We start from the raw sequence: 140,827 nt of genomic DNA on the forward strand, positions 1-140,827 counted from the left end.
TGTGACCCCGGGGCTTAGGGATTTTTTCAAAAAAATATTTTCTGCCGGTTAAGTTTTTGAGGGATGATATCTTGTCCTGTGATAAAAAGCCTTCTGTTTCCATCGCCAAAGGTTTCAGGGGAGCATTTGCAACCGGTTGGCACCATTTTTGAGTGAACTGCCAAAAGTCAGATTTTTGTTGAAATTGTGACCCCGGGGCTTAGGTATTTTTTCAAAAAAATATTTTCTGCCAGTTATGTTTTTGAGGGCTGATTTCTTGTCCTGTGATAAAAAGCCTTCTGTTTCCATCACCAAACCTTTCAGGGGAGCATTTGCAACCGTTTGGCACCATTTTTGAGTGAACTGCCAAAAGTCAGATTTTTGCTGAAATTGTGACCCCGGGGCTTAGTGATTTTTTCAAAAAAATATTTTCTTCCAGTTAAGTTTTTGAGGGCTGATTTCTTGTCCTGTGATAAAAAGCCTTCTGTTTCCATCGCCACAGGTTTCAGGGGAGCATTTGCAACCGGTTGGCACCATTTTTGAGTGAACTGCCAAAAGTCAGATTTTTGCTGAAATTGTGACCCCGGGGCTTAGGGATTTTTTCAAAAAAATATTTTCTACCGGTTAAGTTTTTGAGGGATGATTTCTTGTCCTGTGATAAAAAGCCTTCTGTTTCCATCGCCACAGGTTTCAGGGGAGCCTTTGCAACCGGTTGGCACCATTTTTGAGTGAACTGCCAAAATTTTTGTTGAAATTGTGACCCTGGGGCTTAGGTATTTTTTCAAAAAAATATTTTCTGCCAGTTATGTTTTTGAGGGCTGATTTCTTGTCCTGTGATAAAAAGCCTTCTGTTTCCATCACCAAACCTTTCAGGGGAGCATTTTCAAGCTTTTGGCACCATTTTTGAGTGAACTGCCAAAAGTCAGATTTTTGCTGAAATTGTGACCCCGGGGCTTAGGGATTTTTTGAAAAAAATATTTTCTCCCGGATAGGTTTTTGAGGGCTGATTTCTTGTCCTGTGATAAAAATCCTTCTGTTTTGAGTGCCAAACCTTTGAGGGGAGCCTTTGCAACCGGTTGGCACCATTTTTGAGTGAACTGCCAAAAGTCAGATTTTTGCTGAAATTGTGACCCCGGGGCTTAGGGATTTTTTCAAAAAAATATTTTCTGCCGGTTAAGTTTTTGAGGGATGATTTCTTGTCCTGTGATAAAAAGCCTTCTGTTTCCATCACCAAAGCTTTCAGGGGAGCATTTGCTACCGGTTGGCACCATTTTTGAGTGAACTGCCAAAAGTCAGATTTTTGCTGAAATTGTGACCCCCTGGGGCTTAGGGATTTTTTCAAAAAAAATATTTTCTTCTGGTTAAGTTTTTGAGGGCTGATTTCTTGTCCTGTGATAAAAAGCCTTCTGTTTCCATCGCCACAGCTTTCAGGGGAGCATTTGCAACCGGTTGGCACTATTTTTGAGTGAACTGCCAAAAGTCAGATTTTTGCTGAAATTGTGACCCCGGGGCTTAGGGATTTTTTGAAAAAAATATTTTCTGCCCGTTAAGTTTTTGAGGAATGATTTCTTGTCCTGTGATAAAAATCCTTCTGTGTTGTGTGCCAAACCTTTCAGGGGAGCCTTTGCAACCGGTTGGCACCATTTTTGAGTGAACTGCCAAAAGTCAGATTTTTGCTGAAATTGTGACCCCGGGGCTTAGGGATTTTTTTCAAAAAATTATTTTCTGCCGGTTAAGTTTTTGAGGGCTGATTTCTTGTCCTGTGATAAAAAGCCTTCTGTTTCCATCGCCAAACTTTCAGCGGAGCATTTTCAAGCTTTTGGCACCATTTTTGAGTGAACTGCCAAAAGTCAGATTTTTGCTGAAATTGTGACCCCGGGGCTTAGGGATTTTTTCAAAAAAATATTTTCTGCTGGTTAAGTTTTTGAGGGCTGATTTCTTGTCCTGTGATAAAAAGCCTTCTGTTTCCATCGCCACAGCTTTCAGGGGAGCATTTGCAACCGGTTGGCACCATTTTTGAGTGAACTGCCAAAAGTCAGATTTTTGCTGAAATTGTGACCCCGGGGCTTAGGGATTTTTTCAAAAAAATATTTTCTGCCGGTTAAGTTTTTGAGGGCTGATTTCTAGTCCTGTGATAAAAAGCCTTCTGTTTTGAGTGCCAAACCTTTCAGGGGAGCATTTTCAAGCTTTTTGCAGCATTTTTGAGTGAATTGCCAAAAGTCAGATTTTTGCTGAAATTGTGACCCCGGGGCTTAGGGATTTTTTCAAAAAAATATTTTCTTCCAGTTAAGTTTTTGAGGGATGATTTCTTGTCCATTGATAAAAAGCCTTCTGTTTCCATCGTCACAGGTTTCAGCGGAGCATTTGCAACCGGTTGGCACCATTTTTGAGTGAACTGCCAAAAGTCAGATTTTTGCTGAAATTGTGACCCCGGGGCTTAGGGATTTTTTCAAAAAAATATTTTCTGCCGGTTATGTTTTTGAGGGCTGATATCTTGTCCTGTGATAAAAAGCCTTCTGTTTCCATCACCAAACCTTTCAGGGGAGCATTTTCAAGCTTTTGGCACCATTTTTGAGTGAACTGCCAAAAGTCAGATTTTTGTTGAAATTGTGACCCCGGGGCTTAGGGGTTTTTTCAAAAAAATATTTTCTGCCGGTTAAGTTTTTGAGGGCTGATTTCTTGTCCTGTGATAAAAAGCCTTCTGGTTCCATCGCCAAAGCTTTCAGGGGAGCATTTTCAAGCTTTTGGCACCATTTTTGAGTGAACTGCCAAAAGTCAGATTTTTGCTGAAATTGTGACCCCGGGGCTTAGGGATTTTTTCAAAAAAATATTTTCTTCCAGTTAAGTTTTTGAGGGCTGATTTCTTGTCCTGTGATAAAAAGCCTTCTGTTTCCATCGCCACAGGTTTCAGCGGAGCATTTGCAACCGGTTGGCACCATTTTTGAGTGAACTGCCAAAAGTCAGATTTTTGCTGAAATTGTGACCCCTGGGCTTAGGGATTTTTTCAAAAAAATATTTTCTGCCGGTTAAGTTTTTGAGGGCTGATTTCTTGTCCTGTGATAAAAATCCTTCTGTTTCGAGTGCCAAACCTTTCAGGGGAGCCTTTGCAACCGGTTGGCACCATTATTGAGTGAATTGCCAAAAGTCATATTTTTGCTGAAATTGTGACCCCGGGGCTTAGGGATTTTTTCAAAAAAATATTTTCTGCCGGTTAAGTTTTTGAGGGATGATTTCTTGTCCTGTGATAAAAAGCCTTCTGTTTCCATCACCAAACCTTTCAGGGGAGCATTTTCAAGCTTTTGGCACCATTTTTGAGTGAACTGCCAAAAGTCAGATTTTTGCTGAAATTGTGACCCCGGGGCTTAGGGATTTTTTCAAAAAAATATTTTCTTCCAGTTAAGTTTTTGAGGGATGATTTCTTGTCCATTGATAAAAAGCCTTCTGTTTCCATCGTCACAGGTTTCAGCGGAGCATTTGCAACCGGTTGGCACCATTTTTGAGTGAACTGCCAAAAGTCAGATTTTTGCTGAAATTGTGACCCCGGGGCTTAGGGATTTTTTCAAAAAAATATTTTCTGCCGGTTATGTTTTTGAGGGCTGATATCTTGTCCTGTGATAAAAAGCCTTCTGTTTCCATCACCAAACCTTTCAGGGGAGCATTTTCAAGCTTTTGGCACCATTTTTGAGTGAACTGCCAAAAGTCTGATTTTTGCTGAAATTGTGACCCCGGGGCTTAGGGATTTTTTCAAAAAAATATTTTCTGCCGGTTATGTTTTTGAGGGCTGATTTCTTGTCCTGTGATAAAAAGCCTTCTGTTTCCATCGCCACATCTTTCAGGGGAGCATTTGCAACCGGTTGTCACCATTTTTGAGTGAACCGGCAAAAGTCAGATTTTTGCTGAAATTGTGACCCCGGGGCTTAGGGATTTTTTCAAAAAAATATTTTCTTCCGGTTAAGTTTTTGAGGGCTGATTTCTTGTCCATTGATAAAAATCCTTCTGTGTTGTGTGCCAAACCTTTCAGGGGAGCCTTTGCAACCGGTTGGCACCATTTTTGAGTGAACTGCCAAAAGTCAGATTTTTGCTGAAATTGTGACCCCGGGGCTTAGGGATTTTTTGAAAAAAATATTTTCTGCCCGTTAAGTTTTTGAGGAATGATTTCTTGTCCTGTGATAAAAAGCCTTCTGTTTCCATCGCCACAGCTTTCAGGGGAGCATTTGCAACCAGTTGGCACCATTTTTGAGTGAACTGCCAAAAGTCAGATTTTTGCTGAAATTGTGACCCCCCGGGGCTTAGGGATTTTTTGAAAAAAATATTTTCTGCCGGTTAAGTTTTTGAGGGCTGATTTCTTGTCCTGTGATAAAAAGCCTTCTGTTTCCATCGCCAAACCTTTCAGGGGAGCATTTTCAAGCTTTTGGCACCATTTTTGAGTGAACTGCCAAAAGTCAGATTTTTGCTGAAATTGTGACCCCGGGGCTTAGGGATTTTTTCAAAAAAATATTTTCTGCCGGTTAAGTTTTTGAGGGCTGATTTCTTGTCCTGTGATAAAAATCCTTCTGTTTCGAGTGCCAAAGCTTTCAGGGGAGCCTTTGCAACCGGTTGGCACCATTATTGAGTGAATTGCCAAAAGTCATATTTTTGCTGAAATTGTGACCCCGGGGCTTAGGGATTTTTTCAAAAAAATATTTTCTGCCGGTTAAGTTTTTGAGGGATGATTTCTTGTCCTGTGATAAAAAGCCTTCTGGTTCCATCGCCAAAGCTTTCAGCGGAGCATTTTCAAGCTTTTGGCACCATTTTTGAGTGAACTGCCAAAAGTCAGATTTTTGCTGAAATTGTGACCCCGGGGCTTAGGGATTTTTTCAAAAAAATATTTTCTGCCGGTTAAGTTTTTGAGGGCTGATTTCTTGTCCTGTGATAAAAAGCCTTCTGTTTCCATCGCCACAGCTTTCAGGGGAGCATTTGCAACCGGTTGGCACCATTTTTGAGTGAACTGCCAAAAGTCAGATTTTTGCTGAAATTGTGACCCCGGGGCTTAGGGATTTTTTCAAAAAAATATTTTCTTCCGGTTAAGTTTTTGAGGGCTGATTTCTTGTCCTGTGATAAAAACCCTTCTGTTTCCATCACCAAAGCTTTCAGGGGAGCATTTGCAACCGGTTGGCACCATTTTTGAGTGAACTGCCAAAAGTCAGATTTTTGCTGAAATTGTGACCCCCCGGGGCTTAGGGATTTTTTCAAAAAAATATTTTCTGCCGGTTAAGTTTTTGAGGGCTGATTTCTTGTCCTGTGATAAAAAGCCTTCTGTTTCCATCGCCACAGCTTTCAGGGGAGCATTTGCAACCGGTTGTCACCATTTTTTGAGTGAACCGGCAAAAGTCAGATTTTTGCTGAAATTGTGACCCCGGGGCTTAGGGATTTTTTCAAAAAAATATTTTCTTCCGGTTAAGTTTTTGAGGGCTGATTTCTTGTCCATTGATAAAAATCCTTCTGTGTTGTGTGCCAAACCTTTCAGGGGAGCCTTTGCAACCGGTTGGCACCATTTTTGAGTGAACTGCCAAAAGTCAGATTTTTGCTGAAATTGTGACCCCGGGGCTTAGGGATTTTTTCAAAAAAATATTTTCTGCCCGTTAAGTTTTTGAGGAATGATTTCTTGTCCTGTGATAAAAATCCTTCTGTGTTGTGTGCCAAACCTTTCAGGGGAGCCTTTGCAACCGGTTGGCACCATTTTTGAGTGAACTGCCAAAAGTCAGATTTTTGCTGAAATTGTGACCCCGGGGCTTAGGGATTTTTTCAAAAAAATATTTTCTGCCGGTTAAGTTTTTGAGGGATGATTTCTTGTCCTGTGATAAAAAGCCTTCTGTTTCCATCACCAAAGCTTTCAGGGGAGCATTTGCTACCGGTTGGCACCATTTTTGAGTGAACTGCCAAAAGTCAGATTTTTGCTGAAATTGTGACCCCCTGGGGCTTAGGGATTTTTTCAAAAAAAATATTTTCTTCTGGTTAAGTTTTTGAGGGCTGATTTCTTGTCCTGTGATAAAAAGCCTTCTGTTTCCATCGCCACAGGTTTCAGCGGAGCATTTGCAACCGGTTGGCACCATTTTTGAGTGAACTGCCAAAAGTCAGATTTTTGCTGAAATTGTGACCCCGGGGCTTAGGGATTTTTTGAAAAAAATATTTTCTGCCGGTTAAGTTTTTGAGGGATGATATCTTGTCCTGTGATAAAAAGCCTTCTGTTTCCATCGCCAAAGGTTTCAGGGGAGCATTTGCAACCGGTTGGCACCATTTTTGAGTGAACTGCCAAAAGTCAGATTTTTGTTGAAATTGTGACCCCGGGGCTTAGGTATTTTTTCAAAAAAATATTTTCTGCCGGTTATGTTTTTGAGGGCTGATTTCTTGTCCTGTGATAAAAAGCCTTCTGTTTCCATCACCAAACGTTTCAGGGGAGCATTTTCAAGCTTTTGGCACCATTTTTGAGTGAACTGCCAAAAGTCAGATTTTTGCTGAAATTGTGACCCCGGGGCTTAGGGATTTTTTGAAAAAAATATTTTCTGCTGGTTAAGTTTTTGAGGGCTGATTTCTTGTCCTGTGATAAAAAGCCTTCTGTTTCCATCGCCACAGGTTTCAGGGGAGCATTTTCAAGCTTTTGGCACCATTTTTGAGTGAACTGCCAAAAGTCAGATTTTTGCTGAAATTGTGACCCCGGGGCTTAGTGATTTTTTCAAAAAAATGTTTTCTTCCAGTTAAGTTTTTGAGGGATGATTTCTTGTCCATTGATAAAAAGCCTTCTGTTTCCATCGTCACAGGTTTCAGCGGAGCATTTGCAACCGGTTGGCACCATTTTTGAGTGAACTGCCAAAAGTCAGATTTTTGCTGAAATTGTGACCCCGGGGCTTAGGGATTTTTTCAAAAAAATATTTTCTGCCGGTTATGTTTTTGAGGGCTGATATCTTGTCCTGTGATAAAAAGCCTTCTGTTTCCATCACCAAACCTTTCAGGGGAGCATTTTCAAGCTTTTGGCACCATTTTTGAGTGAACTGCCAAAAGTCAGATTTTTGTTGAAATTGTGACCCCGGGGCTTAGGGGTTTTTTCAAAAAAATATTTTCTTCCGGTTAAGTTTTTGAGGGCTGATTTCTTGTCCATTGATAAAAAGCCTTCTGTTTCCATCGCCAAAGCTTTCAGGGGAGCATTTTCAAGCTTTTGGCACCATTTTTGAGTGAACTGCCAAAAGTCAGATTTTTGCTGAAATTGTGACCCCGGGGCTTAGGGATTTTTTCAAAAAAATATTTTCTGCCGGTTAAGTTTTTGAGGGATGATATCTTGTCCTGTGATAAAAAGCCTTCTGTTTCCATCGCCAAAGGTTTCAGGGGAGCATTTGCAACCGGTTGGCACCATTTTTGAGTGAACTGCCAAAAGTAAGATTTTTGTTGAAATTGTGACCCCGGGGCTTAGGTATTTTTTCAAAAAAATATTTTCTGCCGGTTATGTTTTTGAGGGCTGATTTCTTGTCCTGTGATAAAAAGCCTTCTGTTTCCATCACCAAACCTTTCAGGGGAGCATTTTCAAGCTTTTGGCACCATTTTTGAGTGAACTGCCAAAAGTCAGATTTTTGCTGAAATTGTGACCCCGGGGCTTAGGGATTTTTTCAAAAAAATATTTTCTCCCGGATAGGTTTTTGAGGGCTGATTTCTTGTCCTGTGATAAAAATCCTTCTGTTTTGAGTGCCAAACCTTTGAGGGGAGCCTTTGCAACCGGTTGGCACCATTTTTGAGTGAACTGCCAAAAGTCAGATTTTTGCTGAAATTGTGACCCCGGGGCTTAGGGATTTTTTCAAAAAAATATTTTCTGCCGGTTAAGTTTTTGAGGGATGATTTCTTGTCCTGTGATAAAAAGCCTTCTGTTTCCATCACCAAAGCTTTCAGGGGAGCATTTGCTACCGGTTGGCACCATTTTTGAGTGAACTGCCAAAAGTCAGATTTTTGCTGAAATTGTGACCCCCTGGGGCTTAGGGATTTTTTCAAAAAAATATTTTCTTCTGGTTAAGTTTTTGAGGGCTGATTTCTTGTCCTGTGATAAAAAGCCTTCTGTTTCCATCGCCACAGGTTTCAGCGGAGCATTTGCAACCGGTTGGCACCATTTTTGAGTGAACTGCCAAAAGTCAGATTTTTGCTGAAATTGTGACCCCGGGGCTTAGGGATTTTTTGAAAAAAATATTTTCTGCCGGTTAAGTTTTTGAGGGATGATATCTTGTCCTGTGATAAAAAGCCTTCTGTTTCCATCGCCAAAGGTTTCAGGGGAGCATTTGCAACCGGTTGGCACCATTTTTGAGTGAACTGCCAAAAGTCAGATTTTTGTTGAAATTGTGACCCCGGGGCTTAGGTATTTTTTCAAAAAAATATTTTCTGCCGGTTATGTTTTTGAGGGCTGATTTCTTGTCCTGTGATAAAAAGCCTTCTGTTTCCATCACCAAACGTTTCAGGGGAGCATTTTCAAGCTTTTGGCACCATTTTTGAGTGAACTGCCAAAAGTCAGATTTTTGCTGAAATTGTGACCCCGGGGCTTAGGGATTTTTTGAAAAAAATATTTTCTGCTGGTTAAGTTTTTGAGGGCTGATTTCTTGTCCTGTGATAAAAAGCCTTCTGTTTCCATCGCCACAGGTTTCAGGGGAGCATTTTCAAGCTTTTGGCACCATTTTTGAGTGAACTGCCAAAAGTCAGATTTTTGCTGAAATTGTGACCCCGGGGCTTAGTGATTTTTTCAAAAAAATGTTTTCTTCCAGTTAAGTTTTTGAGGGATGATTTCTTGTCCATTGATAAAAAGCCTTCTGTTTCCATCGTCACAGGTTTCAGCGGAGCATTTGCAACCGGTTGGCACCATTTTTGAGTGAACTGCCAAAAGTCAGATTTTTGCTGAAATTGTGACCCCGGGGCTTAGGGATTTTTACAAAAAAATATTTTCTGCCGGTTATGTTTTTGAGGGCTGATATCTTGTCCTGTGATAAAAAGCCTTCCGTTTCCATCACCAAAGCTTTCAGGGGAGCATTTGCAACCGGTTGGCACCATTTTTGAGTGAACTGCCAAAAGTCAGATTTTTGCTGAAATTGTGAACCCCGGGGCTTAGGGATTTTTTTAAAAAAATATTTTCTCCCGGATAGGTTTTTGAGGGCTGATTTCTTGTCCTGTGATAAAAATCCTTCTGTTTTGAGTGCCAAACCTTTCAGGGGAGCCTTTGCAACCGGTTGGCACCATTTTTGAGTAAACTGCCAAAAGTCAGTTTTTTGCTGAAATTGTGACCCCGGGGCTTAGGGATTTTTTCAAAAAAATATTTTCTGCCGGTTAAGTTTTTGAGGGCTGATTTCTTGTCCTGTGATAAAAAGCCTTCTGTTTCCATCGCCAAAGCTTTCAGCGGTGAATTTTCAAGCTTTTGGCAAGATTTTAGAGTGAGTTGCCAAAAGTCAGATTTTTGCTGAAATTGTGACCCCGGGGCTTAGGGATTTTTTCAAAAAAATATTTTCTGCCGGTTAAGTTTTTGAGGGCTGATTTCTTGTCGTGTGATAAAAAGCCTTCTGTTTCCATCGCCAAAGCTTTCAGCGGAGCATTTTCAAGCTTTTCGCACCATTTTTGAGTGAACTGCCAAAAGTCAGATTTTTGCTGAAATTGTGATCCTGGGGCTTAGGGATTTTTTTAAAAAAAAATATTTTCTGCCGGTTAAGTTTTTGAGGGCTGATTTCTTGTCGTGTGATAAAAAGCCTTCTGTTTCCATCGCTAAAGCTTTCAACGGAGCATTTTCAAGCTTTTGGCACCTTTTTTGAGTGAATTGCCAAAAGTCAGATTTTTGCTGAAATTGTGACCCCAGGGCTTAGGGATTTTTTCAAAAAAATATTTTCTGCCGGTTATGTTTTTGAGGGCTGATTTCTTGTCCTGTGATAAAAAGCCTTCTGTTTCCATCGCCAAAGCTTTCAGCGGAGCATTTTCAAGCTTTTGGCACCATTTTTGAGTGAACTGCCAAAAGTCAGATTTTTGCTGAAATTGTGACCCCGGGGCTTAGGGATTTTTTGAAAAAAATATTTTCTGCCGGTTAAGTTTTTGAGGGCTGATTTCTTGTCCATTGATAAAAAGCCTTCTGTTTCCATCGCCACAGGTTTCAGCGGAGCATTTGCAACCGGTTGGCACCATTTTTGAGTGAACTGCCAAAAGTCAGATTTTTGCTGAAATTGTGACCCCGGGGCTTAGGGATTTTTTCAAAAAAATATTTTCTGCCGGTTATGTTTTTGAGGGCTGATATCTTGTCCTGTGATAAAAAGCCTTCTGTTTCCATCACCAAACCTTTCAGGGGAGCATTTTCAAGCTTTTGGCACCATTTTTGAGTGAACTGCCAAAAGTCAGATTTTTGTTGAAATTGTGACCCCGGGGCTTAGGGGTTTTTTCAAAAAAATATTTTCTTCCGGTTAAGTTTTTGAGGGCTGATTTCTTGTCCATTGATAAAAAGCCTTCTGTTTCCATCGCCAAAGCTTTCAGGGGAGCATTTTCAAGCTTTTGGCACCATTTTTGAGTGAACTGCCAAAAGTCAGATTTTTGCTGAAATTGTGACCCCGGGGCTTAGGGATTTTTTCAAAAAAATATTTTCTGCCGGTTAAGTTTTTGAGGGATGATATCTTGTCCTGTGATAAAAAGCCTTCTGTTTCCATCGCCAAAGGTTTCAGGGGAGCATTTGCAACCGGTTGGCACCATTTTTGAGTGAACTGCCAAAAGTCAGATTTTTGTTGAAATTGTGACCCCGGGGCTTAGGTATTTTTTCAAAAAAATATTTTCTGCCAGTTATGTTTTTGAGGGCTGATTTCTTGTCCTGTGATAAAAAGCCTTCTGTTTCCATCACCAAACCTTTCAGGGGAGCATTTGCAACCGTTTGGCACCATTTTTGAGTGAACTGCCAAAAGTCAGATTTTTGCTGAAATTGTGACCCCGGGGCTTAGTGATTTTTTCAAAAAAATATTTTCTTCCAGTTAAGTTTTTGAGGGCTGATTTCTTGTCCTGTGATAAAAAGCCTTCTGTTTCCATCGCCACAGGTTTCAGCGGAGCATTTGCAACCGGTTGGCACCATTTTTGAGTGATCTGCCAAAAGTCAGATTTTTGCTGAAATTGTGACCCCGGGGCTTAGGGATTTTTTCAAAAAAATATTTTCTACCGGTTAAGTTTTTGAGGGATGATTTCTTGTCCTGTGATAAAAAGCCTTCTGTTTCCATCGCCACAGGTTTCAGGGGAGCCTTTGCAACCGGTTGGCACCATTTTTGAGTGAACTGCCAAAATTTTTGTTGAAATTGTGACCCCGGGGCTTAGGTATTTTTTCAAAAAAATATTTTCTGCCAGTTATGTTTTTGAGGGCTGATTTCTTGTCCTGTGATAAAAAGCCTTCTGTTTCCATCACCAAACCTTTCAGGGGAGCATTTTCAAGCTTTTGGCACCATTTTTGAGTGAACTGCCAAAAGTCAGATTTTTGCTGAAATTGTGACCCCGGGGCTTAGGGATTTTTTGAAAAAAATATTTTCTCCCGGATAGGTTTTTGAGGGCTGATTTCTTGTCCTGTGATAAAAATCCTTCTGTTTTGAGTGCCAAACCTTTGAGGGGAGCCTTTGCAACCGGTTGGCACCATTTTTGAGTGAACTGCCAAAAGTCAGATTTTTGCTGAAATTGTGACCCCGGGGCTTAGGGATTTTTTCAAAAAAATATTTTCTGCCGGTTAAGTTTTTGAGGGATGATTTCTTGTCCTGTGATAAAAAGCCTTCTGTTTCCATCACCAAAGCTTTCAGGGGAGCATTTGCTACCGGTTGGCACCATTTTTGAGTGAACTGCCAAAAGTCAGATTTTTGCTGAAATTGTGACCCCCTGGGGCTTAGGGATTTTTTCAAAAAAAATATTTTCTTCTGGTTAAGTTTTTGAGGGCTGATTTCTTGTCCTGTGAAAAAAAGCCTTCTGTTTCCATCGCCACAGCTTTCAGGGGAGCATTTGCAACCGGTTGGCACTATTTTTGAGTGAACTGCCAAAAGTCAGATTTTTGCTGAAATTGTGACCCCGGGGCTTAGGGATTTTTTGAAAAAAATATTTTCTGCCCGTTAAGTTTTTGAGGAATGATTTCTTGTCCTGTGATAAAAATCCTTCTGTGTTGTGTGCCAAACCTTTCAGGGGAGCCTTTGCAACCGGTTGGCACCATTTTTGAGTGAACTGCCAAAAGTCAGATTTTTGCTGAAATTGTGACCCCGGGGCTTAGGGATTTTTTCAAAAAAATATTTTCTGCCGGTTAAGTTTTTGAGGGATGATTTCTTGTCCTGTGATAAAAAGCCTTCTGTTTCCATCACCAAAGCTTTCAGGGGAGCATTTGCAACCGGTTGGCACCATTTTTGAGTGAACTGCCAAAAGTCAGATTTTTGCTGAAATTGTGACCCCGGGGCTTAGGGATTTTTTGAAAAAAATTATTTTCTGCCGGTTAAGTTTTTGAGGGCTGATTTCTTGTCCTGTGATAAAAAGCCTTCTGTTTCCATCGCCAAACTTTCAGCGGAGCATTTTCAAGCTTTTGGCACCATTTTTGAGTGAACTGCCAAAAGTCAGATTTTTGCTGAAATTGTGACCCCGGGGCTTAGGGATTTTTTCAAAAAAATATTTTCTGCTGGTTAAGTTTTTGAGGGCTGATTTCTTGTCCTGTGATAAAAAGCCTTCTGTTTCCATCGCCACAGCTTTCAGGGGAGCATTTGCAACCGGTTGGCACCATTTTTGAGTGAACTGCCAAAAGTCAGATTTTTGTTGAAATTGTGACCCCGGGGCTTAGGTATTTTTTCAAAAAAATATTTTCTGCCGGTTATGTTTTTGAGGGCTGATTTCTTGTCCTGTGATAAAAAGCCTTCTGTTTCCATCGCCAAAGCTTTCAGCGGAGCATTTTCAAGCTTTTGGCACCATTTTTGAGTGAACTGCCAAAAGTCAGATTTTTGCTGAAATTGTGATCCTGGGGCTTAGGGATTTTTTTAAAAAAAAATATTTTCTGCCGGTTAAGTTTTTGAGGGCTGATTTCTTGTCGTGTGATAAAAAGCCTTCTGTTTCCATCGCTAAAGCTTTCAACGGAGCATTTTCAAGCTTTTGGCACCTTTTTTGAGTGAATTGCCAAAAGTCAGATTTTTGCTGAAATTGTGACCCCAGGGCTTAGGGATTTTTTCAAAAAAATATTTTCTGCCGGTTATGTTTTTGAGGGCTGATTTCTTGTCCTGTGATAAAAAGCCTTCTGTTTCCATCGCCAAAGCTTTCAGCGGAGCATTTTCAAGCTTTTGGCACCATTTTTGAGTGAACTGCCAAAAGTCAGATTTTTGCTGAAATTGTGACCCCGGGGCTTAGGGATTTTTTGAAAAAAATATTTTCTGCCGGTTAAGTTTTTGAGGGCTGATTTCTTGTCCATTGATAAAAAGCCTTCTGTTTCCATCGCCACAGGTTTCAGCGGAGCATTTGCAACCGGTTGGCACCATTTTTGAGTGAACTGCCAAAAGTCAGATTTTTGCTGAAATTGTGACCCCGGGGCTTAGGGATTTTTTCAAAAAAATATTTTCTGCCGGTTATGTTTTTGAGGGCTGATATCTTGTCCTGTGATAAAAAGCCTTCTGTTTCCATCACCAAACCTTTCAGGGGAGCATTTTCAAGCTTTTGGCACCATTTTTGAGTGAACTGCCAAAAGTCAGATTTTTGTTGAAATTGTGACCCCGGGGCTTAGGGGTTTTTTCAAAAAAATATTTTCTTCCGGTTAAGTTTTTGAGGGCTGATTTCTTGTCCATTGATAAAAAGCCTTCTGTTTCCATCGCCAAAGCTTTCAGGGGAGCATTTTCAAGCTTTTGGCACCATTTTTGAGTGAACTGCCAAAAGTCAGATTTTTGCTGAAATTGTGACCCCGGGGCTTAGGGATTTTTTCAAAAAAATATTTTCTGCCGGTTAAGTTTTTGAGGGATGATATCTTGTCCTGTGATAAAAAGCCTTCTGTTTCCATCGCCAAAGGTTTCAGGGGAGCATTTGCAACCGGTTGGCACCATTTTTGAGTGAACTGCCAAAAGTCAGATTTTTGTTGAAATTGTGACCCCGGGGCTTAGGTATTTTTTCAAAAAAATATTTTCTGCCAGTTATGTTTTTGAGGGCTGATTTCTTGTCCTGTGATAAAAAGCCTTCTGTTTCCATCACCAAACCTTTCAGGGGAGCATTTGCAACCGTTTGGCACCATTTTTGAGTGAACTGCCAAAAGTCAGATTTTTGCTGAAATTGTGACCCCGGGGCTTAGTGATTTTTTCAAAAAAATATTTTCTTCCAGTTAAGTTTTTGAGGGCTGATTTCTTGTCCTGTGATAAAAAGCCTTCTGTTTCCATCGCCACAGGTTTCAGCGGAGCATTTGCAACCGGTTGGCACCATTTTTGAGTGATCTGCCAAAAGTCAGATTTTTGCTGAAATTGTGACCCCGGGGCTTAGGGATTTTTTCAAAAAAATATTTTCTACCGGTTAAGTTTTTGAGGGATGATTTCTTGTCCTGTGATAAAAAGCCTTCTGTTTCCATCGCCACAGGTTTCAGGGGAGCCTTTGCAACCGGTTGGCACCATTTTTGAGTGAACTGCCAAAATTTTTGTTGAAATTGTGACCCCGGGGCTTAGGTATTTTTTCAAAAAAATATTTTCTGCCAGTTATGTTTTTGAGGGCTGATTTCTTGTCCTGTGATAAAAAGCCTTCTGTTTCCATCACCAAACCTTTCAGGGGAGCATTTTCAAGCTTTTGGCACCATTTTTGAGTGAACTGCCAAAAGTCAGATTTTTGCTGAAATTGTGACCCCGGGGCTTAGGGATTTTTTGAAAAAAATATTTTCTCCCGGATAGGTTTTTGAGGGCTGATTTCTTGTCCTGTGATAAAAATCCTTCTGTTTTGAGTGCCAAACCTTTGAGGGGAGCCTTTGCAACCGGTTGGCACCATTTTTGAGTGAACTGCCAAAAGTCAGATTTTTGCTGAAATTGTGACCCCGGGGCTTAGGGATTTTTTCAAAAAAATATTTTCTGCCGGTTAAGTTTTTGAGGGATGATTTCTTGTCCTGTGATAAAAAGCCTTCTGTTTCCATCACCAAAGCTTTCAGGGGAGCATTTGCTACCGGTTGGCACCATTTTTGAGTGAACTGCCAAAAGTCAGATTTTTGCTGAAATTGTGACCCCCTGGGGCTTAGGGATTTTTTCAAAAAAAATATTTTCTTCTGGTTAAGTTTTTGAGGGATGATTTCTTGTCCTGTGATAAAAAGCCTTCTGTTTCCATCGCCACAGGTTTCAGGGGAGCCTTTGCAACCGGTTGGCACCATTTTTGAGTGAACTGCCAAAATTTTTGTTGAAATTGTGACCCCGGGGCTTAGGTATTTTTTCAAAAAAATATTTTCTGCCAGTTATGTTTTTGAGGGCTGATTTCTTGTCCTGTGATAAAAAGCCTTCTGTTTCCATCACCAAACCTTTCAGGGGAGCATTTTCAAGCTTTTGGCACCATTTTTGAGTGAACTGCCAAAAGTCAGATTTTTGCTGAAATTGTGACCCCGGGGCTTAGGGATTTTTTGAAAAAAATATTTTCTCCCGGATAGGTTTTTGAGGGCTGATTTCTTGTCCTGTGATAAAAATCCTTCTGTTTTGAGTGCCAAACCTTTGAGGGGAGCCTTTGCAACCGGTTGGCACCATTTTTGAGTGAACTGCCAAAAGTCAGATTTTTGCTGAAATTGTGACCCCGGGGCTTAGGGATTTTTTCAAAAAAATATTTTCTGCCGGTTAAGTTTTTGAGGGATGATTTCTTGTCCTGTGATAAAAAGCCTTCTGTTTCCATCACCAAAGCTTTCAGGGGAGCATTTGCTACCGGTTGGCACCATTTTTGAGTGAACTGCCAAAAGTCAGATTTTTGCTGAAATTGTGACCCCCTGGGGCTTAGGGATTTTTTCAAAAAAAATATTTTCTTCTGGTTAAGTTTTTGAGGGCTGATTTCTTGTCCTGTGATAAAAAGCCTTCTGTTTCCATCGCCACAGCTTTCAGGGGAGCATTTGCAACCGGTTGGCACTATTTTTGAGTGAACTGCCAAAAGTCAGATTTTTGCTGAAATTGTGACCCCGGGGCTTAGGGATTTTTTGAAAAAAATATTTTCTGCCCGTTAAGTTTTTGAGGAATGATTTCTTGTCCTGTGATAAAAATCCTTCTGTGTTGTGTGCCAAACCTTTCAGGGGAGCCTTTGCAACCGGTTGGCACCATTTTTGAGTGAACTGCCAAAAGTCAGATTTTTGCTGAAATTGTGACCCCGGGGCTTAGGGATTTTTTCAAAAAAATATTTTCTGCCGGTTAAGTTTTTGAGGGATGATTTCTTGTCCTGTGATAAAAAGCCTTCTGTTTCCATCACCAAAGCTTTCAGGGGAGCATTTGCAACCGGTTGGCACCATTTTTGAGTGAACTGCCAAAAGTCAGATTTTTGCTGAAATTGTGACCCCGGGGCTTAGGGATTTTTTGAAAAAAATTATTTTCTGCCGGTTAAGTTTTTGAGGGCTGATTTCTTGTCCTGTGATAAAAAGCCTTCTGTTTCCATCGCCAAACTTTCAGCGGAGCATTTTCAAGCTTTTGGCACCATTTTTGAGTGAACTGCCAAAAGTCAGATTTTTGCTGAAATTGTGACCCCGGGGCTTAGGGATTTTTTCAAAAAAATATTTTCTGCTGGTTAAGTTTTTGAGGGCTGATTTCTTGTCCTGTGATAAAAAGCCTTCTGTTTCCATCGCCACAGCTTTCAGGGGAGCATTTGCAACCGGTTGGCACCATTTTTGAGTGAACTGCCAAAAGTCAGATTTTTGTTGAAATTGTGACCCCGGGGCTTAGGTATTTTTTCAAAAAAATATTTTCTGCCGGTTATGTTTTTGAGGGCTGATTTCTTGTCCTGTGATAAAAAGCCTTCTGTTTCCATCGCCAAAGCTTTCAGCGGAGCATTTTCAAGCTTTTGGCACCATTTTTGAGTGAACTGCCAAAAGTCAGATTTTTGCTGAAATTGTGACCCCGGGGCTTAGGGATTTTTTGAAAAAAATATTTTCTGCCGGTTAAGTTTTTGAGGGCTGATTTCTTGTCCATTGATAAAAAGCCTTCTGTTTCCATCGCCACAGGTTTCAGCGGAGCATTTGCAACCGGTTGGCACCATTTTTGAGTGAACTGCCAAAAGTCAGATTTTTGCTGAAATTGTGACCCCGGGGCTTAGGGATTTTTTCAAAAAAATATTTTCTGCCGGTTATGTTTTTGAGGGCTGATATCTTGTCCTGTGATAAAAAGCCTTCTGTTTCCATCACCAAACCTTTCAGGGGAGCATTTTCAAGCTTTTGGCACCATTTTTGAGTGAACTGCCAAAAGTCAGATTTTTGTTGAAATTGTGACCCCGGGGCTTAGGGGTTTTTTCAAAAAAATATTTTCTTCCGGTTAAGTTTTTGAGGGCTGATTTCTTGTCCATTGATAAAAAGCCTTCTGTTTCCATCGCCAAAGCTTTCAGGGGAGCATTTTCAAGCTTTTGGCACCATTTTTGAGTGAACTGCCAAAAGTCAGATTTTTGCTGAAATTGTGACCCCGGGGCTTAGGGATTTTTTCAAAAAAATATTTTCTGCCGGTTAAGTTTTTGAGGGATGATATCTTGTCCTGTGATAAAAAGCCTTCTGTTTCCATCGCCAAAGGTTTCAGGGGAGCATTTGCAACCGGTTGGCACCATTTTTGAGTGAACTGCCAAAAGTCAGATTTTTGTTGAAATTGTGACCCCGGGGCTTAGGTATTTTTTCAAAAAAATATTTTCTGCCAGTTATGTTTTTGAGGGCTGATTTCTTGTCCTGTGATAAAAAGCCTTCTGTTTCCATCGCCAAACCTTTCAGGGGAGCATTTGCAACCGTTTGGCACCATTTTTGAGTGAACTGCCAAAAGTCAGATTTTTGCTGAAATTGTGACCCCGGGGCTTAGTGATTTTTTCAAAAAAATATTTTCTTCCAGTTAAGTTTTTGAGGGCTGATTTCTTGTCCTGTGATAAAAAGCCTTCTGTTTCCATCGCCACAGGTTTCAGCGGAGCATTTGCAACCGGTTGGCACCATTTTTGAGTGAACTGCCAAAAGTCAGATTTTTGCTGAAATTGTGACCCCGGGGCTTAGGGATTTTTTCAAAAAAATATTTTCTACCGGTTAAGTTTTTGAGGGATGATTTCTTGTCCTGTGATAAAAAGCCTTCTGTTTCCATCGCCACAGGTTTCAGGGGAGCCTTTGCAACCGGTTGGCACCATTTTTGAGTGAACTGCCAAAATTTTTGTTGAAATTGTGACCCCGGGGCTTAGGTATTTTTTCAAAAAAATATTTTCTGCCAGTTATGTTTTTGAGGGCTGATTTCTTGTCCTGTGATAAAAAGCCTTCTGTTTCCATCACCAAACCTTTCAGGGGAGCATTTTCAAGCTTTTGGCACCATTTTTGAGTGAACTGCCAAAAGTCAGATTTTTGCTGAAATTGTGACCCCGGGGCTTAGGGATTTTTTTAAAAAAAAATATTTTCTCCCGGATAGGTTTTTGAGGGCTGATTTCTTGTCCTGTGATAAAAATCCTTCTGTTTTGAGTGCCAAACCTTTGAGGGGAGCCTTTGCAACCGGTTGGCACCATTTTTGAGTGAACTGCCAAAAGTCAGATTTTTGCTGAAATTGTGACCCCGGGGCTTAGGGATTTTTTCAAAAAAATATTTTCTGCCGGTTAAGTTTTTGAGGGATGATTTCTTGTCCTGTGATAAAAAGCCTTCTGTTTCCATCACCAAAGCTTTCAGGGGAGCATTTGCTACCGGTTGGCACCATTTTTGAGTGAACTGCCAAAAGTCAGATTTTTACTGAAATTGTGACCCCCTGGGGCTTAGGGATTTTTTCAAAAAAAATATTTTCTTCTGGTTAAGTTTTTGAGGGATGATATCTTGTCCTGTGATAAAAAGCCTTCTGTTTCCATCGCCACAGCTTTCAGGGGAGCATTTGCAACCGGTTGGCACTATTTTTGAGTGAACTGCCAAAAGTCAGATTTTTGCTGAAATTGTGACCCCGGGGCTTAGGGATTTTTTGAAAAAAATATTTTCTGCCGGTTAAGTTTTTGAGGGCTGATTTCTTGTCCTGTGATAAAAAGCCTTCTGTTTCCATCGCCACAGGTTTCAGGGCAGCATTTTCAAGCTTTTGGCACCATTTTTGAGTGAACTGCCAAAAGTCAGATTTTTGCTGAAATTGTGACCCCGGGGCTTAGGGATTTTTTCAAAAAAATATTTTCTGCCGGTTAAGTTTTTGAGGGCTGATTTCTTGTCCTGTGATAAAAAGCCTTCTGTTTCCATCGCCACAGCTTTCAGGGGAGCATTTGCAACCGGTTGGCACCATTTTTGAGTGAACTGCCAAAAGTCAGATTTTTGCTGAAATTGTGACCCCGGGGCTTAGGGATTTTTTCAAAAAAATATTTTCTGACGGTTATGTTTTTGAGGGCTGATTTCTTGTCCTGTGATAAAAAGCCTTCTGTTTCCATCACCAAACCTTTCAGGGGAGCATTTTCAAGCTTTTGGCACCATTTTTGATCTGCCAAAAGTCAGATTTTTGCTGAAATTGTGACCCCGGGGCTTAGGGATTTTTTGAAAAAAATATTTTCTCCCGGATAGGTTTTTGAGGGCTGATTTCTTGTCCTGTGATAAAAATCCTTCTGTTTTGAGTGCCAAACCTTTGAGGGGAGCCTTTGCAACCAGTTGGCACCATTTTTGAGTGAACTGCCAAAAGTCAGATTTTTGCTGAAATTGTGACCCCGGGGCTTAGGGATTTTTTCAAAAAAATATTTTCTGCCGGTTAAGTTTTTGAGGGATGATTTCTTGTCCTGTGATAAAAAGCCTTCTGTTTCCATCACCAAAGCTTTCAGGGGAGCATTTGCTACCGGTTGGCACCATTTTTGAGTGAACTGCCAAAAGTCAGATTTTTGCTGAAATTGTGACCCCCTGGGGCTTAGGGATTTTTTCAAAAAAAATATTTTCTTCTGGTTAAGTTTTTGAGGGCTGATTTCTTGTCCTGTGATAAAAAGCCTTCTGTTTCCATCGCCACAGCTTTCAGGGGAGCATTTGCAACCGGTTGGCACTATTTTTGAGTGAACTGCCAAAAGTCAGATTTTTGCTGAAATTGTGACCCCGGGGCTTAGGGATTTTTTGAAAAAAATATTTTCTGCCGGTTAAGTTTTTGAGGGCTGATTTCTTGTCCTGTGATAAAAAGCCTTCTGTTTCCATCGCCACAGGTTTCAGGGGAGCATTTTCAAGCTTTTGGCACCATTTTTGAGTGAACTGCCAAAAGTCAGATTTTTGCTGAAATTGTGACCCCGGGGCTTAGGGATTTTTTCAAAAAAATATTTTCTGACGGTTATGTTTTTGAGGGCTGATTTCTTGTCCTGTGATAAAAAGCCTTCTGTTTCCATCACCAAACCTTTCAGGGGAGCATTTTCAAGCTTTTGGCACCATTTTTGATCTGCCAAAAGTCAGATTTATGCTGAAATTGTCACCCCGGGGCTTAGGGATTTTTTCAAAAAAATATTTTCTCGCGGATAGGTTTTTGAGGGCTGATTTCTTGTCCTGTGATAAAAATCCTTCTGTTTTGAGTGCCAAACCTTTCAGGGGAGCCTTTGCAACCGGTTGGCACCATTTTTGAGTGAACTGCCAAAAGTCAGATTTTTGCTGAAATTGTGACCCCGGGGCTTAGGGATTTTTTCAAAAAAAATATTTTCTGCCGGTTAAGTTTTTGAGGGCTGATTTCTTGTCCTGTGATAAAAAGCCTTCTGTTTCCATCGCCACAGCTTTCAGGGGAGCATTTGCAACCGTTTGGCACCATTTTTGAGTGAACTGCCAAAAGTCAGATTTTTGCTGAAATTGTGAACCCCGGGGCTTAGGGATTTTTTCAAAAAAATATTTTCTCCCGGATAGGTTTTTGAGGGCTGATTTCTTGTCCTGTGATAAAAATCCTTCTGTTTTGAGTGCCAAACCTTTCAGGGGAGCCTTTGCAACCGGTTGGCACCATTTTTGAGTGAACTGCCAAAAGTCAGATTTTTGCTGAAATTGTGACCCCGGGGCTTAGGGATTTTTTCAAAAAAATATTTTCTGCCGGTTAAGTTTTTAAGGGATGATTTCTTGTCCTGTGATAAAAAGCCTTCTGTTTCCATCACCAAACCTTTCAGCGGAGCATTTGCAACCGGTTGGCACCATTTTTGAGTGAACTGCCAAAAGTCAGATTTTTGCTGAAATTGTGGCCCCGGGGCTTAGGGATTTTTTCAAAAAAATATTTTCTGCCGGTTAAGTTTTTGAGGAATGATTTCTTGTCCTGTGATAAAAATCCTTCTGTTTTGAGTGCCAAAGCTTTCAGGGGAGCATTTGCAACCGGTTGGCACCATTTTTGAGTGAACTGCCAAAAGTCAGATTTTTGCTGAAATTGTGACCCCAGGGCTTAGGGATTTTTTCAAAAAAATATTTTCTGCCGGTTAAGTTTTTGAGGGATGATATCTTGTCCTGTGATAAAAAGCCTTCTGTTTCCATCGCCAAAGGTTTCAGGGGAGCATTTGCAACCGGTTGGCACCATTTTTGAGTGAACTGCCAAAAGTCAGATTTTTGTTGAAATTGTGACCCCGGGGCTTAGGGATTTTTCAAAAAAATATTTTCTGCCGGTTATGTTTTTGAGGGCTGATTTCTTGTCCTGTGATAAAAAGCCTTCTGTTTCCATCGCCACAGGTTTCAGGGGAGCCTTTGCAACCGGTTGGCACCATTTTTGAGTGAACTGCCAAAAGTCAGATTTTTGCTGAAATTGTGAACCCCGGGGCTTAGGGATTTTTTCAAAAAAATATTTTCTCCCGGATAGGTTTTTGAGGGCTGATTTCTTGTCCTGTGATAAAAATCCTTCTGTTTTGAGTGCCAAACCTTTCAGGGGAGCCTTTGCAACCGGTTGGCACCATTTTTGAGTGAACTGCCAAAAGTCAGATTTTTGCTGAAATTGTGACCCCGGGGCTTAGGGATTTTTTCAAAAAAATATTTTCTGCCGGTTAAGTTTTTAAGGGATGATTTCTTGTCCTGTGATAAAAAGCCTTCTGTTTCCATCACCAAACCTTTCAGCGGAGCATTTGCAACCGGTTGGCACCATTTTTGAGTGAACTGCCAAAAGTCAGATTTTTGCTGAAATTGTGGCCCCGGGGCTTAGGGATTTTTTCAAAAAAATATTTTCTGCCGGTTAAGTTTTTGAGGAATGATTTCTTGTCCTGTGATAAAAATCCTTCTGTTTTGAGTGCCAAAGCTTTCAGGGGAGCATTTGCAACCGGTTGGCACCATTTTTGAGTGAACTGCCAAAAGTCAGATTTTTGCTGAAATTGTGACCCCGGGGCTTAGGGATTTTTCAAAAAAATATTTTCTGCCGGTTATGTTTTTGAGGGCTGATTTCTTGTCCTGTGATAAAAAGCCTTCTGTTTCCATCACCAAACCTTTCAGGGGAGCATTTTCAAGCTTTTGGCACCATTTTTGAGTGAACTGCCAAAAGTCAGATTTTTGCTGAAATTGTGACCCCGGGGCTTAGGGATTTTTTCAAAAAAATATTTTCTCCCGGATAGGTTTTTGAGGGCTGATTTCTTGTCCTGTGATAAAAATCCTTCTGTTTTGAGTGCCAAACCTTTGAGGGGAGCCTTTGCAACCGGTTGGCACCATTTTTGAGTGAACTGCCAAAAGTCAGATTTTTGCTGAAATTGTGACCCCGGGGCTTAGGGATTTTTTGGAAAAAATATTTTCTGCCGGTTAAGTTTTTGAGGGATGATTTCTTGTCCTGTGATAAAAAGCCTTCTGTTTCCATCACCAAAGCTTTCAGGGGAGCATTTGCAACCGGTTGGCACCATTTTTGAGTGAACTGCCAAAAGTCAGATTTTTGCTGAAATTGTGACCCCGGGGCTTAGGGATTTTTTCAAAAAAATATTTTCTGCCGGTTAAGTTTTTGAGGAATGATTTCTTGTCCTGTGATAAAAATCCTTCTGTTTTGAGTGCCAAAGCTTTCAGGGGAGCATTTGCAACCGGTTGGCACCATTTTTGAGTGAACTGCCAAAAGTCAGATTTTTGCTGAAATTGTGACCCCAGGGCTTAGGGATTTTTTCAAAAAAATATTTTCTGCCGGTTAAGTTTTTGAGGGATGATATCTTGTCCTGTGATAAAAAGCCTTCTGTTTCCATCGCCAAAGGTTTCAGGGGAGCATTTGCAACCGGTTGGCACCATTTTTGAGTGAACTGCCAAAAGTCAGATTTTTGTTGAAATTGTGACCCCGGGGCTTAGGGATTTTTCAAAAAAATATTTTCTGCCGGTTATGTTTTTGAGGGCTGATTTCTTGTCCTGTGATAAAAAGCCTTCTGTTTCCATCGCCACAGGTTTCAGGGGAGCCTTTGCAACCGGTTGGCACCATTTTTGAGTGAACTGCCAAAAGTCAGATTTTTGCTGAAATTGTGAACCCCGGGGCTTAGGGATTTTTTCAAAAAAATATTTTCTCCCGGATAGGTTTTTGAGGGCTGATTTCTTGTCCTGTGATAAAAATCCTTCTGTTTTGAGTGCCAAACCTTTCAGGGGAGCCTTTGCAACCGGTTGGCACCATTTTTGAGTGAACTGCCAAAAGTCAGATTTTTGCTGAAATTGTGACCCCGGGGCTTAGGGATTTTTTCAAAAAAATATTTTCTGCCGGTTAAGTTTTTAAGGGATGATTTCTTGTCCTGTGATAAAAAGCCTTCTGTTTCCATCACCAAACCTTTCAGCGGAGCATTTGCAACCGGTTGGCACCATTTTTGAGTGAACTGCCAAAAGTCAGATTTTTGCTGAAATTGTGGCCCCGGGGCTTAGGGATTTTTTCAAAAAAATATTTTCTGCCGGTTAAGTTTTTGAGGAATGATTTCTTGTCCTGTGATAAAAATCCTTCTGTTTTGAGTGCCAAAGCTTTCAGGGGAGCATTTGCAACCGGTTGGCACCATTTTTGAGTGAACTGCCAAAAGTCAGATTTTTGCTGAAATTGTGACCCCGGGGCTTAGGGATTTTTCAAAAAAATATTTTCTGCCGGTTATGTTTTTGAGGGCTGATTTCTTGTCCTGTGATAAAAAGCCTTCTGTTTCCATCACCAAACCTTTCAGGGGAGCATTTTCAAGCTTTTGGCACCATTTTTGAGTGAACTGCCAAAAGTCAGATTTTTGCTGAAATTGTGACCCCGGGGCTTAGGGATTTTTTCAAAAAAATATTTTCTCCCGGATAGGTTTTTGAGGGCTGATTTCTTGTCCTGTGATAAAAATCCTTCTGTTTTGAGTGCCAAACCTTTGAGGGGAGCCTTTGCAACCGGTTGGCACCATTTTTGAGTGAACTGCCAAAAGTCAGATTTTTGCTGAAATTGTGACCCCGGGGCTTAGGGATTTTTTGGAAAAAATATTTTCTGCCGGTTAAGTTTTTGAGGGATGATTTCTTGTCCTGTGATAAAAAGCCTTCTGTTTCCATCACCAAAGCTTTCAGGGGAGCATTTGCAACCGGTTGGCACCATTTTTGAGTGAACTGCCAAAAGTCAGATTTTTGCTGAAATTGTGACCCCGGGGCTTAGGGATTTTTTCAAAAAAAATATTTTCTGCCCGTTAAGTTTTTGAGGAATGATTTCTTGTCCTGTGATAAAAATCCTTCTGTGTTGTGTGCCAAACCTTTCAGGGGAGCCTTTGCAACCGGTTGGCACCATTTTTGAGTGAACTGCCAAAAGTCAGATTTTTGCTGAAATTGTGACCCCGGGGCTTAGGGATTTTTTCAAAAAAATATTTTCTGCCGGTTAAGTTTTTGAGGGATGATTTCTTGTCCTGTGATAAAAAGCCTTCTGTTTCCATCGCCACAGCTTTCAGGAGAGCATATGCAACCGGTTGGCACTATTTTTGAGTGAACTGCCAAAAGTCAGATTTTTGCTGAAATTGTGACCCCGGGGCTTAGGGATTTTTTGAAAAAAATATTTTCTGCCGGTTAAGTTTTTGAGGGCTGATTTCTTGTCCTGTGATAAAAAGCCTTCTGTTTCCATCACCAAACCTTTCAGGGGAGCATTTTCAAGCTTTTGGCACCATTTTTGAGTGAACTGCCAAAAGTCAGATTTTTGCTGAAATTGTGACCCCGGGGCTTAGGGATTTTTTCAAAAAAATATTTTCTCCCGGATAGGTTTTTGAGGGCTGATTTCTTGTCCTGTGATAAAAATCCTTCTGTTTTGAGTGCCAAACCTTTGAGGGGAGCCTTTGCAACCGGTTGGCACCATTTTTGAGTGAACTGCCAAAAGTCAGATTTTTGCTGAAATTGTGACCCCGGGGCTTAGGGATTTTTTGGAAAAAATATTTTCTGCCGGTTAAGTTTTTGAGGGATGATTTCTTGTCCTGTGATAAAAAGCCTTCTGTTTCCATCACCAAAGCTTTCAGGGGAGCATTTGCAACCGGTTGGCACCATTTTTGAGTGAACTGCCAAAAGTCAGATTTTTGCTGAAATTGTGACCCCGGGGCTTAGGGATTTTTTCAAAAAAATATTTTCTGCCGGTTAAGTTTTTGAGGGATGATTTCTTGTCCTGTGATAAAAAGCCTTCTGTTTCCATCGCCACAGGTTTCAGGGGAGCATTTGCAACCGGTTGGCACCATTTTTGAGTGAACTGCCAAAAGTCAGATTTTTGCTGAAATTGTGACCCCGGGGCTTAGGGATTTTTTGAAAAAAATATTTTCTGCCGGTTAAGTTTTTGAGGGCTGATTTCTTGTCCTGTGATAAAAAGCCTTCTGTTTCCATCGCCACAGGTTTCAGGGGAGCATTTTCAAGCTTTTGGCACCATTTTTGAGTAAACTGCCAAAAGTCAGATTTTTGCTGAAATTGTGACCCCGGGGCTTAGGGATTTTTTCAAAAAAATATTTTCTGCCGGTTAAGTTTTTGAGGGCTGATTTCTTGTCCTGTGATAAAAAGCCTTCTGTTTCCATCGCCACAGCTTTCAGGGGAGCATTTGCAACCGGTTGTCACCATTTTTGAGTGAACCGCCAAAAGTCAGATTTTTGCTGAAATTGTGACCCCGGGGCTTAGGGATTTTTTCAAAAAAATATTTTCTGCCGGTTAAGTTTTTGAGGGCTGATTTCTTGTCCTGTGATAAAAAGCCTTCTGTTTCCATCGCCACAGGTTTCAGGGGAGCATTTGCAACCGGTTGGCACCATTTTTGAGTGAACTGCCAAAAGTCAGATTTTTGCTGAAATTGTGACCCCGGGGCTTAGGGATTTTTTCAAAAAAATATTTTCTGCCGGTTAAGTTTTTGAGGGATGATATCTTGTCCTGTGATAAAAAGCCTTCTGTTTCCATCGCCAAAGGTTTCAGGGGAGCATTTGCAACCGGTTGGCACCATATTTGAGTGAACTGCCAAAAGTCAGATTTTTGCTGAAATTGTGACCCCGGGGCTTAGGGATTTTTTCAAAAAAATATTTTCTCCCGGATAGGTTTTTGAGGGCTGATTTCTTGTCCTGTGATAAAAATCCTTCTGTTTTGAGTGCCAAACCTTTGAGGGGAGCCTTTGCAACCGGTTGGCACCATTTTTGAGTGAACTGCCAAAAGTCAGATTTTTGCTGAAATTGTGACCCCGGGGCTTAGGGATTTTTTGGAAAAAATATTTTCTGCCGGTTAAGTTTTTGAGGGATGATTTCTTGTCCTGTGATAAAAAGCCTTCTGTTTCCATCACCAAAGCTTTCAGGGGAGCATTTGCAACCGGTTGGCACCATTTTTGAGTGAACTGCCAAAAGTCAGATTTTTGCTGAAATTGTGACCCCGGGGCTTAGGGATTTTTTCAAAAAAAATATTTTCTGCCCGTTAAGTTTTTGAGGAATGATTTCTTGTCCTGTGATAAAAATCCTTCTGTGTTGTGTGCCAAACCTTTCAGGGGAGCCTTTGCAACCGGTTGGCACCATTTTTGAGTGAACTGCCAAAAGTCAGATTTTTGCTGAAATTGTGACCCTGGGGCTTAGGGATTTTTTCAAAAAAATATTTTCTGCCGGTTAAGTTTTTGAGGGATGATTTCTTGTCCTGTGATAAAAAGCCTTCTGTTTCCATCGCCACAGCTTTCAGGAGAGCATTTGCAACCGGTTGGCACTATTTTTGAGTGAACTGCCAAAAGTCAGATTTTTGCTGAAATTGTGACCCCGGGGCTTAGGGATTTTTTGAAAAAAATATTTTCTGCCGGTTAAGTTTTTGAGGGCTGATTTCTTGTCCTGTGATAAAAAGCCTTCTGTTTCCATCGCCACAGGTTTCAGGGGAGCATTTTCAAGCTTTTGGCACCATTTTTGAGTGAACTGCCAAAAGTCAGATTTTTGCTGAAATTGTGACCCCGGGGCTTAGGGATTTTTTCAAAAAAATATTTTCTGCCGGTTAAGTTTTTGAGGGCTGATTTCTTGTCCTGTGATAAAAAGCCTTCTGTTTCCATCGCCACAGCTTTCAGGGGAGCATTTGCAACCGGTTGTCACCATTTTTGAGTGAACCGCCAAAAGTCAGATTTTTGCTGAAATTGTGACCCCGGGGCTTAGGGATTTTTTCAAAAAAATATTTTCTGCCGGTTAAGTTTTTGAGGGCTGATTTCTTGTCCTGTGATAAAAAGCCTTCTGTTTCCATCGCCACAGGTTTCAGGGGAGCATTTGCAACCGGTTGGCACCATTTTTGAGTGAACTGCCAAAAGTCAGATTTTTGCTGAAATTGTGACCCCCCGGGGCATAGGGATTTTTTCAAAAAAATATTTTCTCCCGGATAGGTTTTTGAGGGCTGATTTCTTGTCCTGTGATAAAAAGCCTTCTGTTTCCATCGCCACAGGTTTCAGGGGAGCATTTTCAAGCTTTTGGCACCATTTTTGAGTGAACTGCCAAAAGTCAGATTTTTGTTGAAATTGTGACCCCGGGGCTTAGGGATTTTTCAAAAAAATATTTTCTGCCGGTTATGTTTTTGAGGGCTGATTTCTTGTCCTGTGATAAAAAGCCTTCTGTTTCCATCACCAAACCTTTCAGGGGAGCATTTGCAACCGGTTGTCACCATTTTTGAGTGAACTGCCAAAAGTCAGATTTTTGCTGAAATTGTGACCCCGGGGCTTAGGGATTTTTTCAAAAAAATATTTTCTCCCGGATAGGTTTTTGAGGGCTGATTTCTTGTCCTGTGATAAAAATCCTTCTGTTTTGAGTGCCAAACCTTTGAGGGGAGCCTTTGCAACCGGTTGGCACCATTTTTGAGTGAACTGCCAAAAGTCAGATTTTTGCTGAAATTGTGACCCCGGGGCTTAGGGATTTTTTGGAAAAAATATTTTCTGCCGGTTAAGTTTTTGAGGGATGATTTCTTGTCCTGTGATAAAAAGCCTTCTGTTTCCATCACCAAAGCTTTCAGGGGAGCATTTGCAACCGGTTGGCACCATTTTTGAGTGAACTGCCAAAAGTCAGATTTTTGCTGAAATTGTGACCCCGGGGCTTAGGGATTTTTTCAAAAAAAATATTTTCTGCCCGTTAAGTTTTTGAGGAATGATTTCTTGTCCTGTGATAAAAATCCTTCTGTGTTGTGTGCCAAACCTTTCAGGGGAGCCTTTGCAACCGGTTGGCACCATTTTTGAGTGAACTGCCAAAAGTCAGATTTTTGCTGAAATTGTGACCCTGGGGCTTAGGGATTTTTTCAAAAAAATATTTTCTGCCGGTTAAGTTTTTGAGGGATGATTTCTTGTCCTGTGATAAAAAGCCTTCTGTTTCCATCGCCACAGCTTTCAGGAGAGCATTTGCAACCGGTTGGCACTATTTTTGAGTGAACTGCCAAAAGTCAGATTTTTGCTGAAATTGTGACCCCGGGGCTTAGGGATTTTTTGAAAAAAATATTTTCTGCCGGTTAAGTTTTTGAGGGCTGATTTCTTGTCCTGTGATAAAAAGCCTTCTGTTTCCATCGCCACAGGTTTCAGGGGAGCATTTTCAAGCTTTTGGCACCATTTTTGAGTGAACTGCCAAAAGTCAGATTTTTGCTGAAATTGTGACCCCGGGGCTTAGGGATTTTTTCAAAAAAATATTTTCTGCCGGTTAAGTTTTTGAGGGCTGATTTCTTGTCCTGTGATAAAAAGCCTTCTGTTTCCATCGCCACAGCTTTCAGGGGAGCATTTGCAACCGGTTGTCACCATTTTTGAGTGAACCGCCAAAAGTCAGATTTTTGCTGAAATTGTGACCCCGGGGCTTAGGGATTTTTTCAAAAAAATATTTTCTGCCGGTTAAGTTTTTGAGGGCTGATTTCTTGTCCTGTGATAAAAAGCCTTCTGTTTCCATCGCCACAGGTTTCAGGGGAGCATTTGCAACCGGTTGGCACCATTTTTGAGTGAACTGCCAAAAGTCAGATTTTTGCTGAAATTGTGACCCCGGGGCTTAGGGATTTTTTCAAAAAAATATTTTCTGCCGGTTATGTTTTTGAGGGCTGATTTCTTGTCCTGTGATAAAAAGCCTTCCGTTTCCATCACCAAAGCTTTCAGGGGAGCATTTGCAACCGGTTGGCACCATTTTTGAGTGAACTGCCAAAAGTCAGATTTTTGCTGAAATTGTGACCCCCCGGGGCATAGGGATTTTTTCAAAAAAATATTTTCTCCCGGATAGGTTTTTGAGGGCTGATTTCTTGTCCTGTGATAAAAATCCTTCTGTTTTGAGTGCCAAACCTTTCAGGGGAGCCTTTGCAACCGATTGGCACCATTTTTGAGTGAACTGCCAAAAGTCAGATTTTTGCTGAAATTGTGACCCCGGGGCTTAGGGATTTTTTCAAAAAAAATATTTTCTGCCGGTTAAGTTTTTGAGGGCTGATTTCTTATCCTGTGATAAAAAGCCTTCTGTTTCCATCGCCACAGCTTTCAGGGGAGCATTTGCAACCGTTTGGCACCATTTTTGAGTGAACTGCCAAAAGTCAGATTTTTGCTGAAATTGTGACCCCGGGGCTTAGTGATTTTTTCAAAAAAATATTTTCTTCCAGTTAAGTTTTTGAGGGCTGATTTCTTGTCCATTGATAAAAAGCCTTCTGTTTCCATCGCCACAGGTTTCAGCGGAGCATTTGCAACCGGTTGGCACCATTTTTGAGTGAACTGCCAAAAGTCAGATTTTTGCTGAAATTGTGACCCCGGGGCTTAGGGATTTTTTCAAAAAAATATTTTCTGCCGGTTAAGTTTTTGAGGGCTGATTTCTTGTCCTGTGATAAAAAGCCTTCTGTTTCCATCGCCACAGCTTTCAGGGGAACATTTGCAACCGGTTGTCACCATTTTTGAGTGAACCGGCAAAAGTCAGATTTTTGCTGAAATTGTGACCCCGGGGCTTAGGGATTTTTTCAAAAAAACATTTTCTTCCGGTTAAGTTTTTGAGGGCTGATTTCTTGTCCATTGATAAAAATCCTTCTGTGTTGTGTGCCAAACCTTTCAGGGGAGCCTTTGCAACCGGTTGGCACCATTTTTGAGTGAACTGCCAAAAGTCAGATTTTTGCTGAAATTGTGACCCCGGGGCTTAGGGATTTTTTCAAAAAAATATTTTCTGCCCGTTAAGTTTTTGAGGAATGATTTCTTGTCCTGTGATAAAAATCCTTCTGTGTTGTGTGCCAAACCTTTCAGGGGAGCCTTTGCAACCGGTTGGCACCATTTTTGAGTGAACTGCCAAAAGTCAGATTTTTGCTGAAATTGTGACCCCGGGGCTTAGGGATTTTTTCAAAAAAATATTTTCTGCCGGTTAAGTTTTTGAGGGATGATTTCTTGTCCTGTGATTAAAAGCCTTCTGTTTCCATCACCAAAGCTTTCAGGGGAGCATTTGCAACCGGTTGGCACCATTTTTGAGTGAACTGCCAAAAGTCAGATTTTTGCTGAAATTGTGGCTTAGGGATTTTTTCAAAAAAATATTTTCTGCCGGTTAAGTTTTTGAGGGATGATATCTTGTCCTGTGATAAAAAGCCTTCTGTTTCCATCGCCAAAGGTTTCAGGGGAGCATTTGCAACCGGTTGGCACCATTTTTGAGTGAACTGCCAAAAGTCAGATTTTTGTTGAAATTGTGACCCCGGGGCTTAGGTATTTTTTCAAAAAAATATTTTCTGCCGGTTATGTTTTTGAGGGCTGATTTCTTGTCCTGTGATAAAAAGCCTTCTGTTTCCATCACCAAACCTTTCAGGGGAGCATTTTCAAGCTTTTGGCACCATTTTTGAGTGAACTGCCAAAAGTCAGATTTTTGCTGAAATTGTGACCCCGGGGCTTAGGGATTTTTTCAAAAAAATATTTTCTGCCGGTTAAGTTTTTGAGGGATGATTTCTTGTCCTGTGATAAAAAGCCTTCTGTTTCCATCGCCACAGCTTTCAGGGGAGCATTTGCAACCGGTTGGCACCATTTTTGAGTGAACTGCCAAAAGTCAGATTTTTGCTGAAATTGTGACCCCGGGGCTTAGGGATTTTTTCAAAAAAATATTTTCTGCCGGTTAAGTTTTTGAGGGATGATATCTTGTCCTGTGATAAAAAGCCTTCTGTTTCCATCGCCAAAGGTTTCAGGGGAGCATTTGCAACCGGTTGGCACCATTTTTGAGTGAACTGCCAAAAGTCAGATTTTTGCTGAAATTGTGACCCCGGGGCTTAGGGATTTTTTCAAAAAAATATTTTCTCCCGGATAGGTTTTTGAGGGCTGATTTCTTGTCCTGTGATAAAAATCCTTCTGTTTTGAGTGCCAAACCTTTGAGGGGAGCCTTTGCAACCGGTTGGCACCATTTTTGAGTGAACTGCCAAAAGTCAGATTTTTGCTGAAATTGTGACCCCGGGGCTTAGGGATTTTTTGGAAAAAATATTTTCTGCCGGTTAAGTTTTTGAGGGATGATTTCTTGTCCTGTGATAAAAAGCCTTCTGTTTCCATCACCAAAGCTTTCAGGGGAGCATTTGCAACCGGTTGGCACCATTTTTGAGTGAACTGCCAAAAGTCAGATTTTTGCTGAAATTGTGACCCCGGGGCTTAGGGATTTTTTCAAAAAAAATATTTTCTGCCCGTTAAGTTTTTGAGGAATGATTTCTTGTCCTGTGATAAAAATCCTTCTGTGTTGTGTGCCAAACCTTTCAGGGGAGCCTTTGCAACCGGTTGGCACCATTTTTGAGTGAACTGCAAAAAGTCAGATTTTTGCTGAAATTGTGACCCCGGGGCTTAGGGATTTTTTCAAAAAAATATTTTCTGCCGGTTAAGTTTTTGAGGGATGATTTCTTGTCCTGTGATAAAAAGCCTTCTGTTTCCATCGCCACAGCTTTCAGGAGAGCATTTGCAACCGGTTGGCACTATTTTTGAGTGAACTGCCAAAAGTCAGATTTTTGCTGAAATTGTGACCCCGGGGCTTAGGGATTTTTTGAAAAAAATATTTTCTGCCGGTTAGGTTTTTGAGGGCTGATTTCTTGTCCTGTGATAAAAAGCCTTCTGTTTCCATCGCCACAGGTTTCAGGGGAGCATTTTCAAGCTTTTGGCACCATTTTTGAGTGAACTGCCAAAAGTCAGATTTTTGCTGAAATTGTGACCCCGGGGCTTAGGGATTTTTTCAAAAAAATATTTTCTGCCGGTTAAGTTTTTGAGGGCTGATTTCTTGTCCTGTGATAAAAAGCCTTCTGTTTCCATCGCCACAGCTTTCAGGGGAGCATTTGCAACCGGTTGTCACCATTTTTGAGTGAACCGCCAAAAGTCAGATTTTTGCTGAAATTGTGACCCCGGGGCTTAGGGATTTTTTCAAAAAAATATTTTCTGCCGGTTAAGTTTTTGAGGGCTGATTTCTTGTCCTGTGATAAAAAGCCTTCTGTTTCCATCGCCACAGGTTTCAGGGGAGCATTTGCAACCGGTTGGCACCATTTTTGAGTGAACTGCCAAAAGTCAGATTTTTGCTGAAATTGTGACCCCGGGGCTTAGGGATTTTTTCAAAAAAATATTTTCTGCCGGTTATGTTTTTGAGGGCTGATTTCTTGTCCTGTGATAAAAAGCCTTCCGTTTCCATCACCAAAGCTTTCAGGGGAGCATTTGCAACCGGTTGGCACCATTTTTGAGTGAACTGCCAAAAGTCAGATTTTTGCTGAAATTGTGACCCCGGGGCTTAGGGATTTTTTCAAAAAAATATTTTCTGCCGGTTAAGTTTTTGAGGGATGATTTCTTGTCCTGTGATAAAAAGCCTTCTGTTTCCATCACCAAAGCTTTCAGGGGAGCATTTGCAACCGGTTGGCACCATTTTTGAGTGAACTGCCAAAAGTCAGATTTTTGCTGAAATTGTGACCCCGGGGCTTAGGGATTTTTTCAAAAAAAATATTTTCTGCCGGTTAAGTTTTTGAGGGCTGATTTCTTATCCTGTGATAAAAAGCCTTCTGTTTTTGAGGGCTGATTTCATGTCCTGTGATAAAAAGCCTTCTTGGCAGACTTTTGGCAGTTCACTCAAAAATGGTCCCAACCGGTTTCAAAGGCTCCCCTGAAAGGTTTGGCACACAACACAGAAGGATTTTTATCACAGGACAAGAAATCATTCCTCAAAAACTTAACGGGCAGAAAATATTTTTTTGAAAAAATCCCTAAGCCCCGGGGTCACAATTTCAGCAAAAATCTGACTTTTGGCAGTTCACTCAAAAATGGTGCCAACCGGTTGCAAAGGCTCCCCTGAAAGGTTTGGCACACAACACAGAAGGATTTTTATCAATGGACAAGAAATCAGCCGGTTAAGTTTTTGAGGGCTGATTTCTTGTCCTGTGATAAAAAGCCTTCTGTTTCCATCGCCACAGGTTTCAGGGGAGCATTTTCAAGCTTTTGGCACCATTTTTGAGTGAACTGCCAAAAGTCAGATTTTTGCTGAAATTGTGACCCCGGGGCTTAGGGATTTTTTGAAAAAAATATTTTCTGCCGGTTAAGTTTTTGAGGGCTGATTTCTTGTCCTGTGATAAAAAGCCTTCTGTTTCCATCGCCACAGCTTTCAGGGGAGCATTTGCAACCCTTTGGCACCATTTTTGAGTGAACTGCCAAAAGTCAGATTTTTGCTGAAATTGTGACCCCGGGGCTTAGTGATTTTTTCAAAAAAATATTTTCTTCCAGTTAAGTTTTTGAGGGCTGATTTCTTGTCCATTGATAAAAAGCCTTCTGTTTCCATCGCCACAGGTTTCAGCGGAGCATTTGCAACCGGTTGGCCCCATTTTTGAGTGAACTGCCAAAAGTCAGATTTTTGCTGAAATTGTGACCCCGGGGCTTAGGGATTTTTTCAAAAAAATATTTTCTGCCGGTTATGTTTTTGAGGGCTGATTTCTTGTCCTGTGATAAAAAGCCTTCTGTTTCCATCACCAAACCTTTCAGGGGAGCATTTTCAAGCTTTTGGCACCATTTTTGAGTGAACTGCCAAAAGTCAGATTTTTGCTGAAATTGTGAACCCGGGGGCTTAGGGATTTTTTCAAAAAAATATTTTCTCCCGGATAGGTTTTTTGTGGGCTGATTTCTTGTCCTGTGATAAAAATCCTTCTGTTTTCAGTGGCAAACCTTTCAGGGGAGCCTTTGCAACCGGTTGGCACCATTTTTGAGTGAACTGCCAAAAGTCAGATTTTTGCTGAAATTGTGACCCCGGGGCTTAGGGATTTTTTCAAAAAAATATTTTCTGCCGGTTAAGTTTTTGAGGGATGATTTCTTGTCCTGTGATAAAAAGCCTTCTGTTTCCATCACCAAACCTTTCAGGGGAGCATTTTCAAGCTTTTGGCACCATTTTTGAGTGAACTGCCAAAAGTCAGATTTTTGCTGAAATTGTGGCCCCGGGGCTTAGGGATTTTTTCAAAAAAAATATTTTCTGCCGGTTAAGTTTTTGAGGGATGATTTCTTGTCCTGTGATAAAAAGGCTTCTGTTTCCATCACCAAACCTTTCAGGGGAGCATTTGCAACCGGTTGGCACCATTTTTGAGTGAACTGCCAAAAGTCAGATTTTTGCTGAAATTGTGACCCCGGGGCTTAGGGATTTTTTGAAAAAAATATTTTCTGCCGGTTAAGTTTCTGAGGGCTGATTTCTTGTCCTGTGATAAAAAGCCTTCTGTTTCCATCGCCACAGGTTTCAGGGGAGCATTTTCAAGCTTTTGGCACCATTTTTGAGTGAACTGCCAAAAGTCAGATTTTTGCTGAAATTGTGACCCCGGGGCTTAGGGATTTTTTCAAAAAAATATTTTCTCCCGGATAGGTTTTTGGGGGCTGATTTCTTGTCCTGTGATAAAAATCCTTCTGTTTTGAGTGCCAAACCTTTCAGGGGAGCCTTTGCAACCGGTTGGCACCATTTTTGAGTGAACTGCCAAAAGTCAGATTTTTGCTGAAATTGTGACCCCGGGGCTTAGGGATTTTTTGAAAAAAATATTTTCTGCCGGTTAAGTTTTTGAGGGCTGATTTCTTGTCCTGTGATAAAAAGCCTTCTGTTTCCATCGCCACAGGTTTCAGGGGAGCATTTTCAAGCTTTTGGCACCATTTTTGAGTGAACTGCCAAAAGTCAGATTTTTGCTGAAATTGTGACCCCGGGGCTTAGGGATTTTTTGAAAAAAATATTTTCTGCCGGGTAAGTTTTTGAGGGTTGATTTCTTGTCCTGTGATAAAAAGCCTTCTGTTTCCATCGCCACAGGTTTCAGGGGAGCATTTGCAACCGGTTGGCACCATTTTTGAGTGAACTGCCAAAAGTCAGATTTTTGCTGAAATTGTGACCCCGGGGCTTAGGGATTTTTTCAAAAAAATATTTTCTGCCGGTTATGTTTTTGAGGGCTGATTTCTTGTCCTGTGATAAAAAGCCTTCTGTTTCCATCACCAAACCTTTCAGGGGAGCATTTTCAAGCTTTTGGCACCATTTTTGATCTGCCAAAAGTCAGATTTTTGCTGAAATTGTGACCCCGGGGCTTAGGGATTTTTTCAAAAAAATATTTTCTCCCGGATAGGTTTTTGAGGGCTGATTTCTTGTCCTGTGATAAAAATCCTTCTGTTTTGAGTGCCAAACCTTTCAGGGGAGCCTTTGCAACCGGTTGGCACCATTTTTGAGTGAACTGCCAAAAGTCAGATTTTTGCTGAAATTGTGACCCCGGGGCTTAGGGATTTTTTCAAAAAAAATATTTTCTGCCGGTTAAGTTTTTGAGGGCTGATTTCTTGTCCTGTGATAAAAAGCCTTCTGTTTCCATCGCCACAGCTTTCAGGGGAGCATTTGCAACCGTTAGGCACCATTTTTGAGTGAACTGCCAAAAGTCAGATTTTTGCTGAAATTGTGACCCCGGGGCTTAGTGATTTTTTCAAAAATATATTTTCTTCCAGTTAAGTTTTTGAGGGCTGATTTCTTGTCCATTGATAAAAAGCCTTCTGTTTCCATCGCCACAGCTTTCAGGGGAGCATTTGCAACCGGTTGGCACCATTTTTGAGTGAACTGCCAAAAGTCAGATTTTTGCTGAAATTGTGACCCCGGGGCTTAGGGATTTTTTCAAAAAAATATTTTCTGCCGGTTAAGTTTTTGAGGGATGATTTCTTGTCCTGTGATAAAAAGCCTTCTGCTTCCATCACCAAACCTTTCAGGGGAGCATTTGCAACCGGTTGGCACCATTTTTGAGTGAACTGCCAAAAGTCAGATTTTTGCTGAAATTGTGACCCCCCGGGGCTTAGGGATTTTTTCAAAAAAATATTTTCTTCTGGTTAAGTTTTTGAGGGCTGATTTCTTGTCCTGTGATAAAAAGCCTTCTGTTTCCATCGCCACAGGTTTCAGGGGAGCATTTGCAACCGGTTGGCACCATTTTTGAGTGAACTGCCAAAAGTCAGATTTTTGCTGAAATTGTGACCCCGGGGCTTAGGGATTTTTTCAAAAAAAATATTTTCTGCCGGTTAAGTTTTTGAGGGCTGATTTCTTGTCCTGTGATAAAAAGCCTTCTGTTTCCATCGCCACAGCTTTCAGGGGAGCATTTGCATCCGGTTGGCACCATTTTTGAGTGAACTGCCAAAAGTCAGATTTTTGCTGAAATTGTGACCCCGGGGCTTAGTGATTTTTTCAAAAAAATATTTTCTTCCAGTTAAGTTTTTGAGGGCTGATTTCTTGTCCATTGATAAAAAGCCTTCTGTTTCCATCGCCACAGCTTTCAGGGGAGCATTTGCAACCGGTTGGCACCATTTTTGAGTGAACTGCCAAAAGTCAGATTTTTGCTGAAATTGTGAACCCCGGGGCTTAGGGATTTTTTTAAAAAAATATTTTCTCCCGGATAGGTTTTTGAGGGCTGATTTCTTGTCCTGTGATAAAAATCCTTCTGTTTTGAGTGCCAAACCTTTCAGGGGAGCCTTTGCAACCGGTTGGCACCATTTTTGAGTAAACTGCCAAAAGTCAGATTTTTGCTGAAATTGTGACCCCGGGGCTTAGGGATTTTTTCAAAAAAATATTTTCTGCCGGTTAAGTTTTTGAGGGATGATTTCTTCTCCTGTGATAAAAAGCCTTCTGCTTCCATCACCAAACCTTTCAGGGGAGCATTTGCAACCGGTTGGCACCATTTTTGAGTGAACTGCCAAAAGTCAGATTTTTGCTGAAATTGTGACCCCCCCGGGGCTTAGGGATTTTTTCAAAAAAATATTTTCTTCTGGTTAAGTTTTTGAGGGCTGATTTCTTGTCCTGTGATAAAAAGCCTTCTGTTTCCATCGCCACAGGTTTCAGGGGAGCATTTGCAACCGGTTGGCACCATTTTTGAGTGAACTGCCAAAAGTCAGATTTTTGCTGAAATTGTGACCCCGGGGCTTAGGGATTTTTTGAAAAAAATATTTTCTGCCGGTTAAGTTTTTGAGGGCTGATTTCTTGTCCTGTGATAAAAAGCCTTCTGTTTCCATCGCCACAGGTTTCAGGGGAGCATTTTCAAGCTTTTGGCACCATTTTTGAGTGAACTGCCAAAAGTCAGATTTTTGCTGAAATTGTGACCCCGGGGCTTAGGGATTTTTTGAAAAAAATATTTTCTGCCGGTTAAGTTTTTGAGGGCTGATTTCTTGTCCTGTGATAAAAAGCCTTCTATTTCCATCGCCACAGGTTTCAGGGGAGCATTTGCATCCGGTTGGCACCATTTTTGAGTGAACTGCCAAAAGTCAGATTTTTGCTGAAATTGTGACCCCGGGGCTTAGGGATTTTTTCAAAAAAATATTTTCTGCCGGTTAAGTTTTTGAGGGCTGATTTCTTGTCCTGTGATAAAAAGCCTTCTATTTCGATCACCACAGGTTTCAGGGGAGCATTTGCAACCGGTTGGCACCATTTTTGAGTGAACTGCCAAAAGTCAGATTTTTGCTGAAATTGTGACCCCGGGGCTTAGGGATTTTTTCAAAAAAATATTTTCTGCCGGTTATGTTTTTGAGGGCTGATTTCTTGTCCATTGATAAAAAGCCTTCTGTTTCCATCACCAAACCTTTCAGGGGAGCATTTTCAAGCTTTTGGCACCATTTTTGATCTGCCAAAAGTCAGATTTTTGCTGAAATTGTGACCCCGGGGCTTAGGGATTTTTTCAAAAAAATATTTTCTCCCGGATAGGTTTTTGAGGGCTGATTTCTTGTCCTGTGATAAAAATCCTTCTGTTTTGAGTGCCAAACCTTTCAGGGGAGCCTTTGCAACCGGTTGGCACCATTTTTGAGTGAACTGCCAAAAGTCAGATTTTTGCTGAAATTGTGACCCCGGGGCTTAGGGATTTTTTCAAAAAAAATATTTTCTGCCGGTTAAGTTTTTGAGGGCTGATTTCTTGTCCTGTGATAAAAAGCCTTCTGTTTCCATCGCCACAGCCTTCAGGGGAGCATTTGCAACCGTTTGGCACCATTTTTGAGTGAACTGCCAAAAGTCAGATTTTTGCTGAAATTGTGACCCCGGGGCTTAGTGATTTTTTCAAAAAAATATTTTCTTCCAGTTAAGTTTTTGAGGGCTGATTTCTTGTCCATTGATAAAAAGCCTTCTGTTTCCATCGCCACAGCTTTCAGGGGAGCATTTGCAACCGGTTGGCACCATTTTTGAGTGAACTGCCAAAAGTCAGATTTTTGCTGAAATTGTGACCCCGGGGCTTAGGGATTTTTTTAAAAAAATATTTTCTCCCGGATAGGTTTTTGAGGGCTGATTTCTTGTCCTGTGATAAAAATCCTTCTGTTTTGAGTGCCAAACCTTTCAGGGGAGCCTTTGCAACCGGTTGGCACCATTTTTGAGTAAACTGCCAAAAGTCAGATTTTTGCTGAAATTGTGACCCCGGGGCTTAGGGATTTTTTCAAAAAAATATTTTCTGCCGGTTAAGTTTTTGAGGGATGATTTCTTGTCCTGTGATAAAAAGCCTTCTGCTTCCATCACCAAACCTTTCAGGGGAGCATTTGCAACCGGTTGGCACCATTTTTGAGTGAACTGCCAAAAGTCAGATTTTTGCTGAAATTGTGACCCCCCGGGGCTTAGGGTTTTTTTCAAAAAAATATTTTCTTCTGGTTAAGTTTTTGAGGGCTGATTTCTTGTCCTGTGATAAAAAGCCTTCTGTTTCCATCGCCACAGGTTTCAGGGGAGCATTTGCAACCGGTTGGCACCATTTTTGAGTGAACTGCCAAAAGTCAGATTTTTGCTGAAATTGTTACCCCGGGGCTTAGGGATTTTTTGAAAAAAATATTTTCTGCCGGTTAAGTTTTTGAGGGCTGATTTCTTGTCCTGTGATAAAAAGCCTTCTGTTTCCATCGCCACAGGTTTCAGGGGAGCATTTGCATCCGGTTGGCACCATTTTTGAGTGAACTGCCAAAAGTCAGATTTTTGCTGAAATTGTGACCCCGGGGCTTAGGGATTTTTTCAAAAAAATATTTTCTGCCGGTTAAGTTTTTGAGGGCTGATTTCTTGTCCTGTGATAAAAAGCCTTCTATTTCGATCGCCACAGGTTTCAGGGGAGCATTTGCAACCGGTTGGCACCATTTTTGAGTGAACTGCCAAAAGTCAGATTTTTGCTGAAATTGTGACCCCGGGGCTTAGGGATTTTTTCAAAAAAATATTTTCTGCCGGTTATGTTTTTGAGGGCTGATTTCTTATCCATTGATAAAAAGCCTTCTGTTTCCATCACCAAACCTTTCAGGGGAGCATTTTCAAGCTTTTGGCACCATTTTTGATCTGCCAAAAGTCAGATTTTTGCTGAAATTGTGACCCCGGGGCTTAGGGATTTTTTCAAAAAAATATTTTCTGCCGGTTAAGTTTTTGAGGGCTGATTTCTTGTCCTGTGATAAAAATCCTTCTGTTTTGAGTGCCAAACCTTTCAGGGGAGCCTTTGCAACCGGTTGGCACCATTTTTGAGTGAACTGCCAAAAGTCAGATTTTTGCTGAAATTGTGACCCCGGGGCTTAGTGATTTTTTCAAAAAAATATTTTTTTCCAGTTAAGTTTTTGGGGGCTGATTTCTTGTCCATTGATAAAAAGCCTTCTGTTTCCATCGCCACAGGTTTCAGCAGAGCATTTGCAACCGGTTGGCACCATTTTTGAGTGAACTGCCAAAAGTCAGATTTTTGCTGAAATTGTGACCCCGGGGCTTAGGGATTTTTTCAAAAAAATATTTTCTGCCGGTTAAGTTTTTGAGGGCTGATTTCTTGTCCTGTGATAAAAAGCCTTCTGTTTCCATCGCAACAGCTTTCAGGGGAGCATTTTCAAGCTTTTGGCACCATTTTTGAGTTAACCGCCAAAAGTCAGATTTTTGCTGAAATTGTGACCCCGGGGCTTAGGGATTTTTTCAAAAAAATATTTTCTGCCGGTTAAGTTTTTGAGGGCTGATTTCTTGCCCTGTGATAAAAAGCCTTCTGTTTCCATCGGCACAGGTTTCAGGGGAGCATTTGCAACCGGTTGGCACCATTTTTGAGTGAACTGCCAAAAGTCAGATTTTTGCTGAAATTGTGACCCCGGGGCTTAGGGATTTTTTCAAAAAAATATTTTCTGCCGGTTATGTTTTTGAGGGCTGATTTCTTGTCCTGTGATAAAAAGCCTTCTGTTTCCATCACCAAACCTTTCAGGGGAGCATTTTCAAGCTTTTGGCACCATTTTTGATCTGCCAAAAGTCAGATTTTTGCTGAAATTGTGACCCCGGGGCTTAGGGATTTTTTCAAAAAAATATTTTCTCCCTGATAGGTTTTTGAGGGCTGATTTCTTGTCCTGTGATAAAAATCCTTCTGTTTTGAGTGCCAAACCTTTCAGGGGAGCCTTTGCAACCGGTTGGCACCATTTTTGAGTGAACTGCCAAAAGTCAGATTTTTGCTGAAATTGTGACCCAGGGGCTTAGGGATTTTTTCAAAAAAAATATTTTCTGCCGGTTAAGTTTTTGAGGGCTGATTTCTTGTCCTGTGATAAAAAGCCTTCTGTTTCTATCGCCACAGCTTTCAGGGGAGCATTTGCAACCGTTTGGCACCATTTTTGAGTGAACTGCCAAAAGTCAGATTTTTGCTGAAATTGTGACCCCGGGGCTTAGGGATTTTTTCAAAAAAATATTTTCTTCCAGTTAAGTTTTTGAGGGCTGATTTCTTGTCCTGTGCTAAAAAGCCTTCTGTTTTGAGTGCCAAACCTTTCAGGGGAGCCTTTGCAACCGGTTGGCACCATTTTTGAGTGAACTGGCAAAAGTCAGATTTTTGCTGAAATTGTGACCCCGGGGCTTAGGGATTTTTTGAAAAAAAAATTTTCTGCCGGTTAAGTTTTTGAGGGCTGATTTCTTGTCCTGTGATAAAAAGCCTTCTGTTTCCATCGCCACAGGTTTCAGGGGAGCATTTTCAAGCTTTTGGCACCATTTTTGAGTGAACTGCCAAAAGTCAGATTTTTGCTGAAATTGTGACCCCGGGGCTTAGGGATTTTTTGAAAAAAATATTTTCTGCCGGTTAAGTTTTTGAGGGTTGATTTCTTGTCCTGTGATAAAAAGCCTTCTGTTTCCATCGCCACAGGTTTCAGGGGAGCATTTTCAAGCTTTTGGCACCATTTTTGAGTGAACTGCCAAAAGTCAGATTTTTGCTGAAATTGTGACCCCGGGGCTTAGGGATTTTTTCAAAAAAATATTTTCTCCCGGATAGGTTTTTGAGGGCTGATTTCTTGTCCTGTGATAAAAATCCTTCTGTTTTGAGTGCCAAACCTTTCAGGGGAGCCTTTGCAACCGGTTGGCACCATTTTTGAGTGAACTGCCAAAAGTCAGATTTTTGCTGAAATTGTGACCCCGGGGCTTAGTGATTTTTTCAAAAAAATATTTTCTTCCAGTTAAGTTTTTGAGGGCTGATTTCTTGTCCATTGATAAAAAGCCTTCTGTTTCCATCGCCACAGCTTTCAGGGGAGCATTTGCAACCGGTTGGCACCATTTTTGAGTGAACTGCCAAAAGTCAGATTTTTGCTGAAATTGTGAACCCCGGGGCTTAGGGATTTTTAAAAAAAATATTTTCTCCCGGATAGGTTTTTGAGGGCTGATTTCTTGTCCTGTGATAAAAATCCTTCTGTTTTGAGTGCCAAACCTTTCAGGGGAGCTTTTGCAACCGGTTGGCACCATTTTTGAGTGAACTGCCAAAAGTCAGATTTTTGCTGAAATTGTGACCCCGGGGCTTAGTGATTTTTTCAAAAAAATATTTTTTTCCGGTTAAGTTTTTGGGGGCTGATTTCTTGTCCATTGATAAAAAGCCTTCTGTTTCCATCGCCACAGGTTTCAGCGGAGCATTTGCAACCGGTTGGCACCATTTTTGAGTGAACTGCCAAAAGTCAGATTTTTGCTGAAATTGTGACCCCGGGGCTTAGGGATTTTTTCAAAAAAATATTTTCTGCCGGTTAAGTTTTTGAGGGCTGATTTCTTGTCCTGTGATAAAAAGCCTTCTGTTTCGAGTGCCAAACCTTTCAGGGGAGCATTTTCAAGCTTTTGGCACCATTTTTGAGTGAATTGCCAAAAGTCAGATTTTTGCTGAAATTGTGACCCCGGGGCTTAGGGATTTTGTCAAAAAAATATTTTCTCCCGGATAGGTTTTTGAGGGCTGATTTCTTGTCCTGTGATAAAAATCCTTCTGTTTTGAGTGCCAAACCTTTCAGGGGAGCCTTTGCAACCGGTTGGCACCATTTTTGAGTGAACTGCCAAAAGTCAGATTTTTGCTGAAATTGTGACCCCGGGGCTTAGGGATTTTTTGAAAAAAATATTTTCTGCCGGTTAAGTTTTTGAGGGCTGATTTCTTTTCCTGTGATAAAAAGCCTTCTGTTTCCATCGCCACAGGTTTCAGGGGAGCATTTTCAAGCTTTTGGCACCATTTTTGAGTGAACTGCCAAAAGTCAGATTTTGGCTGAAATTGTGACCCCGGGGCTTAGGGATTTTTTCAAAAAAATATTTTCTGCCGGTTAAGTTTTTGAGGGCTGATTTCTTTTCCTGTGATAAAAAGCCTTCTGTTTCCATCGCCACAGGTTTCAGGGGAGCATTTTCAAGCTTTTGGCACCATTTTTGAGTGAACTGCCAAAAGTCAGATTTTGGCTGAAATTGTGACCCCGGGGCTTAGGGATTTTTTCAAAAAAATATTTTCTGCCGGTTAAGTTTTTGAGGGCTGATTTCTTGTCCTGTGATAAAAAGCCTTCTGTTTCCATCGCCACAGGTTTCAGCGGAGCATTTGCAACCGGTTGGCACCATTTTTGAGTGAACTGCCAAAAGTCAGATTTTTGCTGAAATTGTGACCCCGGGGCTTAGGGATTTTTTCAAAAAAATATTTTCTGCCGGTTAAGTTTTTGAGGGCTGATTTCTTGTCCTGTGATAAAAAGCCTTCTGTTTCGAGTGCCAAACCTTTCAGGGGAGCATTTTCAAGCTTTTGGCACCATTTTTGAGTGAATTGCCAAAAGTCAGATTTTTGCTGAAATTGTGACCCCGGGGCTTAGGGATTTTGTCAAAAAAATATTTTCTCCCGGATAGGTTTTTGAGGGCTGATTTCTTGTCCTGTGATAAAAATCCTTCTGTTTTGAGTGCCAAACCTTTCAGGGGAGCCTTTGCAACCGGTTGGCACCATTTTTGAGTGAACTGCCAAAAGTCAGATTTTTGCTGAAATTGTGACCCCGGGGCTTAGGGATTTTTTGAAAAAAATATTTTCTGCCGGTTAAGTTTTTGAGGGCTGATTTCTTTTCCTGTGATAAAAAGCCTTCTGTTTCCATCGCCACAGGTTTCAGGGGAGCATTTTCAAGCTTTTGGCACCATTTTTGAGTGAACTGCCAAAAGTCAGATTTTGGCTGAAATTGTGACCCCGGGGCTTAGGGATTTTTTCAAAAAAATATTTTCTGCCGGTTAAGTTTTTGAGGGCTGATTTCTTTTCCTGTGATAAAAAGCCTTCTGTTTCCATCGCCACAGGTTTCAGGGGAGCATTTTCAAGCTTTTGGCACCATTTTTGAGTGAACTGCCAAAAGTCAGATTTTGGCTGAAATTGTGACCCCGGGGCTTAGGGATTTTTTCAAAAAAATATTTTCTGCCGGTTAAGTTTTTGAGGGCTGATTTCTTGTCCTGTGATAAAAAGCCTTCTGTTTCCATCGCCACAGGTTTCAGCGGAGCATTTGCAACCGGTTGGCACCATTTTTGAGTGAACTGCCAAAAGTCAGATTTTTCCTGAAATTGTGACCCCGGGGCTTAGGGATTTTTTCAAAAAAATATTTTCTGCCGGTTAAGTTTTTGAGGGCTGATTTCTTGTCCTGTGATAAAAAGCCTTCTGTTTCGAGTGCCAAACCTTTCAGGGGAACATTTTCAAGCTTTTGGCACCATTTTTGAGTGAATTGCCAAAAGTCAGATTTTTGCTGAAATTGTGACCCCGGGGCTTAGGGATTTTGTCAAAAAAATATTTTCTCCCGGATAGGTTTTTGAGGGCTGATTTCTTGTCCTGTGATAAAAATCCTTCTGTTTTGAGTGCCAAACCTTTCAGGGGAGCCTTTGCAACCGGTTGGCACCATTTTTGAGTGAACTGCCAAAAGTCAGATTTTTGCTGAAATTGTGACCCCGGGGCTTAGGGATTTTTTGAAAAAAATATTTTCTGCCGGTTAAGTTTTTGAGGGCTGATTTCTTTTCCTGTGATAAAAAGCCTTCTGTTTCCATCGCCACAGGTTTCAGGGGAGCATTTTCAAGCTTTTGGCACCATTTTTGAGTGAACTGCCAAAAGTCAGATTTTGGCTGAAATTGTGACCCCGGGGCTTAGGGATTTTTTCAAAAAAATATTTTCTGCCGGTTAAGTTTTTGAGGGCTGATTTCTTGTCCTGTGATAAAAAGCCTTCTGTTTCCATCGCAACAGCTTTCAGGGGAGCATTTGCAACCGGTTGTCACCATTTTTGAGTTAACCGCCAAAAGTCAGATTTTTCCTGAAATTGTGACCCCGGGGCTTAGGGATTTTTTCAAAAAAATATTTTCTGCCGGTTAAGTTTTTGAGGGCTGATTTCTTGTCCTGTGATAAAAAGCCTTCTGTTTCGAGTGCCAAACCTTTCAGGGGAGCATTTTCAAGCTTTTGGCACCATTTTTGAGTGAATTGCCAAAAGTCAGATTTTTGCTGAAATTGTGACCCCGGGGCTTAGGGATTTTTTCAAAAAAATATTTTCTCCCGGATAGGTTTTTGAGGGCTGATTTCTTGTCCTGTGATAAAAATCCTTCTGTTTTGAGTGCCAAACCTTTCAGGGGAGCCTTTGCAACCGGTTGGCACCATTTTTGAGTGAACTGCCAAAAGTCAGATTTTTGCTGAAATTGTGACCCCGGGGCTTAGGGATTTTTTCAAAAAAAATATTTTCTGCCGGTTAAGTTTTTGAGGGCTGATTTCTTGTCCTGTGATAAAAAGCCTTCTGTTTCTATCGCCACAGCTTTCAGGGGAGCATTTGCAACCGTTTGGCACCATTTTTGAGTGAACTGCCAAAAGTCAGATTTTTGCTGAAATTGTGACCCCGGGGCTTAGTGATTTTTTCAAAAAAATATTTTCTTCCAGTTAAGTTTTTGAGGGCTGATTTCTTGTCCTGTGCTAAAAAGCCTTCTGTTTCCATCACCAAATCTTTCAGGGGAGCCTTTGCAACCGGTTGGCACCATTTTTGAGTGAACTGCCAAAAGTCAGATTTTTGCTGAAATTGTGACCCCGGGGCTTAGGGATTTTTTCAAAAAAATATTTTCTGCCGGTTAAGTTTTTGAGGGATGATTTCTTGTCCTGTGATAAAAAGCATTCTGTTTCCATCACAAAAGCTTTCAGGGGAGCCTTTGCAACCGGTTGGCACCATTTTTGAGTGAACTGCCAAAAGTCAGATTTTTGCTGAAATTGTGACCCCGGGGCTTAGGGATTTTTTCAAAAAAATATTTTCTGCCGGTTAAGTTTTTGAGGGATGATTTCTTGTCCTGTGATAAAAAGCCTTCTGTTTCCATCACCAAAGCTTTCAGGGGAGCATTTGCAACCGGTTGGCACCATTTTTGAGTGAACTGCCAAAAGTCAGATTTTTGCTGAAATTGTGACCCCGGGGCTTAGGGATTTTTTCAAAAAAAATATTTTCTTCCGCTTAAGTTTTTGAGGGCTGATTTCTTGTCCATTGAGAAAAAGCCTTCTGTTTCCATCGCCACAGGTTTCAGGGGAGCATTTGCAACCGGTTGGCACCATTTTTGAGTGAACTGCCAAAAGTCAGATTTTTGCTGAAATTGTGACCCCGGGGCTTAGGGATTTTTTCAAAAATATATTTTCTGCCGGTTAAGTTTTTGAGGGATGATTTCTTGTACTGTGATAAAAAGCCTTCTGTTTCCATCGCCACAGGTTTCAGCGGAGCCAATCATTTCAGGGGAGCCTTTGAAACCGGTTGGCACCATTTTTGAGTGAACTGCCAAAAGTCAGATTTTTGCTGAAATTGTGACCCCGGGGCTTAGGGATTTTTTCAAAAAAATATTTTCTGCCGGTTAAGTTTTTGAGGGCTGATTTCTTGTCCTGTGATAAAAAGCCTTCTGTTTCCATCACCACAGCTTTCAGGGTGGCATTTGCAACCGGTTGGCACCATTTTTGAGTGAACTGCCAAAAGTCAGATTTTTGCTGAAATTGTAACCCCGGGGCTTAGGGATTTTTTCAAAAAAATATTTTCTGCCGGTTAAGTTTTTGAGGGCTGATTTCTTGTCCTGTGATAAAAAGCCTTCTGTTTCGAGTGCCAAACCTTTCAGGGGAGCATTTTCAAGCTTTTGGCACCATTTTTGAGTGAATTGCCAAAAGTCAGATTTTTGCTGAAATTGTGACCCCGGGGCTTAGGGATTTTTTCAAAAAAATATTTTCTCCCGGATAGGTTTTTGAGGGCTGATTTCTTGTCCTGTGATAAAAATCCTTCTGTTTCCATCACCACAGGTTTCAGGGGAGCATTTGCAACCAGTTGGCACCATTTTTGAGTGAACTGCCAAAAGTCAGATTTTTGCTGAAATTGTGACCCCGGGGCTTAGGGATTTTTTGAAAAAAATATTTTCTGCCGGTTAAGTTTTTGAGGGCTGATTTCTTTTCCTGTGATAAAAAGCCTTCTGTTTCCATCGCCACAGGTTTCAGGGGAGCATTTTGAAGCTTTTGGCACCATTTTTGAGTGAACTGCCAAAAGTCAGATTTTGGCTGAAATTGTGACCGGGGCTTAGGGATTTTTTCAAAAAAATATTTTCTGCCGGTTAAGTTTTTGAGGGCTGATTTCTTGTCCTGTGATAAAAAGCCTTCTGTTTCCATCGCAACAGCTTTCAGGGGAGCATTTGCAACCGGTTGTCACCATTTTTGAGTTAACCGCCAAAAGTCAGATTTTTGCTGAAATTGTGACCCCGGGGCTTAGGGATTTTTTCAAAAAAATATTTTCTGCCGGTTAAGTTTTTGAGGGCTGATTTCTTGCCCTGTGATAAAAAGCCTTCTTTTTCCATCGGCACAGGTTTCAGGGGAGCATTTGCAACCGGTTGGCACCATTTTTGAGTGAACTGCCAAAAGTCAGATTTTTGCTGAAATTGTGACCCCGGGGCTTAGGGATTTTTTCAAAAAAATATTTTCTGCCGGTTATGTTTTTGAGGGCTGATTTCTTGTCCTGTGATAAAAAGCCTTCTGTTTCCATCACCAAACCTTTCAGGGGAGCATTTTCAAGCTTTTGGCACCATTTTTGATCTGCCAAAAGTCAGATTTTTGCTGAAATTGTGACCCCGGGGCTTAGGGATTTTTTCAAAAAAATATTTTCTCCCGGATAGGTTTTTGAGGGCTGATTTCTTGTCCTGTGATAAAAATCCTTCTGTTTTGAGTGCCAAACCTTTCAGGGGAGCCTTTGCAACCGGTTGGCACCATTTTTGAGTGAACTGCCAAAAGTCAGATTTTTGCTGAAATTGTGACCCCGGGGCTTAGGGATTTTTTCAAAAAAAATATTTTCTGCCGGTTAAGTTTTTGAGGGCTGATTTCTTGTCCTGTGATAAAAAGCCTTCTGTTTCTATCGCCACAGCTTTCAGGGGAGCATTTGCAACCGTTTGGCACCATTTTTGAGTGAACTGCCAAAAGTCAGATTTTTGCTGAAATTGTGACCCCGGGGCTTAGTGATTTTTTCAAAAAAATATTTTTTTCCGGTTAAGTTTTTGGGGGCTGATTTCTTGTCCATTGATAAAAAGCCTTCTGTTTCCATCGCCACAGGTTTCAGCGGAGCATTTGCAACCGGTTGGCACCATTTTTGAGTGAACTGCCAAAAGTCAGATTTTTGCTGAAATTGTGACCCCGGGGCTTAGGGATTTTTTCAAAAAAATATTTTCTGCCGGTTAAGTTTTTGAGGGCTGATTTCTTGTCCTGTGATAAAAAGCCTTCTGTTTCGAGTGCCAAACCTTTCAGGGGAGCATTTTCAAGCTTTTGGCACCATTTTTGAGTGAACTGCCAAAAGTCAGATTTTTGCTGAAATTGTGACCCCGGGGCTTAGGGATTTTTTGAAAAAAATATTTTCTGCCGGTTAAGTTTTTGAGGGTTGATTTCTTGTCCTGTGATAAAAAGCCTTCTGTTTCCATCGCCACAGGTTTCAGGGGAGCATTTTCAAGCTTTTGGCACCATTTTTGAGTGAACTGCCAAAAGTCAGATTTTTGCTGAAATTGTGACCCCGGGGCTTAGGGATTTTTTCAAAAAAATATTTTCTCCCGGATAGGTTTTTGAGGGCTGATTTCTTGTCCTGTGATAAAAATCCTTCTGTTTTGAGTGCCAAACCTTTCAGGGGAGCCTTTGCAACCGGTTGGCACCATTTTTGAGTGAACTGCCAAAAGTCAGATTTTTGCTGAAATTGTGACCCCGGGGCTTAGTGATTTTTTCAAAAAAATATTTTCTTCCAGTTAAGTTTTTGAGGGCTGATTTCTTGTCCATTGATAAAAAGCCTTCTGTTTCCATCGCCACAGCTTTCAGGGGAGCATTTGCAACCGGTTGGCACCATTTTTGAGTGAACTGCCAAAAGTCAGATTTTTGCTGAAATTGTGAACCCCGGGGCTTAGGGATTTTTAAAAAAAATATTTTCTCCCGGATAGGTTTTTGAGGGCTGATTTCTTGTCCTGTGATAAAAATCCTTCTGTTTTGAGTGCCAAACCTTTCAGGGGAGCTTTTGCAACCGGTTGGCACCATTTTTGAGTGAACTGCCAAAAGTCAGATTTTTGCTGAAATTGTGACCCCGGGGCTTAGTGATTTTTTCAAAAAAATATTTTTTTCCGGTTAAGTTTTTGGGGGCTGATTTCTTGTCCATTGATAAAAAGCCTTCTGTTTCCATCGCCACAGGTTTCAGCGGAGCATTTGCAACCGGTTGGCACCATTTTTGAGTGAACTGCCAAAAGTCAGATTTTTGCTGAAATTGTGACCCCGGGGCTTAGGGATTTTTTCAAAAAAATATTTTCTGCCGGTTAAGTTTTTGAGGGCTGATTTCTTGTCCTGTGATAAAAAGCCTTCTGTTTCGAGTGCCAAACCTTTCAGGGGAGCATTTTCAAGCTTTTGGCACCATTTTTGAGTGAATTGCCAAAAGTCAGATTTTTGCTGAAATTGTGACCCCGGGGCTTAGGGATTTTGTCAAAAAAATATTTTCTCCCGGATAGGTTTTTGAGGGCTGATTTCTTGTCCTGTGATAAAAATCCTTCTGTTTTGAGTGCCAAACCTTTCAGGGGAGCCTTTGCAACCGGTTGGCACCATTTTTGAGTGAACTGCCAAAAGTCAGATTTTTGCTGAAATTGTGACCCCGGGGCTTAGGGATTTTTTGAAAAAAATATTTTCTGCCGGTTAAGTTTTTGAGGGCTGATTTCTTTTCCTGTGATAAAAAGCCTTCTGTTTCCATCGCCACAGGTTTCAGGGGAGCATTTTCAAGCTTTTGGCACCATTTTTGAGTGAACTGCCAAAAGTCAGATTTTGGCTGAAATTGTGACCCCGGGGCTTAGGGATTTTTTCAAAAAAATATTTTCTGCCGGTTAGGTTTTTGAGGGCTGATTTCTTGTCCTGTGATAAAAAGCCTTCTGTTTCCATCGCCACAGGTTTCAGCGGAGCATTTGCAACCGGTTGGCACCATTTTTGAGTGAACTGCCAAAAGTCAGATTTTTGCTGAAATTGTGACCCCGGGGCTTAGGGATTTTTTCAAAAAAATATTTTCTGCCGGTTAAGTTTTTGAGGGCTGATTTCTTGTCCTGTGATAAAAAGCCTTCTGTTTCGAGTGCCAAACCTTTCAGGGGAGCATTTTCAAGCTTTTGGCACCATTTTTGAGTGAATTGCCAAAAGTCAGATTTTTGCTGAAATTGTGACCCCGGGGCTTAGGGATTTTGTCAAAAAAATATTTTCTCCCGGATAGGTTTTTGAGGGCTGATTTCTTGTCCTGTGATAAAAATCCTTCTGTTTTGAGTGCCAAACCTTTCAGGGGAGCCTTTGCAACCGGTTGGCACCATTTTTGAGTGAACTGCCAAAAGTCAGATTTTTGCTGAAATTGTGACCCCGGGGCTTAGGGATTTTTTGAAAAAAATATTTTCTGCCGGTTAAGTTTTTGAGGGCTGATTTCTTTTCCTGTGATAAAAAGCCTTCTGTTTCCATCGCCACAGGTTTCAGGGGAGCATTTTCAAGCTTTTGGCACCATTTTTGAGTGAACTGCCAAAAGTCAGATTTTGGCTGAAATTGTGACCCCGGGGCTTAGGGATTTTTTCAAAAAAATATTTTCTGCCGGTTAAGTTTTTGAGGGCTGATTTCTTGTCCTGTGATAAAAAGCCTTCTGTTTCCATCGCCACAGGTTTCAGCGGAGCATTTGCAACCGGTTGGCACCATTTTTGAGTGAACTGCCAAAAGTCAGATTTTTCCTGAAATTGTGACCCCGGGGCTTAGGGATTTTTTCAAAAAAATATTTTCTGCCGGTTAAGTTTTTGAGGGCTGATTTCTTGTCCTGTGATAAAAAGCCTTCTGTTTCGAGTGCCAAACCTTTCAGGGGAACATTTTCAAGCTTTTGGCACCATTTTTGAGTGAATTGCCAAAAGTCAGATTTTTGCTGAAATTGTGACCCCGGGGCTTAGGGATTTTGTCAAAAAAATATTTTCTCCCGGATAGGTTTTTGAGGGCTGATTTCTTGTCCTGTGATAAAAATCCTTCTGTTTTGAGTGCCAAACCTTTCAGGGGAGCCTTTGCAACCGGTTGGCACCATTTTTGAGTGAACTGCCAAAAGTCAGATTTTTGCTGAAATTGTGACCCCGGGGCTTAGGGATTTTTTGAAAAAAATATTTTCTGCCGGTTAAGTTTTTGAGGGCTGATTTCTTTTCCTGTGATAAAAAGCCTTCTGTTTCCATCGCCACAGGTTTCAGGGGAGCATTTTCAAGCTTTTGGCACCATTTTTGAGTGAACTGCCAAAAGTCAGATTTTGGCTGAAATTGTGACCCCGGGGCTTAGTGATTTTTTCAAAAAAATATTTTCTTCCAGTTAAGTTTTTGAGGGCTGATTTCTTGTCCTGTGCTAAAAAGCCTTCTGTTTCCATCACCAAATCTTTCAGGGGAGCCTTTGCAACCGGTTGGCACCATTTTTGAGTGAACTGCCAAAAGTCAGATTTTTGCTGAAATTGTGACCCCGGGGCTTAGGGATTTTTTCAAAAAAAATATTTTCTGCCGGTTAAGTTTTTGAGGGCTGATTTCTTGTCCTGTGATAAAAAGCCTTCTGTTTCTATCGCCACAGCTTTCAGGGGAGCATTTGCAACCGTTTGGCACCATTTTTGAGTGAACTGCCAAAAGTCAGATTTTTGCTGAAATTGTGACCCCGGGGCTTAGTGATTTTTTCAAAAAAATATTTTCTTCCAGTTAAGTTTTTGAGGGCTGATTTCTTGTCCTGTGCTAAAAAGCCTTCTGTTTCCATCACCAAATCTTTCAGGGGAGCCTTTGCAACCGGTTGGCACCATTTTTGAGTGAACTGCCAAAAGTCAGATTTTTGCTGAAATTGTGACCCCGGGGCTTAGGGATTTTTTCAAAAAAATATTTTCTGCCGGTTAAGTTTTTGAGGGATGATTTCTTGTCCTGTGATAAAAAGCATTCTGTTTCCATCACAAAAGCTTTCAGGGGAGCATTTGCAACCGGTTGGCACCATTTTTGAGTGAACTGCCAAAAGTCAGATTTTTGCTGAAATTGTGACCCCGGGGCTTAGGGATTTTTTCAAAAAAATATTTTCTGCCGGTTAAGTTTTTGAGGGATGATTTCTTGTCCTGTGATAAAAAGCCTTCTGTTTCCATCACCAAAGCTTTCAGGGGAGCATTTGCAACCGGTTGGCACCATTTTTGAGTGAACTGCCAAAAGTCAGATTTTTGCTGAAATTGTGACCCCGGGGCTTAGGGATTTTTTCAAAAAAAATATTTTCTTCCGCTTAAGTTTTTGAGGGCTGATTTCTTGTCCATTGAGAAAAAGCCTTCTGTTTCCATCGCCACAGGTTTCAGGGGAGCATTTGCAACCGGTTGGCACCATTTTTGAGTGAACTGCCAAAAGTCAGATTTTTGCTGAAATTGTGACCCCGGGGCTTAGGGATTTTTTCAAAAAAATATTTTCTGCCGGTTAAGTTTTTGAGGGATGATTTCTTGTCCTGTGATAAAAAGCCTTCTGTTTCCATCACCAAAGCTTTCAGGGGAGCTTTCAGTTCATTAAAAAATGGTGCCAACCGGTTGCAAATGCTCCCCTGAAAGCTTTGGTGATGGAAGCAGAAGGCTTTTTGCGTGCTGAAGTCCCACAAAGCCCCTTCCCCAATAACTCAGACATCACACATAATTTTTGTTTGGTTTTTGGCATAATTTTGGCCACAACTTTATTTTATATACAGATTGAGAGTGGTTGCTTAGGCATTGGTTATGACTACGTCCCCCCCCGCCTTGGGGGACAGCACTGACTCCTTAGCCAGTCCCGGAGGAAACATGGTCAGAGTCAGATGGAGCTGCGTCACAGACTCTCACTGCTCCGCGCATGTTCCTTGAAGCTTACACGGCCCGCACCCTGCCGTCAGGGTTTGGACGAGGGGGATGGTAAGCTTCAGAATTCCTTTAACGGAATACCCGTCTCAGCAGCATTGGAGGGGCAGGCACAGCCAATCCATACCCCTCCACCAACCAATTTTAACCAATGCCTAACCGCCAACCTTACAAGTTGTGACGATTTGCTAAGCAGTAGGCAAAACCCAAAAGGCACGCACTAATCAGCCAATTGGACAAATTCCTACTGGGCCCCCGCACCAAGGCGAACGACCCCATGACAGGCAAAGCAAGGTCAAAGCGCAAGCCCAAACAAGGGAGGGCGGGCGGGAGATCCGATGTCCACAGCAAAAGAGAAAGAGAAAGCTGTGGACCCTGCTTATATAAGGGGACTAAACCCACCCCTAAATTGGCAACATCAATTTTGCCCCAGTAACAGCTTTAACCAATCTGCTCCATCCCATTGCCCTCAATGGGCTGGTCACTAACTGGGGGCTTTGTTTGGCCCCATCCGCAACACGTGCTCTCTCTTCTATGAGAACACGCTTTGCGTGCTGAAGTCCCACAAAGCCCCTTCCCCAATAACTCAGACATCACACATAATTTTTGTTTGGTTTTTGGCATAATTTTGGCCACAACTTTATTTTATATACAGATTGAGAGTGGTTGCTTAGGCATTGGTTATGACTACGTCCCCCCCCGCCTTGGGGGACAGCACTGACTCCTTAGCCAGTCCCGGAGGAAACATGGTCAGAGTCAGATGGAGCTGCGTCACAGACTCTCACTGCTCCGCGCATGTTCCTTGAAGCTTACACGGCCCGCACCCTGCCGTCAGGGTTTGGACGAGGGGGATGGTAAGCTTCAGAATTCCTTTAACGGAATACCCGTCTCAGCAGCATTGGAGGGGCAGGCACAGCCAATCCATACCCCTCCACCAACCAATTTTAACCAATGCCTAACCGCCATTCGAGCCCTTACGCTCGCCGCCAACCACTCACAAATTAAACCACACCCTCAGCCTGGACACTAGATCATCCAGCCACACATCATTCCCCAATGGCGAGAGATGAACCCCATCATCCCTGTAAAACTCAGTCGCCTTGAATGAAATCAGAGGGTGAGGAATTACAGCCCCACCCAGATTCACCACCAGCCTGCTTGCTGCGGAATTAATCCGCTTCCTTACACGTTCCGTGGCGACTGGGCAAGGACTACCCCGCCAGATGCGGCGTTGCAACAGCTGTGACCAAATTAGCTTAGTTGACGGCACCCGTGCCGCCAATTCCCCAAGGTCCTGTAATATGGTAGCACGCAGCTCGTAGCAGGAAGAGGAAACCATATCGTTCTCCCCGAGCTGCACCACGATCGCTGAAGGAGGGCCACATTGGAAGACACGCCTTCGCATGAGAGGTAACAATTCCCTCCACAGCATCCCCCTTCTGGAAATCCAGGACACCTGAACGCGGCGCGGGAATCCCAGGCCGTCACCCAGTCCGGACTGGCGAGCTCTGTCTGCAGCCCAGTGCACAATACTGTGCCCTACTATCCAAATACTGATAGCAGCCCGACCTAGGGTAAAACACACATATGTAAGTACAACAACACATTATTTCCTCACGTAGGTTCTGAATGCATCCGAACGCCACCGACCCAGGTCCTTTATCCTCTTAACTGACAAACCCCAGTGAGCGGCAGTTGTAGCCGCCCCAATCCTAAACGAGTGAGGGGCAAACTCAGAAGCCGGGAGGCCGCAAGCCTCCACAGCTTTTCGCAACACTCCCGCAAACTGGTGTCTCACCAGCGGGCGGCCATTTTCGTGTATGAACAGGGGCCCTTCGCCACCAGGGCGCAGGGCTAAATACTTCTTAAGGTCCTTCACCGGGCAAGGGCCACCTTCGCCCGTCGCAGGAAGTGTAATGACAGCGCCCCTACCTAGTTGATCCGTCTTTGAATTCCTGACGTGAACCTGCAGGTCCCTTGAAGACACACTCACATCCTGCATCAACAAACCCCTGGAACCTCCGTCCTGCTTGGGCTCGAGGACCACTTCGCCAACCCTCAGGGCCCCAAAGAAAGTTAACGAAAAGGCTGCTGAAAATAGCCGAACCTCAAATTTCGACCAACAGATGCTCCGCAGCTTAGACCGCATCTGCGCCAGCAATTCAAATGTAATGGGTCGCCTGGAGACGGGCCTGGAAGGAGTGAGTCGCCCCCATCCCTCCAGGGCCCTACGCACTACAAACTTCTTACACGGATCTTTATTAAAATATGCTTTACTAAAAAAGGAAATTGCTGCAGAATGCAGGCGTAGGGTCCTAGCTGCACGACGCATCTGGAATAGATGTGCCAGATACCGGAGCACCTGAGAGGTGGAGTGGGGGGTGGTAACCTCCCCAGCAGGCTGCCCACTAAATAACAAAAAGTCCGCCCAGGCCTTTTTATAGGACCTCAAGGTAGAAGGTGCCACAGATGCAGCTACTCCCTGTAAGACTAAGTTCTGCCAAGGTTCCAGAGATGATCCGGGAAAATTTCCGGACGGTCTCGAGCCACTGGCACCAGGGACCTGAAACGCTCCATCTGAAAACGGGACAGAGCATCAGCAATTTCGTTAGAAATTCCTGGGACAAAACGGGCAGAAAAAAAATGTTAAAACGCAAGCAATGCAAGACGAAGGCCCGAAGAAGGGCAGATACCCGAGGGGATCGTGAAGACTGCTTGGCCAGTACATTCACCACCGCCTGGTTATCAGTCCAGAAACAAACACGGTGATCCCTAAATTGTTCGACCCACAAGTGCACTGCCACTACAATGGGGAAAAACTCAAGAAAGGTTAAGTCCCTGGTTATAGCCTGCCCCCTCCATGCAGGAGGCCAGCGCTCAGCGCACCACCTGCCATCCCAGTACAAGCCAAACCCTAAGGACCCCGCAGCATCCGAATGCACTTGGAAGTCGTTGTGGAGGTTCAAAGTGTCCTGCCACAAGGACACCCCGTTGAATTCCTCCAAGAATTCCAACCAAATAGCAAGGTCAGCCCGTACCTGAGCAGGAAGGCGGACCCTGTGATGCGGGGCCTGCAGGCCCGAGGTGAGTCTGGCCAAGCGTGAACAGAAAGGTCGCCCGGGAGCGACCACCCTGCAAGCAAAGTTCAGGTGGCCCAGCAAAGACTGAAGTTGCCGCAGGGAGACCTTCTTTAAAGGAATCATCTCTTCGATGACCATTCTTAAATTGGTTATTTTTTCAGGAGGCAGGCTAGATGTTTGAGCCACGGTATCTAACAAGATACCCAGGTAAGTCAGCTTGGTAGAAGGACCCTCGGTCTTCTCAGCCGCTAACGGGACGCCCAGCTCTTTCGTTAAGGAAGCGAAGGCTTGCAATAAGACCACACAATCCCCCGTATTGCCTGCAGAGGCGACCAAAAAATCATCAAGATAATGCGTGACACCGCTTAAACCGGTTTTTTCACGTAAAGCCCATTCCAAAAACGAACTAAAACTCTCAAAGGCCGCACAGGCAACTGAGCAGCCCATGGGCATAGCCTTATCGAAGTAAAAACTCCCTTCGAACTGAAATCCCAGCAACCAAAAATCATCGGGATGAATAGGAAGCAGCCGAAATGCTGATTCAATGTCGCATTTTGCCAGTAAGGCGCCTGGCCCAAATTTTCGGATCATCTTGATTGCGTGATCCAAAGAAGCATACCTCACTGAACAAAGCTCCGGGGGAATCACATCATTTACTGATGTGCCTCTGGGATGTGAAAGATTATGTATTAGGCGAAATTCCCCCGGGGCTTTTTTGGGAACTATGCCCAAAGGTGAAATATGCAAATTGGGAAATGGAGGGACCGCAAATGGACCGGCCATGCGACGTAAAGCTAGTTCCTTGCCAATTTTTCTTCGTGCCACCTCTGGCATATCCCTAATCGATTTCTGGTTGGCTGGGTTTCTGGCAACCGGGGTAGAGACCACCGGGATTCTAAAACCTAAAGAAAAACCTTCGCGCAAATAAGACGCCGCCTTGGCATCGGGGTACAACTCCAACAAAGAAAGCAGCGGCTGTAGCCTTACCGGGGTGTAAGCTAAAGAGGAAATCAAGCTACTTCCCTGCTCCCCCGGCAGGGGCTTGGGCTGCGGTTTTTGGGGGCTGTTGAGAGCCCCCCCCTTTTCGAAAGGGGCGGCGGCCAGTCTGGCACGCGGACCCGGAATGGTTCCCTGAACACTTATCACACGCATGTGCGTATTTACAAGACTGCCGTGTGCAAGCACCCTTATTGAAATCCCAGCAAAAAAACTTTTTTCCCAACCTGGTAGGGGCAGCCTTAAACTTCTGGGAGTCAGGGGCCTTCTTCTCTATTCGGGGGGCCACATAAGTGGTCCAGACATCCAAGTCCTTCCGATCCCAGCGGGCCGTAGGGATCTTAGCCGCCCTACGTCTAAAATTCTGGTCGTAAGCTAGCGCAGCAGTTTCTCCAGCCATTGTGAAGGCGGAACGGACAATGGACAGATACACCCAAAGATGCAATGATCTCCTGGGGTAGGCTGCGGCCACAACTCCAGCAAAAACCTGAAAACTATCTAGCCAACGCTCGAAGGTCCTGTCGGCCTTAGCTATGATTGACCGCTTCTTTGGAGCAGGCAGGCCCTTATCCAGAGGCTCCTGACCTTCCAACGGGGGAGCTAAGCTAAAGATATCAACGTAGCGGCCGTCCAAGATCCTTGAGCGTAATTTGGCGGACAGGTGAGCCCCCGGAATAATGTCCCTGGCCGAGTTGGTAGAGACTTTTACATCCGGCACCAGGACCCCTTCAAGGCAGTCTAACACTGCCCCATATCTGGCCCTATGGGAGTTCGCCCTCCGCTCCCAAACCCATTTTGGAAGCCCCGAGGCTTCCCCAAAACCCCAGTATAACTTAAGGTGCGCTTCCTCATCGCTACTCGAACTCTGGGATGACTCACCTGATGAAGAGGACGAGGTGTCCCTACGCCTCTTCTTGGCACGCCTCCTTGAACTTCTCTTATGGCGGCGATGACCACCTGAGGACGTCTTCGGAGGGAGAGGGAGGCTATCCTCGACCGACGATTCTGATGCGTCACCCTGCTGCGAAGTGGCTGGAAGTGACTGAAAAGACACAACCTGTGAATGACCAGGAATCGCTCTGCCTGCAACTGCGGGCTGCGCAGGCCAACCCCGCACAACAAGGCCCCGTGCAGGTGCCCTTCTCCTAGCCCCCGCCCGGGCAGAGACCCGACCCCGTGGCACGGCCACCTGCGACACAGGCGGCACCGAGGACTGAGCCTGTGGCACGTCAGGCAAGTAGCCACTGGCTGGCACTGGCTCTTCCTCTTCTTCACTGGATGAAGACGGTGGAAGCGGAGCATCCACAGGGGGAGCCAGCATAGCAGAAGAAGTTGACGGGGTCGAGTGGCGATGCATCAGGCCATCCAGCTCCGCCTCCATCCTTGCCAGAGACACCGGGTCACCAGCCAAACTAGAGACCCTGGATTGGACTCGTTGTAAAGACTGGCCAGGTTGAGGAGAACGCAGAGCCTGAGATGGGCCTTTTATGGGCCGCTTAGCAGAGAGGGGAGGGGCCGACTTCCTTGTCGCCTTTTTTGGAGCCATGCCTGCTACTGGCTTTGGACAGAAAATCAAATAAGAGGAAATAAAACAAATGAAATTAAGTCAAAATTAAATAGAATTAAATAATAATACAATAAAATAATACAATACAAATTAACGAATTTTAATAAAAGAATAAACAACCAGCAGGCAGGAGAATAACCCCAACGCCCCAAGCGTATTCGGAGGCTTAGTCAGTGGTATAAGCAACAGGGATTAACAGGCAAACCTGAACAGGTAAAATTCAACAACCCCTGCAATACCAGATTGGCCACTAGAGGCCACTGCGGTGCGCAGCTAACACGAGCAGGCCCTGCAGTTACCAGATCCGGCCAGCAGGGGCCTCTATTAGTGAAACGGGGCAAGATGGCGCTCCCGCCAAAATTGCCCCCCGCAAATGGGGGATCACAAGTGAGGCTGGGCCAGGAACCAGGGATCGATTCAGCAGGAGCCCCCCAAGCGCCGATGAGGAGGCCCAGCGGCGCAGGTAAGGGCTCCGCAGCTCTCACGGCCCCCCGCCGGCACCCCTAGAGGGCCCGCAGGGACGGGAGGGGCGAGAGAGGAGGGGGAAAGGTGGAAAAACTGCTCCCCCGTTCGGGAGCCGAGAGGCCTCCACGGGCCTCAAAACGAGAAAGGCGGCCCGGGCCGCCCAAGCCTCGGCCGCAGCAGACCCCCGCGCCACCGGAGGCGGCCCGCGGCGCGGCAGGCCTGGCCGGATGGGCAAAAAAATATTTTCTTCCGGTTAAGTTTTTGAGGGCTGATTTCTTGTCCATTGATGAAAAGCCTTCTGTTTCCATCGCCACAGGTTTCAGGGGAGCGTTTGCAACCGGTTGGCACCATTTTTGAGTGAATTGCCAAAAGTCAGATTTTTGCTGAAATTGTGACCCCGGGGCTTAGGGATTTTTTGAAAAAAATATTTTCTGCCGGTTAAGTTTTTGAGGGCTGATTTCTTGTCCTGTGATAAAAAGCCTTCTGTTTCCATCGCCACAGCTTTCAGGGGAGCATTTGCAACCGGTTGGCACCATTTTTGAGTGAACTGCCAAAAGTCAGATTTTTGCTGAAATTGTGACCCCGGGGCTTAGTGATTTTTTCAAAAAAATATTTTCTTCCAGTTAAGTTTTTGAGGGCTGATTTCTTGTCCTGTGCTAAAAAGCCTTCTGTTTCCATCACCAAATCTTTCAGGGGAGCCTTTGCAACCGGTTGGCACCATTTTTGAGTGAACTGCCAAAAGTCAGATTTTTGCTGAAATTGTGACCCCGGGGTTGGCACCATTTTTTCAAAAAAATATTTTCTGCCGGTTAAGTTTTTGAGGGATGATTTCTTGTACTGTGATAAAAAGCCTTCTGTTTCCATCGCCACAGGTTTCAGCGGAGCCAATCATTTCAGGGGAGCCTTTGCAACCGGTTGGCACCATTTTTGAGTGAACTGCCAAAAGTCAGATTTTTGCTGAAATTGTGACCCCGGGGCTTAGGGGTTTTTTCAAAAAAAAATTTCTGCCGGTTAAGTTTTTGAGGGATGATTTCTTATCCTGTGATAAAAACCTTTCTGTTTCCATCACCAAAGCTTTCAGGGGAGCATTTGCAACCGGTTGGCACCATTTTTGAGTGAACTGCCAAAAGTCAGATTTTTGCTGAAATTGTAACCCCGGGGCTTAGGGATTTTTTCAAAAAAATATTTTCTGCCGGTTAAGTTTTTGAGGGATGATTTCTTGTCCTGTGATAAAAAGCCTTCTGTTTCCATCACCAAAGCTTTCAGGGGAGCATTTGCAACCGGTTGGCACCATTTTTGAGTGAACTGCCAAAAGTCAGATTTTTGCTGAAATTGTGACCCCGGGGCTTAGGGATTTTTTCAAAAAAATATTTTCTTCCGCTTAAGTTTTTGAGGGCTGATTTCTTGTCCATTGATAAAAAGCCTTCTGTTTCCATCGCCCCAGGTTTCAGGGGAGCATTTGCAACCGGCTGGCACCATTTTTGAGTGAACTGCCAAAAGTCAGATTTTTGCTGAAATTGTGACCCCGGGGCTTAGGGATTTTTTCAAAAAAATATTTTCTGCCGGTTAAGTTTTTGAGGGATGATTTCTTGTACTGTGATAAAAAGCCTTCTGTTTCCATCGCCACAGGTTTCAGCGGAGCCAATCATTTCAGGGGAGCCTTTGCAACCGGTTGGCACCATTTTTGAGTGAACTGCCAAAAGTCAGATTTTTGCTGAAATTGTGACCCCGGGGCTTAGGGGTTTTTTCAAAAAAATATTTTCTTCCGGTTAAGTTTTTGAGGGCTGATTTCTTGTCCATTGATAAAAAGCCTTCTGTTTCCATCGCCACAGGTTTCAGGGGAGCATTTGCAACCGGTTGGCACCATTTTTGAGTGAACTGCCAAAAGTCAGATTTTTGCTGAAATTGTGACCCCGGGGCTTAGGGATTTTTTCAAAAAAATATTTTCTGCCGGTTAAGTTTTTGAGGGCTTATTTCTTGTCCTGTGATAAAAAGCCTTCTGTTTCCATCGCCACAGCTTTCAGGGTAGCATTTGCCACCGGTTGGCACCATTTTTGAGTGAACTGCCAAAAGTCAGATTTTTGCTGAAATTGTGACCCCGGGGATTAGGGATTTTTTCAAAAAAATATTTTCTGCCCGTTAAGTTTTTCAGGGATGATTTCTTGTCCTGTGATAAAAAGCCTTCTGTTTCCATCACCAAAGCTTTCAGGGGAGCATTTGCAAACGGTTGGCACCATTTTTGAGTGAACTGCCAAAAGTCAGATTTTTGCTGAAATTGTGACCCCGGGGCTTAGGGATTTTTTCAAAAAAATATTTTCTGCCGGTTAAGTTTTTGAGGGATGATTTCTTGTCCTGTGATAAAAAGCCTTCTGTTTCCATCACCAAAGCTTTCAGGGGAGCATTTGCAACCGGTTGGCACCATTTTTGAGTGAACTGCCAAAAGTCAGATTTTTGCTGAAATTGTGACCCCGGGGCTTAGGGATTTTTTCAAAAAAATATTTTCTTCCGCTTAAGTTTTTGAGGGCTGATTTCTTGTCCATTGATAAAAAGCCTTCTGTTTCCATCGCCACAGGTTTCAGGGGAGCATTTGCAACCGGTTGGCACCATTTTTGAGTGAACTGCCAAAAGTCAGATTTTTGCTGAAATTGTGACCCCGGGGCTTAGGGATTTTTTCAAAAAAATATTTTCTGCCGGTTAAGTTTTTGAGGGATGATTTCTTGTACTGTGATAAAAAGCCTTCTGTTTCCATCGCCACAGGTTTCAGCGGAGCCAATCATTTCAGGGGAGCCTTTGCAACCGGTTGGCACCATTTTTGAGTGAACTGCCAAAAGTCAGATTTTTGCTGAAATTGTGACCCCGGGGCTTAGGGATTTTTTCAAAAAAATATTTTCTGCCGGTTAAGTTTTTGAGGGCTGATTTCTTGTACTGTGATAAAAAGCCTTCTGTTTCCATCACCACAGCTTTCAGGGGAGCATTTGCAACCGGTTGGCACCATTTTTGAGTGAACTGCCAAAAGTCAGATTTTTGCTGAAATTGTAACCCCGGGGCTTAGGGATTTTTTCAAAAAAATATTTTCTGCCGGTTAAGTTTTTGAGGGCTGATTTCTTGTCCATTGATAAAAAGCCTTCTGTTTCCATCGCCACAGGTTTCAGGGGAGCATTTGCAAACGGTTGGCACCATTTTTGAGTGAACTGCCAAAAGTCAGATTTTTGCTGAAATTGTGACCCCGGGGCTTAGGGATTTTTTGGAAAAAATATTTTCTGCCGGTTAAGTTTTTGAGGGATGATTTCTTGTCCTGTGATAAAAAGCCTTCGGTTTCCATCGCCACAGGTTTCAGCGGAGCCAAACCTTTCAGGGGAGCCTTTGCAACCGGTTGGCACCATTTTTGAGTGAACTGCCAAAAGTCAGATTTTTGCTGAAATTGTGACCCCGGGGCTTAGGGATTTTTTCAAAAAAATATTTTCTGCCGGTTAAGTTTTTGATCGCTGATTTCTTGTCCTGTGATAAAAAGCCTTCTGTTTCCATCGCCACAGCTTTCAGGGGAGCATTTGCAACCGGTTGGCACCATTTTTGAGAAAACTGCCAAAAGTCAGATTATTGCTGAAATTGTGAACCCGGGGCTTAGGGGTTTTTTCAAAAAAATATTTTCTGCCGGTTAAGTTTTTGAGGGATGATTTCTTGTCCTGTGATAAAAAGCCTTCTGTTTCCATCACCCAAGCTTTCAGGGGAGCATTTGCAACCGGTTGACACCATTTTTGAGTGAACTGCCAAAAGTCAGATTTTTGCTGAAATTGTGACCCCGGGGCTTAGGGATTTTTTCAAAAAAATATTTTCTTCCGGTTAAGTTTTTGAGGGCTGATTTCTTGTCCATTGATGAAAAGCCTTCTGTTTCCATCGCCACAGGTTTCAGGGGAGCGTTTGCAACCGGTTGGCACCATTTTTGAGTGAATTGCCAAAAGTCAGATTTTTGCTGAAATTGTGACCCCGGGGTTAGGGATTTTTTCAAAAAAATATTTTCTGCCGGTTAAGTTTTTGAGGGCTGATTTCTTGTCCATTGATAAAAAGCCTTCTGTTTCCATCGCCCCAGGTTTCAGGGGAGCATTTGCAACCGGCTGGCACCATTTTTGAGTGAACTGCCAAAAGTCAGATTTTTGCTGAAATTGTGACCCCGGGGCTTAGGGATTTTTTGAAAAAAATATTTTCTGCCGGTTAAGTTTTTGAGGGCTGATTTCTTGTCCTGTGATAAAAAGCCTTCTGTTTCCATCGCCACAGGTTTCAGCGGAGCCAAACCTTTCAGGGGAGCCTTTGCAACCGGTTGGCACCATTTTTGAGTGAACTGCCAAAAGTCAGATTTTTGCTGAAATTGTGACCCCGGGGCTTAGGGATTTTTTCAAAAAAATATTTTCTTCCGGTTAAGTTTTTGAGGGCTGATTTCTTGTCCATTGATAAAAAGCCTTCTGTTTCCATCGCCAAAGCTTTCAGGGGAGCATTTGCAACCGGTTGGCACCATTTTTGAGTGAACTGCCAAAAGTCAGATTTTTGCTGAAATTGTGACCCCGGGGCTTAGGGATTTTTTCAAAAAAATATTTTCTGCCGGTTAAGTTTTTGAGGGCTTATTTCTTGTCCTGTGATAAAAAGCCTTCTGTTTCCATCGCCACAGCTTTCAGGGTAGCATTTGCCACCGGTTGGCACCATTTTTGAGTGAACTGCCAAAAGTCAGATTTTTGCTGAAATTGTGACCCCGGGGATTAGGGATTTTTTCAAAAAAATATTTTCTGCCGGTTAAGTTTTTGAGGGATGATTTCTTGTCCTGTGATAAAAAGCCTTCTGTTTCCATCACCAAAGCTTTCAGGGGAGCATTTGCAACCGGTTGGCACCATTTTTGAGTGAACTGCCAAAAGTCAGATTTTTGCTGAAATTGTGACCCCGGGGCTTAGGGATTTTTTCAAAAAAATATTTTCTTCCGCTTAAGTTTTTGAGGGCTGATTTCTTGTCCATTGATAAAAAGCCTTCTGTTTCCATCGCCACAGGTTTCAGGGGAGCATTTGCAACCGGTTGGCACCATTTTTGAGTGAACTGCCAAAAGTCAGATTTTTGCTGAAATTGTGACCCCGGGGCTTAGGGATTTTTTCAAAAAAATATTTTCTGCCGGTTAAGTTTTTGAGGGATGATTTCTTGTACTGTGATAAAAAGCCTTCTGTTTCCATCGCCACAGGTTTCAGCGGAGCCAATCATTTCAGGGGAGCCTTTGCAACCGGTTGGCACCATTTTTGAGTGAACTGCCAAAAGTCAGATTTTTGCTGAAATTGTGACCCCGGGGCTTAGGGATTTTTTCAAAAAAATATTTTCTGCCGGTTAAGTTTTTGAGGGCTGATTTCTTGTACTGTGATAAAAAGCCTTCTGTTTCCATCACCACAGCTTTCAGGGGAGCATTTGCAACCGGTTGGCACCATTTTTGAGTGAACTGCCAAAAGTCAGATTTTTGCTGAAATTGTAACCCCGGGGCTTAGGGATTTTTTCAAAAAAATATTTTCTGCCGGTTAAGTTTTTGAGGGCTGATTTCTTGTCCATTGATAAAAAGCCTTCTGTTTCCATCGCCACAGGTTTCAGGGGAGCATTTGCAAACGGTTGGCACCATTTTTGAGTGAACTGCCAAAAGTCAGATTTTTGCTGAAATTGTGACCCCGGGGCTTAGGGATTTTTTGGAAAAAATATTTTCTGCCGGTTAAGTTTTTGAGGGATGATTTCTTGTCCTGTGATAAAAAGCCTTCGGTTTCCATCGCCACAGGTTTCAGCGGAGCCAAACCTTTCAGGGGAGCCTTTGCAACCGGTTGGCACCATTTTTGAGTGAACTGCCAAAAGTCAGATTTTTGCTGAAATTGTGACCCCGGGGCTTAGGGATTTTTTCAAAAAAATATTTTCTGCCGGTTAAGTTTTTGATCGCTGATTTCTTGTCCTGTGATAAAAAGCCTTCTGTTTCCATCGCCACAGCTTTCAGGGGAGCATTTGCAACCGGTTGGCACCATTTTTGAGAAAACTGCCAAAAGTCAGATTATTGCTGAAATTGTGAACCCGGGGCTTAGGGGTTTTTTCAAAAAAATATTTTCTGCCGGTTAAGTTTTTGAGGGATGATTTCTTGTCCTGTGATAAAAAGCCTTCTGTTTCCATCACCCAAGCTTTCAGGGGAGCATTTGCAACCGGTTGACACCATTTTTGAGTGAACTGCCAAAAGTCAGATTTTTGCTGAAATTGTGACCCCGGGGCTTAGGGATTTTTTCAAAAAAATATTTTCTTCCGGTTAAGTTTTTGAGGGCTGATTTCTTGTCCATTGATGAAAAGCCTTCTGTTTCCATCGCCACAGGTTTCAGGGGAGCGTTTGCAACCGGTTGGCACCATTTTTGAGTGAATTGCCAAAAGTCAGATTTTTGCTGAAATTGTGACCCCGGGGTTAGGGATTTTTTCAAAAAAATATTTTCTGCCGGTTAAGTTTTTGAGGGCTGATTTCTTGTACTGTGATAAAAAGCCTTCTGTTTCCATCACTAGAGCTTTCAGGGGAGCATTTGCAACCGGCTGGCACCATTTTTGAGTGAACTGCCAAAAGTCAGATTTTTGCTGAAATTGTGACCCCGGGGCTTAGGGATTTTTTCAAAAAAATATTTTCTGCCGGTTAAGTTTTTGAGGGCTGATTTCTTGTCCTGTGATAAAAAAGCCTTCTGTTTCCATGGCCAAAGCTTTCATCGGAGCATTTTCAATCTTTTGGCACCATTTTTGAGTGAACTGCCAAAAGTCAGATTTTTGCTGAAATTGTGACCCCGGGGCTTAGGGATTTTTAAAAAAAAAAAATTTCTGCCGGTTAAGTTTTTGAGGGCTGATTACTTGTCCTGTGATAAAAAGCCTTCTGTTTCCATCGCCAAAGCTTTCAGCGGAGCATTTTCAAGCTTTTGGCACCATTTTTGAGTGAATTTACAAAAGTCAGATTTTTGCTCAAATTGTGACCCCGGGGCTTAGGGATTTTTTCAAAAAAATATTTTCTGCCGGTTAAGTTTTTGAGGGCTGATTTCTTGTCCTGTGATAAAAAGCCTTCTGTTTCCATCACCAAAGCTTTCAGGGGAGCATTTGCAACCGGTTGTTACCATTTTTGAGTGAACTGCCAAAAGTCAGATTTTTGCTGAAATTGTGACCCCGGGGCTTAGGGATTTTTTCAAAAAAATATTTTCTGCCGGTTAAGTTTTTGAGGGCTGATTTCTTGTCCTGTGATAAAAAGCCTTCTGTTTCCATCGCCAAAGCTTTCAGCGGAGCATTTTCAAGCTTTTCGCACCATTTTTGAGTGAACTGCCAAAAGTCAGATTTTTGCTGAAATTGTGACCCCGGGGCTTAGGGATTTTTTCAAAAAAATATTTTCTGCCGGTTAAGTTTTTGAGGGCTGATTACTTGTCCTCTGATAAAAAGCCTTCTGTTTCCATCGCCAAAGCTTTCAGCGGAGCATTTTCAAGCTTTTGGCACCATTTTTGAGAGAACTCTCAAAAGTCAGATTTTTGCTGAAATTCTGACCCCGGGGCTTAGGGATTTTTTCAAAAAAATATTTTCTGCCGGTTAAGTTTTTGAGGGCTGATTTCTTGTCCTGTGATAAAAATCCTTCTGTTTCCATCACCAAAGCTTTCAGGGGAGCATTTGCAACCGCTTGGCACCATTTTTGAGTGAACTGCCAAATGTAAGATTTTTGCTGAAATTGTGACCCCGGGGCTTAGGGATTTTTTCAAAAAAATATTTTCTGCCGGTTAAGTTTTTGAGGGCTGATTTCTTGTCCTGTGATAAAAAGCCTTCTGTTTCCATCGCCAAAGCTTTCAGCGGAGCATTTTCAAGCTTTTGGCACCATTTTTGAGTGAATTGCCAAAAGTCAGATTTTTGCCGAAATTGTGACCCCGGGGCTTAGGGATTTTTTCAAAAAAATATTTTCTGCCGGTTAAGTTTTTGAGGGCTGATTTCTTGTCCTGTGATAAAAAGCCTTCTGTTTCCATCGCCAAAGCTTTCAGGGGAGCATTTGCAACCGGATGGCACCATTTTTGAGAGAACTGCCAAAAGTCAGATTTTTGCTGAAATTGTGACCCCGGGGCTTAGCGATTTTTTCAAAAAAATATTTTCTGCCGGTTAAGTTTTTGAGGGCTGATTTCTTGTCCTGTGATAAAAAAGCCTTCTGTTTCCATGGCCAAAGCTTTCATCGGAGCATTTTCAATCTTTTGGCACCATTTTTGAGTGAACTGCCAAAAGTCAGATTTTTGCTGAAATTGTGACCCCGGGGCTTAGGGATTTTTTCAAAAAAATAATTTCTGCCGGTTAAGTTTTTGAGGGCTGATTACTTGTCCTGTGATAAAAAGCCTTCTGTTTCCATCGCCAAAGCTTTCAGCGGAGCATTTTCAAGCTTTTGGCACCATTTTTGAGTGAATTGACAAAAGTCAGATTTTTGCGGAAATTCTGACCCCGGGGCTTAGGGATTTTTTCAAAAAAATATTTTCTGCCGGATAAGTTTTTGAGGGCTGATTTCTTGTCCTGTGATAAAAATCCTTCTGTTTTGAGTGCCAAAGCTTTCAGGGGAGCATTTGCAACCTGTTCGCACCATTTTTGAGTGAACTGCCAAAAGTCAGATTTTTGCTGAAATTGTGACCCCGGGGCTTAGGGATTTTTTCAAAAAAATATTTTCTGCTGGTTAAGTTTTTGAGGGCTGATTTCTTGTCCTGTGATAAAAAGCCTTCTGTTTCCATCGCCAAAGCTTTCAGCGGAGCATTTGCAACCTGTTGGCACCATTTTTGAGTGAACTGCCAAAAGTCAGATTTTTGCTGAAATTGTGACCCCGGGGCTTAGGGATTTTTTCAAAAAAATATTTTCTGCCGGTTAAGTTTTTGAGGGCTGATTTCTTGTCCTGTGATAAAAAGCCTTCTGTTTCCATCGCCAAAGCTTTCAGGGGAGCATTTGCAACCGGTTGGCACCATTTTTGAGTGAACTGCCAAAAGTCAGATTTTTGCTGAAATTGTGACCCCGGGGCTTAGGGATTTTTTCAAAAAAATATTTTCTGCCGGTTAAGTTTTTGAGGGCTGATTTCTTGTCCTGTGATAAAAAGCCTTCTGTTTCCATCGCCAAAGCTTTCAGGGGAGCATTTGCAACCGGATGGCACCATTTTTGAGTGAACTGCCAAAAGTCAGATTTTTGCGGAAATTGTGACCCCGGGGCTTAGGGATTTTTTCAAAAAAATATTTTCTGCCGGTTAAGTTTTTGAGGGCTGATTTCTTGTCCTGTGATAAAAAGCCTTCTGTTTCCATCGCCAAAGCTTTCAGGGGAGCATTTGCAACCGGATGGCACCATTTTTGAGAGAACTGCCAAAAGTCAGATTTTTGCTGAAATTGTGACCCCGGGGCTTAGCGATTTTTTCAAAAAAATATTTTCTGCCGGTTAAGTTTTTGAGGGCTGATTTCTTGTCCTGTGATAAAAAAGCCTTCTGTTTCCATGGCCAAAGCTTTCATCGGAGCATTTTCAATCTTTTGGCACCATTTTTGAGTGAATTGACAAAAGTCAGATTTTTGCGGAAATTCTGACCCCGGGGCTTAGGGATTTTTTCAAAAAAATATTTTCTGCCGGATAAGTTTTTGAGGGCTGATTTCTTGTCCTGTGATAAAAATCCTTCTGTTTTGAGTGCCAAAGCTTTCAGGGGAGCATTTGCAACCTGTTCGCACCATTTTTGAGTGAACTGCCAAAAGTCAGATTTTTGCTGAAATTGTGACCCCGGGGCTTAGGGATTTTTTCAAAAAAATATTTTCTGCCGGTTAAGTTTTTGAGGGCTGATTTCTTGTCCTGTGATAAAAAGCCTTCTGTTTCCATCGCCAAAGCTTTCAGCGGAGCATTTGCAACCTGTTGGCACCATTTTTGAGTGAACTGCCAAAAGTCAGATTTTTGCTGAAATTGTGACCCCGGGGCTTAGGGATTTTTTCAAAAAAATATTTTCTGCCGGTTAAGTTTTTGAGGGCTGATTTCTTGTCCTGTGATAAAAAGCCTTCTGTTTCCATCGCCAAAGCTTTCAGGGGAGCATTTGCAACCGGTTGGCACCATTTTTGAGTGAACTGCCAAAAGTCAGATTTTTGCTGAAATTGTGACCCCGGGGCTTAGGGATTTTTTCAAAAAAATATTTTCTGCCGGTTAAGTTTTTGAGGGCTGATTTCTTGTCCTGTGATAAAAAGCCTTCTGTTTCCATCGCCAAAGCTTTCAGGGGAGCATTTGCAACCGGTTGGCACCATTTTTGAGTGAACTGCCAAAAGTCAGATTTTTGCTGAAATTGTGACCCCGGGGCTTAGGGATTTTTTCAAAAAAATATTTTCTGCCGGTTAAGTTTTTGAGGGCTGATTTCTTGTCCTGTGATAAAAAGCCTTCTGTTTCCATCGCCAAAGCTTTCAGCGGAGCATTTTCAAGCTTTTGGCACCATTTTTGAGTGAATTGACAAAAGTCAGATTTTTGCGGAAATTCTGACCCCGGGGCTTAGGGATTTTTTCAAAAAAATATTTTCTGCCGGATAAGTTTTTGAGGGCTGATTTCTTGTCCTGTGATAAAAATCCTTCTGTTTTGAGTGCCAAAGCTTTCAGGGGAGCATTTGCAACCTGTTCGCACCATTTTTGAGTGAACTGCCAAAAGTCAGATTTTTGCTGAAATTGTGACCCCGGGGCTTAGGGATTTTTTCAAAAAAATATTTTCTGCCGGTTAAGTTTTTGAGGGCTGATTTCTTGTCCTGTGATAAAAAGCCTTCTGTTTCCATCGCCAAAGCTTTCAGCGGAGCATTTGCAACCTGTTGGCACCATTTTTGAGTGAACTGCCAAAAGTCAGATTTTTGCTGAAATTGTGACCCCGGGGCTTAGGGATTTTTTCAAAAAAATATTTTCTGCCGGTTAAGTTTTTGAGGGCTGATTACTTGTCCTGTGATAAAAAGCCTTCTGTTTCCATCGCCAAAGCTTTCAGGGGAGCATTTGCAACCGGTTGGCACCATTTTTGAGTGAACTGCCAAAAGTCAGATTTTTGCTGAAATTGTGACCCCGGGGCTTAGGGATTTTTTCAAAAAAATATTTTCTGCCGGTTAAGTTTTTGAGGGCTGATTTCTTGTCCTGTGATAAAAAGCCTTCTGTTTCCATCGCCAAAGCTTTCAGGGGAGCATTTGCAACCGGATGGCACCATTTTTGAGTGAATTGCCAAAAGTCAGATTTTTGCGGAAATTCTGACCCCGGGGCTTAGGGATTTTTTCAAAAAAATATTTTCTGCCGGTTAAGTTTTTGAGGGCTGATTTCTTGTCCTGTGATAAAAATCCTTCTGTTTCCATCACCAAAGCTTTCAGGGGAGCATTTGCAACCGCTTGGCACCATTTTTGAGTGAACTGCCAAATGTAAGATTTTTGCTGAAATTGTGACCCCGGGGCTTAGGGATTTTTTCAAAAAAATATTTTCTGCCGGTTAAGTTTTTGAGGGCTGATTTCTTGTCCTGTGATAAAAAGCCTTCTGTTTCCATCGCCAAAGCTTTCAGCGGAGCATTTTCAAGCCTTTGGCAACATTTTTGAGTGAATTGCCAAAAGTCAGATTTTTGCCGAAATTGTGACCCCGGGGCTTAGGGATTTTTTCAAAAAAATATTTTCTGCCGGTTAAGTTTTTGAGGGCTGATTTCTTGTCCTGTGATAAAAAGCCTTCTGTTTCCATCGCCAAAGCTTTCAGGGGAGCATTTGCAACCGGATGGCACCATTTTTGAGAGAACTGCCAAAAGTCAGATTTTTTCTGAAATTGTGACCCCGGGGCTTAGCGATTTTTTCAAAAAAATATTTTCTGCCGGTTAAGTTTTTGAGGGCTGATTTCTTGTCCTGTGATAAAAAGCCTTCTGTTTCCATCGCCAAAGCTTTCAGCGGAGCATTTGCAACCTGTTGGCACCATTTTTGAGTGAACTGCCAAAAGTCAGATTTTTGCTGAAATTGTGACCCCGGGGCTTAGGGATTTTTTCAAAAAAATATTTTCTGCCGGTTAAGTTTTTGAGGGCTGATTTCTTGTCCTGTGATAAAAAGCCTTCTGTTTCCATCGCCAAAGCTTTCAGGGGAGCATTTGCAACCGGTTGGCACCATTTTTGAGTGAACTGCCAAAAGTCAGATTTTTGCTGAAATTGTGACCCCGGGGCTTAGGGATTTTTTCAAAAAAATATTTTCTGCCGGTTAAGTTTTTGAGGGCTGATTTCTTGTCCTGTGATAAAAAGCCTTCTGTTTCCATCGCCAAAGCTTTCAGGGGAGAATTTGCAACCGGTTGTTACCATTTTTGAGTGAACTGCCAAAAGTCAGATTTTTGCTGAAATTGTGACCCCGGGGCTTAGGGATTTTTTCAAAAAAATATTTTCTGCCGGATAAGTTTTTGAGGGCTGATTTCTTGTCCTGTGATAAAAATCCTTCTGTTTTGAGTGCCAAAGCTTTCAGGGGAGCATTTGCAACCGCTTGGCACCATTTTTGAGTGAATTGCCAAATGTAAGATTTTTGCTGAAATTGTGACCCCGGGGCTTAGGGATTTTTTCAAAAAAATATTTTCTGCCGGTTAACTTTTTGAGGGCTGATTTCTTGTCCTGTGATAAAAAGCCTTCTGTTTCCATCGCCAAAGCTTTCAGCGGAGCATTTGCAACCTGTTGGCACCATTTTTGAGTGAACTGCCAAAAGTCAGATTTTTGCTGAAATTGTGACCCCGGGGCTTAGGGATTTTTTCAAAAAAATATTTTCTGCCGGATAAGTTTTTGAGGGCTGATTTCTTGTCCTGTGATAAAAATCCTTCTGTTTTGAGTGCCAAAGCTTTCAGGGGAGCATTTGCAACCGCTTGGCACCATTTTTGAGTGAATTGCCAAATGTAAGATTTTTGCTGAAATTGTGACCCCGGGGCTTAGGGATTTTTTCAAAAAAATATTTTCTGCCGGTTAAGTTTTTGAGGGCTGATTTCTTGTCCTGTGATAAAAAGCCTTCTGTTTCCATCGCCAAAGTTTTCAGGGGAGCATTTGCAACCGGATGGCACCATTTTTGAGAGAACTGCCAAAAGTCAGATTTTTGCTGAAATTGTGACCCCGGGGCTTAGCGATCTTTTCAAAAAAATATTTTCTGCCGGTTAAGTTTTTGAGGGCTCATTTCTTGTCCTGTGATAAAAAGCCTTCTGTTTCCATCACCAAAGCTTTCAGGGGAGCATTTGAAACCGGTTGTTACCATTTTTGAGTGAACTGCCAAAAGTCAGATTTTTGCTGAAATTGTGACCCCGGGGCTTAGGGATTTTTTCAAAAAAATAATTTCTGCCGGTTAAGTTTTTGAGGGCTGATTACTTGTACTGTGATAAAAAGCCTTCTGTTTCCATCGCCAAAGCTTTCAGCGGACCATTTTCAAGCTTTTGGCACCATTTTTGAGTGAATTGACAAAAGTCAGATTTTTGCGGAAATTCTGACCCCGGGGCTTAGGGATTTTTTCAAAAAAATATTTTCTGCCGGATAAGTTTTTGAGGGCTGATTTCTTGTCCTGTGATAAAAATCCTTCTGTTTTGAGTGCCAAAGCTTTCAGGGGAGCATTTGCAACCTGTTCGCACCATTTTTGAGTGAACTGCCAAAAGTCAGATTTTTGCTGAAATTGTGACCCCGGGGCTTAGGGATTTTTTCAAAAAAATATTTTCTGCCGGTTAAGTTTTTGAGGGCTGATTTCTTGTCCTGCGATAAAAAGCCTTCTGTTTCCATCGCCAAAGCTTTCAGCGGAGCATTTTCAAGCTTTTGGCACCATTTTTGAGTGAATTGCCAAAAGTCAGATTTTTGCTGAAATTCTGACCCCGGGGCTTAGGGATTTTTTCAAAAAAATATTTTCTGCCGGTTAAGTTTTTGAGGGCTGATTTCTTGTCCTGTGATAAAAAGCCTTCTGTTTCCATCGCCAAAGCTTTCAGGGGAGCATTTGCAACCGGATGGCACCATTTTTGAGAGAACTGCCAAAAGTCAGATTTTTGCTGAAATTGTGACCCCGGGGCTTAGCGATTTTTTCAAAAAAATATTTTCTGCCGGTTAAGTTTTTGAGGGCTGATTTCTTGTCCTGTGATAAAAAGCCTTGTTTCCATGGCCAAAGCTTTCATCGGAGCATTTTCAATCTTTTGGCACCATTTTTGAGTGAACTGCCAAAAGTCAGATTTTTGCGGAAATTCTGACCCCGGGGCTTAGGGATTTTTTCAAAAAAATATTTTCTGCTGGATAAGTTTTTGAGGGCTGATTTCTTGTCCTGTGATATAAATCCTTCTGTTTTGAGTGCCAAAGCTTTCAGGGGAGCATTTGCAACCGCTTGGCACCATTTTTGAATGAATTGCCAAAAGTAAGATTTTTGCTGAAATTGTGACCCCGGGGCTTAGGGATTTTTTCAAAAAAATATTTTCTGCCGGATAAGTTTTTGAGGGCTGATTTCTTGTCCTGTGATAAAAAGCCTTCTGTTTCCATCGCCAAAGCTTTCAGCGGAGCATTTGCAACCTGTTGGCACCATTTTTGAGTGAACTGCCAAAAGTCAGATTTTTGCTGAAATTGTGACCCCGGGGCTTAGGGATTTTTTCAAAAAAATATTTTCTGCCGGATAAGTTTTTGAGGGCTGATTTCTTGTCCTGTGATAAAAATCCTTCTGTTTTGAGTGCCAAAGCTTTCAGGGGAGCATTTGCAACCGCTTGGCACCATTTTTGAGTGAATTGCCAAATGTAAGATTTTTGCTGAAATTGTGACCCCGGGGCTTAGGGATTTTTTCAAAAAAATATTTTCTGCCGGTTAAGTTTTTGAGGGCTGATTTCTTGTCCTGTGATAAAAAGCCTTCTGTTTCCATCGCCAAAGTTTTCAGGGGAGCATTTGCAACCGGATGGCACCATTTTTGAGAGAACTGCCAAAAGTCAGATTTTTGCTGAAATTGTGACCCCGGGGCTTAGCGATCTTTTCAAAAAAATATTTTCTGCCGGTTAAGTTTTTGAGGGCTCATTTCTTGTCCTGTGATAAAAAGCCTTCTGTTTCCATCACCAAAGCTTTCAGGGGAGCATTTGAAACCGGTTGTTACCATTTTTGAGTGAACTGCCAAAAGTCAGATTTTTGCTGAAATTGTGACCCCGGGGCTTAGGGATTTTTTCAAAAAAATAATTTCTGCCGGTTAAGTTTTTGAGGGCTGATTACTTGTACTGTGATAAAAAGCCTTCTGTTTCCATCGCCAAAGCTTTCAGCGGACCATTTTCAAGCTTTTGGCACCATTTTTGAGTGAATTGACAAAAGTCAGATTTTTGCGGAAATTCTGACCCCGGGGCTTAGGGATTTTTTCAAAAAAATATTTTCTGCCGGATAAGTTTTTGAGGGCTGATTTCTTGTCCTGTGATAAAAATCCTTCTGTTTTGAGTGCCAAAGCTTTCAGGGGAGCATTTGCAACCTGTTCGCACCATTTTTGAGTGAACTGCCAAAAGTCAGATTTTTGCTGAAATTGTGACCCCGGGGCTTAGGGATTTTTTCAAAAAAATATTTTCTGCCGGTTAAGTTTTTGAGGGCTGATTTCTTGTCCTGCGATAAAAAGCCTTCTGTTTCCATCGCCAAAGCTTTCAGCGGAGCATTTTCAAGCTTTTGGCACCATTTTTGAGTGAATTGCCAAAAGTCAGATTTTTGCTGAAATTCTGACCCCGGGGCTTAGGGATTTTTTCAAAAAAATATTTTCTGCCGGTTAAGTTTTTGAGGGCTGATTTCTTGTCCTGTGATAAAAAGCCTTCTGTTTCCATCGCCAAAGCTTTCAGGGGAGCATTTGCAACCGGATGGCACCATTTTTGAGAGAACTGCCAAAAGTCAGATTTTTGCTGAAATTGTGACCCCGGGGCTTAGCGATTTTTTCAAAAAAATATTTTCTGCCGGTTAAGTTTTTGAGGGCTGATTTCTTGTCCTGTGATAAAAAGCCTTGTTTCCATGGCCAAAGCTTTCATCGGAGCATTTTCAATCTTTTGGCACCATTTTTGAGTGAACTGCCAAAAGTCAGATTTTTGCGGAAATTCTGACCCCGGGGCTTAGGGATTTTTTCAAAAAAATATTTTCTGCTGGATAAGTTTTTGAGGGCTGATTTCTTGTCCTGTGATAAAAATCCTTCTGTTTTGAGTGCCAAAGCTTTCAGGGGAGCATTTGCAACCGCTTGGCACCATTTTTGAATGAATTGCCAAAAGTAAGATTTTTGCTGAAATTGTGACCCCGGGGCTTAGGGATTTTTTCAAAAAAATATTTTCTGCCGGATAAGTTTTTGAGGGCTGATTTCTTGTCCTGTGATAAAAAGCCTTCTGTTTCCATCGCCAAAGCTTTCAGCGGAGCATTTTCAAGCTTTTGGCACCATTTTTGAGTGAATTGCCAAAAGTCAGTTTTTTGCTGAAATTGTGACCCCGGGGCTTAGGGATTTTTTCAAAAAAATATTTTCTGCCGGTTAAGTTTTTGAGGGATGATTTCTTGTCCTGTGATAAAAAGCCTTCTGTTTCCATCACCAAAGCTTTCAGGGGAGCATTTGCAACCGGTTGTTACCATTTTTGAGTGAACTGCCAAAAGTCAGATTTTTGCTGAAATTGTGACCCCGGGGCTTAGGGATTTTTTCAAAAAAATATTTTCTGCCGGTTAAGTTTTTGAGGGCTGATTTCTTGTCCTGTGATAAAAAGCCTTCTGTTTCCATCGCCAAAGCTTTCATCGGAGCATTTTCAATCTTTTGGCACCATTTTTGAGTGAACTGCCAAAAGTCAGATTTTTGCTGAAATTGTGACCCCGGGGCTTAGGGATTTTTTCAAAAAAATAATTTCTGCCGGTTAAGTTTTTGAGGGCTGATTTCTTGTCCTGTGATAAAAATCCTTCTGTTTTGAGTGCCAAAGCTTTCAGGGGAGCATTTGCAACCGCTTGGCACCATTTTTGAGTGAATTGCCAAATGTAAGATTTTTGCTGAAATTGTGACCCCGGGGCTTAGGGATTTTTTCAAAAAAATATTTTCTGCCGGTTAAGTTTTTGAGGGCTGATTTCTTGTCCTGTTATAAAAAGACTTCTGTTTCCATCGCCAAAGCTTTCAGGGGAGCATTTTCAAGCTTTTGGCACCATTTTTGAGTGAATTGCCAAAAGTCAGATTTTTGCCGAAATTGTGACCCCGGGGCTTAGGGATTTTTTCAAAAAAATATTTTCTGCCGGTTAAGTTTTTGAGGGCTGATTTCTTGTCCTGTGATAAAAAGCCTTCTGTTTCCATCGCCAAAGCTTTCATCGGAGCATTTTCAATCTTTTGGCACCATTTTTGAGTGAACTGCCAAAAGTCAGATTTTTGCTGAAATTGTGACCCCGGGGCTTAGGGATTTTTTCAAAAAAATATTTTCTGCCGGATAAGTTTTTGAGGGCTGATTTCTTGTACTGTGATAAAAATCCTTCTGTTTCCATCGCCAAAGCTTTCAGGGGAGCATTTGCAACCGCTTGGCACCATTTTTGAGTGAATTGCCAAAAGTAAGATTTTTGCTGAAATTGTGACCCCAGGGCTTAGGGATTTTTTCAAAAAAATATTTTCTGCCGGTTAAGTTTTTGAGGGCTGATTTCTTGTCCTGTGATAAAAAGCCTTCTGTTTCCATCGCCAAAGCTTTCATCGGAGCATTTTCAAGCTTTTGGCACCATTTTTGAGTGAACTGCCAAAAGTCAGATTTTTGCTGAAATTGTGACCCCGGGGCTTAGGGATTTTTTCAAAAAAATAATTTCTGCCGGTTAAGTTTTTGAGGGCTGATTACTTGTCCTGTGATAAAAAGCCTTCTGTTTCCATCGCCAAAGCTTTCAGCGGAGCATTTTCAAGCTTTTGGCACCATTTTTGAGTGAATTGCCAAAAGTAAGATTTTTGCCGAAATTCTGACCCTGGGGCTTAGGGATTTTTTCAAAAAAATATTTTCTGCCGGTTAAGTTTTTGAGGGCTGATTTCTTGTCCTGTGATAAAAAGCCTTCTGTTTCCATCGCCAAAGGTTTCAGGGGAGCATTTGCAACCGGATGGCACCATTTTTGAGAGAACTGCCAAAAGTCAGTTTTTTGCTGAAATTGTGACCCCGGGGCTTAGGGATTTTTTCAAAAAAATATTTTCTTCCGGTTAAGTTTTTGAGGGCTGATTTCTTGTCCTGTGATAAAAAGCCTTCTGTTTCCATCGCCAAAGCTTTCAGGGGAGCATTTGCAACCTGTTGGCACCATTTTTGAGTGAACTGCCAAAAGTCAGATTTTTGCTGAAATTGTGACCCCGGGGCTTAGGGATTTTTTCAAAAAAATATTTTCTGCCGCTTAGGTTTTTGAGGGCTGATTTCTTGTCCTGTGATAAAAAGCCTTCTGTTTCCATCGCCAAAGCTTTCAGGGGAGCATTTTCAAGCTTTTGGCACCATTTTTGAGTGAATTGCCAAAAGTCAGATTTTTGCTGAAATTCTGACCCCGGGGCTTAGGGATTTTTTCAAAAAAATATTTTCTGCCGCTTAAGTTTTTGAGGGCTGATTTCTTGTCCTGTGATAAAAAGCCTTCTGTTTCCATCGCCAAAGCTTTCAGGGGAGCATTTGGAACCAGATGGCACCATTTTTGAGTGAACTGCCAAAAGTCAGTTTTTTGCCGAAATTGTGACCCCGGGGCTTAGGGATTTTTTCAAAAAAATATTTTCTGCCGGTTAAGTTTTTGAGGGCTGATTTCTTGTCCTGTGATAAAAAGCCTTCTGTTTCCATCGCCAAAGCTTTCAGGGGAGCATTTGCAACCGGTTGGCACCATTTTTGAGTGAACTGCCAAAAGTCAGATTTTTGCTGAAATTGTGACCCCGGGGCTTAGGGATTTTTTCAAAAAAAAATATTTTCTGCCGGTTAAGTTTTTGAGGGCTGATTTCTTGTCCTGTGATACAAAGCCTTCTGTTTCCATCACCAAAGCTTTCAGCGGAGCATTTTCAAGCTTTTGGCACCATTTTTGAGTGCATTGCCAAAAGTCAGTTTTTTGCTGAAATTGTGACCCCGGGGCTTAGGGATTTTTTCAAAAAAATATTTTCTGCCGGTTAAGTTTTTGAGGGCTGATTTCTTGTCGTGTGATAAAAAGCCTTCTGTTTCCATCGCCAAAGCTTTCAGCGGAGCATTTTCAAGCTTTTGGCACCATTTTTGAGTGAATTGCCAAAAGTCAGATTTTTGCGGAAATTGTGACCCAGCGGCTTAGGAATTTTTTCAAAAAAATATTTTCTGCCGGTTAAGTTTTTGAGGGCTGATTTCTTGTCCTGTGATAAAAAGCCTTCTGTTTCCATCACCAAAGCTTTCAGGGGAGCATTTGCAACCGGTTGGCACCATTTTTGAGTGAATTGCCAAAAGTCAGATTTTTGTGGAAATTCTGACCCCGGGGCTTAGCGATTTTTTTAAAAAAAAAATTCTGCCGGATAAGTTTTTGAGGGCTGATTTCTTGTCTTGTGATAAAAATCCTTCTGTTTTGAGTGCCAAAGCTTTCAGGGGAGCATTTGCAACCGGTTGGCACCATTTTTGAGTGAACTGCCAAAAGTCAGATTTTTGCTGAAATTGTGACCCCGGGGCTTAGGGATTTTTTCAAAAAAATATTTTCTGCCGGTTAAGTTTTTGAGGGCTGATTTCTTGTCCTGTGATAAAAAGCCTTCTGTTTCCATCGCCAAAGCTTTCAGCGGAGCATTTTCAAGCTTTTGGCACCATTTTTGAGTGAATTGCCAAAAGTCAGATTTTTGCCGAAATTGTGACCCCGGGGCTTAGGGATTTTTTCAAAAAAATATTTTCTGCCGGTTAAGTTTTTGAGGGCTGATTTCTTGTCCTGTGATAAAAAGCCTTCTGTTTCCATCGCCAAAGCTTTCAGGGGAGCATTTGCAACCGGATGGCACCATTTTTGAGAGAACTGCCAAAAGTCAGATTTTTGCTGAAATTGTGACCCCGGGGCTTAGCGATTTTTTCAAAAAAAAAAATTCTGCCGGATAAGTTTTTGAGGGCTGATTTCTTGTCTTGTGATAAAAATCCTTCTGTTTTGAGTGCCAAAGCTTTCAGGGGAGCATTTGCAACCGGTTGGCACCATTTTTGAGTGAACTGCCAAAAGTCAGATTTTTGCTGAAATTGTGACCCCGGGGCTTAGGGATTTTTTCAAAAAAATATTTTCTGCCGGTTAAGTTTTTGAGGGCTGATTTCTTGTCCTGTGATAAAAAGCCTTCTGTTTCCATCGCCAAAGCTTTCAGGGGAGCATTTGCAACCGGATGGCACCATTTTTGAGAGAACTGCCAAAAGTCAGATTTTTGCTGAAATTGTGACCCCGGGGCTTAGCGATTTTTTCAAAAAAATATTTTCTGCCGGTTAAGTTTTTGAGGGCTGATTTCTTGTCCTGTGATAAAAAAGCCTTCTGTTTCCATGGCCAAAGCTTTCATCGGAGCATTTTCAAGCTTTTGGCACCATTTTTGAGTGAACTGCCAAAAGTCAGATTTTTGCTGAAATTGTGACCCCGGGGCTTAGGGATTTTTTCAAAAAAATAATTTCTGCCGGTTAAGTTTTTGAGGGCTGATTACTTGTACTGTGATAAAAAGCCTTCTGTTTCCATCGCCAAAGCTTTCAGCGGAGCATTTTCAAGCTTTTGGCACCATTTTTGAGTGAATTGACAAAAGTCAGATTTTTGCGGAAATTCTGACCCCGGGGCTTAGGGATTTTTTCAAAAAAATATTTTCTGCCGGATAAGTTTTTGAGGGCTGATTTCTTGTCCTGTGATAAAAATCCTTCTGTTTTGAGTGCCAAAGCTTTCAGGGGAGCATTTGCAACCTGTTCGCACCATTTTTGAGTGAACTGCCAAAAGTCAGATTTTTGCTGAAATTGTGACCCCGGGGCTTAGGGATTTTTTCAAAAAAATATTTTCTGCCGGTTAAGTTTTTGAGGGCTGATTTCTTGTCCTGCGATAAAAAGCCTTCTGTTTCCATCGCCAAAGCTTTCAGCAGAGCATTTTCAAGCTTTTGGCACCATTTTTGAGTGAATTGCCAAAAGTCAGATTTTTGCTGAAATTCTGACCCCGGGGCTTAGGGATTTTTTCAAAAAAATATTTTCTGCCGGTTAAGTTTTTGAGGGCTGATTTCTTGTCCTGTGATAAAAAGCCTTCTGTTTCCATCGCCAAAGCTTTTAGGGGAGCATTTGCAACCGGATGGCACCATTTTTGAGAGAACTGCCAAAAGTCAGATTTTTGCTGAAATTGTGACCCCGGGGCTTAGCGATTTTTTCAAAAAAATATTTTCTGCCGGTTAAGTTTTTGAGGGCTGATTTCTTGTCCTGTGATAAAAAGCCTTGTTTCCATGGCCAAAGCTTTCATCGGAGCATTTTCAATCTTTTGGCACCATTTTTGAGTGAACTGCCAAAAGTCAGATTTTTGCTGAAATTGTGACCCCGGGGCTTAGGGATTTTTTCAAAAAAATAATTTCTGCCGGTTAAGTTTTTGAGGGCTGATGACTTGTCCTGTGATAAAAAGCCTTCTGTTTCCATCGCCAAAGCTTTCAGCGGAGAATTTTCAAGCTTTTGGCACCATTTTTGAGTGAATTGCCAAAAGTCAGATTTTTGCGGAAATTCTGACCCCGGGGCTTAGGGATTTTTTCAAAAAAATATTTTCTGCCGGTTAGGTTTTTGAGGGCTGATTTCTTGTCCTGTGATAAAAAGCCTTCTGTTTCGAGTGCCAAACCTTTCAGGGGAGCATTTGCAACCGGTTGGCACCATTTTTGAGTGAACTGCCAAAAGTCAGATTTTTGCTGAAATTGTGACCCCGGGGCTTAGGGATTTTTTCAAAAAAATAATTTCTGCCGGTTAAGTTTTTGAGGGCTGATTACTTGTACTGTGATAAAAAGCCTTCTGTTTCCATCGCCAAAGCTTTCAGCGGAGCATTTTCAAGCTTTTGGCACCATTTTTGAGTGAATTGACAAAAGTCAGATTTTTGCGGAAATTCTGACCCCGGGGCTTAGGGATTTTTTCAAAAAAATATTTTCTGCCGGATAAGTTTTTGAGGGCTGATTTCTTGTCCTGTGATAAAAATCCTTCTGTTTTGAGTGCCAAAGCTTTCAGGGGAGCATTTGCAACCTCTTCGCACCATTTTTGAGTGAACTGCCAAAAGTCAGATTTTTGCTGAAATTGTGACCCCGGGGCTTAGGGATTTTTTCAAAAAAATATTTTCTGCCGGTTAAGTTTTTGAGGGCTGATTTCTTGTCCTGCGATAAAAAGCCTTCTGTTTCCATCGCCAAAGCTTTCAGCAGAGCATTTTCAAGCTTTTGGCACCATTTTTGAGTGAATTGCCAAAAGTCAGATTTTTGCGGAAATTGTGACCCCGGGGCTTAGGGATTTTTTCAAAAAAATATTTTCTGCCGGTTAAGTTTTTGAGGGCTGATTTCTTGTCCTGTGATAAAAAGCCTTCTGTTTCCATCACCAAAGCTTTCAGGGGAGCATTTGCAACCGGTTGGCACCATTTTTGAGTGAATTGCCAAAAGTCAGATTTTTGTGGAAATTCTGACCCCGGGGCTTAGCGATTTTTTAAAAAAAAAAATTCTGCCGGATAAGTTTTTGAGGGCTGATTTCTTGTCTTGTGATAAAAATCCTTCTGTTTTGAGTGCCAAAGCTTTCAGGGGAGCATTTGCAACCGGTTGGCACCATTTTTGAGTGAACTGCCAAAAGTCAGATTTTTGCTGAAATTGTGACCCCGGGGCTTAGGGATTTTTTCAAAAAAATATTTTCTGCCGGTTAGGTTTTTGAGGGCTGATTTCTTGTCCTGTGATAAAAAGCCTTCTGTTTCCATCGCCAAAGCTTTCAGCGGAGCATTTTCAAGCTTTTGGCACCATTTTTGAGTGAATTGCCAAAAGTCAGATTTTTGCCGAAATTGTGACCCCGGGGCTTAGGGATTTTTTCAAAAAAATATTTTCTGCCGGTTAAGTTTTTGAGGGCTGATTTCTTGTCCTGTGATAAAAAGCCTTCTGTTTCCATCGCCAAAGCTTTCAGGGGAGCATTTGCAACCGGATGGCACCATTTTTGAGAGAACTGCCAAAAGTCAGATTTTTGCTGAAATTGTGACCCCGGGGCTTAGCGATTTTTTCAAAAAAATATTTTCTGCCGGTTAAGTTTTTGAGGGCTGATTTCTTGTCCTGTGATAAAAAAGCCTTCTGTTTCCATGGCCAAAGCTTTCATCGGAGCATTTTCAAGCTTTTGGCACCATTTTTGAGTGAACTGCCAAAAGTCAGATTTTTGCTGAAATTGTGACCCCGGGGCTTAGGGATTTTTTCAAAAAAATAATTTCTGCCGGTTAAGTTTTTGAGGGCTGATTACTTGTACTGTGATAAAAAGCCTTCTGTTTCCATCGCCAAAGCTTTCAGCGGAGCATTTTCAAGCTTTTGGCACCATTTTTGAGTGAATTGACAAAAGTCAGATTTTTGCGGAAATTCTGACCCCGGGGCTTAGGGATTTTTTCAAAAAAATATTTTCTGCCGGATAAGTTTTTGAGGGCTGATTTCTTGTCCTGTGATAAAAATCCTTCTGTTTTGAGTGCCAAAGCTTTCAGGGGAGCATTTGCAACCTGTTCGCACCATTTTTGAGTGAACTGCCAAAAGTCAGATTTTTGCTGAAATTGTGACCCCGGGGCTTAGGGATTTTTTCAAAAAAATATTTTCTGCCGGTTAAGTTTTTGAGGGCTGATTTCTTGTCCTGCGATAAAAAGCCTTCTGTTTCCATCGCCAAAGCTTTCAGCAGAGCATTTTCAAGCTTTTGGCACCATTTTTGAGTGAATTGCCAAAAGTCAGATTTTTGCTGAAATTCTGACCCCGGGGCTTAGGGATTTTTTCAAAAAAATATTTTCTGCCGGTTAAGTTTTTGAGGGCTGATTTCTTGTCCTGTGATAAAAAGCCTTCTGTTTCCATCGCCAAAGCTTTTAGGGGAGCATTTGCAACCGGATGGCACCATTTTTGAGAGAACTGCCAAAAGTCAGATTTTTGCTGAAATTGTGACCCCGGGGCTTAGCGATTTTTTCAAAAAAATATTTTCTGCCGGTTAAGTTTTTGAGGGCTGATTTCTTGTCCTGTGATAAAAAGCCTTGTTTCCATGGCCAAAGCTTTCATCGGAGCATTTTCAATCTTTTGGCACCATTTTTGAGTGAACTGCCAAAAGTCAGATTTTTGCTGAAATTGTGACCCCGGGGCTTAGGGATTTTTTCAAAAAAATAATTTCTGCCGGTTAAGTTTTTGAGGGCTGATGACTTGTCCTGTGATAAAAAGCCTTCTGTTTCCATCGCCAAAGCTTTCAGCGGAGAATTTTCAAGCTTTTGGCACCATTTTTGAGTGAATTGCCAAAAGTCAGATTTTTGCGGAAATTCTGACCCCGGGGCTTAGGGATTTTTTCAAAAAAATATTTTCTGCCGGTTAGGTTTTTGAGGGCTGATTTCTTGTCCTGTGATAAAAATCCTTCTGTTTTGAGTGCCAAAGCTTTCAGGGGAGCATTTGCAACCGCTTGGCACCATTTTTGAATGAATTGCCAAAAGTAAGATTTTTGCTGAAATTGTGACCCCGGGGCTTAGGGATTTTTTCAAAAAAATATTTTCTGCCGGATAAGTTTTTGAGGGCTGATTTCTTGTCCTGTGATAAAAAGCCTTCTGTTTCCATCGCCAAAGCTTTCAGCGGAGCATTTTCAAGCTTTTGGCACCATTTTTGAGTGAATTGCCAAAAGTCAGTTTTTTGCTGAAATTGTGACCCCGGGGCTTAGGGATTTTTTCAAAAAAATATTTTCTGCCGGTTAAGTTTTTGAGGGCTGATTTCTTGTCCTGTTATAAAAAGCCTTCTGTTTCGAGTGCCAAACCTTTCAGGGGAGCATTTGCAACCGGTTGGCACCATTTTTGAGTGAACTGCCAAAAGTCAGATTTTTGCTGAAATTGTGACCCCGGGGCTTAGGGATTTTTTCAAAAAAATATTTTCTGCCGGTTAGGTTTTTGAGGGCTGATTTCTTGTCCTGTGATAAAAAGCCTTCTGTTTCGAGTGCCAAACCTTTCAGGGGAGCATTTGCAACCGGTTGGCACCATTTTTGAGTGAACTGCCAAAAGTCAGATTTTTGCTGAAATTGTGACCCCGGGGCTTAGGGATTTTTTCAAAAAAATATTTTCTGCCGGTTAAGTTTTTGAGGGCTGATTTCTTGTCCTGTGATAAAAAGCCTTCTGTTTCCATCGCCAAAGCTTTCATCAGAGCATTTTCAATCTTTTGGCACCATTTTTGAGTGAACTGCCAAAAGTCAGATTTTTGCTGAAATTGTGACCCCGGGGCTTAGGGATTTTTTCAAAAAAAATATTTTCTGCCGGATAAGTTTTTGAGGGCTGATTTCTTGTCCTGTGATAAAAATCCTTCTGTTTCCATCGCCAAAGCTTTCAGGGGAGCATTTGCAACCGCTTGGCACCATTTTTGAGGGAATTGCCAAAAGTAAGATTTTTGCTGAAATTGTGACCCCGGGGCTTAGGGATTTTCTCAAAAAAATATTTTCTGCCGGTTAAGTTTTTGAGGGATGATTTCTTGTCCTGTGATAAAAAGCCTTCTGTTTCGAGTGCCAAACTTTCAGGGGAGCATTTGCAACCGGTTGGCACCATTTTTGAGTGAACTGCCAAAAGTCAGATTTTTGCTGAAATTGTGACCCCGGGGCTTAGGGATTTTTTCAAAAAAATATTTTCTGCCGGTTAAGTTTTTGAGGGCTGATTTCTTGTCCTGTGATAAAAAGCCTTCTGTTTCCATCACCAAAGCTTTCAGGGGAGCATTTGCAACCGGTTGTTACCATTTTTGAGTGAACTGCCAAAAGTCAGATTTTTGCTGAAATTGTGACCCCGGGGCTTAGGGATTTTTTCAAAAAAATATTTTCTGCCGGTTAAGTTTTTGAGGGCTGATTTCTTGTCCTGTGATAAAAAGCCTTCTGTTTCCATCGCCAAAGCTTTCATCGGAGCATTTTCAATCTTTTGGCACCATTTTTGAGTGAACTGCCAAAAGTCAGATTTTTGCTGAAATTGTGACCCCGGGGCTTAGGGATTTTTTCAAAAAAATATTTTCTGCCGGATAAGTTTTTGAGGGCTGATTTCTTGTCCTGTGATAAAAATCCTTCTGTTTCCATCGCCAAAGCTTTCAGGGGAGCATTTGCAACCGCTTGGCACCATTTTTGAGTGAATTGCCAAAAGTAAGATTTTTGCTGAAATTGTGACCCCGGGGCTTAGGGATTTTCTCAAAAAAATATTTTCTGCCGGTTAAGTTTTTGAGGGATGATTTCTTGTCCTGTGATAAAAAGCCTTCTGTTTCGAGTGCCAAACTTTCAGGGGAGCATTTGCAACCGGTTGGCACCATTTTTGAGTGAACTGCCAAAAGTCAGATTTTTGCTGAAATTGTGACCCCGGGGCTTAGGGATTTTTTCAAAAAAATATTTTCTGCCGGTTAAGTTTTTGAGGGCTGATTTCTTGTCCTGTGATAAAAAGCCTTCTGTTTCCATCACCAAAGCTTTCAGGGGAGCATTTGCAACCGGTTGTTACCATTTTTGAGTGAACTGCCAAAAGTCAGATTTTTGCTGAAATTGTGACCCCGGGGCTTAGGGATTTTTTCAAAAAAATATTTTCTGCCGGTTAAGTTTTTGAGGGCTGATTTCTTGTCCTGTGATAAAAAGCCTTCTGTTTCCATCGCCAAAGCTTTCATCGGAGCATTTTCAATCTTTTGGCACCATTTTTGAGTGAACTGCCAAAAGTCAGATTTTTGCTGAAATTGTGACCCCGGGGCTTAGGGATTTTTTCAAAAAAATATTTTCTGCCGGATAAGTTTTTGAGGGCTGATTTCTTGTCCTGTGATAAAAATCCTTCTGTTTCCATCGCCAAAGCTTTCAGGGGAGCATTTGCAACCGCTTGGCACCATTTTTGAGTGAATTGCCAAAAGTAAGATTTTTGCTGAAATTGTGACCCCGGGGCTTAGGGATTTTTTCAAAAAAATATTTTCTGCCGGTTAAGTTTTTGAGGGCTGATTTCTTGTCCTGTGATAAAAAGCCTTCTGTTTCCATCGCCAAAGCTTTCATCGGAGCATTTTCAAGCTTTTGGCACCATTTTTGAGTGAACTGCCAAAAGTCAGATTTTTGCTGAAATTGTGACCCCGGGGCTTAGGGATTTTTTCAAAAAAATAATTTCTGCCGGTTAAGTTTTTGAGGGCTGATTACTTGTCCTGTGATAAAAAGCCTTCTGTTTCCATCGCCAAAGCTTTCAGCGGAGCATTTTCAAGCTTTTGGCACCATTTTTGAGTGAATTGCCAAAAGTAAGATTTTTGCCGAAATTCTGACCCTGGGGCTTAGGGATTTTTTCAAAAAAATATTTTCTGCCGGTTAAGTTTTTGAGGGCTGATTTCTTGTCCTGTGATAAAAAGCCTTCTGTTTCCATCGCCAAAGGTTTCAGGGGAGCATTTGCAACCGGATGGCACCATTTTTGAGAGAACTGCCAAAAGTCAGTTTTTTGCTGAAATTGTGACCCCGGGGCTTAGGGATTTCTTCAAAAAAATATTTTCTTCCGGTTAAGTTTTTGAGGGCTGATTTCTTGTCCTGTGATAAAAAGCCTTCTGTTTCCATCGCCAAAGCTTTCAGGGGAGCATTTGCAACCTGTTGGCACCATTTTTGAGTGAACTGCCAAAAGTCAGATTTTTGCTGAAATTGTGACCCCGGGGCTTAGGGATTTTTTCAAAAAAATATTTTCTGCCGCTTAGGTTTTTGAGGGCTGATTTCTTGTCCTGTGATAAAAAGCCTTCTGTTTCCATCGCCAAAGCTTTCAGGGGAGCATTTTCAAGCTTTTGGCACCATTTTTGAGTGAATTGCCAAAAGTCAGATTTTTGCTGAAATTCTGACCCCGGGGCTTAGGGATTTTTTCAAAAAAATATTTTCTGCCGCTTAAGTTTTTGAGGGCTGATTTCTTGTCCTGTGATAAAAAGCCTTCTGTTTCCATCGCCAAAGCTTTCAGGGGAGCATTTGCAACCGGTTGTTACCATTTTTGAGTGAACTGCCAAAAGTCAGATTTTTGCTGAAATTGTGACCCCGGGGCTTAGGGATTTTTTCAAAAAAATATTTTCTGCCGGTTAAGTTTTTGAGGGCTGATTTCTTGTCCTGTGATAAAAAGCCTTCTGTTTCCATCGCCAAAGCTTTCATCGGAGCATTTTCAATCTTTTGGCACCATTTTTGAGTGAACTGCCAAAAGTCAGATTTTTGCTGAAATTGTGACCCCGGGGCTTAGGGATTTTTTCAAAAAAATATTTTCTGCCGGATAAGTTTTTGAGGGCTGATTTCTTGTCCTGTGATAAAAATCCTTCTGTTTCCATCGCCAAAGCTTTCAGGGGAGCATTTGCAACCGCTTGGCACCATTTTTGAGTGAATTGCCAAAAGTAAGATTTTTGCTGAAATTGTGACCCCGGGGCTTAGGGATTTTTTCAAAAAAATATTTTCTGCCGGTTAAGTTTTTGAGGGCTGATTTCTTGTCCTGTGATAAAAAGCCTTCTGTTTCCATCGCCAAAGCTTTCATCGGAGCATTTTCAAGCTTTTGGCACCATTTTTGAGTGAACTGCCAAAAGTCAGATTTTTGCTGAAATTGTGACCCCGGGGCTTAGGGATTTTTTCAAAAAAATAATTTCTGCCGGTTAAGTTTTTGAGGGCTGATTACTTGTCCTGTGATAAAAAGCCTTCTGTTTCCATCGCCAAAGCTTTCAGCGGAGCATTTTCAAGCTTTTGGCACCATTTTTGAGTGAATTGCCAAAAGTAAGATTTTTGCCGAAATTCTGACCCTGGGGCTTAGGGATTTTTTCAAAAAAATATTTTCTGCCGGTTAAGTTTTTGAGGGCTGATTTCTTGTCCTGTGATAAAAAGCCTTCTGTTTCCATCGCCAAAGGTTTCAGGGGAGCATTTGCAACCGGATGGCACCATTTTTGAGAGAACTGCCAAAAGTCAGTTTTTTGCTGAAATTGTGACCCCGGGGCTTAGGGATTTCTTCAAAAAAATATTTTCTTCCGGTTAAGTTTTTGAGGGCTGATTTCTTGTCCTGTGATAAAAAGCCTTCTGTTTCCATCGCCAAAGCTTTCAGGGGAGCATTTGCAACCTGTTGGCACCATTTTTGAGTGAACTGCCAAAAGTCAGATTTTTGCTGAAATTGTGACCCCGGGGCTTAGGGATTTTTTCAAAAAAATATTTTCTGCCGCTTAGGTTTTTGAGGGCTGATTTCTTGTCCTGTGATAAAAAGCCTTCTGTTTCCATCGCCAAAGCTTTCAGGGGAGCATTTTCAAGCTTTTGGCACCATTTTTGAGTGAATTGCCAAAAGTCAGATTTTTGCTGAAATTCTGACCCCGGGGCTTAGGGATTTTTTCAAAAAAATATTTTCTGCCGCTTAAGTTTTTGAGGGCTGATTTCTTGTCCTGTGATAAAAAGCCTTCTGTTTCCATCGCCAAAGCTTTCAGGGGAGCATTTGGAACCGGATGGCACCATTTTTGAGTGAACTGCCAAAAGTCAGTTTTTTGCCGAAATTGTGACCCCGGGGCTTAGGGATTTTTTCAAAAAAATATTTTCTGCCGGTTAAGTTTTTGAGGGCTGATTTCTTGTCCTGTGATAAAAAGCCTTCTGTTTCCATCGCCAAAGCTTTCATCGGAGCATTTTCAACTTTTGGCACCATTTTTGAGTGAACTGCCAAAAGTCAGATTTTTGCTGAAATTGTGACCCCGGGGCTTAGGGATTTTTTCAAAAAAAAATATTTTCTGCCGGTTAAGTTTTTGAGGGCTGATTTCTTGTCCTGTGATACAAAGCCTTCTGTTTCCATCACCAAAGCTTTCAGCGGAGCATTTTCAAGCTTTTGGCACCATTTTTGAGTGCATTGCCAAAAGTCAGTTTTTTGCTGAAATTGTGACCCCGGGGCTTAGGGATTTTTTCAAAAAAATATTTTCTGCCGGTTAAGTTTTTGAGGGCTGATTTCTTGTCGTGTGATAAAAAGCCTTCTGTTTCCATCGCCAAAGCTTTCAGCGGAGCATTTTCAAGCTTTTGGCACCATTTTTGAGTGAATTGCCAAAAGTCAGATTTTTGCGGAAATTGTGACCCAGCGGCTTAGGAATTTTTTCAAAAAAATATTTTCTGCCGGTTAAGTTTTTGAGGGCTGATTTCTTGTCCTGTGATAAAAAGCCTTCTGTTTCCATCACCAAAGCTTTCAGGGGAGCATTTGCAACCGGTTGGCACCATTTTTGAGTGAATTGCCAAAAGTCAGATTTTTGTGGAAATTCTGACCCCGGGGCTTAGCGATTTTTTCAAAAAAAAAATTCTGCCGGATAAGTTTTTGAGGGCTGATTTCTTGTCTTGTGATAAAAATCCTTCTGTTTTGAGTGCCAAAGCTTTCAGGAGAGCATATGCAACCGGTTGGCACCATTTTTGAGTGAACTGCCAAAAGTCAGATTTTTGCGGAAATTGTGACCCCGGGGCTTAGGGATTTTTTCAAAAAAATATTTTCTGCCAGTTAAGTTTTTGAGGGCTGATTTCTTGTCCTGTGATACAAAGCCTTCTGTTTCCATCACCAAAGCTTTCAGGGGAGCACTTGCAACCGGTTGGCACCATTTTTGAGTGAATTGCCAAAAGTCAGATTTTTGTGGAAATTCTGACCCCGGGGCTTAGCGATTTTTTCAAAAAAAAAAAATTCTGCCGGATAAGTTTTTGAGGGCTGATTTCTTGTCTTGTGATAAAAATCCTTCTGTTTTGAGTGCCAAAGCTTTCAGGGGAGCATTTGCAACCGGTTGGCACCATTTTTGAGTGAACTGCCAAAAGTCAGATTTTTGCTGAAATTGTGACCCCGGGGCTTAGGGATTTTTTCAAAAAACTATTTTCTGCCGGTTAAGTTTTTGAGGGCTGATTGCTTGTCCTGTGATAAAAAGCCTTCTGTTTCCATCGCCAAAGCTTTCAGCGGAGCATTTTCAAGCTTTTGGCACCATTTTTGAGTGAATTGCCAAAAGTCAGATTTTTGCTGAAATTGTGACCCCGGGGCTTAGGGATTTTTTCAAAAAAATATTTTCTGCCGGTTAAGTTTTTGAGGGCTGATTTCTTGTCCTGTGATAAAAAGCCTTCTGTTTCCATCGCCAAAGCTTTCATCGGAGCATTTTCAATCTTTTGGCACCATTTTTGAGTGAACTGCCAAAAGTCAGATTTTTGCTGAAATTGTGACCCCGGGGCTTAGGGATTTTTTCAAAAAAATATTTTCTGCCGGATAAGTTTTTGAGGGCTGATTTCTTGTCCTGTGATAAAAATCCTTCTGTTTCCATCGCCAAAGCTTTCAGGGGAGCATTTGCAACCGCTTGGCACCATTTTTGAGTGAATTGCCAAAAGTAAGATTTTTGCTGAAATTGTGACCCCGGGGCTTAGGGATTTTTTCAAAAAAATATTTTCTGCCGGTTAAGTTTTTGAGGGCTGATTTCTTGTCCTGTGATAAAAAGCCTTCTGTTTCCATCGCCAAAGCTTTCATCGGAGCATTTTCAAGCTTTTGGCACCATTGTTGAGTGAACTGCCAAAAGTCAGATTTTTGCTGAAATTGTGACCCCGGGGCTTAGGGATTTTTTCAAAAAAATAATTTCTGCCGGTTAAGTTTTTGAGGGCTGATTACTTGTCCTGTGATAAAAAGCCTTCTGTTTCCATCGCCAAAGCTTTCAGCGGAGCATTTTCAAGCTTTTGGCACCATTTTTGAGTGAATTGCCAAAAGTCAGATTTTTGCCGAAATTCTGACCCTGGGGCTTAGGGATTTCTCCAAAAAAATATTTTCTTCCGGTTAAGTTTTTGAGGGCTGATTTCTTGTCCTGTGATAAAAAGCCTTCTGTTTCCATCGCCAAAGCTTTCAGGGGAGCATTTGCAACCTGTTGGCACCATTTTTGAGTGAACTGCCAAAAGTCAGATTTTTGCTGAAATTGTGACCCCGGGGCTTAGGGATTTTTTCAAAAAAATATTTTCTGCCGCTTAGGTTTTTGAGGGCTGATTTCTTGTCCTGTGATAAAAAGCCTTCTGTTTCCATCGCCAAAGCTTTCAGGGGAGCATTTTCAAGCTTTTGGCACCATTTTTGAGTGAATTGCCAAAAGTCAGATTTTTGCTGAAATTCTGACCCCGGGGCTTAGGGATTTTTTCAAAAAAATATTTTCTGCCGCTTAAGTTTTTGAGGGCTGATTTCTTGTCCTGTGATAAAAAGCCTTCTGTTTCCATCGCCAAAGCTTTCAGGGGAGCATTTGGAACCGGATGGCACCATTTTTGAGTGAACTGCCAAAAGTCAGTTTTTTGCCGAAATTGTGACCCCGGGGCTTAGGGATTTTTTCAAAAAAATATTTTCTGCCGGTTAAGTTTTTGAGGGCTGATTTCTTGTCCTGTGATAAAAAGCCTTCTGTTTCCATCGCCAAAGCTTTCAGGGGAGCATTTGCAACCGGTTGGCACCATTTTTGAGTGAACTGCCAAAAGTCAGATTTTTGCTGAAATTGTGACCCCGGGGCTTAGGGATTTTTTCAAAAAAAATATTTTCTGCCGGTTAAGTTTTTGAGGGCTGATTTCTTGTCCTGTGATACAAAGCCTTCTGTTTCCATCACCAAAGCTTTCAGCGGAGCATTTTCAAGCTTTTGGCACCATTTTTGAGTGCATTGCCAAAAGTCAGTTTTTTGCTGAAATTGTGACCCCGGGGCTTAGGGATTTTTTCAAAAAAATATTTTCTGCCGGTTAAGTTTTTGAGGGCTGATTTCTTGTCGTGTGATAAAAAGCCTTCTGTTTCCATCGCCAAAGCTTTCAGCGGAGCATTTTCAAGCTTTTGGCACCATTTTTGAGTGAATTGCCAAAAGTCAGATTTTTGCGGAAATTGTGACCCAGCGGCTTAGGAATTTTTTCAAAAAAATATTTTCTGCCGGTTAAGTTTTTGAGGGCTGATTTCTTGTCCTGTTGATAAAAAGCCTTCTGTTTCCATCACCAAAGCTTTCAGGGGAGCATTGCAACCGGTTGGCACCATTTTTGAGTGAATTGCCAAAAGTCAGATTTTTGTGGAAATTCTGACCCCGGGGCTTAGCGATTTTTTCAAAAAAAAAATTCTGCCGGATAAGTTTTTGAGGGCTGATTTCTTGTCTTGTGATAAAAATCCTTCTGTTTTGAGTGCCAAAGCTTTCAGGGGAGCATATGCAACCGGTTGGCACCATTTTTGAGTGAACTGCCAAAAGTCAGATTTTTGCGGAAATTGTGACCCCGGGGCTTAGGGATTTTTTCAAAAAAATATTTTCTGCCGGTTAAGTTTTTGAGGGCTGATTTCTTGTCCTGTGATACAAAGCCTTCTGTTTCCATCACCAAAGCTTTCAGGGGAGCACTTGAAACCGGTTGGCACCATTTTTGAGTGAATTGCCAAAAGTCAGATTTTTGTGGAAATTCTGACCCCGGGGCTTAGCGATTTTTTCAAAAAAAAAAATTCTGCCGGATAAGTTTTTGAGGGCTGATTTCTTGTCTTGTGATAAAAATCCTTCTGTTTTGAGTGCCAAAGCTTTCAGGGGAGCATTTGCAACCGGTTGGCACCATTTTTGAGTGAACTGCCAAAAGTCAGATTTTTGCTGAAATTGTGACCCCGTGGCTTAGGGATTTTTTCAAAAAAATATTTTCTGCCGGTTAAGTTTTTGAGGGCTGATTTCTTGTCCTGTGATACAAAGCCTTCTGTTTCCATCACCAAAGCTTTCAGGGGAGCATTTGCAACCGGTTGGCACCATTTTTGAGTGAACTGCCAAAAGTCAGATTTTTGCTGAAATTGTGACCCCGGGGCTTAGGGATTTTTTCAAAAAAATATTTTCTGCCGGATAAGTTTTTGAGGGCTGATTTCTTGTCCTGTGATAAAAAATACTTCTGTTTTGAGTGCCAAAGCTTTCAGGGGAGCATTTGCAACCGCTTGGCACCATTTTTGAGTGAATTGCCAAATGTAAGATTTTTGCTGAAATTGTGACCCCGGGGCTTAGGGATTTTTTCAAAAAAATATTTTCTGTCGGTTAAGTTTTTGAGGGCTGATTTCTTGTCCTGTGATAAAAAGCCTTCTGTTTCCATCGCCAAAGCTTTCAGGGGAGCATTTTCAAGCTTTTGGCACCATTTTTGAGTGAATTGCCAAAAGTCAGATTTTTGCTGAAATTCTGACCCCGGGGCTTAGGGATTTTTTCAAAAAAATATTTTCTGCCGCTTAAGTTTTTGAGGGCTGATTTCTTGTCCTGTGATAAAAAGCCTTCTGTTTCCATCGCCAAAGCTTTCAGGGGAGCATTTGGAACCGGATGGCACCATTTTTGAGTGAACTGCCAAAAGTCAGTTTTTTGCCGAAATTGTGACCCCGGGGCTTAGGGATTTTTTCAAAAAAATATTTTCTGCCGGTTAAGTTTTTGAGGGCTGATTTCTTGTCCTGTGATAAAAAGCCTTCTGTTTCCATCGCCAAAGCTTTCAGGGGAGCATTTGCAACCGGTTGGCACCATTTTTGAGTGAACTGCCAAAAGTCAGATTTTTGCTGAAATTGTGACCCCGGGGCTTAGGGATTTTTTCAAAAAAAAATATTTTCTGCCGGTTAAGTTTTTGAGGGCTGATTTCTTGTCCTGTGATACAAAGCCTTCTGTTTCCATCACCAAAGCTTTCAGCGGAGCATTTTCAAGCTTTTGGCACCATTTTTGAGTGCATTGCCAAAAGTCAGTTTTTTGCTGAAATTGTGACCCCGGGGCTTAGGGATTTTTTCAAAAAAAATATTTTCTGCCGGTTAAGTTTTTGAGGGCTGATTTCTTGTCGTGTGATAAAAAGCCTTCTGTTTCCATCGCCAAAGCTTTCAGCGGAGCATTTTCAAGCTTTTGGCACCATTTTTGAGTGAATTGCCAAAAGTCAGATTTTTGCGGAAATTGTGACCCAGCAGCTTAGGAATTTTTTCAAAAAAATATTTTCTGCCGGTTAAGTTTTTGAGGGCTGATTTCTTGTCCTGTGATAAAAAGCCTTCTGTTTCCATCACCAAAGCTTTCAGGGGAGCATTTGCAACCGGTTGGCACCATTTTTGAGTGAATTGCCAAAAGTCAGATTTTTGTGGAAATTCTGACCCCGGGGCTTAGCGATTTTTTCAAAAAAAAAATTCTGCCGGATAAGTTTTTGAGGGCTGATTTCTTGTCTTGTGATAAAAATCCTTCTGTTTTGAGTGCCAAAGCTTTCAGGGGAGCATATGCAACCGGTTGGCACCATTTTTGAGTGAACTGCCAAAAGTCAGATTTTTGCGGAAATTGTGACCCCGGGGCTTAGGGATTTTTTCAAAAAAATATTTTCTGCCGGTTAAGTTTTTGAGGGCTGATTTCTTGTCCTGTGATACAAAGCCTTCTGTTTCCATCACCAAAGCTTTCAGGGGAGCACTTGCAACCGGTTGGCACCATTTTTGAGTGAATTGCCAAAAGTCAGATTTTTGTGGAAATTCTGACCCCGGGGCTTAGCGATTTTTTCAAAAAAAAAAATTCTGCCGGATAAGTTTTTGAGGGCTGATTTCTTGTCTTGTGATAAAAATCCTTCTGTTTTGAGTGCCAAAGCTTTCAGGGGAGCATTTGCAACCGGTTGGCACCATTTTTGAGTGAACTGCCAAAAGTCAGATTTTTGCTGAAATTGTGACCCCGGGGCTTAGGGATTTTTTCAAAAAAATATTTTCTGCCGGTTAAGTTTTTGAGGGCTGATTTCTTGTCCTGTGATAAAAAGCCTTCTGTTTCCATCGCCAAAGCTTTCAGCGGAGCATTTTCAAGCTTTTGGCACCATTTTTGAGTGAATTGCCAAAAGTCAGATTTTTGCTGAAATTGTGACCCCGGGGCTTAGGGATTTTTTCAAAAAAATATTTTCTGCCGGTTAAGTTTTTGAGGGCTGATTTCTTGTCCTGTGATAAAAAGCCTTCTGTTTCCATCGCCAAAGCTTTCATCGGAGCATTTTCAATCTTTTGGCACCATTTTTGAGTGAACTGCCAAAAGTCAGATTTTTGCTGAAATTGTGACCCCGGGGCTTAGGGATTTTTTCAAAAAAATATTTTCTGCCGGATAAGTTTTTGAGGGCTGATTTCTTGTCCTGTGATAAAAATCCTTCTGTTTCCATCGCCAAAGCTTTCAGGGGAGCATTTGCAACCGCTTGGCACCATTTTTGAGTGAATTGCCAAAAGTAAGATTTTTGCTGAAATTGTGACCCCGGGGCTTAGGGATTTTTTCAAAAAAATATTTTCTGCCGGTTAAGTTTTTGAGGGCTGATTTCTTGTCCTGTGATAAAAAGCCTTCTGTTTCCATCGCCAAAGCTTTCATCGGAGCATTTTCAAGCTTTTGGCACCATTTTTGAGTGAACTGCCAAAAGTCAGATTTTTGCTGAAATTGTGACCCCGGGGCTTAGGGATTTTTTCAAAAAAATAATTTCTGCCGGTTAAGTTTTTGAGGGCTGATTACTTGTCCTGTGATAAAAAGCCTTCTGTTTCCATCGCCAAAGCTTTCAGCGGAGCATTTTCAAGCTTTTGGCACCATTTTTGAGTGAATTGCCAAAAGTCAGATTTTTGCCGAAATTCTGACCCTGGGGCTTAGGGATTTTTTCAAAAAAATATTTTCTGCCGGTTAAATTTTTGAGGGCTGATTTCTTGTCCTGTGATAAAAAGCCTTCTGTTTCCATCGCCAAAGGTTTCAGGGGAGCATTTGCAACCGGATGGCACCATTTTTGAGAGAACTGCCAAAAGTCAGTTTTTTGCTGAAATTGTGACCCCGGGGCTTAGGGATTTTTTCAAAAAAATATTTTCTTCCGGTTAAGTTTTTGAGGGCTGATTTCTTGTCCTGTGATAAAAAGCCTTCTGTTTCCATCGCCAAAGCTTTCAGGGGAGCATTTGCAACCTGTTGGCACCATTTTTGAGTGAACTGCCAAAAGTCAGATTTTTGCTGAAATTGTGACCCCGGGGCTTAGGGATTTTTTCAAAAAAATATTTTCTGCCGCTTAGGTTTTTGAGGGCTGATTTCTTGTCCTGTGATAAAAAGCCTTCTGTTTCCATCGCCAAAGCTTTCAGGGGAGCATTTTCAAGCTTTTGGCACCATTTTTGAGTGAATTGCCAAAAGTCAGATTTTTGCTGAAATTCTGACCCCGGGGCTTAGGGATTTTTTCAAAAAAATATTTTCTGCCGCTTAAGTTTTTGAGGGCTGATTTCTTGTCCTGTGATAAAAAGCCTTCTGTTTCCATCGCCAAAGCTTTCAGGGGAGCATTTGGAACCGGATGGCACCATTTTTGAGTGAACTGCCAAAAGTCAGTTTTTTGCCGAAATTGTGACCCCGGGGCTTAGGGATTTTTTCAAAAAAATATTTTCTGTCGGTTAAGTTTTTGAGGGCTGATTTCTTGTCCTGTGATAAAAAGCCTTCTGTTTCCATCGCCAAAGCTTTCAGGGGAGCATTTGCAACCGGTTGGCACCATTTTTGAGTGAACTGCCAAAAGTCAGTTTTTTGCTGAAATTGTGACCCCGGGGCTTAGGGATTTTTTCAAAAAAATATTTTCTGCCGGTTAAGTTTTTGAGGGCTGATTTCTTGTCGTGTGATAAAAAGCCTTCTGTTTCCATCGCCAAAGCTTTCAGCGGAGCATTTTCAAGCTTTTGGCACCATTTTTGAGTGAATTGCCAAAAGTCAGATTTTTGCGGAAATTGTGACCCAGCGGCTTAGGAATTTTTTCAAAAAAATATTTTCTGCCGGTTAAGTTTTTGAGGGCTGATTTCTTGTCCTGTGATAAAAAGCCTTCTGTTTCCATCACCAAAGCTTTCAGGGGAGCATTTGCAACCGGTTGGCACCATTTTTGAGTGAATTGCCAAAAGTCAGATTTTTGTGGAAATTCTGACCCCGGGGCTTAGCGATTTTTTCAAAAAAAAAATTCTGCCGGATAAGTTTTTGAGGGCTGATTTCTTGTCTTGTGATAAAAATCCTTCTGTTTTGAGTGCCAAAGCTTTCAGGGGAGCATATGCAACCGGTTGGCACCATTTTTGAGTGAACTGCCAAAAGTCAGATTTTTGCGGAAATTGTGACCCCGGGGCTTAGGGATTTTTTCAAAAAAATATTTTCTGCCGGTTAAGTTTTTGAGGGCTGAATTCTTGTCCTGTGATACAAAGCCTTCTGTTTCCATCACCAAAGCTTTCAGGGGAGCACTTGAAACCGGTTGGCACCATTTTTGAGTGAATTGCCAAAAGTCAGATTTTTGTGGAAATTCTGACCCCGGGGCTTAGCGGTTTTTTCAAAAAAAAAAAATTCTGCCGGATAAGTTTTTGAGGGCTGATTTCTTGTCCTGTGATAAAAAGCCTTCTGTTTCCATCGCCAAAGCTTTCAGCGGAGCATTTTCAAGCTTTTGGCACCATTTTTGAGTGAATTGCCAAAAGTCAGATTTTTGCCGAAATTGTGATCCCGGGGCTTAGGGATTTTTTCAAAAAAATATTTTCTGCCGGTTAAGTTTTTGAGGGCTGATTTCTTGTCCTGTGATAAAAAGCCTTCTGTTTCCATCGCCAAAGCTTTCAGGGGAGCATTTGCAACCGGATGGCACCATTTTTGAGAGAACTGCCAAAAGTCAGATTTTTGCTGAAATTGTGACCCCGGGGATTAGCGATTTTTTCAAAAAAATATTTTCTGCCGGTTAAGTTTTTGAGGGCTGATTTCTTGTCCTGTGATAAAAAAGCCTTCTGTTTCCATGGCCAAAGCTTTCATCGGAGCATTTTCAATCTTTTGGCACCATTTTTGAGTGAACTGCCAAAAGTCAGATTTTTGCTGAAATTGTGACCCCGGGGCTTAGGGATTTTTTCAAAAAAATAATTTCTGCCGGTTAATTTTTTGAGGGCTGATTACTTGTACTGTGATAAAAAGCCTTCTGTTTCCATCGCCAAAGCTTTCATCGGAGCATTTTCAAGCTTTTGGCACCATTTTTGAGTGAACTGCCAAAAGTCAGATTTTTGCTGAAATTGTGACCCCGGGGCTTAGGGATTTTTTCAAAAAAATAATTTCTGCCGGTTAAGTTTTTGAGGGCTGATTACTTGTCCTGTGATAAAAAGCCTTCTGTTTCCATCGCCAAAGCTTTCAGCGGAGCATTTTCAAGCTTTTGGCACCATTTTTGAGTGAATTGCCAAAAGTCAGATTTTTGCCGAAATTCTGACCCTGGGGCTTAGGGATTTTTTCAAAAAAATATTTTCTGCCGGTTAAGTTTTTGAGGGCTGATTTCTTGTCCTGTGATAAAAAGCCTTCTGTTTCCATCGCCAAAGGTTTCAGGGAAGCATTTGCAACCGGATGGCACCATTTTTGAGAGAACTGCCAAAAGTCAGTTTTTTGCTGAAATTGTGACCCCGGGGCTTAGGGATTTTTTCAAAAAAATATTTTCTGCCGCTTAGGTTTTTGAGGGCTGATTTCTTGTCCTGTGATAAAAAGCCTTCTGTTTCCATCGCCAAAGCTTTCAGGGGAGCATTTGCAACCTGTTGGCACCATTTTTGAGTGAACTGCCAAAAGTCAGATTTTTGCTGAAATTCTGACCCTGGGGCTTAGGGATTTTTTCAAAAAAATATTTTCTGCCGCTTAGGTTTTTGAGGGCTGATTTCTTGTCCTGTGATAAAAAGCCTTCTGTTTCCATCGCCAAAGCTTTCAGGGGAGCATTTGCAACCTGTTGGCACCATTTTTGAGTGAACTGCCAAAAGTCAGATTTTTGCTGAAATTGTGACCCCGGGGCTTAGGGATTTTTTCAAAAAAATATTTTCTGCCGCTTAGGTTTTTGAGGGCTGATTTCTTGTCCTGTGATAAAAAGCCTTCTGTTTCCATCGCCAAAGCTTTCAGGGGAGCATTTTCAAGCTTTTGGCACCATTTTTGAGTGAATTGCCAAAAGTCAGATTTTTGCTGAAATTCTGACCCCGGGGCTTAGGGATTTTTTCAAAAAAATATTTTCTGCCGCTTAAGTTTTTGAGGGCTGATTTCTTGTCCTGTGATAAAAAGCCTTCTGTTTCCATCGCCAAAGCTTTCAGGGGAGCATTTGGAACCGGATGGCACCATTTTTGAGTGAACTGCCAAAAGTCAGTTTTTTGCCGAAATTGTGACCCCGGGGCTTAGGGATTTTTTCAAAAAAATATTTTCTGCCGGTTAAGTTTTTGAGGGCTGATTTCTTGTCCTGTGATAAAAAGCCTTCTGTTTCCATCGCCAAAGCTTTCAGGGGAGCATTTGCAACCGGTTGGCACCATTTTTGAGTGAACTGCCAAAAGTAAGATTTTTGCTGAAATTGTGACCCCGGGGCTTAGGGATTTTTTCAAAAAAAAATATTTTCTGCCGGTTAAGTTTTTGAGGGCTGATTTCTTGTCCTGTGATACAAAGCCTTCTGTTTCCATCACCAAAGCTTTCAGCGGAGCATTTTCAAGCTTTTGGCACCATTTTTGAGTGCATTGCCAAAAGTCAGTTTTTTGCTGAAATTGTGACCCCGGGGCTTAGGGATTTTTTCAAAAAAATATTTTCTGCCGGTTAAGTTTTTGAGGGCTGATTTCTTGTCGTGTGATAAAAAGCCTTCTGTTTCCATCGCCAAAGCTTTCAGCGGAGCATTTTCAAGCTTTTGGCACCATTTTTGAGTGAATTGCCAAAAGTCAGATTTTTGCGGAAATTGTGACCCAGCGGCTTAGGAATTTTTTCAAAAAAATATTTTCTGCCGGTTAAGTTTTTGAGGGCTGATTTCTTGTCCTGTGATAAAAAGCCTTCTGTTTCCATCACCAAAGCTTTCAGGGGAGCACTTGAAACCGGTTGGCACCATTTTTGAGTGAATTGCCAAAAGTCAGATTTTTGTGGAAATTCTGACCCCGGGGCTTAGCGATTTTTTCAAAAAAAAAAATTCTGCCGGATAAGTTTTTGAGGGCTGATTTCTTGTCTTGTGATAAAAATCCTTCTGTTTTGAGTGCCAAAGCTTTCAGGGGAGCATATGCAACCGGTTGGCACCATTTTTGAGTGAACTGCCAAAAGTCAGATTTTTGCGGAAATTGTGACCCCGGGGCTTAGGGATTTTTTCAAAAAAATATTTTCTGCCGGTTAAGTTTTTGAGGGCTGATTTCTTGTCCTGTGATACAAAGCCTTCTGTTTCCATCACCAAAGCTTTCAGGGGAGCACTTGAAACCGGTTGGCACCATTTTTGAGTGAATTGCCAAAAGTCAGATTTTTGTGGAAATTCTGACCCCGGGGCTTAGCGATTTTTTCAAAAAAAAAAATTCTGCCGGATAAGTTTTTGAGGGCTGATTTCTTGTCTTGTGATAAAAATCCTTCTGTTTTGAGTGCCAAAGCTTTCAGGGGAGCATTTGCAACCGGTTGGCACCATTTTTGAGTGAACTGCCAAAAGTCAGATTTTTGCTGAAATTGTGACCCCGTGGCTTAGGGATTTTTTCAAAAAAATATTTTCTGCCGGTTAAGTTTTTGAGGGCTGATTTCTTGTCCTGTGATACAAAGCCTTCTGTTTCCATCACCAAAGCTTTCAGGGGAGCATTTGCAACCGGTTGGCACCATTTTTGAGTGAACTGCCAAAAGTCAGATTTTTGCTGAAATTGTGACCCCGGGGCTTAGGGATTTTTTCAAAAAAATATTTTCTGCCGGATAAGTTTTTGAGGGCTGATTTCTTGTCCTGTGATAAAAAATCCTTCTGTTTTGAGTGCCAAAGCTTTCAGGGGAGCATTTGCAACCGCTTGGCACCATTTTTGAGTGAATTGCCAAATGTAAGATTTTTGCTGAAATTGTGACCCCGGGGCTTAGGGATTTTTTCAAAAAAATATTTTCTGCCGGTTAAGTTTTTGAGGGCTGATTTCTTGTCCTGTGATAAAAAGCCTTCTGTTTCCATCGCCAAAGCTTTCAGCGGAGCATTTTCAAGCTTTTGGCACCATTTTTGAGTGAATTGCCAAAAGTCAGATTTTTGCTGAAATTGTGACCCCGGGGCTTAGGGATTTTTTCAAAAAAATATTTTCTGCCGGTTAAGTTTTTGAGGGCTGATTTCTTGTCCTGTGATAAAAAGCCTTCTGTTTCCATCGCCAAAGTTTTCAGGGGAGCATTTGCAACCGGATGGCACCATTTTTGAGAGAACTGCCAAAAGTCAGATTTTTGCTGAAATTGTGACCCCGGGGCTTAGCGATTTTTTCAAAAAAATATTTTCTGCCGGTTAAGTTTTTGAGGGCTCATTTCTTGTCCTGTGATAAAAAGCCTTCTGTTTCCATCACCAAAGCTTTCAGGGGAGCATTTGAAACCGGTTGTTACCATTTTTGAGTGAACTGCCAAAAGTCAGATTTTTGCTGAAATTGTGACCCCGGGGCTTAGGGATTTTTTCAAAAAAATATTTTCTACTGGTTAAGTTTTTGAGGGCTGATTTCTTGTCCTGTGATAAAAAGCCTTCTGTTTCCATCGCCAAAGCTTTCAGCGGAGCATTTTCAAGCTTTTGGCACCATTTTTGAGTGAATTGCCAAAAGTCAGATTTTTGCCGAAATTGTGATCCCGGGGCTTAGGGATTTTTTCAAAAAAATATTTTCTGCCGGTTAAGTTTTTGAGGGCTGATTTCTTGTCCTGTGATAAAAAGCCTTCTGTTTCCATCGCCAAAGCTTTCAGGGGAGCATTTGCAACCGGATGGCACCATTTTTGAGAGAACTGCCAAAAGTCAGATTTTTGCTGAAATTGTGACCCCGGGGATTAGCGATTTTTTCAAAAAAATATTTTCTGCCGGTTAAGTTTTTGAGGGCTGATTTCTTGTCCTGTGATAAAAAAGCCTTCTGTTTCCATGGCCAAAGCTTTCATCGGAGCATTTTCAATCTTTTGGCACCATTTTTTTTTTTTTTTTTTTTTAAATACTTTTTATTATATTTTCTTCATCATACACAACCAAAAAGAAAAGCACAACCAAAAAAAAGACATTAAAAGTTAGACAGAAGAAGGAAAAATAAAGAGAGAAAAGTGAAAGAAAAGAAAAAACACATACGTTGCATCGACTTCCCTCCCTCCTGATTTCGGGTTTCTATTTTTAATAAAATCATATTACAGCTGGTGTTAGTTTTTAGTTTATAACATCGGAAGAGTTAAATCGAACCTACTGCAGTTGTTGTGTTACCAGAGTTGCCTTCACTATATACCATAAATTTATTCCAATCCTCTTTTAACTTTGTATTTTTTTGATTTCTGATTCTTTGCGTCATTCTTGCCAATTCTATAAAATCATATAATTTCAGTTGCCAATCCTTCACCGTTGGTGTAATTGGGTTTTTCCAGTTTTGGGCGATTAGCATTCTAGCCGCAGCTGTTGCGTATTGGAACAGGGTTTTGTCTTTTTCTGGTATTTCTTTTCCAACCATCCCTAGTAAAAAGGCCTCTGGTTTCTTGGGAAATGTGAGTCTAAGTATTTTTTTTAGTTCATCATATATCTGATTCCAAAATTTTTTTATTTCCTCACATGTCCACCACATATGTATAAAATTCCCTTCATTTGTTTTACATCTCCAGCAGGCCTTGTTACCGGTCTTGTACATCCTATTTAATTTTTCTGGTGTTAAATACCATCTGTATATCATCTTTTCTAGATTTTCTCTAATTGCCACACTTGCTGTGAATTTTATTCCCTGATTCCATAGCTTCGACCATTTCTCGTATTCTATGTTGTGTCCCAAGTCTCTAGCCCACTTTACCATAACCTCTTTAGTTTCTACATCTTTTGTATCCTCTTCCAATAAAATATTATACAATTTGGATAATAATTTAGATTTGCTTTCAATTATTTCGATTTGGAATTTTGATTTCTTTTCATTCATTCCTACTTTCTTGTCTTCCGTCCATCTTGCATTGATCTGATGGTACTGTAGCCAACCCTTCAACTTTCCTTTCAGTTCCTCATACGGTTTTAATTTCCAATTTTCATGGGAGCGTGTCAATAAATCTTCGTATGTTAAGTTTTTCTCATCCAGATTTGTTTTTTTAACTGATAAGATGTCTATTGGGGACAGCCACCAGGGTGTTCTTGGTTCTAACAGTTTTTTATTTCTTTCCCAAACTTCATATAATGGCCCTCTAATGATATGATTTGAAAAACCCTTATGTGTTTTTCCTTTATTTAGCCAAAGGTATGCGTGCCAACCCCACCTGTTGTCTACACCTTCAAGTTCCAACAGATCCGTGTTCTCCAAAGTTATCCAATCTTTCACCCAACTTAGGCAAGCAGCTTCATAATATAATTTTAGGTTGGGTACCGCCATCCCCCCTCTCTCCTTTCGGTCTGTAAGTAGTTTGTATCTGATCCTTGGTCTTTTTCCCTGCCATATAAATCTTGAGAGTGCTTTCTGCCAATCTTTAAATATTTTGGTCCCTCTAATGATCGGGATATTCTGAAAGAGGAACAACATCTTGGGGAGAGTGTTCATTTTTATCGCCTCCATCCTACCGAGCCACGAGAGGTTAACTCTGCTCCAAACATCCAGATCTTTTTTAATTTTATTCCAGGTCGTTGTATAATTATCTTCAATTAAATTTATATTTTTAGGTGTAAGCCAAATACCTAAATATTTTACTTTTTTAGTCACTTTAATTCCATGTTGGCTCTCTAAATTTTCTTTTATATCATTTCTCAAATTCTTTGTTAATATTTTGGTCTTTGATTTATTCAGTTTAAATCCTGCTAATCTGCCATATTCTTCTAATATTTCCAGCGCCTTTTCGATGCTCCCTTGCGGTTCTTCTACGGATAACATCAAGTCATCTGCGTAGGCTTTTAGTTTGAACTCTTTTGATCCTATCTTGATCCCTTTGATCTCTGGTGTTGATCTTATATTATTTGCCAAAACTTCTAAAACCGTAATGAATAAGAGCGGTGAGAGGGGGCAACCTTGCCTGGTTCCTTTTTCAATTTGAAACGTGTTTGTAAGATTGTTATTTATCACCAGTTTGGCAGATTGGTTTGAATATATTGCCTGTATTCCTCTCAGGAATTCTCCCTCTATCCCGGCTTCTTCCATGGTCTTTAGTAGAAACTGCCACGAGATATTATCGAACGCCTTTTCGGCATCTATGAAAATCAAGGCCGCTGGTATGTTGTTGTTAGTTTCCAGATATTCGATTAGGTTTATAGTGTGTCTCACATTGTCCTTCAGGAATCTATTTGGTAAAAAACCTGCTTGGTCTTTGTGAATTAAGTTCGATAGGCACTTTTTTAATCTATTTGCCATAATATCAATCTTTTGGCACCATTTTTGAGTGAACTGCCAAAAGTCAGATTTTTGCTGAAATTGTGACCCCGGGGCTTAGGGATTTTTTCAAAAAAATAATTTCTGCCGGTTAAGTTTTTGAGGGCTGATTACTTGTACTGTGATAAAAAGCCTTCTGTTTCCATCGCCAAAGCTTTCGGCGGAGCATTTTCAACCTTTTGGCACCATTTTTGAGTGAATTGACAAAAGTCAGATTTTTGCGGAAATTCTGACCCCGGGGCTTAGGGATTTTTTCAAAAAAATATTTTCTGCCGGATAAGTTTTTGAGGGCTGATTTCTTGTCCTGTGATAAAAATCCTTCTGTTTTGAGTGCCAAAGCTTTCAGGGGAGCATTTGCAACCTGTTCGCACCATTTTTGAGTGAACTGCCAAAAGTCAGATTTTTGCTGAAATTGTGACCCCGGGGCTTAGGGATTTTTTCAAAAAAATAATTTCTGCCGGTTAAGTTTTTGAGGGCTGATGACTTGTCCTGTGATAAAAAGCCTTCTGTTTCCATCGCCAAAGCTTTCAGCGGAGCATTTTCAAGCTTTTGGCACCATTTTTGAGTGAATTGCCAAAAGTCAGATTTTTGCGGAAATTCTGACCCCGGGGCTTAGGGATTTTTTCAAAAAAATATTTTCTGCCGGATAAGTTTTTGAGGGCTGATTTCTTGTCCTGTGATAAAAATCCTTCTGTTTCGAGTGCCAAACCTTTCAGGGGAGCATTTGCAACCGGTTGGCACCATTTTTGAGTGAACTGCCAAAAGTCAGATTTTTGCTGAAATTGTGACCCCGGGGCTTAGGGATTTTTTCAAAAAAATATTTTCTGCCGGTTAGGTTTTTGAGGGCTGATTTCTTGTCCTGTGATAAAAAGCCTTCTGTTTCGAGTGCCAAACCTTTCAGGGGAGCATTTGCAACCGGTTGGCACCATTTTTGAGTGAACTGCCAAAAGTCAGATTTTTGCTGAAATTGTGACCCCGGGGCTTAGGGATTTTTTCAAAAAAATATTTTCTGCCGGTTAAGTTTTTGAGGGCTGATTTCTTGTCCTGTGATAAAAAGCCTTCTGTTTCCATCGCCAAAGCTTTCATCGGAGCATTTTCAATCTTTTGGCACCATTTTTGAGTGAACTGCCAAAAGTCAGATTTTTGCTGAAATTGTGACCCCGGGGCTTAGGGATTTTTTCAAAAAAATATTTTCTGCCGGATAAGTTTTTGAGGGCTGATTTCTTGTCCTGTGATAAAAATCCTTCTGTTTCCATCGCCAAAGCTTTCAGGGGAGCATTTGCAACCGCTTGGCACCATTTTTGAGTGAATTGCCAAAAGTAAGATTTTTGCTGAAATTGTGACCCCGGGGCTTAGGGATTTTTTCAAAAAAATAATTTCTGCCGGTTAAGTTTTTGAGGGCTGATTACTTGTCCTGTGATAAAAAGCCTTCTGTTTCCATCGCCAAAGCTTTCAGCGGAGCATTTTCAAGCTTTTGGCACCATTTTTGAGTGAATTGCCAAAAGTCAGATTTTTGCCGAAATTCTGACCCTGGGGCTTAGGGATTTTCTCAAAAAAATATTTTCTGCCGGTTAAGTTTTTGAGGGCTGATTTCTTGTCCTGTGATAAAAAGCCTTCTGTTTCCATCGCCAAAGGTTTCATCGGAGCATTTTCAAGCTTTTGGCACCATTTTTGAGTGAATTGCCAAAAGTCAGATTTTTGCGGAAATTCTGACCCCGGGGCTTAGGGATTTTTTCAAAAAAATATTTTCTGCCGGATAAGTTTTTGAGCGCTGATTTCTTGTCCTGTGATAAAAAGCCTTCTGTTTCGAGTGCCAAACCTTTCAGGGGAGCATTTGCAACCGGTTGGCACCATTTTTGAGTGAACTGCCAAAAGTCAGATTTTTGCTGAAATTGTGACCCCGTGGCTTAGGGATTTTTTCAAAAAAATATTTTCTGCCGGTTAGGTTTTTGAGGGCTGATTTCTTGTCCTGTGATAAAAAGCCTTCTGTTTCGAGTGCCAAACCTTTCAGGGGAGCATTTTCAATCTTTTGGCACCATTTTTGAGTGAACTGTCAAAAGTCAGATTTTTGCTGAAATTGTGACCCCGGGGCTTAGGGATTTTTTCAAAAAAATATTTTCTGCCGGTTAAGTTTTTGAGGGCTGATTTCTTGTCCTGTGATAAAAAGCCTTCTGTTTCCATCGCCAAAGCTTTCATCGGAGCATTTTCAAGCTTTTGGCACCATTTTTGAGTGAACTGCCAAAAGTCAGATTTTTGCTGAAATTGTGACCCCGGGGCTTAGGGATTTTTTCAAAAAAATAATTTCTGCCGGTTAATTTTTTGAGGGCTGATTACTTGTCCTGTGATAAAAAGCCTTCTGTTTCCATCGCCAAAGCTTTCAGCGGAGCATTTTCAAGCTTTTGGCACCATTTTTGAGTGAATTGCCAAAAGTCAGATTTTTGCCGAAATTCTGACCCTGGGGCTTAGGGATTTTTTCAAAAAAATATTTTCTGCCGGTTAAGTTTTTGAGGGCTGATTTCTTGTCCTGTGATAAAAAGCCTTCTGTTTCCATCGCCAAAGGTTTCAGGGGAGCATTTGCAACCGGATGGCACCATTTTTGAGAGAACTGCCAAAAGTCAGTTTTTTGCTGAAATTGTGACCCCGGGGCTTAGGGATTTTTTCAAAAAAATATTTTCTTCCGGTTAAGTTTTTGAGGGCTGATTTCTTGTCCTGTGATAAAAAGCCTTCTGTTTCCATCGCCAAAGCTTTCAGGGGAGCATTTGCAACCTGTTGGCACCATTTTTGAGTGAACTGCCAAAAGTCAGATTTTTGCTGAAATTGTGACCCCGGGGCTTAGGGATTTTTTCAAAAAAATATTTTCTGCCGCTTAGGTTTTTGAGGGCTGATTTCTTGTCCTGTGATAAAAAGCCTTCTGTTTCCATCGCCAAAGCTTTCAGGGGAGCATTTTCAAGCTTTTGGCACCATTTTTGAGTGAATTGCCAAAAGTCAGATTTTTGTGGAAATTCTGACCCCGGGGCTTAGCGATTTTTTCAAAAAAAAAAATTCTGCCGGATAAGTTTTTGAGGGCTGATTTCTTGTCTTGTGATAAAAATCCTTCTGTTTTGAGTGCCAAAGCTTTCAGGGGAGCATTTGCAACCGGTTGGCACCATTTTTGAGTGAACTGCCAAAAGTCAGATTTTTGCTGAAATTGTGACCCCGTGGCTTAGGGATTTTTTCAAAAAAATATTTTCTGCCGGTTAAGTTTTTGAGGGCTGATTTCTTGTCCTGTGATACAAAGCCTTCTGTTTCCATCACCAAAGCTTTCAGCGGAGCATTTTCAAGCTTTTGGCACCATTTTTGAGTGAATTGCCAAAAGTCAGATTTTTGCGGAAATTGTGACCCAGCGGCTTAGGAATTTTTTCAAAAAAATATTTTCTGCCGGTTAAGTTTTTGAGGGCTGATTTCTTGTCCTGTGATAAAAAGCCTTCTGTTTCCATCACCAAAGCTTTCAGGGGAGCATTTGCAACCGGTTGGCACCATTTTTGAGTGAATTGCCAAAAGTCAGATTTTTGTGGAAATTCTGACCCCGGGGCTTAGCGATTTTTTCAAAAAAAAAATTCTGCCGGATAAGTTTTTGAGGGCTGATTTCTTGTCTTGTGATAAAAAGCCTTCTGTTTTGAGTGCCAAAGCTTTCAGGGGAGCATATGCAACCGGTTGGCACCATTTTTGAGTGAACTGCCAAAAGTCAGATTTTTGCTGAAATTGTGACCCCGGGGCTTAGGGATTTTTTCAAAAAAATATTTTCTGCCGGTTAAGTTTTTGAGGGCTGATTTCTTGTCCTGTGATAAAAATCCTTCTGTTTTGAGTGCCAAAGCTTTCAGGGGAGCATTTGCAACCGCTTGGCACCATTTTTGAGTGAATTGCCAAATGTAAGATTTTTGCTGAAATTGTGACCCCGGGGCTTAGGGATTTTTTCAAAAAAATATTTTCTGCCGGTTAAGTTTTTGAGGGCTGATTTCTTGTCCTGTGATAAAAAGCCTTCTGTTTCCATCACCAAAGCTTTCAGGGGAGCATTTGCAACCGCTTGGCACCATTTTTGAGTGAACTGCCAAAAGTGAGATTTTTGCTCAAATTGTGACCCCGGGGCTTAGGGATTTTTTCAAAAAAATATTTTCTGCCGGTTAAGTTTTTGAGGGCTGATTTCTTGTCCTGTGATAAAAAGCCTTCTGTTTCCATCACCAAAGCTTTCAGGGGAGCATTTGCAACCGGTTGTTACCATTTTTGAGTGAACTGCCAAAAGTCAGATTTTTGCTGAAATTGTGACCCCGGGGCTTAAGGATTTTTTCAAAAAAATATTTTCTGCCGGTTAAGTTTTTGAGGGCTGATTTCTTGTCCTGTGATAAAAAGCCTTCTGTTTCCATCGCCAAAGCTTTCATCGGAGCATTTTCAAGCTTTTGGCACCATTTTTGAGTGAACTGCCAAAAGTCAGATTTTTGCTGAAATTGTGACCCCGGGGCTTAGGGATTTTTTCAAAAAAATAATTTCTGCCGGTTAATTTTTTGAGGGCTGATTACTTGTCCTGTGATAAAAAGCCTTCTGTTTCCATCGCCAAAGCTTTCAGCGGAGCATTTTCAAGCTTTTGGCACCATTTTTGAGTGAATTGCCAAAAGTCAGATTTTTGCCGAAATTCTGACCCTGGGGCTTAGGGATTTTTTCAAAAAAATATTTTCTGCCGGTTAAGTTTTTGAGGGCTGATTTCTTGTCCTGTGATAAAAAGCCTTCTGTTTCCATCGCCAAAGGTTTCAGGGGAGCATTTGCAACCGGATGGCACCATTTTTGAGAGAACTGCCAAAAGTCAGTTTTTTGCTGAAATTGTGACCCCGGGGCTTAGGGATTTTTTCAAAAAAATATTTTCTTCCGGTTAAGTTTTTGAGGGCTGATTTCTTGTCCTGTGATAAAAAGCCTTCTGTTTCCATCGCCAAAGCTTTCAGGGGAGCATTTGCAACCTGTTGGCACCATTTTTGAGTGAACTGCCAAAAGTCAGATTTTTGCTGAAATTGTGACCCCGGGGCTTAGGGATTTTTTCAAAAAAATATTTTCTGCCGCTTAGGTTTTTGAGGGCTGATTTCTTGTCCTGTGATAAAAAGCCTTCTGTTTCCATCGCCAAAGCTTTCAGGGGAGCATTTTCAAGCTTTTGGCACCATTTTTGAGTGAATTGCCAAAAGTCAGATTTTTGTGGAAATTCTGACCCCGGGGCTTAGCGATTTTTTCAAAAAAAAAAATTCTGCCGGATAAGTTTTTGAGGGCTGATTTCTTGTCTTGTGATAAAAATCCTTCTGTTTTGAGTGCCAAAGCTTTCAGGGGAGCATTTGCAACCGGTTGGCACCATTTTTGAGTGAACTGCCAAAAGTCAGATTTTTGCTGAAATTGTGACCCCGTGGCTTAGGGATTTTTTCAAAAAAATATTTTCTGCCGGTTAAGTTTTTGAGGGCTGATTTCTTGTCCTGTGATACAAAGCCTTCTGTTTCCATCACCAAAGCTTTCAGCGGAGCATTTTCAAGCTTTTGGCACCATTTTTGAGTGCATTGCCAAAAGTCAGTTTTTTGCTGAAATTGTGACCCCGGGGCTTAGGGATTTTTTCAAAAAAATATTTTCTGCCGGTTAAGTTTTTGAGGGCTGATTTCTTGTCGTGTGATAAAAAGCCTTCTGTTTCCATCGCCAAAGCTTTCAGCGGAGCATTTTCAAGCTTTTGGCACCATTTTTGAGTGAATTGCCAAAAGTCAGATTTTTGCGGAAATTGTGACCCAGCGGCTTAGGGATTTTTTCAAAAAAATATTTTCTGCCGGTTAAGTTTTTGAGGGCTGATTTCTTGTCCTGTGATAAAATGCCTTCTGTTTCCATCACCAAAGCTTTCAGGGGAGCATTTGCAACCGGTTGGCACCATTTTTGAGTGAATTGCCAAAAGTCAGATTTTTGTGGAAATTCTGACCCCGGGGCTTAGCGATTTTTTCAAAAAAAAATTCTGCCGGATAAGTTTTTGAGGGCTGATTTCTTGTCTTGTGATAAAAAGCCTTCTGTTTTGAGTGCCAAAGCTTTCAGGGGAGCATATGCAACCGGTTGGCACCATTTTTGAGTGAACTGCCAAAAGTCAGATTTTTGCTGAAATTGTGACCCCGGGGCTTAGGGATTTTTTCAAAAAAATATTTTCTGCCGGTTAAGTTTTTGAGGGCTGATTTCTTGTCCTGTGATAAAAATCCTTCTGTTTTGAGTGCCAAAGCTTTCAGGGGAGCATTTGCAACCGCTTGGCACCATTTTTGAGTGAATTGCCAAATGTAAGATTTTTGCTGAAATTGTGACCCCGGGGCTTAGGGATTTTTTCAAAAAAATATTTTCTGCCGGTTAAGTTTTTGAGGGCTGATTTCTTGTCCTGTGATAAAAAGCCTTCTGTTTCCATCACCAAAGCTTTCAGGGGAGCATTTGCAACCGCTTGGCACCATTTTTGAGTGAACTGCCAAAAGTGAGATTTTTGCTCAAATTGTGACCCCGGGGCTTAGGGATTTTTTCAAAAAAATATTTTCTGCCGGTTAAGTTTTTGAGGGCTGATTTCTTGTCCTGTGATAAAAAGCCTTCTGTTTCCATCACCAAAGCTTTCAGGGGAGCATTTGCAACCGGTTGTTACCATTTTTGAGTGAACTGCCAAAAGTCAGATTTTTGCTGAAATTGTGACCCCGGGGCTTAAGGATTTTTTCAAAAAAATATTTTCTGCCGGTTAAGTTTTTGAGGGCTGATTTCTTGTCCTGTGATAAAAAGCCTTCTGTTTCCATCGCCAAAGCTTTCATCGGAGCATTTTCAATCTTTTGGCACCATTTTTGAGTGAACTGCCAAAAGTCAGATTTTTGCTGAAATTGTGACCCCGGGGCTTAGGGATTTTTTCAAAAAAATATTTTCTGCCGGATAAGTTTTTGAGGGCTGATTTCTTGTCCTGTGATAAAAATCCTTCTGTTTCCATCGCCAAAGCTTTCAGGGGAGCATTTGCAACCGCTTGGCACCATTTTTGAGTGAATTGCCAAAAGTAAGATTTTTGCTGAAATTGTGACCCCGGGGCTTAGGGATTTTTTCAAAAAAATATTTTCTGCCGGTTAAGTTTTTGAGGGCTGATTTCTTGTCCTGTGATAAAAAGCCTTCTGTTTCCATCGCCAAAGCTTTCATCGGAGCATTTTCAAGCTTTTGGCACCATTTTTGAGTGAACTGCCAAAAGTCAGATTTTTGCTGAAATTGTGACCCCGGGGCTTAGGGATTTTTTCAAAAAAATAATTTCTGCCGGTTAAGTTTTTGAGGGCTGATTACTTGTCCTGTGATAAAAAGCCTTCTGTTTCCATCGCCAAACTTTCAGCGGAGCATTTTCAAGCTTTTGGCACCATTTTTGAGCGAATTGCCAAAAGTCAGATTTTTGCCGAAATTCTGACCCCGGGGCTTAGGGATTTTTTCAAAAAAATATTTTCTGCCGGTTAAGTTTTTGAGGGCTGATTTCTTGTCCTGTGATAAAAAGCCTTCTGTTTCCATCGCCAAAGGTTTCAGGGGAGCATTTGCAACCGGATGGCACCATTTTTGAGAGAACTGCCAAAAGTCAGATTTTTGCTGAAATTGTGACCCCGGGGCTTAGGGATTTTTTCAAAAAAATATTTTCTTCCGGTTAAGTTTTTGAGGGCTGATTTCTTGTCCTGTGATAAAAAGCCTTCTGTTTCCATCGCCAAAGCTTTCAGGGGAGCATTTTCAAGCTTTTGGCACCATTTTTGAGTGAATTGCCAAAAGTCAGATTTTTGCTGAAATTCTGACCCCGGGGCTTAGGGATTTTTTCAAAAAAATATTTTCTGCCGCTTAAGTTTTTGAGGGCTGATTTCTTGTCCTGTGATAAAAAGCCTTCTGTTTCCATCGCCAAAGCTTTCAGGGGAGCATTTGCAACCGGTTGGCACCATTTTTGAGTGAACTGCCAAAAGTCAGATTTTTGCTGAAATTGTGACCCCGGGGCTTAGGGATTTTTTCAAAAAAAACTATTTTCTGCCGGTTAAGTTTTTGAGGGCTGATTTCTTGTCCTGTGATACAAAGCCTTCTGTTTCTATCACCAAAGCTTTCAGGGGAGCATTTTCAAGCTTTTGGCAACATTTTTGAGTGCATTGCCAAAAGTCAGTTTTTTGCTGAAATTGTGACCCCGGGGCTTAGGGATTTTTTCAAAAAAATATTTTCTGCCGGTTAAGTTTTTGAGGGCTGATTTCTTGTCGTGTGATAAAAAGCCTTCTGTTTCCATCGCCAAAGCTTTCAGCGGAGCATTTTCAAGCTTTTGGCACCATTTTTGAGTGAATTGCCAAAAGTCAGATTTTTGCGGAAATTGTGACCTAGCGGCTTAGGATTTTTTTCAAAAAAAAATTTTCTGCCGGTTAAGTTTTTGACGGCTGATTTCTTGTCCTGTGATAAAAAGCCTTCTGTTTCCATCACCAAAGCTTTCAGGGGAGCATTTGCAACCGGTTGGCACCATTTTTGAGTGAATTGCCAAAAGTCAGATTTTTGTGGAAATTCTGACCCCGGGGCTTAGCGATTTTTTCAAAAAAAAAATTCTGCCGGATAAGTTTTTGAGGGCTGATTTCTTGTCCTGTGATAAAAAGCCTTCTGTTTTGAGTGCCAAAGCTTTCAGGGGAGCATATGCAACCGGTTGGCACCATTTTTGAGTGAACTGCCAAAAGTCAGATTTTTGCGGAAATTGTGACCCCGGGGCTTAGGGATTTTTTCAAAAAAATATTTTCTGCCAGTTAAGTTTTTGAGGGCTGATTTCTTGTCCTGTGATACAAAGCCTTCTGTTTCCATCACCAAAGCTTTCAGGGGAGCACTTGCAACCGGTTGGTACCATTTTTGAGTGAATTGCCAAAAGTCAGATTTTTGTGGAAATTCTGACCCCGGGGCTTAGCGATTTTTTCAAAAAAAAAATTCTGCCGGATAAGTTTTTGAGGGCTGATTTCTTGTCTTGTGATAAAAATCCTTCTGTTTTGATTGCCAAAGCTTTCAGGGGAGCATTTGCAACCGGTTGGCACCATTTTTGAGTGAACTGCCAAAAGTCAGATTTTTGCTGAAATTGTGACCCCGGGGCTTAGGGATTTTTTCAAAAAAATTTTTTCTGCCGGTTAAGTTTTTGAGGGCTGATTTCTTGTCCTGTGATACAAAGCCTTCTGTTTCCATCACCAAAGCTTTCAGGGGAGCATTTGCAACCGGTTGGCACCATTTTTGACTGAACTGCCAAAAGTCAGATTTTTGCTGAAATTGTGACCCCGGGGCTTAGGGATTTTTTCAAAAAAATATTTTCTGCCGGATAAGTTTTTGAGGGCTGATTTCTTGTCCTGTGATAAAAATCCTTCTGTTTTGAGTGCCAAAGCTTTCAGGGGAGCATTTGCAACCGGTTGGCACCATTTTTGAGTGAATTGCCAAAAGTCAGATTTTTGCTGAAATTGTGACCCAGCGGCTTAGGGATTTTTTCAATAAAATATTGTCTGCCGGTTAAGTTTTTGAGGGCTGATTTCTTGTCCTGTGATAAAAAGCCTTCTGTTTCCATCACCAAAGCTTTCAGGGGAGCATTTGCAACCGGTTGGCACCATTTTTGAGTGAACTGCCAAAAGTCAGATTTTTGCTGAAATTGTGACCCCGGGGCTTAGGGATTTTTTCAAAAAAATATTTTCTGCCGGTTAAGTTTTTGAGGGCTGATTTCTTGTCCTGTGATAAAAAGCCTTCTGTTTCCATCGCCAAAGCTTTCAGCGGAGCATTTTCAAGCTTTTGGCACCATTTTTGAATGAATTGCCAAAAGTCAGATTTTTGCCGAAATTGTGACCCCGGGGCTTAGGGATTTTTTCAAAAAAATATTTTCTGCCGGTTAAGTTTTTGAGGGCTGATTTCTTGTCCTGTGATAAAAAGCCTTCTGTTTCCATCGCCAAAGCTTTCAGGGGAGCATTTGCAACCGGATGGCACCATTTTTGAGAGAACTGCCAAAAGTCAGATTTTTGCTGAAATTGTGACCCCGGGGCTTAACGATTTTTTCAAAAAAATATTTTCTGCCGGTTAAGTTTTTGAGGGCTGATTTCTTGTCCTGTGATAAAAAAGCCTTCTGTTTCCATGGCCAAAGCTTTCATCGGAGCATTTTCAATCTTTTGGCACCATTTTTGAGTGAACTGCCAAAAGTCAGATTTTTGCTGAAATTGTGACCCCGGGGCTTAGGGATTTTTTCAAAAAAATAATTTCTGCCGGTTAAGTTTTTGAGGGCTGATTACTTGTACTGTGATAAAAAGCCTTCTGTTTCCATCGCCAAAGCTTTCAGCGGAGCATTTGCAACCGGATGGCACCATTTTTGAGAGAACTGCCAAAAGTCAGATTTTTGCTGAAATTGTGACCCCGGGGCTTAGCGATTTTTTCAAAAAAATATTTTCTGCCGGTTAAGTTTTTGAGGGCTGATTTCTTGTCCTGTGATAAAAAAGCCTTCTGTTTCCATGGCCAAAGCTTTCATCGGAGCATTTTCAATCTTTTGGCACCATTTTTGAGTGAACTGCCAAAAGTCAGATTTTTGCTGAAATTGTGACCCCGGGGCTTAGGGATTTTTTCAAAAAAATTATTTCTGCCGGTTAAGTTTTTGAGGGCTGATGACTTGTCCTGTGATAAAAAGCCTTCTGTTTCCATCGCCAAAGCTTTCAGCGGAGCATTTTCAAGCTTTTGGCACCATTTTTGAGTGAATTGCCAAAAGTCAGATTTTTGCGGAAATTGTGACCCCGGGGCTTAGGGATTTTTTCAAAAAAATATTTTCTGCCGGATAAGTTTTTGAGGGCTGATTTCTTGTCCTGTGATAAAAATCCTTCTGTTTTGAGTGCCAAAGCTTTCAGGGGAGCATTTGCAACCGCTTGGCACCATTTTTGAATGAATTGCCAAAAGTAAGATTTTTGCTGAAATTGTGACCCCGGGGCTTAGGGATTTTTTCAAAAAAATATTTTCTGCCGGATAAGTTTTTGAGGGCTGATTTCTTGTCCTGTGATAAAAAGCCTTCTGTTTCCATCGCCAAAGCTTTCAGCGGAGCATTTTCAAGCTTTTGGCACCATTTTTGAGTGAATTGCCAAAAGTCAGTTTTTTGCTGAAATTGTGACCCCGGGGCTTAGGGATTTTTTCAAAAAAATATTTTCTGCCGGTTAAGTTTTTGAGGGCTGATTTCTTGTCCTGCGATAAAAAGCCTTCTGTTTCCATCGCCAAAGCTTTCAGCGGAGCATTTTCAAGCTTTTGGCACCACTTTTGAGTGAATTGCCAAAAGTCAGATTTTTGCTGAAATTCTGACCCCGGGGCTTAGGGATTTTTTCAAAAAAATATTTTCTGCCGGTTAAGTTTTTGAGGGCTGATTTCTTGTCCTGTGATAAAAAGCCTTCTGTTTCCATCGCCAAAGCTTTCATCGGAGCATTTTCAATCTTTTGGCACCGTTTTTGAGTGAACTGCCAAAAGTCAGATTTTTGCTGAAATTGTGACCCCGGGGCTTAGGGATTTTTTCAAAAAAATATTTTCTGCCGGTTAAGTTTTTGAGGGCTGATTACTTGTCCTGTGATAAAAAGCCTTCTGTTTCCATCGCCAAAGCTTTCAGCGGAGCATTTTCAAGCTTTTGGCACCATTTTTGAGTGAATTGACAAAAGTCAGATTTTTGCGGAAATTCTGACCCTGGGGCTTAGGGATTTTTTCAAAAAAATATTTTCTGCCGGATAAGTTTTTGAGGGCTGATTTCTTGTCCTGTGATAAAAATCCTTCTGTTTTGAGTGCCAAAGCTTTCAGGGGAGCATTTGCAACCGCTTGGCACCATTTTTGAGTGAATTGCCAAATGTAAGATTTTTGCTGAAATTGTGACCCCGGGGCTTAGGGATTTTTTCAAAAAAATATTTTCTGCCGGTTAAGTTTTTGAGGGCTGATTTCTTTTCCTGTGATAAAAATCCTTCTGTTTTGAGTGCCAAAGCTTTCAGGGGAGCATTTGCAACCGCTTGGCACCATTTTTGAGTGAATTGCCAAATGTAAGATTTTTGCTGAAATTGTGACCCCGGGGCTTAGGGATTTTTTCAAAAAAATATTTTCTGCCGGTTAAGTTTTTGAGGGCTGATTTCTTGTCCTGTTATAAAAAGACTTCTGTTTCCATCGCCAAAGCTTTCAGCGGAGCATTTTCAAGCTTTTGGCACCATTTTTGAGTGAATTGCCAAAAGTCAGATTTTTGCCGAAATTGTGACCCCGGGGCTTAGGGATTTTTTCAAAAAAATATTTTCTGCCGGTTAAGTTTTTGAGGGCTGATTTCTTGTCCTGTGATAAAAAGCCTTCTGTTTGCATCGCCAAAGTTTTCAGGGGAGCATTTGCAACCGGATGGCACCATTTTTGAGAGAACTGCCAAAAGTCAGATTTTTGCTGAAATTGTGACCCCGGGGCTTAGGGATTTTTTCAAAAAAATATTTTCTGCCGGTTAAGTTTTTGAGGGCTGATTTCTTGTCCTGTGATAAAAATCCTTCTGTTTTGAGTGCCAAAGCTTTCAGGGGAGCATTTGCAACCGCTTGGCACCATTTTTGAGTGAATTGCCAAATGTAAGATTTTTGCCGAAATTGTGACCCCGGGGCTTAGGGATTTTTTGAAAAAATTATTTTCTGCCGGTTAAGTTTTTGAGGGCTGATTTCTAGTCCTGTGATAAAAGGCCTTCTGTTTCCATCACCAAAGCTTTCAGGGGAGCATTTGCAACCGGTTGGCACCATTTTTGAGTGAACTGCCAAAAGTCAGATTTTTGCTGAAATTGTGACCCCGGGGCTTAGGGATTTTTTCAAAAAAATATTTTCTGCCGGTTAAGGTTTTGAGGGCTGATTTCTTGTCCTGTGATAAAAAGCCTTCTGTTTCCATCACCAAAGCTTTCAGGGGAGCATTTGCAACCGGTTGTTACCATTTTTGAGTGAACTGCCAAAAGTCAGATTTTTGCTGAAATTGTGACCCCGGGGCTTAGGGATTTTTTCAAAAAAATATTTTCTGCCGGTTAAGTTTTTGAGGGCTGATTTCTTGTCCTGTGATAAAAAGCCTTCTGTTTCCATCGCCAAAGCTTTCATCGGAGCATTTTCAATCTTTTGGCACCATTTTTGAGTGAACTGCCAAAAGTCAGATTTTTGCTGAAATTGTGATCCCGGGGCTTAGGGATTTTTTCAAAAAAATATTTTCTGCCGGATAAGTTTTTGAGGGCTGATTTCTTGTCCTGTGATAAAAATCCTTCTGTTTCCATCGCCAAAGCTTTCAGGGGAGCATTTGCAACCGCTTGGCACCATTTTTGAGTGAATTGCCAAAAGTAAGATTTTTGCTGAAATTGTGACCCCGGGGCTTAGGGATTTTTTCAAAAAAATATTTTCTGCCGGTTAAGTTTTTGAGGGCTGATTTCTTGTCCTGTGATAAAAAGCCTTCTTTTTCCATCGCCAAAGCTTTCATCGGAGCATTTTCAAGCTTTTGGCACCATTTTTGAGTGAACTGCCAAAAGTCAGATTTTTGCTGAAATTGTGACCCCGGGGCTTAGGGATTTCTTCAAAAAAATAATTTCTGCCGGTTAAGTTTTTGAGGGCTGATTTCTTGTCTTGTGATAAAAATCCTTCTGTTTTGAGTGCCAAAGCTTTCAGGGGAGCATATGCAACCGGTTGGCACCATTTTTGAGTGAACTGCCAAAAGTCAGATTTTTGCGGAAATTGTGACCCCGGGGCTTAGGGATTTTTTCAAAAAAATATTTTCTGCCGGTTAAGTTTTTGAGGGCTGATTTCTTGTCCTGTGATACAAAGCCTTCTGTTTCCATCACCAAAGCTTTCAGGGGAGCACTTGCAACCGGTTGGCACCATTTTTGAGTGAATTGCCAAAAGTCAGATTTTTGTGGAAATTCTGACCCCGGGGCTTAGCGATTTTTTCAAAAAAAAAATTCTGCCGGATAAGTTTTTGAGGGCTGATTTCTTGTCTTGTGATAAAAATCCTTCTGTTTTGAGTGCCAAAGCTTTCAGGGGAGCATTTGCAACCGGTTGGCACCATTTTTGAGTGAACTGCCAAAAGTCAGATTTTTGCTGAAATTGTGACCCCGGGGCTTAGGGATTTTTTCAAAAAAATATTTTCTGCCGGTTAAGTTTTTGAGGGCTGATTTCTTGTCCTGTGATACAAAGCCTTCTGTTTCCATCACCAAAGCTTTCAGGGGAGCATTTGCAACCGGTTGGCACCATTTTTGAGTGAACTGCCAAAAGTCAGATTTTTGCTGAAATTGTGACCCCGGGGCTTAGGGATTTTTTCAAAAAAATATTTTCTGCCGGATAAGGTTTTGAGGGCTGATTTCTTGTCCTGTGATAAAAATCCTTCTGTTTTGAGTGCCAAAGCTTTCAGGGGAGCATTTGCAACCGGTTGGCACCATTTTTGAGTGAATTGCCAAAAGTCAGATTTTTGCTGAAATTGTGACCCCGGGGCTTAGGGATTTTTTCAAAAAAATATTTTCTGCCGGTTAAGTTTTTGACGGCTGATTTCTTGCCCTGTGATAAAAAGCCTTCTGTTTCCATCACCAAAGCTTTCAGGGGAGCATTTGCAACCGGTTGGCACCATTTTTGAGTGTACTGCCAAAAGTCAGATTTTTGCCGAAATTGTGACCCAGCGGCTTAGGGATTTTTTCAAAAAAATATTTTCTGCCGGTTAAGTTTTTGAGGGCTGATTTCTTGTCCTGTGATAAAAAGCCTTCTGTTTCCATCACCAAAGCTTTCAGGGGAGCATTTGCAACCGGTTGGCACCATTTTTGAGTGAACTGCCAATAGTCAGATTTTTGCTGAAATTGTGACCCCGGGGCTTAGGGATTTTTTCAAAAAAATAATTTCTGCCGGTTAAGTTTTTGAGGGCTGATTTCTTGTCCTGTGATAAAAAGCCTTCTGTTTCCATCGCCAAAGCTTTCAGCGGAGCATTTGCAAGCTTTTGGCACCATTTTTGAGTGAATTGCCAAAAGTCAGATTTTTGCTGAAATTCTGACCCCGGGGCTTAGGGATTTTTTCAAAAAATATTTTCTGCCGCTTAAGTTTTTGAGGGCTGATTTCTTGTCCTGTGATAAAAAGCCTTCTGTTTCCATCGCCAAAGCTTTCAGGGGAGCATTTGCAACCGGATGGCACCATTTTTGAGTGAACTGCCAAAAGTCAGTTTTTTGCCGAAATTGTGACCCCGGGGCTTAGGGATTTTTTCAAAAAAATATTTTCTGCCGGTTAAGTTTTTGAGGGCTGATTTCTTGTCCTGTGATACAAAGCCTTCTGTTTCCATCACCAAAGCTTTCAGGGGAGCATTTGCAACCGGTTGGCACCATTTTTGAGTGAATTGCCAAAAGTCAGATTTTTGTGGAAATTCTGACCCCGGGGCTTAGCGATTTTTTCAAAAAAAAAATTCTGCCGGATAAGTTTTTGAGGGCTGATTTCTTGTCTTGTGATAAAAATCCTTCTGTTTTGAGTGCCAAAGCTTTCAGGGGAGCATTTGCAACCGGTTGGCACCATTTTTGAGTGAACTGCCAAAAGTCAGATTTTTGCTGAAATTGTGACCCCGGGGCTTAGGGATTTTTTCAAAAAAATATTTTCTGCCGGTTAAGTTTTTGAGGGCTGATTTCTTGTCCTGTGATACAAAGCCTTCTGTTTCCATCACCAAAGCTTTCAGGGGAGCATTTGCAACCGGTTGGCACCATTTTTGAGTGAACTGCCAAAAGTCAGATTTTTGCTGAAATTGTGACCCCGGGGCTTAGGGATTTTTTCAAAAAAATATTTTCTGCCGGATAAGTTTTTGAGGGCTGATTTCTTGTCCTGTGATAAAAATCCTTCTGTTTTGAGTGCCAAAGCTTTCAGGGGAGCATTTGCAACCGGTTGGCACCATTTTTGAGTGAATTGCCAAAAGTCAGATTTTTGCTGAAATTGTGACCTCGGGGCTTAGGGATTTTTTCAAAAAAATATTTTCTGCCGGTTAAGTTTTTGACGGCTGATTTCTTGCCCTGTGATAAAAAGCCTTCTGTTTCCATCACCAAAGCTTTCAGGTGAGCATTTGCAACCGGTTGGCACCATTTTTGAGTGTACTGCCAAAAGTCAGATTTTTGCTGAAATTGTGACCCAGCGGCTTAGGGATTTTTTCAAAAAATATTTTCTGCCGGATAAGTTTTTGAGGGCTGATTTCTTGTCCTGTGATAAAAAGCCTTCTGTTTCCATCACCAAAGCTTTCAGGGGAGCATTTGCAACCGGTTGGCACCATTTTTGAGTGAACTGCCAAAAGTCAGATTTTTGCTGAAATTGTGACCCCGGGGCTTAGGGATTTCTTCAAAAAAATATTTTCTGCCGGTTAAGTTTTTGACGGCTGATTTCTTGCCCTGTGATAAAAAGCCTTCTGTTTCCATCACCAAAGCTTTCAGCGGAGCATTTGCAACCGGTTGGCACCATTTTTGAGTGTACTGCCAAAAGTCAGATTTTTGCCGAAATTGTGACCCAGCGGCTTAGGGATTTTTTCAAAAAAATATTTTCTGCCGGTTAAGTTTTTGAGGGCTGATTTCTTGTCCTGTGATAAAAAGCCTTCTGTTTCCATCACCAAAGCTTTCAGGGGAGCATTTGCAACCGGTTGGCACCATTTTTGAGTGAACTGCCAAAAGTCAGATTTTTGCTGAAATTGTGACCCCGGGGCTTAGGGATTTCTTCAAAAAAATAATTTCTGCCGGTTAAGTTTTTGAGGGCTGATTTCTTGTCCTGTGATAAAAAGCCTTCTGTTTCCATCGCCAAAGCTTTCAGCGGAGCATTTTCAAGCTTTTGGCACCATTTTTGAGTGAATTGCCAAAAGTCAGATTTTTGCTGAAATTCTGACCCCGGGGCTTAGGGATTTTTTCAAAAAAATATTTTCTGCCGCTTAAGTTTTTGAGGGCTGATTTCTTGTCCTGTGATAAAAAGCCTTCTGTTTCCATCGCCAAAGCTTTCAGGGGAGCATTTGCAACCGGATGGCACCATTTTTGAGTGAACTGCCAAAAGTCAGTTTTTTGCCGAAATTGTGACCCCGGGGCTTAGGGATTTTTTCAAAAAAATATTTTCTGCCGGTTAAGTTTTTGAGGGCTGATTTCTTGTCCTGTGATAAAAAGCCTTCTGTTTCCATCGCCAAAGCTTTCAGGGGAGCATTTGCAACCGGTTGGCACCATTTTTGAGTGAACTGCCAAAAGTCAGATTTTTGCTGAAATTGTGACCCCGGGGCTTAGGGATTTTTTCAAAAAAAATATTTTCTGACGGTTAAGTTTTTGAGGGCTGATTTCTTGTCCTGTGATAAAAAGCCTTCTGTTTCCATCGCCAAAGCTTTCAGCGGAGCATTTTCACGCTTTTGGCACCATTTTTGAGTCCATTGCCGAAAGTCAGTTTTTTGCTCAAATTGTGACCCCGGGGCTTAGGGATTTTTTCAAAAAAATATTTTCTGCCGGTTAAGTTTTTGAGGGCTGATTTCTTGTCGTTTGATAAAAAGCCTTCTGTTTCCCTCACCAAAGCTTCAGGGGAGCATTTGCAACCGGTTGGCACCATTTTTGAGTGAATTGCCAAAAGTCAGATTTTTGTGGAAATTCTGACCCCGGGGCTTAGCGATTTTTTCAAAAAAAAAATTCTGCCGGATAAGTTTTTGAGGGCTGATTTCTTGTCTTGTGATAAAAATCCTTCTGTTTTGAGTGCCAAAGCTTTCAGGGGAGCATTTGCAACCGGTTGGCACCATTTTTGAGTGAATTGCCAAAAGTCAGATTTTTGCTGAAATTGTGACCTCGGGGCTTAGGGATTTTTTCAAAATAATATTTTCTGCCGGTTAAGTTTTTGACGGCTGATTTCTTGCCCTGTGATAAAAAGCCTTCTGTTTCCATCACCAAAGCTTTCAGGGGAGCATTTGCAACTGGTTGGCACCATTTCTGAGTGAACTGCCAAAAGTCAGATTTTTGCGGAAATTCTGACCCCGGGGCTTAGCGATTTCTTCAAAAAAATAATTTCTGCCGGTTAGGTTTTTGAGGGCTGATTTCTTGTCCTGTGATAAAAAGCCTTCTGTTTCCATCGGCAAAGCTTTCAGCGGAGCATTTTCAAGCTTTTGGCACCATTTTTGAGTAAATTGCCAAAAGTCAGATTTTTGCTGAAATTGTGACCCCAGGGCTTAGGGATTTTTTCAAAAAAATATTTTCTGCCGGTTAAGTTTTTGAGGGCTGATTTCTTGTCCTGTGATAAAAAGCCTTCTGTTTCCATTGCCAAAGCTTTCAGCGGAGCATTTGCAACCGGTTGGCACCATTTTTGAGTGTACTGCCAAAAGTCAGATTTTTGCCGAAATTGTGACCCCGGGGCTTAGGTATTTTTTCAAAAAAATATTTTCTGCCGGTTAAGTTTTTGAGGGCTGATTTCTTGTCCTGTGATACAAAGCCTTCTGTTTCCATCGCCAAAGCTTTCAGCGGAGCATTTTCAAGCTTTTGGCACCATTTTTGAGTGAATTGCCAAAAGTCAGTTTTTTGCTGAAATTGTGACCCCGGGGCTTAGGGATTTTTTCAAAAAAATATTTTCTGCCGGTTAAGTTTTTGAGGGCTGATTTCTTGTCCTGTGATAAAAAGGCTTCTGTTTCCATCGCCAACGCTTTCAGGGGAGCATTTGCAACCGGATGGCACCATTTTTGAGAGAACTGCCAAAAGTCAGATTTTTGCCGAAATTGTGACCCCGGGGCTTAGGGATTTTTTCAAAAAAATATTTTCTGCCGGTTAAGTTTTTGAGGGCTGATATCTTGTCCTGTGATACAAAGCCTTCTGTTTCCATCGCCAAAGCTTTTAGCGGAGCATTTTCAAGCTTTTGGCACCATTTTTGAGTGAATTGCCAAAAGTCAGATTTTTGCTGAAATTGTGACCCCGGGGCTTAGGGATTTTTTCAAAAAAATATTTTCTGCCGGTTAAGTTTTTGAGGGCTGATTTCTTGTCGTGTGATAAAAACCCCTCTGTTTCCATCGCCAAAGCTTTCAGCGGAGCATTTTCAAGCTTTTGGCACCATTTTTGAGTGAATTGCCAAAAGTCAGTTTTTTGCTGAAATTGTGACCCCGGGGCTTACGGATTTTTTCAAAAAAAAATTTCTGCCGGTTAAGTTTTTGAGGGCTGATTTCTTGTCCTGTGATACAAAGCCTTCTGTTTCCATCGCCAAAGCTTTCAGTGGAGCATTTTCAAGCTTTTGGCACCATTTTTGAGTGAACTGCCAAAAGTCAGATTTTTGCGGAAATCCTGACCCCGGGGCTTAGGGATTTTTTCAAAAAAATATTTTCTGCCGGTTAAGTTTTTGAGGGCTGATTTCTTGTCGTGTGATAAAAAGCCTTCTGTTTCCATCGCCAAAGCTTTCAGCGGAGCATTTTCAAGCTTTTGGCACCATTTTTGAGTGAATTGCCAAAAGTCAGTTTTTTGCTGAAATTGTGACCCCGGGGCTTAGGGATTTTTTCAAAAAAATATTTTCTGCCGGTTAAGTTTTTGAGGGCTGATTTCTTGTCCTGTGATAAAAAGCCTTCTGTTTCCATCGCCAAAGTTTTCAGGGGAGCATTTGCAACCGGATGGCACCATTTTTGAGAGAACTGCCAAAAGTCAGATTTTTGCTGAAATTGTGACCCCGGGGCTTAGCGATTTTTTCAAAAAAATATTTTCTGCCGGTTAAGTTTTTGAGGGCTGATTTCTTCTCCTGTGATAAAAAGCCTTCTGTTTCCATCGCCAAAGCTTTCATCGGAGCATTTTCAATCTTTTGGCACCATTTTTGAGTGAACTGCCAAAAGTCAGATTTTTGCTGAAATTGTGACCCCGGGGCTTAGGGATTTTTTCAAAAAAATATTTTCTGCCGGTTAAGTTTTTGAGGGCTGATTTCTTGTCCTGTGATAAAAAGCCTTCTGTTTCCATCGCCAAAGTTTTCAGGGGAGCATTTGCAACCGGTTGGCACCATTTTTGAGTGAACTGCCAAAAGTCAGATTTTTGCTGAAATTGTGACCCCGGGGCTTAGGGATTTTTTCAAAAAAATATTTTCTGCCGGTTAAGTTTTTGAGGGCTGATTTCTTCTCCTGTGATAAAAAGCCTTCTGTTTCCATCGCCAAAGCTTTCATCGGAGCATTTTCAAGCTTTTGGCACCATATTTGAGTGAATTGCCAAAAGTCAGATTTTTGCTGAAATTCTGACCCCGGGGCTTAGGGATTTTTTCAAAAAAATATTTTCTGCCGGTTAAGTTTTTGAGGGCTGATTTCTTGTCCTGTGATAAAAATCCTTCTGTTTTGAGTGCCAAAGCTTTCAGGGGAGCATTTGCAACCGGTTGGCACCATTTTTGAGTGAATTGACAAACGTCAGATTTTTGCTGAAATTGTGCCCCCGGAGCTTAGGGATTTTTTCAAAAAAATATTTTCTGCCGGTTAAGTTTTTGAGGGCTGATTTCTTGTCCTGTGATAAAAAGCCTTCTGTTTCCATCGCCAAAGCTTTCAGGGGAGCAATTGCAACCGGTTGGCACCATTTTTGAGTGAATTGCCAAAAGTCAGATTTTTGCTGAAATTGTGACCCCAGGGCTTAGGGATTTTTTCAAAAAAATATTTTCTGCCGGTTAAGTTTTTGAGGGCTGATTCCTTGTCCTGTGATAAAAAGCCTTCTGTTTCCATCGCCAAAGCTTTCAGCGGAGCATTTTCAAGATTTTGGCACCATATTTGAGTGAATTGCCAAAAGTCAGATTTTTGCTGAAATTCTGACCCCGGGGCTTAGGGATTTTTTCAAAAAAATATTTTCTGTCCGTTAAGTTTTTGAGGGCTGATTTCTTGTCCTGTGATAAAAACCTTCTGTTTCCATCACCAAAGCTTTCAGGGGAGCATTTGCAACCGGTTGGCACCATTTTTAAGTGAATTGCCGAAAGTCAGATTTTTGCTGAAATTGTGACCCCGGGGCTTAGGGATTTTTTCAAAAAAATATTTTCTGCCGGTTAAGTTTTTGAGGGCTGATTTCTTCTCCTGTGATAAAAAGCCTTCTGTTTCCATCGCCAAAGCTTTCATCGGAGCATTTTCAATTTTTTGGCACCATTTTTGAGTGAACTGCCAAAAGTCAGATTTTTGCGGAAATCCTGACCCCGGGGCTTAGGGATTTTTTCAAAAAAATATTTTCTGCCGGTTAAGTTTTTGAGGGCTGATTTCTTGTCGTGTGATAAAAAGCCTTCTGTTTCCATCGCCAAAGCTTTCAGCGGAGCATTTTCAAGCTTTTGGCACCATTTTTGAGTGAATTGCCAAAAGTCAGTTTTTTGCTGAAATTGTGACCCCGGGGCTTAGGGATTTTTTCAAAAAAATATTTTCTGCCGGTTAAGTTTTTGAGGGCTGATTTCTTGTCCTGTGATAAAAAGCCTTCTGTTTCCATCGCCAAAGTTTTCAGGGGAGCATTTGCAACCGGATGGCACCATTTTTGAGAGAACTGCCAAAAGTCAGATTTTTGCTGAAATTGTGACCCCGGGGCTTAGCGATTTTTTCAAAAAAATATTTTCTGCCGGTTAAGTTTTTGAGGGCTGATTTCTTCTCCTGTGATAAAAAGCCTTCTGTTTCCATCGCCAAAGCTTTCATCGGAGCATTTTCAATCTTTTGGCACCATTTTTGAGTGAACTGCCAAAAGTCAGATTTTTGCTGAAATTGTGACCCCGGGGCTTAGGGATTTTTTCAAAAAAATATTTTCTGCCGGTTAAGTTTTTGAGGGCTGATTTCTTGTCCTGTGATAAAAAGCCTTCTGTTTCCATCGCCAAAGTTTTCAGGGGAGCATTTGCAACCGGTTGGCACCATTTTTGAGTGAACTGCCAAAAGTCAGATTTTTGCTGAAATTGTGACCCCGGGGCTTAGGGATTTTTTCAAAAAAATATTTTCTGCCGGTTAAGTTTTTGAGGGCTGATTTCTTCTCCTGTGATAAAAAGCCTTCTGTTTCCATCGCCAAAGCTTTCATCGGAGCATTTTCAAGCTTTTGGCACCATATTTGAGTGAATTGCCAAAAGTCAGATTTTTGCTGAAATTCTGACCCCGGGGCTTAGGGATTTTTTCAAAAAAATATTTTCTGCCGGTTAAGTTTTTGAGGGCTGATTTCTTGTCCTGTGATAAAAATCCTTCTGTTTTGAGTGCCAAAGCTTTCAGGGGAGCATTTGCAACCGGTTGGCACCATTTTTGAGTGAATTGACAAACGTCAGATTTTTGCTGAAATTGTGCCCCCGGAGCTTAGGGATTTTTTCAAAAAAATATTTTCTGCCGGTTAAGTTTTTGAGGGCTGATTTCTTGTCCTGTGATAAAAAGCCTTCTGTTTCCATCGCCAAAGCTTTCAGGGGAGCAATTGCAACCGGTTGGCACCATTTTTGAGTGAATTGCCAAAAGTCAGATTTTTGCTGAAATTGTGACCCCAGGGCTTAGGGATTTTTTCAAAAAAATATTTTCTGCCGGTTAAGTTTTTGAGGGCTGATTCCTTGTCCTGTGATAAAAAGCCTTCTGTTTCCATCGCCAAAGCTTTCAGCGGAGCATTTTCAAGATTTTGGCACCATATTTGAGTGAATTGCCAAAAGTCAGATTTTTGCTGAAATTCTGACCCCGGGGCTTAGGGATTTTTTCAAAAAAATATTTTCTGTCCGTTAAGTTTTTGAGGGCTGATTTCTTGTCCTGTGATAAAAACCTTCTGTTTCCATCACCAAAGCTTTCAGGGGAGCATTTGCAACCGGTTGGCACCATTTTTAAGTGAATTGCCGAAAGTCAGATTTTTGCTGAAATTGTGACCCCGGGGCTTAGGGATTTTTTCAAAAAAATATTTTCTGCCGGTTAAGTTTTTGAGGGCTGATTTCTTCTCCTGTGATAAAAAGCCTTCTGTTTCCATCGCCAAAGCTTTCATCGGAGCATTTTCAAGCTTTTGGCACCATATTTGAGTGAATTGCCAAAAGTCAGATTTTTGCTGAAATTCTGACCCCGGGGCTTAGGGATTTTTTCAAAAAAATATTTTCTGCCGGTTAAGTTTTTGAGGGCTGATTTCTTGTCCTGTGATAAAAAGCCTTCTGTTTCCATCGCCAAAGCTTTCAGCGGAGCATTTTCAAGCTTTTGGCACCATATTTGAGTGAATTGCCAAAAGTCAGATTTTTGCTGAAATTCTGACCCCGGGGCTTAGGGATTTTTTCAAAAAAATATTTTCTGCCGGTTAAGTTTTTGAGGGCTGATTTCTTGTCCTGTGATAAAAAGCCTTCTGTTTCCATCGCCAAAGCTTTCAGGGGAGCATTTGCAACCGGTTGGCACCATTTTTGAGTGAACTGCCAAAAGTCAGATTTTTGCTGAAATTCTGACCCCGGGGCTTAGGGATTTCTTCAAAAAAATAATTTCTGCCGGTTAAGTTTTTGAGGGCTGATTTCTTGTCCTGTGATAAAAAGCCTTCTGTTTCCATCGCCAAAGCTTTCAGCAGAGCATTTTCAAGCTTTTGGCACCATTTTTGAGTGAATTGCCAAAAGTCAGTTTTTTGCTGAAATTGTGACCCCGGGGCTTAGGGATTTTTTCAAAAAAATATTTTCTGCCGGTTAAGTTTTTGAGGGCTGATTTCTTGTCCTGTGATAAAAATCCTTCTGTTTTGAGTGCCAAAGCTTTCAGGGGAGCATTTGCAACCGGTTGGCACCATTTTTGAGTGAATTGACAAACGTCAGATTTTTGCTGAAATTGTGCCCCCGGAGCTTAGGGATTTTTTCAAAAAAATATTTTCTGCCGGTTAAGTTTTTGAGGGCTGATTTCTTGTCCTGTGATAAAAAGCCTTCTGTTTCCATCGCCAAAGCTTTCAGGGGAGCATTTGCAACCGGTTGGCACCATTTTTGAGTGAATTGCCAAAAGTCAGATTTTTGCTGAAATTGTGACCCCGGGGCTTAGGGATTTTTTCAAAAAAATATTTTCTGCCGGTTAAGTTTTTGAGGGCTGATTCCTTGTCCTGTGATAAAAAGCCTTCTGTTTCCATCGCCAAAGCTTTCAGCGGAGCATTTTCAAGCTTTTGGCACCATATTTGAGTGAATTGCCAAAAGTCAGATTTTTGCTGAAATTCTGACCCCGGGGCTTAGGGATTTTTTCAAAAAAATATTTTCTGTCCGTTAAGTTTTTGAGGGCTGATTTCTTGTCCTGTGATAAAAACCTTCTGTTTCGAGTGCCAAACTTTCAGGGGAGCATTTGCAACCGGTTGGCACCATTTTTAAGTGAATTGCCGAAAGTCAGATTTTTGCTGAAATTGTGACCCCGGGGCTTAGGGATTTTTTCAAAAAAATATTTTCTGCCGGTTAAGTTTTTGAGGGATGATTTCTTGTCCTGTGATAAAAAGCCTTCTGTTTCCATCGCCAAAGCTTTCAGCGGAGCAGTTGCAACCGGTTGGCACCATTTTTGAGTGAACTGCCAAAAGTCAGATTTTTGCTGAAATTGTGACCCCGGGGCTTAGGGATATTTTCAAAAAAAATATTTTCTGCCGGTTAAGTTTTTGAGGGCTGATTTCTTGTCCTCTGATAAAAATCCTTCTCTTTTGAGTGCCAAACCTTTCAGGGGAGCATTTTCAAGCTTTTGGCACCATTTTTGAGTGAATTGCCAAAAGTCAGATTTTTGCTGAAATTCTGTCCCCGGGGCTTACGGATTTTTTCAAAAAAATATTTTCTGCCGGTTAAGTTTTTGAGGGCTGATTTCTTGTCCTATGATAAAAAGCCTTCTGTTTCCATCGCCAAAGCTTTCAGGGGAGCATTTGCAACCGGTTGGCACCATTTTTAAGTGAATTGCCGAAAGTTAGATTTTTGCTGAAATTGTGAAACCGGGGCTTAGGGATTTTTTCAAAAAAATATTTTCTGTTGGTTAAGTTTTTGAGGGCTGATTTCTTGTCCTGTGATAAAAAGCCTTCTGTTTCGAGTGCCAAACCTTTCAGGAGAGCATTTTCAAGCTTTTGGCACCATTTTTGAGTGATCTGCCAAAAGTCAGATTTTTGCTGAAATTGTGACCCCGGGGCTTAGGGATTTTTTCAAAAAAATATTTTCTGTCGGTTAAGTTTTTGAGGGCTAATTTCTTGTCCTGTGATAAAAGGCCTTCTGTTTCGAGTGCCAAACTTTCAGGGGAGCATTTGCAACCGGTTGGCACCATTTTTAAGTGAATTGCCGAAAGTCAGATTTTTGCTGAAATTGTGACCCCGGGGCTTAGGGATTTTTTCAAAAAAATATTTTCTGTCGGTTAAGTTTTTGAGGGCTGATTTCTTGTCCTGTGATAAAAAGTCTTCTGTTTCCATCGCCAAGGCTTTCAGCGGAGCATTTTAAATTTTTTGGCACCATTTTTGAGTGTACTGCCAAAAGTCAGATTTTTGCTGAAATTCTGTCCCCGGGGCTTAGGGATTTTTTCAAAAAAAATATTTTCTGCCGGTTAAGTTTTTGAGGGCTGATTTCTTGTCCTGTGATAAAAAGCCTTCTGTTTCCATCGCCAAAGCTTTCAGGGGAGCAGTTGCAACCGGTTGGCACCATTTTTAAGTGAATTGCCGAAAGTTAGATTTTTTGCTGAAATTGTGACCCCGGGGCTTAGCGATTTTTTCAAAAAAATATTTTCTGCCGGTTAAGTTTTTTAGGGCTGATTTCTTGTCCTGTGATAAAAAGCCTTCTGTTTCGAGTGCCAAACCTTTCAGGAGAGCATTTTCAAGCTTTTGGCACCATTTTTGAGTGAACTGCCAAAAGTCAGATTTTTGCTGAAATTGTGATTTTTTCAAAAAAAATATTTTCTACCAGTTAAGTTTTTGAGGGCAGATTTCTTGTCCTCTGATAAAAATCCTTCTCTTTTGAGTGCCAAACCTTTCAGGGGAGCATTTTCAAGCTTTTGGCACCATTTTTGAGTGAATTGCCAAAAGTCAGATTTTTGCTGAAATTCTGTCCCCGGGGCTTACGGATTTTTTCAAAAAAATATTTTCTGCTGGTTAAGTTTTTGAGGGATGATTTCTTGTCCTGTGATAAAAAGCCTTCTGTTTCCATCGCCAAAGCTTTCAGCGAAGCATTTGCAACCGGTTGGCACCATTTTTGAGTGAACTGCCAAAAGTCAGATTTTTGCTGAAATTGTGACCCTGGGGCTTAGGGATTTTTTCAAAAGAATATTTTCTGCCGGTTAGGTTTTTGAGGGCTGATTTCTTGTTGTGTGATAAAAAGCCTTCTGTTTCCATCGCCAAAGCTTTCAGCGGAGCATTTTCAAGCTTTTCGCACCACTTTTGAGTGAACTGCCAAAAGTCAGATTTTTGCTGAAATTGTGACCCTGGGGCTTAGGGATTTTTTCAAAAAAATATTTTCTGCCGGTTAAGTTTTTGAGGGCTGATTTCTTGTCCTGTGATAAAAAGCCTTCTGTTTCCCTCGCTAAAGCTTTCAGGGGAGCATTTGCAACCGGATGGCACCATTTTTGAGTGAACTGCCAAAAGTCAGATTTTTGCTGAAATTGTGACCCTGGGGCTTAGGGATTTTTTCAAAAAAATATTTTCTGCCGGTTAAGTTTTTGAGGGCTGATTTCTTGTCCTGTGATAAAAAGCCTTCTGTTTCCATCGCCAAAGCTTTCAGCGGAGCATTTTCAAGCTTTTGGCACCATTTTTGAGTGAATTGCCAAAAGTCAGATTTTTGCTGAAATTCTAACCACGGGGCTTAGGGATTTTTTCAAAAAAAATATTTTCCGCCGGTCAAGTTTTTGAGGGCTGATTTCTTGTTGTGTGATAAAACGCCTTCTGTTTCCATCGCCAAAGCTTTCAGCGGAGCATTTTCAAGCTTTTGGCACCTTTTTTGAGTGAATTGCCAAAAGTCAGATTTTTGCTGAAATTGTGACCCCGGGGCTTAGGGATTTTTTTCAAAAAAATATTTTCTGCCGGTTAAGTTTTTGAGGGCTGATTTCTTGTCCTGTGATAAAAAGCCTTCTGTTTCGAGTGCCAAAGCTTTCAGCGAAGCATTTTCAAGCTTTTGGCACCATTTTTGAGTGAACTGCCAGAAGTCAGATTTTTGCTGAAATTGTGACCCCGGGGCTTAGGGATTTTTTCAAAAAAATATTTTCTACCGGTTAAGTTTTTGAGGGCTGATTTCTTCTCCTGTGATAAAAAGCCTTCTGTTTCCATCGCCAAGGCTTTCAGCGGAGCATTTTCAATTTTTTGGCACCATTTTTGAGTGTACTGCCAAAAGTCAGATTTTTGCTGAAATTCTGTCCCCGGGGCTTAGGGATTTTTTCAAAAAAATATTTTCTGCCTGTTAAGTTTTTGAGGGCTGATTTCTTGTCCTGTGATAAAAAGCCTTCTGTTTCCATCGCCAAAGCTTTCAGCGGAGCAGTTGCAACCGGTTGGCACCATTTTTGAGTGAACTGCCAAAAGTCAGATTTTTGCTGAAATTGTGACCCCGGGGCTTAGGGATTTTTTCAAAAAAATATTTTCTGCCGGTTAAGTTTTTGAGGGCTGATTTCTTGTCCTCTGATAAAAATCCTTCTCTTTTGAGTGCCAAACCTTTCAGGGGAGCATTTTCAAGCTTTTGGCACCATTTTTGAGTGAATTGCCAAAAGTCAGATTTTTGCTGAAATTCTGTCCCCGGGGCTTACGGATTTTTTCAAAAAAATATTTTCTGCCGGTTAAGTTTTTGAGGGCTGATTTCTTGTCCTATGATAAAAAGCCTTCTGTTTCCATCGCCAAAGCTTTCAGGGGAGCATTTGCAACCGGTTGGCACCATTTTTGAGTGAACTGCCAAAAGTCAGATTTTTGCTGAAATTGTGACCCCGGGGCTTAGGGATTTTTTCAAAAAAATATTTTCTGCCTGTTAAGTTTTTGAGGGCTGATTTCTTGTCCTCTGATAAAAATCCTTCTCTTTTGAGTGCCAAACCTATCAGGGGAGCATTTTCAAGCTTTTGGCACCATTTTTGAGTGAATTGCCAAAAGTCAGATTTTTGCTGAAATTCTGTCCCCGGGGCTTACGGATTTTTTCAAAAAAATATTTTCTGCCGGTTAAGTTTTTGAGGGCTGATTTCTTGTCCTATGATAAAAAGCCTTCTGTTTCCATCGCCAAAGCTTTCAGGGGAGCATTTGCAACCGGTTGGCACCATTTTTGAGTGAACTGCCAAAAGTCAGATTTTTGCTGAAATTGTGACCCCGGGGCTTAGGGGTTTTTTCAAAAAAATATTTTCTGCCGGTTAAGTTTTTGAGGGATGATTTCTTGTCCTGTGATAAAAAGCCTTCTGTTTCGAGTGCCAAACATTCAGGGGAGCATTTGCAACCGGTTGGCACCATTTTTAAGTGAATTGCCGAAAGTTAGATTTTTGCTGAAATTATGAAACCGGGGCTTAGGGATTTTTTCAAAAAAATATTTTCTGTCGGTTAAGTTTTTGAGGGCTGATTTCTTGTCCTGTGATAAAAAGCCTTCTGTTTTGAGTGCCAAACCTTTCAGGAGAGCATTTTCAAGCTTTTGGCACCATTTTTGAGTGAACTGCCAAAAGTCAGATTTTTGCTGAAATTGTGACCCCGGGGCTTAGGGATTTTTTCAAAAAAATATTTTCTGTCGGTTAAGTTTTTGAGGGCTAATTTCTTGTCCTGTGATAAAAAGCCTTCTGTTTCGAGTGCCAAAGCTTTCAGCGAAGCATTTTCAAGCTTTTGGCACCATTTTTGAGTGAGCTGCCAAAAGTCAGATTTTTGCTGAAATTGTGACCCCGGGGCTTAGGGATTTTTTCAAAAAAATATTTTCTACCGGTTAAGTTTTTGAGGGCTGATTTCTTCTCCTGTGATAAAAAGCCTTCTGTTTCCATCGCCAAAGCTTTCAGCGAAGCATTTTCAAGCTTTTGGCACCATTTTTGAGTGAACTGCCAAAAGTCAGATTTTTGCTGAAATTGTGACCCCGGGGCTTAGGGATTTTTTCAAAAAAATATTTTCTGCCGGTTAAGTTTTTGAGGGCTGATTTCTTGTCCTGTGATAAAAAGCCTTCTGTTTCCATCGCCAAAGCTTTCAGGGGAGCAGTTGCAACCGGTTGGCACCATTTTTAAGTGAATTGCCGAAAGTTAGATTTTTTGCTGAAATTGTGACCCCGGGGCTTAGGGATTTTTTCAAAAAAAAAATTTCTGCCGGTTAAGTTTTTTAGGGCTGATTTCTTGTCCTGTGATAAAAAGCCTTCTGTTTCGAGTGCCAAACCTTTCAGGAGAGCATTTTGAAGCTTTTGGCACCATTTTTGAGTGAACTGCCAAAAGTCAGATTTTTGCTGAAATTGTGATTTTTTCAAAAAAATATTTTCTACCGGTTAAGTTTTTGAGGGCAGATTTCTTGTCCTCTGATAAAAATCCTTCTCTTTTGAGTGCCAAACCTTTCAGGGGAGCATTTTCAAGCTTTTGGCACCATTTTTGAGTGAATTGCCAAAAGTCAGATTTTTGCTGAAATTCTGTCCCCGGGGCTTACGGATTTCTTCAAAAAAATATTTTCCGCTGGTCAAGTTTTTGAGGGATGATTTCTTGTCCTGTGATAAAAAGCCTTCTGTTTCCATCGCCAAAGCTTTCAGCGAAGCATTTGCAACCGGTTGGCACCTTTTTTGAGTGAATTGCCAAAAGTCAGATTTTTGCTGAAATTGTGACCCCGGGGCTTAGGGATTTTTTTCAAAAAAATATTTTCTGCCGGTTAAGTTTTTGAGGGCTGATTTCTTGTCCTGTGATAAAAAGCCTTCTGTTTCGAGTGCCAAAGCTTTCAGCGAAGCATTTTCAAGCTTTTGGCACCATTTTTGAGTGAACTGCCAAAAGTCAGATTTTTGCTGAAATTGTGACCCCGGGGCTTAGGGATTTTTTCAAAAAAATATTTTCTACCGGTTAAGTTTTTGAGGGCTGATTTCTTCTCCTGTGATAAAAAGCCTTCTGTTTCCATCGCCAAGGCTTTCAGCGGAGCATTTTCAATTTTTTGGCACCATTTTTGAGTGTACTGCCAAAAATCAGATTTTTGCTGAAATTCTGTCCCCGGGGCTTAGGGATTTTTTCAAAAAAATATTTTCTGCCTGTTAAGTTTTTGAGGGCTGATTTCTTGTCCTGTGATAAAAAGCCTTCTGTTTCCATCGCCAAAGCTTTCAGCGGAGCAGTTGCAACCGGTTGGCACCATTTTTGAGTGAACTGCCAAAAGTCAGATTTTTGCTGAAATTGTGACCCCGGGGCTTAGGGATTTTTTCAAAAAAATATTTTCTGCCGGTTAAGTTTTTGAGGGCTGATTTCTTGTCCTCTGATAAAAATCCTTCTCTTTTGAGTGCCAAACCTTTCAGGGGAGCATTTTCAAGCTTTTGGCACCATTTTTGAGTGAATTGCCAAAAGTTAGATTTTTGCCGAAATTCTGTCCCCGGGGCTTACGGATTTTTTCAAAAAAATATTTTCTGCCGGTTAAGTTTTTGAGGGCTGATTTCTTGTCCTATGATAAAAAGCCTTCTGTTTCCATCGCCAAAGCTTTCAGGGGAGCATTTGCAACCGGTTGGCACCATTTTTGAGTGAACTGCCAAAAGTCAGATTTTTGCTGAAATTGTGACCCCGGGGCTTAGGGATTTTTTCAAAAAAATATTTTCTGCCTGTTAAGTTTTTGAGGGCTGATTTCTTGTCCTCTGATAAAAATCCTTCTCTTTTCAGTGCCAAACCTATCAGGGGAGCATTTTCAAGCTTTTGGCACCATTTTGAGTGAATTGCCAAAAGTCAGATTTTTGCTGAAATTCTGTCCCCGGGGCTTACGGATTTTTTCAAAAAAATATTTTCTGCCGGTTAAGTTTTTGAGGGCTGATTTCTTGTCCTATGATAAAAAGCCTTCTGTTTCCATCGCCAAAGCTTTCAGGGGAGCATTTGCAACCGGTTGGCACCATTTTTGAGTGAACTGCCAAAAGTCAGATTTTTGCTGAAATTGTGACCCTGGGGCTTAGGGGTTTTTTCAAAAAATATTTTCCGCCGGTCAAGTTTTTGAGGGCTGATTTCTTGTCCTATGATAAAACGCCTTCTGTTTCCATCGCCAAAGCTTTCATGGGAGCATTTGCAACCGGTTGGCACCTTTTTTGAGTGAATTGCCAAAAGTCAGATTTTTGCTGAAATTGTGACCCCGGGGCTTAGGGATTTTTTTCAAAAAAATATTTTCTGCCGGTTAAGTTTTTGAGGGCTGATTTCTTGTCCTGTGATAAAAAGCCTTCTGTTTCGAGTGCCAAAGCTTTCAGCGAAGCATTTTCAAGCTTTTGGCACCATTTTTGAGTGAACTGCCAAAAGTCAGATTTTTGCTGAAATTGTGACCCCGGGGCTTAGGGATTTTTTCAAAAAAATATTTTCTACCGGTTAAGTTTTTGAGGGCTGATTTCTTCTCCTGTGATAAAAAGCCTTCTGTTTCCATCGCCAAGGCTTTCAGGGGAGCATTTGCAACCGGTTGGCACCATTTTTGAGTGAACTGCCAAAAGTCAGATTTTTGCTGAAATTGTGACCCCGGGGCTTAGGGATTTTTTCAAAAAAATATTTTCTGCCTGTTAAGTTTTTGAGGGATGATTTCTTGTCCTGTGATAAAAAGCCTTCTGTTTCGAGTGCCAAACATTCAGGGGAGCATTTGCAACCGGTTGGCACCATTTTTAAGTGAACTGCCAAAAGTCAGATTTTTGCTGAAATTATGAAACCGGGGCTTAGGGATTTTTTCAAAAAAATATTTTCTGCCGGTTAAGTTTTTGAGGGCTGATTTCTTGTCCTCTGATAAAAATCCTTCTCTTTTGAGTGCCAAACCTTTCAGGGGAGCATTTTCAAGCTTTTGGCACCATTTTTGAGTGAATTGCCAAAAGTTAGATTTTTGCCGAAATTCTGTCCCCGGGGCTTACGGATTTTTTCAAAAAAATATTTTCTGCCGGTTAAGTTTTTGAGGGCTGATTTCTTGTCCTATGATAAAAAGCCTTCTGTTTCCATCGCCAAAGCTTTCATGGGAGCATTTGCAACCGGTTGGCACCATTTTTGAGTGAACTGCCAAAAGTCAGATTTTTGCTGAAATTGTGACCCCGGGGCTTAGGGGTTTCTTCAAAAAAAATTTTCTGCCGGTTAAGTTTTTGAGGGATGATTTCTTGTCCTGTGATAAAAAGCCTTCTGTTTCGAGTGCCAAACATTCAGGGGAGCATTTGCAACCGGTTGGCACCATTTTTAAGTGAATTGCCGAAAGTTAGATTTTTGCTGAAATTATGAAACCGGGGCTTAGGGATTTTTTCAAAAAAATATTTTCTGTCGGTTAAGTTTTTGAGGGCTGATTTCTTGTCCTGTGATAAAAAGCCTTCTGTTTCGAGTGCCAAACCTTTCAGGAGAGCATTTTCAAGCTTTTGGCACCATTTTTGAGTGAACTGCCAAAAGTCAGATTTTTGCTGAAATTGTGACCCCGGGGCTTAGGGATTTTTTCAAAAAAATATTTTCTGTCGGTTAAGTTTTTGAGGGCTGATTTCTTGTCCTCTGATAATAAGCCTTCTGTTTCGAGTGCCAAACCTTTCAGGAGAGCATTTTCAAGCTTTTGGCACCATTTTTGAGTGAACTGCCAAAAGTCAGATTTTTGCTGAAATTGTGACCCCGGGGCTTAGGGATTTTTTCAAAAAAATATTTTCTACCGGTTAAGTTTTTGAGGGCTGATTTCTTCTCCTGTGATAAAAAGCCTTCTGTTTCCATCGCCAAGGCTTTCAGCGGAGCATTTTCAATTTTTTGGCACCATTTTTGAGTGTACTGCCAAAAGTCAGATTTTTGCTGAAATTCTGTCCCCGGGGCTGAGGGATTTTTTCAAAAAAATATTTTCTGCCTGTTAAGTTTTTGAGGGCTGATTTCTTGTCCTGTGATAAAAAGCCTTCTGTTTCCATCGCCAAAGCTTTCAGCGGAGCAGTTGCAACCGGTTGGCACCATTTTTGAGTGAACTGCCAAAAGTCAGATTTTTGCTGAAATTGTGACCCCGGGGCTTAGGGATTTTTTCAAAAAAAATATTTTCTGCCGGTTAAGTTTTTGAGGGCTGATTTCTTGTCCTCTGATAAAAATCCTTCTCTTTTGAGTGCCAAACCTTTCAGGGGAGCATTTTCAAGCTTTTGGCACCATTTTTGAGTGAATTGCCAAAAGTTAGATTTTTGCCGAAATTCTGTCCCCGGGGCTTACGGATTTTTTCAAAAAAATATTTTCTGCCGGTTAAGTTTTTGAGGGCTGATTTCTTGTCCTATGATAAAAAGCCTTCTGTTTCCATCGCCAAAGCTTTCAGGGGAGCATTTGCAACCGGTTGGCACCATTTTTGAGTGAACTGCCAAAAGTCAGATTTTTGCTGAAATTGTGACCCCGGGGCTTAGGGATTTTTTCAAAAAAATATTTTCTGCCTGTTAAGTTTTTGAGGGCTGATTTCTTGTCCTCTGATAAAAATCCTTCTCTTTTCAGTGCCAAACCTATCAGGGGAGCATTTTCAAGCTTTTGGCACCATTTTTGAGTGAATTGCCAAAAGTCAGATTTTTGCTGAAATTCTGTCCCCGGGGCTTACGGATTTTTTCAAAAAAATATTTTCTGCCGGTTAAGTTTTTGAGGGCTGATTTCTTGTCCTATGATAAAAAGCCTTCTGTTTCCATCGCCAAAGCTTTCAGGGGAGCATTTGCAACCGGTTGGCACCATTTTTGAGTGAACTGCCAAAAGTCAGATTTTTGCTGAAATTGTGACCCCGGGGCTTAGGGGTTTTTTCAAAAAAATATTTTCTGCCGGTTAAGTTTTTGAGGGATGATTTCTTGTCCTGTGATAAAAAGCCTTCTGTTTCGAGTGCCAAACATTCAGGGGAGCATTTGCAACCGGTTGGCACCATTTTTAAGTGAATTGCCGAAAGTTAGATTTTTGCTGAAATTATGAAACCGGGGCGTAGGGATTTTTTCAAAAAAATATTTTCTGTCGGTTAAGTTTTTGAGGGCTGATTTCTTGTCCTGTGATAAAAAGCCTTCTGTTTCGAGTGCCAAACCTTTCAGGAGAGCATTTTCAAGCTTTTGGCACCATTTTTGAGTGAACTGCCAAAAGTCAGATTTTTGCTGAAATTGTGACCCCGGGGCTTAGGGATTTTTTCAAAAAAATATTTTCTGTCGGTTAAGTTTTTGAGGGCTAATTTCTTGTCCTGTGATAAAAAGCCTTCTGTTTCGAGTGCCAAACTTTCAGGGGAGCATTTGCAACCGGTTGGCACCATTTTTAAGTGAATTGCCGAAAGTCAGATTTTTGATGAAATTGTGACCCCGGGGCTTAGGGATTTTTTCAAAAAAATATTTTCTGCCGGTTAAGTTTTTGAGGGCTCATTTCTTCTCCTGTGATAAAAAGCCTTCTGTTTCCATAGCCAAAGGTTTCAGCGGAGCATTTTCAAGGTTTTGGCACCATTTTTGAGTGTACTGCCAAAAGTCAGATTTTTGCTGAAATTCTGTCCCCGGGGCTTAGGGATTTTTTCAAAAAAAATATTTTCTGCCGGTTAAGTTTTTGAGGGCTGATTTCTTGTCCTGTGATAAAAAGCCTTCTGTTTCCATCGCCAAAGCTTTCAGGGGAGCAGTTGCAACCGGTTGGCACCATTTTTAAGTGAATTGCCGAAAGTTAGATTTTTTGCTGAAATTGTGACCCCGGGGCTTAGGGATTTTTTCAAAAAAATATTTTCTGCCGGTTAAGTTTTTTAGGGCTGATTTCTTGTCCTGTGATAAAAAGCCTTCTGTTTCGAGTGCCAAACCTTTCAGGAGAGCATTTTCAAGCTTTTGGCACCATTTTTGAGTGAACTGCCAAAAGTCAGATTTTTGCTGAAATTGTGACCCCGGGGCTTAGGGATTTTTTCAAAAAAATATTTTCTGTCGGTTAAGTTTTTGAGGGCTAATTTCTTGTCCTGTGATAAAAAGCCTTCTGTTTCGAGTGCCAAACTTTCAGGGGAGCATTTGCAACCGGTTGGCACCATTTTTAAGTGAATTGCCGAAAGTCAGATTTTTGCTGAAATTGTGACCCCGGGGCTTAGGGATTTTTTCAAAAAAATATTTTCTGCCGGTTAAGTTTTTGAGGGCTCATTTCTTCTCCTGTGATAAAAAGCCTTCTGTTTCCATAGCCAAAGGTTTCAGCGGAGCATTTTCAAGCTTTTGGCACCATTTTTGAGTGTACTGCCAAAAGTCAGATTTTTGCTGAAATTCTGTCCCCGGGGCTTAGGGATTTTTTCAAAAAAAATATTTTCTGCCGGTTAAGTTTTTGAGGGCTGATTTCTTGTCCTGTGATAAAAAGCCTTCTGTTTCCATCGCCAAAGCTTTCAGGGGAGCAGTTGCAACCGGTTGGCACCATTTTTAAGTGAATTGCCGAAAGTTAGATTTTTTGCTGAAATTGTGACCCCGGGGCTTAGGGATTTTTTCAAAAAAATATTTTCTGCCGGTTAAGTTTTTTAGGGCTGATTTCTTGTCCTGTGATAAAAAGCCGTCTGTTTCGAGTGCCAAACCTTTCAGGAGAGCATTTTCAAGCTTTTGGCACCATTTTTGAGTGAACTGCCAAAAGTCAGATTTTTGCTGAAATTGTGATTTTTTCAAAAAAATATTTTCTGCTGGTTAAGTTTTTGAGGGCTGATTTCTTTTCCTGTGATAAAAAGCCTTCTGTTTCGAGTGCCAAACCTTTCAGGGGAGCATTTGCAACTGGTTGGAACCATTTGTGAGTGAATTGCCAAAAGTCAGATTTTTGCTGAAATTGTGACCCCGGGGCTTAGGGATTTTTTCAAAAAATATTTTCTGCCGGTTAAGTTTTTGAGGGCTGATTTCTTGTCCTGTGATAAAAAGCCTTCTGTATCCATCGGCACAGCTTTCAGGGGAGCATTTGCAACTGCTTGGCACCAATTTTGAGTGAACTGCCAAAAGTCAGATTTTTGCTGAAATTGTGACCCCGGGGCTTAGGGATTTTTTCAAAAAAATATTTTCTGCCTGTTAAGTTTTTGAGGGCTGATTTCTTGTCCTCTGATAAAAATCCTTCTCTTTTCAGTGCCAAACCTATCAGGGGAGCATTTTCAAGCTTTTGGCACCATTTTTGAGTGAATTGCCAAAAGTCAGATTTTTGCTGAAATTCTGTCCCCGGGG

This window comes from Podarcis vaucheri (genome assembly GCF_965113315.1).
Source record: "Podarcis vaucheri genome assembly, chromosome: 12".
NCBI classification, from domain to species: domain Eukaryota; kingdom Metazoa; phylum Chordata; class Lepidosauria; order Squamata; family Lacertidae; genus Podarcis; species Podarcis vaucheri.